Source organism: Acinonyx jubatus, chromosome E1, assembly GCF_027475565.1.
Source record: "Acinonyx jubatus isolate Ajub_Pintada_27869175 chromosome E1, VMU_Ajub_asm_v1.0, whole genome shotgun sequence".
In the NCBI taxonomy this organism is placed as follows: domain Eukaryota; kingdom Metazoa; phylum Chordata; class Mammalia; order Carnivora; family Felidae; genus Acinonyx; species Acinonyx jubatus.
Window position 1 is genome coordinate 58,719,173 of NC_069397.1, and position 129,570 is coordinate 58,848,742.

A 129,570-nucleotide genomic window follows, 5' to 3' on the forward strand; every position below is an offset into this window, starting at 1 on the left:
TGACTGGGGCGGAGAGCAGGGCAGGGGCAGGGTTGTGCTGAGATCACGTCTGGGGGAAAGCGGTGGCCATCCAGCCTGGCAGTCCCACCCGGGGGCCCCCCAGCTCCCTCCCCTTCCCCTGAGAGACCCACAGCACTTGTTTTCCGGAGCAACTGGAGGCCGAGGTCAGCGGGAGGCCAGCGGGGAGAGCCGGCCGGGGGTGCGGATGGGAGGCCCGGCCCCCGTGCCCGGCAGCCCTGGGGCCCCAAGAGGGACGGGGTGGCCCGGCCAGCCCAGGAGCCGCCAAGGGCACACAGAGTGCAGCGCTGGGGCGAGCTGCCAGCAACCCCCCGACAATGTGGTTTCAATCTAATTGTCCCAAAATATTGTTACAACATGAACCACGTGCCATCCACTCACCTGCAACTAATCAGCAGCAAAGCTACCGAATAAATCGGTTCCACACCCGTGGGGCTGGGCAGCCCGGCATGCGAACCCAGGCACTCAGGCCAAGGCCGCTGCTGCTGGGGCCTGATTCCAGGGGGGGGGGGGGGTGGTGGTGAGAACGGTCAGGACAGGTGGGGGGCACCTGCAAGGGTTCCTCCTCCTCTGGGACCCCCACCCTCCTCTGGGGGGCAGAGCTGGAAGGGCCGGCCCCTCGCGTCACGGCCCATCCGGGCCTCAGAGGATTGGCCGGGGAGCTGGGGCCACACTGGGGCTGAAGCTGGGTCAGCCAAACCCTGCCCGGGGTCTGAGGGCCCAGGGAGTCCTCAGCGCCCTCTCTCCAGGCTGTTTCAGCCTCAGACTGTGTCCCGTGGGGAATATCCGTCCGCTCACTGCAGAAATAACACATAACCTTCAAAGCCCCCAAGGCTACATGACTTGAGTGATTCCTGCAACACTCAAGTGAGCTATACCGCAGTAGTGGGCATCGGGACTCCTTCCCAAGAGCCTGCACGGCCCCCGCGGTGGCCCTAGCGCTTGGCCTTGAGGGCGAACAGTGTGTCTTAGGAGGAAACATGGCGGAACAGGGGGCTCCCCACATCCGCCCTCAGTTGTTTGAGCCTGACCTGACAGAGATGCTTTTTCCGAAAAAGATCACACTCGAAGGTTCCAGGTGGACTTCTCTTTTCGGGAGGATTGGGGTTACCATTCAACCCACAACACAGAGAGCCTCACCTACGACCCACCCTTGAGAGGTCATATTCCATAATCAGGGTGCCATACAGATAAGCGCTTTTCCTACACTACTTTGCACATTTCTGGGATGTAGATGCTACCCTACTTTTTAGTAAGGAAACTGAGGCTCAGAGATGTTAAGCAGCTGCCCTGAGGCTGCACGGCTTGGGAACAATGGAGTCGATTCAAACAAAGCCTGTGCCCTGCCTGCAGCACTCAGTAAAGCCTGAGAAGTGACACTGGAGGCTTTGTTACAGCAGGAGCTGAGTACCAGTTATCGAAATGCCACACTCACGTCCCGGAGCCACCAGGAGCCCGTGTCTCAGGCTCACACACGGAGACCATTATCCCTCACGCGGGGGGCGATTCTGTGCAGACTCGGTGGCCCAGGAAGGCCGCGGGGTACTCAACAGCAGACAGCTGCCGGTGTTGGAACAAGGGTCTAACTCGGGCTCGCATTCCTGCAGTGGCCCGCAGGCCGAGGGCGGCTCCTGACCGGCCTTCAGGTGGTGGCCGGCTGACAGAGAAGCTTTGAGACTGGACAGAGAGGACGACAGCACACCCCAAAACCCTGCTGTGGGGTTCCCGCTGCCCATCCCATGCCCCTATTTGTGCCAATGGTTTCGCCCTTCCCCATCCATCTTTGAAGCAAAACAAAGTGGACAGGATTGCTTCTTGTCTCCTGTTGAGCTGGGCTCGCCTGTCAGGGAGCCACCAAGGAGGTGGGCTCGGGGCTTTGACCCTCAAGAGGGATGGTGCAGGGAGGGGGAGGCCGCCGGGACCCCCTATATGCCTCTCACTGGGCCCTTTCCTTTTTAAACCATTGTTTTATTGGGGCAAAAAATATATAACATATAACCAGCCATCGTGACCGTTTTTAAGGGTAGAACTCAGTGCCTTTGCCTGCATTCACAACGTTTGCAACTGTCAGCACTATCGATTTCCAAAATTTTCATCATCCCGAACAGAAACCCGGTCTCCATTAGGCAATAACTCTCCATCCCCCTCCCCCCAGCCCCTGGTAACCTCCACACTACTTTCGGACTGAATTCGCCTGTCCTACACATTTCGTAACAGCGGGTTGGACGTTTGTCCTTTTCTGTCTGGAATCTTCCGCTTTACGTGATGCCATCAAGTTCACCCGTGCTATTCCTTCTTTTTTTTTTTTTAATTTAATTTATTCATTTTTGATATATATATACACACATATAAGAGAGAGAGAAAGTGCGAGCCCGAGCAGGGGAGGGGCAGAGAGATAGGAAGACAGAATCCCAAGCAGGCTGTGAGCGGTTAGCACCGAGCCCGAGGTGGGGCTCGAGCCCACGAACCGAGACATCATGACCTGAACCGAAACCAAGAGTTGGACACTTAATCGATTGAGCCATCTGTCGAAGGTGGGTAGAACAGCATGCCCCTGGTGGGAGGCACTGAGTGTGGAGGCAGGCCCGGCACGGAGCCCCGCGTTGGTCGCCAGTCACCAGTGCTTGGTAACGTCAGTCTCATGACACGCAGCCTCCCTCTGGGGAAGATGGGCCACGACAGGCTGGCCCTAGCCCACCCAGGCCGGCCCAGGTGTCTCGGGGACTGTGTCAACGCTGTGTCCAGCTCATTTGCCCCCTCTAAACTGTTCCCAAGGGACCCCGGGCAGGGTAGGCCTTCCAGCAGGCTGGGAAGTGGACCTAGCAGCCTGGAGGAGGGGCCCCGGGGAGAGGTGGAGAGCAGAGGGCGCGGACCTCCCCCCTTCCTCCCTGCCTGACCGACTGGGCTCACTCATCTGTCTCTTGTGAAAGAAGGGAGCAGGGCTTCGAGGGCTGCGGGGTTGGCCAGCCGCCCAGGGGAGGAGGCCGGGTGCGTCCCGCGGTTCTGTCCAGCAGGGGGCGCCCTCTGCGTTCCGCCCTCACGCTTGCTTTTCCAGCAGGGCACCAGGGATTGGGTCCTTAGCATAAAGCGCTGGCTCTGGGCCTGGGCCTGGCCAACGGGTGTGCGGCTCCCCTGACCTTCAGAGCCCCGGACAAAACTGGTCATGTGGCCACGCTGGTGTCTCCGAACTGGGGTTCGCAGGGACGGAGGAGGTCCCTGGGGTTCTCTGCCTCACCCTGGGCGAGACGAAGAAGCGCTTAGAAGGGGGGGTTTGGAGATGACTGAGCCGCCCAAACAAGTGATCTCAGGGGAGGCGTGGGCGTGTGTGGGGCCCATGGGGAGCCTGCTTGGGATGCCCTGGCCTTCATACTGTTCCCAGGGCGGAGGGGACCCCAGCTGCTCAGAGAGGCTGATTCTGAGGATCCGGGCCTGCGAGGGCGAGGCAAGGGGCTCCAGACTGGACTCGAGGCCGGGGCCTCCCCGCTCTGGGGCTGTCCCTTGGGAAATCCCTTTCCCAGATCACCCTCTCTGGGCCCCGCGTTGCCAAAGGAGGAATTCGCCTTCCCCCAGGCTGGACTGCCTGACATGATCCACAGATGGCCCCGAAAACATTTTTAAATGCATGATTTCTTTTGCATGCGTTAGGGAAAACAACACATCACGCCTTCGATTTCACAGATATTAACGCCTGGGACGAGATCAGGTAAAAAAAAGCCTGTGAAAATTAGAGGAGGCGTGGGGGTGGGCAGCGGCACAGGGTCTGGGGACAGTCAGGCCTGCCGTGACTCAGGTTTGGGAAGTGCACCCCCTCTCCCACCACGCAGGGGCCCGGATGGTCCTGAGCCACTGGGCTGGAGCAGAGGGGAGGAGTCGGCTGGGTGGGGAGCCGCCCCTTGGGGGCCCGAGGGAGCCCCTCCATCCTGCCCCGCCTGCAGGTGCAGTGAAGATGCTCCCAGCCCGGCCCCTTCCCGCAGGTTTTTCCTGTCCGTCAGGAGCCCTGGCAGGCAGGCCACAGGCTGGGCGGTGACTCAGAGCTGGCTAGGGCCCATGTGCCCCTGCCCCGGGGGTGAAGTGAGAAACCTGACCAGGCTCCAGCACAGATGGGAAACCCCACCCCAGGGCCCGCGGCGGGACAGGTGTGGCTGGGCTCCCTCCCACACCCACACAGGCCTGGGGCCAGGGCGGCCGAGCCTCGCCTGGCAGCTGCCTGCTGCTCCGGGCCCGGGATCCAGGCCGCAGTCCCAGGCACTCAGCTGGGGTACGCATCTGGCTTTGGGGGGCTGCCGTTCAACAGGCATCACAGGTGACCCTGAAGCCTCCTGAGACCGCCCCTCCCCTCCCCCGCCCCCGTAGTTTGCTCTCACCTGGGGCAGAGGGGTGGAGGCTTCCAGGGCCTGGGGGCAGGGATCTGGTCAGTCTGAGCTTCTCACACCCTCCCTGGTGGAGGGGGCCGGGACCACTCAGGAGTGTATGGGGGGGGGTCTCCCTCCCAGGGGACCCCTCCTTTGCGAGCTGCCTTGGGGAACCCATCGGACCCTGGTCATCCAGGAGTAGCAGCATCTGATTCTTCTTCCCCTTCTTCCATCGTCCCCGGTGCCAGGCTGGCTTTGCTGCGGGGGGTGGGGGGATCCAGGCAGCAGCAAGAGGGGCCCGTCCTGCCAGGCCAAGGGGCACAAGGACACCCGGCCTCTCGGGAGCTGGCTGGGGCCTCTCAAAGGAGATGTGCTTAGAGCCGAGGAACGAATTCCCAGCAGAGCAAAGAGCAGAGGCTCTGGGCAGGAGGACCATGCAGATGGGGTCTGGGGGACTAAGATATAGGTCGCGGGGCCGTGAGGGGAACAGTGTGGGAGATGGCCAGTGCCTGCCGGCATTGGGGTGCATCAGGGCTGTGTCCTACACCAAGCTGCCCTGCCCGCCCCTCTCTCCGGCCGGGGGAACTTCACTCCTGTATTTTGACCCCACAGCAAGGTGGGGAGGGCAAGGACCAGATGATGGGCAGAGGGCTTAGAGTCTCCCAGCCCCCAGCCCAAGTGCTGCTGAAAGGCTGGGATCTGAATTTATAGCCCGAGTCCCGGATTCCAGGCCCACCCAGCATCAGAGAAATAGGAGTTCTCGTCTTAAGCCCGCTGACCGCCACGAAGGGATGGACACACGGATTCAGGGGTGCCTGCTGGCTCCAGGGGACCAAGCCCAGCCCCGTGCTGTGGGCGAGGCGTGCCCAGGAGTGGAGGGAGATAATCCCTGGCTGGACCCGGTGGGCCTGGGGTCATCGCCAGCCCGGAGGGGCCAGCAGCTGTGATGTGAGCTCTGGGGAGCCAGCTGCCCGTCCCTCCCCCTGCCTGGGGCTTCCAGGCCTCAGGGAAAGCCGAGGCTGCAGAGGGTGAATGGGCCAGGCCCGGAGGCCGGACCCAGAGGCCAGTCCTTGCCCCTGCCCCCACCCTGCCAGGACCGTCTGGCAGCCGCACTAGGCCCATTGTCTGCTTGCCAGTGTAGGATCTCACTCGTGCACGGGAAAAGAAATCAAAGGAAGAGGAAAGGCAAACTGGTGAGCTGGGCCTGGAGGCCTCGTGCAGCCCGGGAGAAGGCTAAGGGGGGCTCATCAGGCTCCGCTGTGCAACTTGCCTCATGAAAATACAGAAGGCCCCGGGGGTGCCTGCAGCTCCGTGGGCTGATTGTGCCCTCCTCCCAGGGGCGGGGACCCTCGTCCTCAGTGGAACAGAGGAGACTGCCCACGCCATGGAATGCACCCCTGCAAGTGTGCGGGTGCCTGGGTGCGGGGCGCAGTCTGAAGGCATCCATGTGGGGAGTCTATGTCTGCGAAGCCACAGGCCTGGAGCTGGAGGCTGGTGTGGACCTCATTCACCCCCGTCGCCCCCAGAGGCTGCTGCAGGGGAGAAGCAGGCAGGGAGGCTTAGGGCTGCTGCCCGTGGGGCCTGCCCGGCTCCCCTCAACTTTCTCATTTGTGGAACGGGAATCAGAGTAAGACCTTTCTCCCGCGTTGCTGTGAGGGGCAGGCAAGTTGTGCCACGTTCCGTGGCCTGTGCGTAGTAAGGTTTGGGTCAACTTGAGCCACTGTGTCCCCAGCTTCCCCTAAGCTTTAGTCTTTCTTGGCCTCAGCTTCCTATTTAAAAATGAGTTAAGGGGCACCTGGCTGGTTCAGTCGGTAGAGCATGCGAGTCTCGATCTCGGGTTGTAAGTTCGAGCCCCATGTTGGGTGCAGAGATTACTTAAAAATAAAATCTTTAGGGGATCCTGGGTGGCTCAGCCGGTTAAGCGTTCGACTTCGGCTCAGATCACGATCTCACGGTTTGTGAGTTCAAGCCCTTCATTGGGCTCTGTGCTGACGGCTTGGAGCCCGGAGCCTGCTTCTGATTCTGTGTCTCCCTCTCTCTCTGTCCCTCCCCCACTAGCACTCTGTCTCCCCCTGTCTCAAAAATAAATAAACATTAAAAAAAAATGTTTATTTTTGAGAGAGAAAGAGCGTGAAGGGGGAGGGGCAGCGACAGAGGGAGACAGAGGATCCGAAACGGGCTCCAGGCTCCGAGCTGTCAGCACAGAACCCGACACAGGGCTTGAACCCACAAACCGTGAGATCATGACCTGGGCCGAAGTCAGACGCTCAACCGACTGAGCCACCCAGGCGCCCCTAAAGATTTTATTTTTAAGTAATCTCTACACCCAATGTGGGGCTTGAACCCATGACCCTTAGATCAAGAGCCAGTCAGGGGGCGCCTGGGTAGCTCAGTCGGTGAAGTGTGTCCAACTGCGGCTCAGGTCATGATCTCACAGCGTGGGTTCAAGCTCTGCATCAGGCTCCGAGCTGATGGGGCAGAACCTGCTTGAGATTCCCTCTCTCTCTCTCTCAAAATAAATAAGTAAATAAACGTAAATTAAAAAAAAGAGAGAGAGCCAGTTGGACGACTGAGCGAGCCAGGCACCATGTTTAAAAACACGCCATGGCGTCTGTGCTCTTTCTTCCCTTTAGAGAAAATCTCTGAGCCACATGGGAGTCATTCGCAGATGCCATGACACTTCGCTCCAAAATACTTGGGCATCGAGCGGGTAGGCATCTAACAAGTGGGCATCTAATGTCCAAGAAGGATTCTCTTACATCATCACACCCAGGAAACGTACCTGGCACGGTCTGTTAGGTCCTACTCTGCCCCTACACAAAATCCCTGCTTCTGTCCATGATCCCTTCTAGCTGACCCCCAATCCTGGGGGTCCAGGACCCTACCCGGGCCTTGCACTGCAGTTACTTGTCCCCTCTCTTTAACCTGCTTTCCTGTAAAACAGGCACCCCATCTTTCCATCCTTTTCACCACTGACCTTTAGAAAGCCTCCAGAGTGGTTGTTGTGTAGACCGTCCTTTGGGACTTTCTTTATTCTTCCCTGTAGCTCAGTTCAGGTTAAGCATCCTGGGCAAGAGCATCACACAGGTGATGCTGTGAGCCACTTGGTGGAAACTGAGGCTCTGAGAGGTGGAGTGAGTCGGTCATGGCTGAGGCCCATCTCCAAAACGCCGCTGGCCTCCCTTCTGCCCTTGCAGGGGCTCCAAGGGGCTCTGTCTGCCACACCCAGGTCCCACAGCAGCCATCACTCATACATCTGTCCTTATGTGGACCCAGGGCTCCTCGAGGTGGCACCTGCCTGTCGTGTCTCGTCTGAGCTGACCTGCGGGCCAGCGGGGAGCAGACAGGACCTGGATGGCCAGAAGTGAGGGGCGGAGTGCCTGGGGACCAAGGAGCATGGGGCTCTGGCCGGGGTTCCTCGGAGGGCTGGGTGCAGAGCAGCACCAGGAAAAATCCAGCCAGGAACTTCACACCCTTTCTCTAAGCAGGGTCTCAAGGAAGATCCAAAACGTGTGGGCCAAGGGCTCCGGGGGGGGGGGGGGTGTGGGGGGAGTGTAGGACTACAGTCTGGCTGTGTCCGGGAGGAAGGTGGGAGCAGCCTGGATTCCTGTCTCTGCAGCTGCCAGTGCCCAGGAAGGAGGGCGGTGGGCTGAGGGGGGTGGGGGAGGGAGGGTATCCTCGATTTCCCAAGCTCTTCTCTGACAGATCCCAAAGGTGCTGTGGCTAGAGGAGAAGGGAGCCCCCACTGCCAAGTGGGCTCTTGGCCATCAGGTCAGTGTGTGATACGGATCTGCTGGGGCCCTGCAAGGGCCCCCCAGAGGGAGATACGGGACACTCTCTGCAGGACTGGGGGGCATCACTCTCCTGGGGAGGGAGGGACAGGAGAGAAGGCACTCCTGGAGCCCAGGGAACTAGGAGAATTGTGCCCGAGCGGGGTAAGGGGTGCACAGCCCTCTTGTACACCTCCTGTCCTCATTAGCCTGTGCCTCCCCGGCCCCACCCTCGTGGGGGTGCAGGCCACAGGGCCAACAACCACCCCACAAAGCAACACACAGCAGGGTGGGGCAGTGCAGAGAGGGGGTGGGGGCAGGGCAGAGAGGGGGTGGGGGCAGGGCAGGGCACAGCCGGGTGGGGCAGTGTCTGCAAGGGGCCCATCGGGCCCCTGTAGCTCAAATCCATAAACAAGCATAGAACAAATTCCATCTCGATGAAAGCGTCACCAAACAGCAGATTCCCAAGCCCCAGGATGGGGGTCCCAGAGCCGATGGCCCCAGCTGGGCCTCCTCCTGCACCTGTCAGGGTCCACCCCGGTTGCCGGGTCCCCCCAGCTGACCGGCACTGCCCTCTGAATGTCCACTATGGGACATGGGGAAGGCCATCCCCGGGCTGGGATGGGGCCAGGGAGGACAGAGGCCTGCTAGGCCTGGAGCCTGGAGGTGGTTCATGGATTTCAAGGTTCCTGGCTGTGTGTGGGTCTGGGATGGATGAGGACCAGTGGGGAGAAAGGCTGGCCCGGGGAGGCCAAGGTGGGGCAGTGACACATAAGGGACTAGGGTGAGAGGGAACTTCAAGCTACAGACGCGACATCGGGGGCAGGACGGGCAGGACTTGGTGTAACCAGAGGTTAGGAGTGGGGAGAAGGGGCCACTGCAACCCTGGAAAGAGCTCGAACCCCTCTGCTCCCATGCTTCTGTCCCACCTCCACCCCAGGATGCCCGGGGATGTCCTCAGGGCGGGTGACTTGCCAGGATGGCTCTATGTGCAAAATACCCCTAAGCCCTTAGAGGCTTCTCCCGAGCTTTCCCGAGGCCGGGACATCATTACCTGCAGTGACCCAGGTGAGGCCAGCCCGGGTGCACTGAGGCCTCAGTCGTGGTGCGGTGGGGGATGGGGGGGGGTGTGTTGGCATTGAGCAGCATGTCCTGTGCTGACCTGACCTGAGCAGGGCACCTGGTGCAGGTCTGCGGGACGGAATGGTCTGTGTGAGAAGTGAGATGTTCTCCCGGAGGATGGCACCCCCTTTCCTAGCAATGTCCCCGAGGTGGCCCCACCCCACACACACACCCTGGGCCCTCTCCAGGCCCCAGAGCGGTGTGGCATGACCCTCTTCACCCTCAGAAGCAGCCTGCCCAACCTGCCCAGCCCACACAGGTCAGCTGTGTGGCTCAGGGCCAGGGACACAGTCCCAGGTGGGAGGAGGGACCCATCAGGTGCCCTGAGGAGACGATAATTTTAATTAATCTGCAATATGTCATGTCTTGGACGAAGGCAGGCTTCCCAGTCAGACAGGCCTGGCTCAAATCCTGCTGTGTGGCCTCGGGCAAGTTACTGACCCTCTCTGTGCCTCTTGTCTTCAACTTTAATGTGATTTCTACGGCAGGGCCAAAGCTATAAATGTAGCGAGTGCAGGCGCCGGGAGAGTCAGTCCTCCCCCCCTCTCTCCTAGCCCGTGTCCTTGTGGCCTCTGGACAAAGCAGTCTGGCAGTCCTGTTAGGGTGGTGGGGTGGCAGTGTGGTGGGCCAGCAGAGGCACACCACGGTCAGCACTGCTTGGGGGTAGACCGAGATGGCCGAGGTGGCCGCGGCTGGCCTCTGCACCTGCCAGGTGAATAGAAGGCCCGTCCAGCAGTGGCAGCCGGCTGGGAGCCCAGTCCAGGAGCACAGGGGGGGGCTTGCTGTGTTCTCGCTGCCACCCTCCGCGGCACCCCTCCACCTCCCTCCCTCTCCATGACATCCTGGCCCCTCTGGGGACATTTTGGTCCCACTTCAGCAGCATGGAGGTGCTGGGTGGGCGGGACTGCGAGGTGGGCCACATCCCGGGCCCTCCGGGCCCTCGCCCAAGATACGGCGCAGAGGCTTTCTTGTGTCTCTGCAGGGAAGGGGCCAGGAAGCCCTCTCTCCCAACTCCCCACCTCTGTGTGCCTCCCTCCGAGTGTGCTGTGACCTCAGGTTCTCGGAAGAAATTTTCCAGTGGAGCCGGCTCTGTTTCCCATAGGCAGCGCGCACCCGCACCGCGAGAGTGCCGAGGAAACCATCCTGGTGCCGGGCAGACCTCACCATCCATCCGTCCGTCCGTCTTCAACAAACACTTCCTGTGGGAGGAGCACCCCCCCACCCCACCCCACTGCCTCCCAGTACTGACCCTGCAGCCCATCCAGGCCTCCCGGATGGTAGTTGGACTGCCTGGGTCAGAACCACCCAGAGTCCTGGCTGGTCACACCCACTCCTCCCAGGCCGCTCTGCAGGGTAGGACACACCAGGGACACCGGAGAAGCCCTGCATCACTGCATCTCTCAGAAGGTGCTGAGGGCCTAGCAGAGCAGCCAGCACAGCGGCTGGCTGCAATGGAGCTTTTGGGGGGGGGGACCCTGCTGTTGGCGCTGTGCCCTACCCACTCCTGGGGCTGCAGAGACTCGGGCAGAGGCCTGCTTGGCGGGAGTGTTAATTCCCCCACACCGCCCAACAGGACAGGCCCTGTCCAGCCTGAGCCCGTGAATGCGAGGAAAGGGACTATGCCTCTTTAGAGGCTGGGGGTCCCGGGGCGAGGTCTTCAAGCACCAGGTTACCCTCTGCCTTGACTGGACAAGTAAGACCATAGTCACTTGTCTCCAAAACCCCAGCCCCCCGCCATCCACTGCATGGAGGTCTCTGGGCTCCCCCCTTCCCACACCTCTCTAGTGAAGGCCTCTTCCTTGTAAGGGACCCAGCTGGAAGCACCCTAGAAGACCCCATCAGGCCCAGGTCACATAGCAAGAGAGCTGGGGTGGGGGTAGGGTGCAGGGGTGGCTTGAAGCCTTCCAAAGCACCCACACACCTGTGGTGGCTATGCTGGGGCATTGGGGCCGCAGAACCCCTAAATTGCGCCAGGGACTCCTGGCCCCCCCGAAGGCCTCGTTCATGCTAATGGCTTTTCAGGTGCCCTTGTGCACCAGGCCCCCTTCTCCCAGCTGGCACGATCAGCAATGAGTTCAACGCCAGGAAAATTATTAATTTCCATCCTCAAGTTTACTTCTGGGGAAGTTTGCCAATTAACTCAGCAAGCCGAGGCGCCCAGAGTTAAGAGGGACAGGCGGGCAGAGACCCAGCACAGTCCTTGTGAGGGGTGTGCAGGGAAGCCGTGTAGACTCCATGACCCTCAAGAGCCTGGAGGGCCACAGACAGAGGAATTAGGAGGCCACCCCCAGCCCCTACCCACCCATGGCTGCTAGCAAGGGGTAGGAGGGCAAGGCTGTCTGCTCTTCTAGGCCACGGTGGCTGCTAAAGCGTGTGTGTGTGTGTGTGTGTGTGTGTGTGTGTGCGTGCGAGCATGTGTGTGTTGGGGGGCAGGGATGATAGGCTGGGCCGGGAGCCCTGGCTCTCACAGTGTGCACGTGTGAACAACAAAGCTGATAGTTTAGCACTAGGTCTGGATGGCAGGAGCTGGTGGCCTTGGATCCTGTGACAACCAGGGCCAGAGTGCGCTTCGGGGTTTCAGATGTCCTGCCGGACGGTCCCCAATCCCAGTCCTACACATCCTTTCTTTCCCTCTTTTGTTCAAAGCCAAGCCCCTCCACTTCAACGCTGGGTTCCACTCCGGTAGCCTTGGCTACCACCTCTCCTGGGTCCCCAGTCGCGGCTCTGGCCTTGCCCTGCAGTCTGTGTACAGGCAGGGGAGGGGGTGGAGGGGTGCAGAAGGAAGGCAAGGGGACACACCTGCTGGGGCTGTCTGGGCCCTCAGGCCTTGGCATTGCAGATAAGGCCAGCAGGAGTCAGTTGGCCCCTCCAGAGGCTTCAGAAATGGGAATGAGATCCTTCCACAAGGCCAGAAGGGGAGCTGAGCCTAGGTAGGGCTCCTGACAGTGGGGGGGAGTCCCCGGCAGGCTGCTTCTGGACCCGAGGAACCCACCCTGCTTCCCACGGGATGGGCAGGGGACCACTCTGCCCAAGGTCCCAGGGCCCCCGGGGGACAGTCGCGCCCAGCAAGCTTTCAGATGTCTGGCTCAAGAATGCTTCCCCAGGCCTGCTCTGCAGCGTCCAGGAGCAGAAGGGCAAGGCCTCAGGGTGACTTTTCATTGCTTTTTCATTATTTATTATTTATTTAAAAAAATATTTATTTATGGGGCACCTGGGTGGCTCAGTCAGTTTAGCATCCGACTTCGGCTCAGGTCATGATCTCACGGTTCGTGGGTTCAAGCCCCGCGTCGGGCTCTGTGCCGACGGCTCGGAGCCTGGAGCCTGCTTCGGATTCTGTGTCTCCCTCTTTTTCTGTTCCTCCCCCACTCATGCTCTGTCTCTCTCTCTGAAAACCAAATAAACATTAAAAAAAAATTAAAAAAAAGAAAGTTTATTTATTATTTTTTTTTAATTTTTTTTTTAACATTTATTTATTTTTGAGACAGAGAGAGACACAGCATGAACGGGGGAGGGGCAGAGAGAGAGAGAGACACAGAATCGGAAGCAGGCTCCAGGCTCTGAGCCATCAGCCCAGAGCCCGACGCGGGGCTCGAACTCGCGGACTGCGAGATCGTGACCTGAGCTGAAGTCGGACGCTCAACCGACTGAGCCACCCAGGCGCCCCTAAAGTTTATTTATTTTTGAGAGAGAGAGAAACAGAGCATGAGCGGGGGAGGGGCAGAGAGAGAGGGAGACACAGAATCCGAAGCAGGCTCCAGGCTCCGAGCCGCTGGCACAGAGCACGACGCGGGGCTGAATCCACGAACCGTGAGATCATGACCTGAGCCGAAGTTGGATGCTTTAACTTGAACTGAGCCACCCAGGTGCCCCTCACCACTTTTTTTTTTTAATGTTTATTTATTTTTGAGAGAGAGAGAGAGAGAGAGAGAGAGAGCAGGGGAGGGGCAGAGAGAGAGGAAGACACAGAATCCGAAGCAGGTTCCGGGCTCCGAGCTGTCCGCACAGAGCCCGATGTGGGGCTCGAACCCACAAGCCGTGAGATCATGACCTGAGCCGAAGTCTGACGCTCAACCGACTGATCCACCCAAGCGTCCCCCTCCCCACTTTTTTAAAAAGGCAACCCAGAATATTCTGCCAGCCTAAGGCCGCTGCCTGCAAATGCAGCTTCCTCTGTGTCTCCTGCTGCTCCCAGCCAATTTCAGCTCCGCCATTCCTTGTCCCTCCAGTGGAGGGGCTGCTGCGGCCCCTCCGGTGATCCCCTCGCTGCCCCCATCAAACCCTAGAAGTACTTAAAAACGTAAATTAAAATAAATTGCATTTTTAAATTGTAAGTAGGGGCCATTTTATCGCTTTTATTGCATAACAACCGTTAATGAAGTATAGTCCCTGCCGCCTTAATTGCCTAGAGACTAAAGTTCAATTCCTGTTGTCCACGCGGACTGGGGGTGCTGGAGGTCACATCCACGCACCGGGCCTAACGCAAGCATAAATAAATTTATGGGCAGAACAAGAGGCTTCGGGGAAGGTCCTGGAGGCTACAGGTGGAGTCCCTGCCTCCTGAGGGATGCATCAGGGGGTCCTGGGAAGGGCAGACCCTCTGTGGACAGAACAGGAGGGATGGGGGCTGAGACCTCCCCACTCTCTTTCCAGGCCGAGGAGGGCAAGAGATGGTGGTGTAAGCGCCCTGGCAGCCCCCCACACTCAGCCCCAGCGACAGAGAAGCAGAACGGGATTGACCCGGCGGAGGCTGATACCGGAGGCCCAGATCAGCCACACACCACGAGACCAGCTGGCTAGCCTGGCCCCTCCTGGGCATGGACACTTTCCTGGGCTTCTCCTGCCACTCTGCAGGCGGCCAGGAGGGCCAGAGCCCCCTCCGCTTCCTACACTACGCACCAGGAGGCTGCAGGGGTGAAGCCGACAGCCAGTAAGGGCTGCAGTTGGCAACTGAGCTCCCCAATCTCGCTCCCGTCCCCCAGCAGGACAGGTGAACACACAAGTGTGGTCCTCTTAAACCCTCCGTTCAACCTTGGGGTTGGGGTGCAGCCTTGGTGCCCAACTGAGAGAGGGACCAAGAGCCAGCCGGGTCGGACTCCATCCACAGCGCCCCCCCACGCCACCCCCAGGCCCATTAATCTTTAACTGCCTCTGGGCTATCACTGACCCCGAAAGCAAACATGAACAATTCCTGGGGAGGGGACAGTCTGGTTAGGGGCCACCTGAAGTGGGCTTGGGGTAGGGGTGAGGGCCAGGTGGAAGGCTGTACCTCGTCCCCCAGCATCTACCTCCAGGCGGCTACTTTCTCCCCTGTTCGGAGCGCTGGGGCCCCCAAGGCGTTCCTAGATTTCAGAGCCAGAGCTGACGGCCCAGCAGGGGTTTCGGGCAGGGGCAGGGGAGGAGGTCTCCGCGGCAGCCTGAGGGCAAAGGCGTCCCTGGCAGAAAGCAGGGCTGGGGGCGCTTCCTCCAGAAATCCGATGGGCTATTGTTACACTTTCCGAGGCCAGGGAATTTTTCCGGGAGGTTGTGACAACCAAAAAATAATAATAACGCCCCTCCCCCAGCAGCAGGAATTCTGGAGAAAACAGCTGCAGCCGTGATCGGGCCGAGAAAAAAACCAGGTCAGGCGCCGCGAAGATCTAATTTCAGGCGCGCACCGGCATCCACACCCGCCAGCCACGCACCGGCACGCACCGCCCTGGCGGCCGCGGTGCAGGGTTCGCGGCCCCGCGGCCCCCTAAGACCAGGGCGCGCGCCCGACTCCCGCGTCTTGTCCGGAGTCTCGGGCGAGGGCCTGTCCTGCGGGGCTGTCGCAGCGGCCGGGAGACTGGAGGGGGCGGGCGGGGGTGGCTAATTCGGTGTTCAACAAAGCACCCAACACATGGGGGAGGAGGAGGGGGCGGATGCCGCCGCCGCCGCGGGGTAAGCAGAGCCCGACCTCAATCAGAAGTGACAGCAGAATGGGCCGCGGGCGCTAGCGGGCTAGGCCCGGGCTGGACTACCAAGACCCCGTCCGCACCTCGGTCTTCCGCGGGCCGCGCCTTTCTCCGCGGGGTGCCGAGAGCGTGGGCTCCGGCGTCGGCTTAGAGGCGGGGGCCGGCTGGGCCTGGAAAGTTCCTCGAGTTGACGCCCACTCCCCAGGGGCCGCCAGGGGTCCGGGGCGGCGGGCGCAGGGGGTTCTGCCAGCCCCGGTCGTCCGGGAGGGCGCGGAGCAGGCCCTGCGGGGGCGCAGGCGTTTCGCACACGGTAGCGAGGCCGAGCCTGCCCGGTCCCGGCTGTCCCTCCGAGGGTCCTGCGGGGGGGCCCGCTGTCCCGGGCAGACGCTCCGGCCCCCGCGGATGCTCCGATGGCCCGACACTCCGGGGCCAGTGCCGGGAATTCCGGCGTTTCGCAGGACGCCGACGAGCGGCCCCAAGCCTTCTCGGGGAAAGGGCACCGCGTGCGCGGTACGGGGCGGGCGGGCGGCGCGGAGCGGGGAGGCCGCGGGGGACGCGAGGCCGGCTGCTCCTCGCGCCCCCTCCCCCCCGCTGCCGGGTGTGAGTTCCTGTGTCGGGGCAGAAATCAACAAACAAATAACTCTCCGTATTTCCCAAACCGGGGGGGGGGGGGGGGGGGGCGGGGTTGAGACGGAAGGATGGAGACAGGAGGGGACAGGGTCGAACTCGTGGGGTGTATGTGTGTGTGTGTGTGTGTGTGTTTTTACTTTAAAAATTATATATTTTATGTCACAATCGCTTTTCGTTAAGACCACAAACATCCAATTTGGCTTGGCGTAATAAAATCAGCCGGAGCTCCCTTAAACGGAGCCATTCCGGAGAATTAAGTTGTGAAATCTAATCTATTATATCCATAAAGGAGAATGCTTTCATTGTAAATTCAGGTTATAAAGCAACTATACCTGGGCCACCAGCCTCCCTTTCGGATTTGCTACTTGAAGGCTTATCAAATTACTTCAAAATGTTGGGCTACCCTCTCCATATCTCATGGCAACAAAAATTAAATGTGGCAACATTTCTTTGAATAGTAGGAAAAGGTCAGGTACAACCGCCACAAGGGGGTATAATTAAAAAAATGCTTTCCCCCCTCAACCTCTTCTCTGTGTTGGGAAGCGCGGTTTCTATTTTACCAATTAATTCGAGTTTTTAAAACCTATCTAAGCGGGCCAAGACTTCTTCCACGTTCTCTCTTGCTCCGTGGCTGGAGGCGTCTAGGGCGCAGCTGGGAGCGCACGTGGGCCCGGAAGACGAGACACCGGGACCCCCCCGGACCCGGTGCTGGGACCTCGTGGCTCAGCCCCAACCGACGTCCAACGTCCCCGCCCGCAGCCTGCACACCTGGGCCAGAGAAGGGCCTCGGAAGCCCCGCTCGCCCCTTCCCGCACCAGTGCGGGAACCCTCAGGCCCAGCGCGCAGTTGGTTGGTGTCCGCAGTGGCCGGGCCAGACAAAGGAGTCCTCCACGAGGGGTTAATCCGCCCCCAACCCATCTGCGTCCCCACCCCACCCCCTCCTCGGGCAGCGCGGAGCAGGGGACGTGCAGCACCCTAATAATATTTATTTGGTTGGCAAACCGGGTGGGGGTGCGTGCTGCTTTTCCTTGGATGGGGGTCCGGCGCCCCAGGCCCTCGCTGTCCAGACCACACCCTCCCCCTGCGACACCTTCATCCATTTCTGAGAATTAACTGACTTCAGGCTGGGGCAGGGAGGCTCGTGCGCTGGCCAGAAGTCGGGGCCCGCAAGGAGTCTCCACCCGCGGTCTCCCAAAGAGGGGTGTTGGGGGGACGGTAAGGCGCAGATCGAGAAGCTCGAAACTCCCAGGTAACCTGAGGACGCGGCTTTCTGTCAGGCCCGCGGAGATTTACGAGGCGCCGGGCGGAGTGTCGGCCAGGCCTCGCCGGGGCGGCCAGCGCACCCCGCCTAATCTTTGACTTCCATCTAATTATTTTGTTCCTGCCACTTTCAACTCAGTGTCCAGAGGAGCAAACAAAGGGAGGATGGGGGATGGGGCTGCTAGGCAGCTGCGAGGGATCGGTGGGGGTCCCCCCCCCGCAGCACAGTGGGGGCCCCTCGACGCCCCAGACTCGTACCCTGCGTGGGTCCCCAGGAAGGTGAAGGATGAAGGGTGACCGTACTGGGACCGTGGGGGACTCACTCTCCGACTTGGCTCACCCTCCACCACTGGCCTAGGGTGGGGGGCCACGACCCCTCAGCAGGGTTCCGAGCCCTGCGCAGTCCGGGGCCCGGGGCGCATCCAGGGTGCCACCAGGCAGGGCTCCTTGGGAGGAATGCCCTTGGGCGGTGGGAGAAAAAACAAAACAAAACAAAACAAAACCAAACCTTCCCCTAAATTGCTATGGAGGGGGTCCGGGGGCTGGTTGTGCTCAAGCGAAGGTGGTAGAGAAAGCAAGAGGCAGGCCGGATTTCTCTTCTTCCCACAAGATGAAAGATCCACCCAAGCGGGTAAGAAAGGAGTGAAACTTGCATTTTTCATGTTTAAAAAAAAAAATTCTAAAATGGAAAATGACTTTCGTGGTCACCACCCATAAGTCAACTAAAAACGGGGATAATTAGAGTGTGGGGAATTCGGGGGACCATAAATCTTCGGCGCCTTTTCTACTGGAATCGGGAGCCTTTATGGTTTGTTGAGTTTTATTCCCGGGCTTTGGTGGATGCGGGTCTGCGCCAGGAGCGCCACGCCGGGGCGAGAGGGGACGCGCGCGGCCAAGGGCGCCGTGAACCCGGGCTCTCCGTCCCGAGAAGGTGGAAACCGAAACCACGCACTTTGCCCAGAGGAGGGGCCTTTGCTGACCTCGGGGGGCACCCCCCTCTCCCTCTCCCCAGTCCGGTAACCGCGACTTGGGACAGCCTGAAGGAGGGTCTCAAGAGCTAAGCATCCATACAGAGCTCGACTCTGGGCGGGGGCCTCCTTTTCTTTCCAGCCCAAACTCCAGGAATCCTCGGGTGTGCACCGAGACGGGGAGGTGAGGCTTTTTTTTTTTTTTTTTTTTTTTTATAGCGTGCCCATTCGAACCGCCACCCCTTTCGCCTCGGCCCTTTGTTCTAATTTATGGTGGGGGGAGCGGGAGAAAAGAGCACAGCGTCATCCCATCCGCGTTAACCATTAAATCTCTCCATTTTCAGTCTTCCCCCAAACTGCAAGGAATACACTTCACTCCATGGGGGATTTTCCCCCACCGGGTAGAGGCCGAATTTCCAATTTCCCACGTATAACTACAGTCTCCAAACAAAAACACCCCAACCAAGTATCACCTAAAGCCCCATCAATCAGGTGGGTAACTGGGGAGGAAGAGGTGCATTCTCTTCCTTAAAGTGTCCCCAAATAAAAGCGCGCTCTTTCCTTCAACTCTCTCCAACCCTCCCTCCCCTTTGTTGTAAAGACTCAGTCCCATTCTAAGAACAGGGGCGGGGGGGGGGTGCTACAGGTTCACATTCAGAAGAGCTTTCCCCCCCAGACGATTCTCGGAGGACTTCTTTTGTTTGACGTGGGCATGGGGGAGGGGAAGGAGCCCGCCCCAGGCCGGCTACCGGGCCTCCTCTATTACCACCCCCCCCCACCACCAAAAAAATAACTCCAAAGCCCAAGGGCCTCCCCTAACTGGCAAGTCCGGGGCTCCTGGGGCCAGGAGGGGCTCAGTACGGAACGAGGGGAGCTGCCCGCCCAGCATGGGGCCGAGATTGGGTCTCTCCATTCCGAGCTTCCTCCAACCCTCCCCCAAACTGAGCACCGCGGCTCTACAAAGAATCCGGGTTTTCCGGGGGATAAGGGTTAAGAGACGGCAGGAAACAAAGCCCCGTCGCCCCAGCTCTGGGGCCGACGCAGGGCTCGTGGTCTCTTCGGCGAATTAAACGGAACCTGGAAAAAAGACACTTTTTTCCAAAAAGGCACTAACTCCCGGCCCCGAGGTGGAGCGGAGGACAGTCCACCGGCAGGGACTGCAGGCCCAATCCGGGTCGGCGTCCACTCCGCGTTTAGCGGCGCTCCCTGAACACTGCAGAAAGACACGCTTGCAGCGAAAGGCTCTTACACACCAACCGGGTTTTTATTCGTTCTCTACCCGGGTGCGCTCTGGGCGCGCGGGAAACAAGGAAACGCACGTACCTGGCGGCGCTCCGAGGGCGGCCTCGCGGGCCCTCCGTTGGCTAGGGGGCCCCCAGAAGCCACTCCCCGGCCGGCCAGTCGCCCCACGGCCCGTCCCTCCCTCCCCGGCGACGCACCCCGCCGAGTCAACTCTCCAGGAAGCGCCAGGAGCTTCCTGTCCGAGCGCTGCGTCCAGCTTCCAGTGCCAGGGCCCGCGCCTCCTCTCAGTGCGCCGTCCCTGCAGAGGATCACCGCAGTCCGGCAGGCCGGAAAGGAGGCGCCGAGCCCGGGGAGAGGCGCGTCCCGCCGCTGGGCAGGGGGTCTCGCCGCACGTCCTACCCCCGGCCTAGGCGCTCCTTCTCGGCCGGGGCTCCGCGTTCCCGCGTTCCCGCGTTCCCAGCCGAGCGGCGGAGACGGACGCGGAGCCCTCGGGGAAGACCAGGAGGCGGCAACGGCCGCGGTCCGGGCAGGAGCCCCGGAGCGGGAGGGGTGCTGGGCGGAGGGGCGGGCGGAGGGGCGGGCGGGCACCCCGCGCCCCGCGGCCGCCGCCCTCCGGGGCGCCCCGCCCCGCCCCCGCCCCGCCTCCGCACAAGAGTCCTCCCCCTGCACTGCCCGCGCTCCCCCCGAAGCCCTCCACACGCCTTCCCTCTACCTCCCCTTCCGCGCCGCGCCCCCCTGCCGCGCCCGGCCCAATCACCGCCCGCCGCCGCCGCTCCCTTTGTCTGGGCCGCGGGCTCGGACCAATGGCATTGCGCGGACACGCGGGCGGTGCGCCTCTGGACCAATGGGCTGGTCGGACGGGCCGCGTGGGGCGGCGCCGGGCCCCGGGTGTTCGTGCGCGGCCGCGCGGCGTCTGGCGGGCCCGCGCCCGGGGCCTAGACGTAGGCTCGGAGACAAGGGACTTGCTGCTGCAACCCATAGGGCTGTCTCCCTTCCCGGAGTCGCCTCCGCTGCGCGTCCAAGCGCCCCGCGGTGCGCAGGAGCCGACGACACTTCACGCGGGCCCCGGAGCCCGAGGCCCCAGGGGACTGGGGCCAGAACAGCTCTGGGCCTGCAGCCCCATGCGCTCCGCGCGCCCAGGGCCGCGTGCGTCTCTCTGAGGACTTGCAGAGAAATGCAGCGCTCTGGGAGGGAACGAGGGCGCCCCGAGGGAGGTGCTGTGTCCCTTGGGGCGGGATTGGGGCCCAGGAGCCAGTTCTGGCCGCACTCCTTGCCTAGCGGCCCTAAGGACCATCCGGAATAAAGAGTGGCTCCCTTTCCCCCTGGGCTGGGTCATATTGAGGGGGAAATCTCAGGACGCCAAGAGCTGGCACCCAGGGCCTCTCAGATCTGAAGTCTCCACAGCCAGGGCTCCATGCCTGATGCGCTCTGTCTCCTCCGGGCAGGTGGGGTTCTTCCAGCTGCTAGAGAAGTGGGTCAAGGGAAGGCCTCCGCCTGTGCCCTCATCCAAGCCCTGTGGGGGTGAGAAAGGCTCTGACCCCTTTATAGTGTCCTTGTTGCCTCCTCACGGAAGGAGGAAGTGACAAAGCCTCTCCAGGATGCCGCAGTGCCCGTTCTGGTCTCCTTTTCCCAAGGGAGACACGCAAAAAGCAGGTTGGCGTCTTCGTGGAGGACTTCCCCCCACCCAGATCCTGTATCTTCTTTAAAAGTAGCAAACATAATTGGTTTTCCCTCGGTGAGGAGAGATGACCTCAACACATGGTCCTGGGCCTCAGGGAGGCTTCCAAACTTGCCTTGGTTTCCAAATCTCAGCTCAAAATGAAATCACAAATAAACCAAAATAGAATCCTGAGCACAGCGGGGGGGGGGGGGGGGGGGTTGGTCACCCTGAAAGCATTGAGGTAGAGATTGGGAATGTCCCGCTCTGTAGAATGGGGACCCTCCCCGGGGGAGTGGAACACGAGTAAGGTGCTGCTTGGCAGAGGGACCTGCCAGGTCACAAACGTCCCAGGACTTGTTGGGTTTGGCCTGAGGATTCTCAGTCGCCACATGACTGGAGCTCATGTCACCGACGTCACCATGCGACTCCATTTCTAAGGCCACAAGACCGTGATCTCTAAGGCTCCATTTTGGGGTTCCCTGCTGCAGATCGAGGGGATCCCGAGGCAGGCCCAAGAAGGCCAGCAGCAGACCTCTCTGGCCCAGGCCCTGTTGCTGCCCACAGATTCCATCAACTTGCCCTTGGACATTCTGCTCCCAGGGACTAAACATCCAAGTCTTGAGAACTGAATGGGTTTAGATGCCACAGAGACTGAATAAACATGATGGCCTAGATGCTTCTTAGTCGTCTCCCTAGGCTCACCTTCAATGCCTGGAAATGACAGAAAATTTTAAAATCTGTTATAACCAGAAGAACAAGAGGAGGGAGTGTCCTCAGTGGGCCAGAAATCCCCAGGGGTTCTGGGGAGATGGGCTGGGGGTGTTGCTCTGGCCCAAGGGAGGAAGCCAAGCCCAAAGCACACAGGCAGCCAGTGCTGGCAAGTGAAGGTGGCTCAGAGGCAGCAGCTGAGGGGGCCAGGGGCAGCTGTCGGGGTGCCCTGGAGGGGCATCGGACAGAGGAGAGACGCTATTGGTGACTAATGCCTGGAAGGAGCGGAGGTCCCGTGTCCCCTGAGCGGTCACTGATGTCCTCAGCAGCCTGCTGGACCCTCCGAGTAGCAAGGGGCCACCAACAACTTGCTGATGGACAAACAGAAAACGTGGCGAATGAAGAGCACAAACCGGCAGTCGCCATCCCCGTGGGAAGTAGCAGACACCACAGACGAGGTAACCCGTGAAGGGGGCTGGGGCTGCAGCTGTCCACCAAGGTCAGGCACCCCTTCCTCCAAGTTCAGGCTACGCTCCATTTCCCAAATTCCTCAGCAAGTGGGTGTGGCCAGGAGACCCACCCTCTCCAGTGGAACTTGAGCAGAGGTGACAGGTGCCACTCCCACAACCGGCCACAACCCCCTCCTGGGGTCCTAAATTGTAACAACCCCCAGGGACCGGAAGGGACCGGAAGACTGCGAGTGGCCATCAGTCTGGGGCTGTGAACAAAGGCAAGCATTAAGGCCACCACCTTACGGGAGGCTTTTCTGTGGCTTCTCCAGAAGGAAGCTTCTCTTGTGTGTGTGTGTGTGGTCACACCAGGATCTGTGCATTTCCCGTGGTTCCTGTGCATTCCCTGTGCATTTCCAGGGTGACTGAACTGCCTGTGATCCCCGTTTCTTCACTGCCCGGCACCAGAATTCCACATCTGCCTCCGCGCCCCGGGCCTCTGGGTGAGTGGGATATACTCCCCACCTTGACTTTGGACTTGGCAGTGTGACTCCTTTGGCCAACAGGTGTTTGGCAGGTGTGAAGTGAGCGGGGGCTCCAAATGCAGTGGCACGGTCAGCCTTGTTCAGCAGAAGACTGCCCGTGGAGGAGTGAAGGGCGGACGGCCGTGCGCCGACGGGAAGCTCCCGGTCCAAGGAGCACGAGGGAAGCCCAGAGCAGGCCTGGACCCACCCCGCAGCGGCCCTTGGCTCTGGGAGAGTGGGCATCAGTGATGGTTGCTTTGCCATGGAACTTTGGAGTGGTTTGTTATGCAGCATTGCTGTGGCAACAGCTGACTAACACGCCCGTCCTAACTAATACAGAGATGGGTGCCCAGGGAGCGGGTGTGACAAAGCCCTAAAATATGTGCTGTTGGCTTCGTGGCTGGCTCGTGGACGACAGGGAAACGGATATGGTGAGCTGGAATTAATAACACTCTTCCCTCGTTATGTCGCAGCAACATTTGGAAAACTGGGGCCGTGATACACAAGGGCCCGGGTGCGAGTGCGTGCTGGCAGGTCCCGGCTGCTTCACCGTGACGTTACCAGAAAGTGAGGGCCAGCTTGCACTCAGAGAGGCCTGGAGACCCGGGACCCACACGTTGGAAGAGCCAAGTGCTTATTCCTCAAACAGTGGGAGAGCCGACTAATGTCGCCCAGGGCCCTCCCGTGAAGACAGTTCAGCCAAAAGGCAGTGCGGGGCAGGGGTGGGGGGGCTGCAGTGAAGATCCGATGAAAGACCAGATTGGAGGGGCGGGGGACAGATCGCTGGACAGCTAGTCTGGCAGATGGACCGGGAGGATGCAGAGCCGGACCCGGTGGGAGGTCGCACGTATTCCAGAGACTTGGGCTTTGGGCTGGGCCATCTCCCTCCAGACGAGGTACTTTTCACCCTGGGGGTGGGGCGCGAAACCCGGGTGCTCATGGACCTCCGGAGCCCAGAGGGCAGACTGCGGGTGTCTCAGCCGTCCACCAGTGCGCCCCTGGCTGCACTACATTTCCCAGGTTCCCTTGCAATTGGTGTGACCAGGTAACTGGTCCTGTCCAACAGCACGTGGGAGAAGCAAACGAGTGCCAGCTTCAGAGTAGCACGGAGCCTCTCGTGAGCCACGTTTCCCTGATTCCCCTGCTGGTGGCTGGAGCGGGGACAGGCGCGGCAACCGTGGAAGCCACGGGTTGTAGGTAGGGCTTCCTGCCTCCAGTTGGAACACTTGCCCTGGGCAGGTGAGAGACAGCGACGCTTGTGCTAACACGAGAAGAAGCAAGAGTTTCCAGAACACAAAGAACGTTTAAAACAGCATGGGGGGTGTGGGGGGGCAGCGCCTGGGTGGCTCAGTCAATGGAGCATGTGACTCTTGATCTGAGGGTTGCGGGTTCGAGCCTCACCTTGGGTGTAGAGATTACTTAAAAATAAAATCTTAAAAAAATAAATAAATAAAAAATAAAAATAAAAATCAAATCTTTAAAAAATAAAAATAAAACAGCCTCAGTAATACTATCAGAGAGAAAAGAGAGTTTATCTTTTAAAAACAGCATCTGGGGAAGCAAAGGCTCAGATGATTTTTGCTTTTTTTCAAAAAATAATTTTATGTATCATACACATTTTTATAAGAATTTATTATTTACATGTTAAGAGGAAAGACAACAGCAAAACTCTGTTGTGAAAGAAAATGAAAATGAGGGGCGCCTGGGTGGCTCAGTCGGTTGAGCGTCCGACTTCAGCTCAGGTCATGATCTCACGGTTTGTGAGTTCGAGCCCCGTGCTGACCGCTCAGAGCCTGGAGCCTGCTTCAGATTCTGTGTCTCCCTCTCTCTCTGGCCCTCCCCTGCTCATGCTTGGTCTCTCTCTCTTTCTCTCTCTCAAAAATAAATAAAGACTTAAAAAATTTTTTTAAAGAAAAATGAGTTTAAAAAGATACTTTCCAGAAGTCAACTCTCTTGGGATATAAAAAATTTGGACATTGAAATAACAGATACTTAAAAAAAAATACTCAGAGGCGCCCCGCCAGCTCTATCGGTGGAGAGAGCAACTCTTGGTCTCAGGGTGGTGAGTTCGAGCCCCATGTCCGGCGTAGAGATTACTTAAAAAAAAAATGGGGGGAAAATACTCAATAGGTGGGCCAAGAAATTGAATAGAATCAGTTGAGTCTGGAATTGGTGAGCTGGAAAGTCAAGCTGAAGAATTCTCTAGAACGCAGGGTAAAAGATAAAAAGTTATAATGTAGGAAGAAAACTTAAGAAGCATGAAAAATAATTCCACAGTTTTCTACATCCAGTTATTTAAAAGGAATTCCAAAGGACAGAGACTAGAAGGGGAGCTCGACTTCAACAAAGAATACAGGAAAACCACCCTGGACTGAAGAAAACCCATGACAGGACTTTGGAACATGGACAAAGGGAGCAAATAAAAGCTCCCAGTGGGAAAAAAAAACATGTTACTTCCAAAAAAAGAAAGAAAAGGATAAGCCTGATGTCAGACATCAGCAACTTTGGATTCCAAACAATCCAGGGGCACCTTCACAGTTTGGAGGGGAAATTATTTGAGCCTATGATTCTCTGCCAGGCCCAACAGCCATTCAGCTGGGAGGAAAAACAAACACTTTTTTGGGTCATGCCAAGTGTTCAGAGAGTTTATTTCCAACAAATACTATCTGACATAATTACTAGATTATATGCTCTAGCAAAACGAAAAATGAATCCAAGAGGAAGACATGGCCTTCAGGAGTCAGTGAAACTATTTTTACCGGGGAACTCAGGCCGGAAAATACTCTCAACAGTCTGGGAGGAAAATCCAGATGAGCTCATCCTGAGCAGGGCGGGGAGAGGAGGCGGGAAATAAAACTGCCAAATGTGTCTTATTTGGGGGACGACCGGAATACTGATTAATTCTCCACATGGGTAGGGAAAGGTGAGTTCAGATGTGCACGCTAAAAATTTTAAGTCACCACTAGGCAAACAGAAATATGGTGCCAACCTTTCAAACCATTAGAAGAAAACACTGGAACGAAGACAAGGTTGGAATCGAACAGGAACAGGAAGTGAGGCCAGGAGGGGGATAGCGAGGGCAGGAAACAGGCAAAGGAGAACCTAACCCTAACTCACAGGACTAGGTTTCCGTGTGCTGGTAATCACAATAAATGCTAACGAGTCAAAGTTTATGCATTCAAAGGCAGAGACCCTGGGATAAGTCGAAGTTCGAAATCCAGACCTGTGCTGTGAGGGAGGCTGACCCCACACTGACCCGGGCCCGTGGAGGCTCCCGGACAGAGTCAGAGGGCCCAGGAGCCTGGACGGGAGTGCACCACAATTCCTTTCTTTGCTCTCATTCCCAACCGCAACTCGGCGTTTCCGTGGGTGATGAAAGTGGACTTCGCTGGAATGACATTTACTCTCAAAGCACACTGCGATTACCGCAGACGTCTTGAAATACTGTTTCTGTTCGTCAACACCTTCCAAATGTTGGTAGCTATTTAATGTGTTAATGAAGATGCTCAAATATCGCATATCAATTTTGATGACATTAACATACATGTGAACCATAGGTACAGAAAGCATACAGACTTTGATGATTGTATTTCAACATAATTGGTTTCTTTCATAACCCTATGTGTTTTCTGTATTTTGTTTATTTATGTATTTGTTCATTTTAATTTTTTTAATGTTTATTTCTTTTTGAGAGAGAGAGAAACAGAGTGTGAGCGGGGGAGGGGCAGAGAGAGAGGGAGACACAGAATCCAAAATGGGCTCCAAGCTCCGAGCTGTCAGCACAGAGCCCGACGCGGGGCTCGAACTCACGAACTGTGAGATCATGACCTGAGCCGAAGTCGGATGCTCAACCGACTGAGGCACCCAGGCGCCCCCGTTATGTTAAAACCTGTACGTTAAAACCTGATTCGAAGAAGGGGTCCACAGACCACCAGGTGCCAAGAAGAGCCCAGGCCGATCTCGGGGACTCTGCTGCTGGAGCCGGATCCGGGCGGGGTGGGCGTAGGTCCGGTTGTGCACGACGCATGCAAACGGACATGTGCTGCCGGACTCCAGGACAGGCGGAGTGCTCTCTGAGGAGGTGCTCCGTTCTCCCCCTGCATCCTGCCCAGTCGGGGTGGGGAGCCTGCATCCAGCAGCCGCCTCGCCCAGCCTGGGGGCAGACCCGGCCCTTCCGCACCTCTCCTGTGAGTCTCGGCACGCGCCCCCAGGTCTGGGAGACACGGAGGCACCCCGGTCGCCAACCCTACTGCTTGCCCACCTCCGTCGTGCGAGACCTTAAGCGGCGTCGTTGACGCCAGCGTGAGGCCAAGTTACCGCCCCCTGCACGGCCGCCGGGTGGGGGGAGCACTGCGCAAGGCCAGAAAAGGACTGCAGGCCCGGGGCGGCAGGCAGACGTGTGGCTTGGTGAGCCGGCTGTTGGCGCGCTCGTTGCGCGAGGATCTGTAATGCAGCCGCTGACACAGGCGTGTTTTTGGACGTGCGTCTTGTGCTGCAGTCCAACGTTTCAAAATGCTGTGTCGGTGGTCACGGTTGCAAGGCATTGTGGGAGTTCTTCGCGTCACTGAATCGCTGATTGACATGATGAAGGCTCTACGTACATTTTCCTACAAGCAAAAGAAAGGAAAATTCATGGGATTACGGAAAACATGCGAAATCAAATGCTCCCCAAAAGGGACGGATGTAGGGGCGCCTGGGTGGCTCAGTCGGTTAAGCGTCCGACTCTTGATTTCGGCTCAGGGTGTGATGTCGTGGTTTGTGGGTCCCGGCCCCGCGTTGAGCTGTGTGCGGACGGCAGGGAGCCTGCTTGGGATTCTCTCTCTCTCTCCTTCTCTCTCTGCCCCTCCCCTGCTCACGGTCTCTTTCTCAAAATGAATAACTAGACTATAAAAAAAGGAACAAATGTAGTAATTTTAATGACAAATTGAATTCAAGGCCAAAGGCATGTAAAGAGACCCCCCAAAGTCCACTGTATTTCACTTCCAGTCGTCACGGAGCTTTGTCAATTTTATCTGTACTAACGTAGGTGTTTAGTTGCAAATAACAGAAAACTTAACAGATAGTGACCCGCACAAGCACATTCAGTCCTTTGGGGACGATTGGCTTGTGTCCTCGGGGTTGTGGTGCCTCTAGTCACATCCTGTTTCCAAAAATGAGGAAGGGGGAAGGGCCAAGAAGTAGAGCTTGGTCTCCACGAAGCTTCCTTTTATTTTTAGGAGGGGAAGTCCTCAGAGGTGTCTGCCCACATCTTCTTAGCCAGGACCGGGTCACAGGGACATCCCTGTCTCCGAGGGGGACAGAGGCTGCCCCACCGATTGTGAACTGGTGTGGAGCAACCAACATATCTTCAAAACATAGAGAGGAAAAAAGTATAGAGCACGCAAACGTGCACACAGTAGGAGATCTTAAACATCAGTCTCAGAAACTGAGAGACCCGGCGAACGAAAGACAATGAAGGAAATGACAGCTTTGAAAAACACAACTAACAGACGCGATCCAACCGATCTCTGTGATAGAACTTGGTGATCAACAAACAGAGGTTCTATTATTTTCACACATATGGACCAGTCACAAAAAGTGGTCCATTTATTGGGCCACAAAAGATTCGGGCCGGCTCAGTTGGCGGAGCTTGGGACTCTTGATGTCGGGGTTGTGAGTCTGAGCCCCACGTTGGGTGTGGAGCCTACTTATTTAAAAAGACAGAAAGGAAGAAAGAAATCTAATAGATTAACAGAGCAGAGATCATGAAGTTCGCATCCTTGACTACGATGAAATCATTTAGAAGTTAAGAGGAGGAAGGTTAAATAAAAATTAGTCACTTGGATGTTTAAGGACATCCTTCTGAGTAATTCTTGGCTAAAGAAGGAAATCAGAGCAGCAATCATAAACTATTTACAAATGAGGAAGCAATGAGAATACCGTACTCAAAACCTGTGGGCCACCCCAAAGAAATAATTGAAAATGTGTACCCTTACGTCCTAGAAGGCAAGAAAGATTGAAAAGGAACAAATTCAGTTTTTAACCAGAGAAATGTATAAGAAGCGACAAACAAACTTCGACATTTTAGTTCATAAAAGAACACAGGAGGTTGAGGGGCACCTGGGTGGCTCAGTCGGTTGAGCGTCCGACTTCAGCTCAGGTCATGATCTCACAGCTTGTGAGTTCGAGCCCCGCATCAGGCTCTGTGCGGACATCCCAGAGCCTGGAACTTGCTTCAGATACTGTGTCTCCCCCCTCTCTGCCCCTTCCCTGCTCACACTCTGTCTCTCGACAATAAATAAATGTTAAAAAAAATTAAAAAAAAAAAAAACACAGGGGGTTGAAACAGATTTCCGTTGGTTTTTCCACTTTGGTTTGTAGAAGAGTCGGGCAGAGTCCTACCTTCTGCGCTTGGAGGGGTCTCCATATCTGCTCCGTGAGAATGTGGCTGCACGTGCCTGAAGGCCATCTGGGCCTGGTGCCATTTTTATGGATAGACTCGTCCATCTTGCCAACTTCTGATGGTTATTTCTACTTCTTCTTGAGTCAGTTTTACTTTTTTTCCCCTAGAAAATAATCCAGATTGTTTTTTGTTTTGTGGGTGCTGAGGTGTACCACACATTCTCATAATAAAAACAAACAAACAAACAAACCCACACAACTCTGCATTTGTGTGTCTCATCCCTTTTCTTATTCCGTGTGTGTGTGTTGGGGGGGGGGGTTCTTTGCTGTGTCCTGTCACCCGTCTTTCCCCACTGGCTTTTCTCCAGTGTATAAACGCACTCAAGTTTCTCTCACCCTAAAAGCAAACAGCACCATCATCAACAACAAAACAACCCCAAACACCTCCTTGTACACTGACTTCCCCTTGGCTTGTGCTCTGTCCCCCTCCGTCTCTCCTCGGCAAAACATCTGGAAAGACTAGTTACTCAGGGCTTCTGTTTTGGTTTGTTTTTATCCCGATCCATTGGAACAAATACCTCTGTAAAATATAATCAATTTGAATTACTAGAAAAATGAGGGGCGCCTGGGTGACTCAGTCGGTTAAGCGTCCGACTTCGGCTCGGGTCACGGTCTCGCGGTTCGTGGGTTCGAGCCCTGCGTCGGGCTCTGTGCTGACAGCTCGGAGCTTGGAGCCTGCTTCGGATTCTGTGTCTTCCTCTCTCTCTGTCCCCACCCTGCTCATGCTCTGTCTCTCTTTCTCAAAAATAAACAAAAAACAACAACAACAAAAAAGGAAAACGAAACAAGAACCCCAAAGACATCCACAGTGCGGGCCCCAACTTTGTGTTGTCAGATTCCACAGATCCGAATTACCCTGTCAGCTTGCCATCAAAGCTGCTAAATGCTCACTCCGGGCTCCCGTGCCCCTCAGCCGGGCCTGGTGTGCGGCCCCTCGAGGGCAGTGCCCGGCTTCCGCCCTCCCACGGCCTCCAGCGGCTCCCTGCGGCTCCTCAGCCCTTCCCTCCCTGGGCGCCTCCTTCGCCACCTCCTCGTGCTTTTTCTTCACTGAGATTGCTCTCCTGTCTCTCTTCCTTCCTCTGCTTCTTGTCCTTCTTGGCTCCTTCTTTCTCCCCCAACCCTCCGAAACACCGCACCCTGCCCCCTCTTGGCTTTCTGCATGCTCTCTCTGGAGAATCACACCGTGGGCTGGACCTCCCTCGCCTGAGTGCTGAGAACATCCAGATTCTTTTCTTTTTAATGTTTATTAAAACATAGAGCCCAGCGCGGGGCTTGAACCCATGAACTGTGAGATCATGACCTGAGCCGAAGTCGGAGGCTTAACCGACTGAGCCACCCAGAGAATGTCCAGATTCTTGCCCCAGTCGCCTCCCTGTGCCCCCCCCCCCCCCCCGTCTGCTGGTCACCTCCTCTTTGGTGTTCACAGCTCCTCCTGGTCAGCAACCCTGCATCGGTTAGGGTTCCTGGAGCGACATGGGTTGGCTCACAGATGGGGGCAGAGCCGCGTCCCCAAGCGCCCCACAGGACAAAAGTGTCTGGGGTTTGGGCTGGGAAGACAGCTGGGGGTGACTTAAATGGCCGGGGGCCTGGAATCCTCTGGAAACACCCGCGCTCATCTTTCTGGTGGTTGATTCCAGCTGTCGGTCTCTCCCGTGTCTCTCCTGGTAGCTTGGGCCACACGACCTGGCAGCCTGGGTACCATGCTTTCTGCAGAGCAGCTCGGGCCTCCAAAGGCCCGCGCACCAAGAGAACCGGGTCGAAGCTGCGGGTCTTTTCTGACGCAGCCAAGCCAGGGAGCGGGACCAGCCCCGATTGGACGGGGCTGGGGGGACGCAGTGCAAAGTGTATCAAGCTATCTGCAAGCATCTTTTTTTTTTTCAAACTACCGCACGAAGGAATTGTCACATAAGCTTCTGTCACTGCCCAAGTGGAAATTCCGGGGAGGGAGAGTCTAACTGCTGAGACGCCTGTTCCGGTGCAGAAGAATCCCCAGGAGAGTCTGTTTCAAATTCAGATCGCTGCCCGGGAAATTTGGTCTCTTCGTTCAGGGCGGGGCCGGGAAGCTCACACAATAGGCTCCGCCAGCGATTCTGAGGCAGGATCCCCTGGAGAAACTCACTTCCGAAGACATCAGAGTGAGTTTCTCCTGGTTTTTCCAAATCCTGAGTGTGGGCGGCCAAGGTCACCACTCCTGCCCTGAGTCAGAGCTGGGCGGAGAGACGGAGGGGTGGGCCCCAGGCCTGGCTGGGGAGGGGGCTGTGAACTGAGTGTGAACAAGGGGTCCCCCCGCCCCCGCAGGCATGAAATGCAAGAGGTGAGAACAGGGGGGATGCTCTCTGGTTCGGGGGCCCTGGCCTCGCCGGCTGCCTGTGCTGCGGGACCTCAACTCCGTCCCCTCGAGGCCTGGGAGCCGCGAGCAGCTGGCGTCCCCGCTTTGTTTTCTGCCCCCCAGCACCAGGCCCACTTCTGCTCACGGCACACCGGCAAATCCTAGGAGTGGGCTGGAATGCGGGGCTGTGCCTCTGTCTTCTCTGCAGACCCTGGAGAGCCCACAGCTCTCTGTTTGAGTGCGCAACAGAATCAACTGGGAGCCCGCCGGTCTTGCCAGCAGCAACTCCAGAGACCCAGAGACTGGCATTTTTTTCCCTAAACACTTAAAACGTCATTTGTGTGTGCAAATGTTTGTGATGAATATTGCACAGCGGCAGCTGGGGGGCTCGGTTGGTTAAGCATCTGACTCTTGATTTCGGTTCAGGTCATGATCTCACAGTTTGTGGGATCGAGCCCCACGTCCGGCTCTGCACTGACAGGGTGGAGCCTGCTTGGGATTCTCTCCCTCTCTCTCTGCCCCTCCCCGCTCATGCTCTCTCTCTCTCTCTCAAATTACATAAATAAACAAATATTGTACAGCAATATGTATTCAGCGTTGATATAAAATCACATCGCACGCACACCAATATCAGGATTTATTGTTGCTGTTATGCTTCTCATTTTGAAATAATTAGAGATTCACCTGTAACGTCAGAAACGCTTCCCACACTCGTCCCTGGTCGGGTCTCCGGTCGGCCTGTGTCCTCGTCCGGTCCGCAGCTTGGACGGGGTGGGTTCCTTTTTTTTAGCTTTTCGCTTTTGAACAGTTTGGAACTTACAGAAGAGCTGTGTGAACGGTACCAAGAGCCCCAATGTTCACCCACGTCCCCCAAATATGAACATCTTACCACATTTTCTTATTCTATTGTTTTGAACCATTTGAGAGTAAGTTGCAGACGCGAGCCCCGTCATCCCTTCACACTTGAGCGTGTACTTCCTGAAACGAGGACAGCCCCCGCGTGGCCCCAGCACAGCAGTCACAACCAGGACATTAATGGGGATACGACACTACCCTTCAGCCACAAGCCCCAGGAGAATGTCGCGGATTGCCCCCCAAAAGTCTTCTAGAGTCCCAGAATCCAACCGGGTTTGTTGTCGTGTTTCCTTAGTCTCCTTCAACCTGGAATTCAGTTCTTTCCTTGTGGCTTTGTCACTTAGGCTTCGGAAAGCTTGTGATCTACACTTCGGTCTGAGGGCCAGGCTCAGCGCCTGGGAATTCAGGGAGGGAGGCAGGCCAGGGAAAGCCTGTCTAGCAGACGGGCAAACCGAGGCCAGAAAACGTGGGGGCTTGCTCAGGATACCACAACTAGCTGAGCGTGGGGTTTCTGGGCTCACTAGCCCCTGCCCTGAGACCCTGTTTGCCCTGGGGCTCTGGATGTTGCTGTCCACTGCGAAGGCAACCCAGAAGGTCAGAGGACAGAAGAGTCACTTTTTCAAAATCGAATTTAGAGGGGCACCTGGGTGGCTCAGTCGGTTGAGCGTCCGACTTCGCTCAGGTCACGATCTCACGGTCCGTGAGTTCGAGCCCCGCGTCGGGCTCTGTGCTGACAGCTTGGAGCCTGGAGCCTGCTTCGGATTCTGTGTCTCCCTCTCTCTCTGGCCCTCCCCCCGTTCATGCTCTGTCTCTCTCTGTCTCAAAAATAAATAAATGTTAAAAAAAAAAATTTTTTTTAAAAAACAAAATCGAATTTAGAAAGTGATACGCTGAGGGCTCCTGGCCAGCTCCGTCAGCGGAAGGCACAACTCTCCATCTCGGTCGGGGTCATGAGTTCAAGCTCCACGTTGGGTATAGAATTTCCTTTAAAAAAATAAATAAATAAACACTTAAGAAAAATAAAAATGTATATATGTTTTTTAAAAGTACTACATTGGACCACATTCTTACACCATACACAAAAATAAACTCAAAATGGATTCAAGACTTAAATGTCAGAGTTGAAACCACAAGGCTCCTAGAAAAAACCCAGTAATTTCTCTGACTTGGGTCTTGGTGGTATTTTTTGGGTCTGTCTCCTCAGGCAAGGCTAAGGAAAGCAAAAATAAACAAATAGGGCTACACGAAAATAAAAAGCTTTTGCACCCTGGGGCGCCTGGCTGGCTCAGCTGGTGGAACATGTGACTCTTGATCTCAGGGTCCTGAGTTCGAGCCCCACGTTGGGTGTAGAGACAACTTAAAAAAAAAAAAACTTTCTGGGAGCACCTGGGTGGCTCATTCGGTTGAGCATCCAACTTCGGCTCAGGTCATGATCTTGTGGTTCGTGAGTTTGAGCCCCACGTTGGGATCTCTGCTGTCAGCACAGAGCCCGCTTCGGATCCTCTGTCCCCTCCCGCGACGCCCCTCCCCTGCTCACTCTCTCTCTCTCAAAAATACATAAACTTTAAAAAAACTTTCTGCACCTCAAAGGAAACCATCCACAAAACAAAAAGGTAACTTACTTAAAGGGCGAGGATATTTGCAAATGACAGATCTGACAACGAGTTAACATCCAAAGTATATACACATGACTCAATATGAAAAAAAAACCGCGAATAATTAATTTAAAAATGGGCAGAGGACTTGAATAGATATATTTCCAACGAAGGCACACAGATGGCCAACAGGCACATGAAAAGATGCTCAACCTCACTCATCATCGGAGAAATTCAAGTCCAAACCACAATGAGATACCACCTCACACCCGTCAGATTGACTGTTATCAAATAGACAAGAAATAACAAGTGTTGGAGAGGATGTGGAGGAACCTCGTGCACTGTGGTAGAAACGTACACTGGTGCAGCCACTGTGGGAGACGGCACGGAGGTTCCCGAAAAAAGCTAAAAATTGAAGTAATGTACGATCCATAGGGCGCCTGGGTGGCTCAGTCAGTCGAGCGCCCAACTCTTGATTTTGACTCAGGTCGTGATCCCAGGGCAGTGGGACTGAGCCCCGCATTGGGCTCCGTGCTGATCGTGGAACTTGCTCGGGATTCTCTCTCTCTCTCTCTCTCTCTCCCTCTGCCCCCTCCCCAGCTCACGTGCTCTCCCTCTCTCAAAGAAGAAAGAGGAGGAGGAGGGGGAGGAGGGAGAGAAGGAGAAAAAGGAGAAAGCGAAGAAAAAGAAGAACTCTAACACCTAGCAATCCCACTTCCAGGTTTTCATCCAAAGAAAACAAAAAAGCGAATTTGAAAACACCCACGCATTCCTCTCTTTGTGGTGATATTATCTACAATAGCCGAGATATGAAAACAACCCAAGGGTCCATGGATAGATGAATGGATAAAGATGGGGTGTATCCACACACACACACACACACACACACACACAGACCGGAATATTACTCAGCCACAAAAAAAATGACGTCTTGCCATTTGCAACATCACGGATGGAGCGAGAGAGTATAATGCCAAGTGAAATAAGTCCGTCAGAGCGAGACAAATACCGTATAATTTCACCCGGAAGGTGGAAACCTGAAAAACAAAACAAAACCAAAAACGGAGACAGACTCACAGCTACAGAGGGCACGCTGGCAGTCACCAGAGGGGCATGGAGAAAATAGGCCAGGGGGATGAAGAGGTATAATCTTCTAGTTACAAAGTAAATAAGACATCGGGATGGAGTGGACAGCGTGGGGTATGTAGTCATTGATATTGTAACAACTTTGAGTGGTGACAGATGGAATGGTGGCCATTTCATAATGTGTACAAACGTCTCATCACCATGTCGTGCACCTGAAACGAATACGATGTTGTATGTCAACTATCCTTCAATAACGGTTTTTACAACGGGATAAAAAGTCAGCCTGGCTGACTCGATCAGCAGAGTGTGGGACTCTTGATCTCCAGGTCACGCGTTCAAGCCCCATAGTGGGCAGAGAGCTTACTTTAAAAAATGTGATAAATAAATCTTTATCTTTAGAATTGGTCTTTATGTTTCATGACTGCGATCTTTCTGAAGTGTCCAGGCCAGTGATTTTGTAAAATATCCCTCAGTTCGGGTTTGTCTGATGTTTCCTCATGATTGGGTTCCATTTCTGCGCTCCCGGCAGAATCTCTCTCCTGGTGCATCATCACACGGGGAGGCACCCGGTGTCTGTGTGTCCCCAGTGCGGGTGACATCGGTGTTCATCGCTCGGTTAAGATCGCGTCTACCGAGTTCCTCCACCGTAAGGTTAATTAATTCGTATTTTCAACAGTCAATAAACAATAATTAGTCAAAACTTCGTGAGGAGATATGCTGAGTCTGTGCAAATGTCCCGTTTTCGCCAGGCTTTCGCCGCCAGCAGAGACCTTGCTGTTGACTCTTGCCTGAATCAGTGACGAATCTGTGGGCTGCCAGACACAAGTTTGCTAATTCCAGTATTCCGTCTCTGCCGTCTAGGTATCCGGTCATCTATCCGCAACACGGGTTATTTACCCCACAGATGAAGAGAGCCGTCCATTACTGTCTCCTTCTTCCACATCTGGCAGTAGTATCTTAGACGTGTCTCCTTCTCTGTGGACGCTTCCTTCCTTTGTGGCATCGCACGGTGTCGACGCTCATCTGGAGCATTCCCTGCCCCAGCCCTGGAACCCGCCATTTCTCCAAAAGGCCCTTGTTCCTTTTAGAGGAGAATGGAATTTGGAAACTAAGATCTGGGCACCAGGTGCGCTCAGTGCTGCTGGGACATCATTGCTCCTGGGCCCTGTGGGCAGACAGAGCTAAGAACCCCCCTACACACACACACACACACACACACACACACACACACACACCCTAATATCGATTTCTTTTTTTTTTAAGATTTTATTTTTAAGTAATTTCTATGCCCAACGTGGGGCTTGAACTCACGACCCCGAGATCAAGAGTTACACGCTTCACTGACTGAGCCAGCCAGGCGGCCCCCACCTCCGTCTGTTTCTATATTTAAAAAGCAAGTTCATGCCAATAGGTGCTCACCCGAGCAAGGGACAGGTGGTTGTGGGCCGGACGTGGGAAACCCGTCCTCGGACGATGTCAGCTCACTCGACCTAGGCCCAGGGCAGCGCTGGCCGGTGACCCCCTGCACTGCAGTCGGCATTGAGCTCCAGGCCCCAAAAGGGAACCTGTCTTGATTCTTCCAGCCTTGGTGCTGCAGTGACGTCAGGTCTCAGGTCTGGACGAGCCAGAGTGGTTCTGGGGGGTCTGCACGGGAGGCTGACTCGGTCTCTGTATGAGAGCTGAGTGGCCCTGGTGCAAAAGCCGGAAACTCTGGCTCAGGTTCCTACCTGTGAGATGACGTGGCTGCACCAGAGGGGCCGTGCCCCATTGACGCTGTGTCCCCCTCCCACACTGTTCAGGCTCTGCTGTGCTATCCGGGCCATTTCGAAAACCATCCTGGGCCTAAAACTTAAAAGACACCCACCTCTATGAGCGCAGGCCTGAGCCATAAAGGTGTCAGCTGCTCAGGCCTTTTGGGGACCGGGGTGGGGGCAGTGCAGGGGTCCGGCAGCACCCCAGAGGTGCTGCTAAGCACTGCCAGATCCTAGAGAGAACGGGGTTCTGGAACTTGCTGCCTCTTGCAGGGATGGACAGGGATCCAGGTGTTGGCAGCCTCAGGCCAGGTCTGGCATCTGGAATTCAAGAGGGAATCCAACAGTGCGGGCCGCTCCCAGAGGGGGAAACTGAGGCCCAGCGAAAGATCACACACCTGCCTTATGTGCCCCGTGCACAGCTGTGTCTGAAGCCGGAGAGGCAAGGGCCTGGGGTTCGGGGAAAGACCTGGAAGGGGCTGGAAGGCACGGCAGTCCTGGGAGCTGGAGGGGACCTTATCTCCCGACGCGCATGGAGGCGGGCTGCCCTCCGTGCTCACGGGTTCATTTGTTTGATGAATTTGTCATAACTTGAAAGGCCCTGGTTTATAACGCTGACTTCCTGTTCCAGTCCCTTGCCAACATAACCACAGGCAGGTTAATTGCACGTCCATCACCGGCCGGGGGCGGCAGCCAGCGGAGCCCTGCAGCCTCCTGGGTGTCCTGGCCGAGCCGGCTCCCCCGCTCCCGCTGCCACAGGCCACCCCGCAGCCCCCCTGTGCCCCAGAGCCCTCCTTCGCCACCCCTTCCTGTGAACCGGCCCAGACGTGGTTGGAAGAGGAGACAGTACCCTCAGGGTTTGCTGGAGAAGGGGGGGTCTGGGCGGGCCTTCCCGGAGAGTCTAGGGGAACCGTCGTGGGAAAAGGGGAGTGCTCTCAGCCTGGGGCGGGCCGGGCAAGGCCCTGAGCTGGAGGCGCGTGCCCGCGGGTGCCGCTGAGGTCTGCCGGGGGGCGGGGGTGGGCTGCCACGCGCCCCCGTGGTCGCGAGGAGGGCGCCAGGCCCCCGGAGCGCCCCTTCACGCTATGGTCTCTACCGCTCGGACCTTCCTTTTGAAGGATTGTAGTGTCTCCCTGGGACCCTCCGTGACAAGTCCCCACTAACCGGATGCCTGACAGCAACAGGACGGCCTTCACTTACAGTTCAGGCGGCCACAAGTCCCGAACCAAAGTGTCGTCGGGGCTGAGCCCCTCCAGAGGCTCCCGAGGAAATTCTTCCTGGCCTCTTCCAGCTGCTGGTGGCCCCAGGCATGTCCCCAATCTCTGCCTCCTCCTCACGGGACTTCTCCCTCCGTGTGTGTGTGTGTGTGTGTGTGTGTGTGTGTGTGTGTGTCTGACACGTCCCTCTGCCTTTCTCTTATCACAAGGTGCCCATCCCTGGTCTTAGGGCCCAACCTAAGTCCACGATGGCCTCATGTGGAAATGGGATGTAAGCCAGAACCAGGAGGGACCCGGGACCTGGAGCCCGGCCCCTCATCCATGACTGCAGGTGCACAGGCCCGAGAGGGAACCGGCCCAGGCCAGTGCCCTCAGCACCTAGGCACCTGGGCGACTGGGCTGCTTTCCCAGGACACCCTGGCTGGAAGAGGCCAGAAAAGCCACAGTAAAACATTGATGTATATTTGAGCTCACATCCAGGTGCTGCAGAGACTGAGTGGGGCCGAGGGGGTGGATGGTGCAGCTATGACCGGTGTCCCGGCCAACTCCTCGGATGGCACTCGGCCCACACGCGGCCTTGGAGCCCGCAGGGTGGGGTCAGGCAGCCCCAGCCTCTGTGTGCAACCCCGGGGCCTTGGCAAGTGACCTCTCTTCTTCACCTGTAGACAGATGAGCCCCTCCTCCACTGGGGGCCCCGGGGCTGCCCACGGAGACCGATTTGGTCTGGCTGCCAGACTTCACCCAAGATTCGGCCTTGGGAAGCACAAGTGGGTGGCCAGTCCAGCCCTCTGTGCTCCCCAGCTCTGGAGGCGGTACCCTTACCTGCAAAGGTATAGGGCCTGACGGAGGTGGCTGGGAGAGAAGGCAAGCCCAGGGTCCCACTCTCAGGCCCTTTCCCCCTTTTGGAAGCAGGGTCAGGCCTGGCGCTGGGACAGGAGGCTGAGAGTTGTAGGCCAAAGCCTGCTGGGGGCAGCTGAGAAGCCAGGGCCCTCCCTCCCCCAGGCTGCCCGGTGACCCCCAGGCTCACACCGGGAGAGGTGGAGGGGCAGGCAGAGGCCCCGAGGCTCTCGTGGTGAGCCGGACAACTGCCCGCTGCTGCCCTGGCGTCCCCGGAGCCCATCCCTCTGTCCTCCTGCGGCTGGGGCGGGAGGGGCCAGCCCAGGACATCACCCTCTAGGACTCCGGGTGGTTTCCCCTGCTGGGAGCAGCCAGCTCACCCCACGCATGTCCCGGGCCCCCTGCTGCCCCGACCCCTTCCACCCTCCTTGTGCTTCTCCTCTGGGGTGGGGTGAGGGGCTGGGAGGCCCGGGCGTCCTGAGGGAAGCTGCTGGCCCTTCCTTGCTGTTCTGCGAGGCGGGCGGTTCATTCCCGCAACCACCTGGTTAGCCCAGTGTTCAGACGAGGCTCTGCAGGGTGGCGGCCCCTCGGGGCCCTGCTGGCCCGGGTGGGGGGAGACACAGGGCCAGACGCGGGGAACCTGGGTCCCGGGCTGCAGCAGACCCCTGGCTCCAGGGTGGGGGCAGACGCAGGGGCAGACGCGGGGGGGAGACGCGGGGTCACAGCAGACAGACCCCTGACTCCCGGCTCCTGGGGACCAAGGCTGGAATCGGGTGACAGGGTCTTTATAAAGTGAGGCACCAGGGGCCGAGGCACAACAGGGCGGGTGCACTTAATGCCCTGAGCCCTGCACTTACACGTGGTTCAAAGAGCCCATTTTATGTGCATTTCACCACAGCTTTTTCAAAAAAGTAAAAATTTTAAAGAGGAGAAAAGAGCAAGGCAGCGGGAGATCTGAGACACAGAAGAGACGGAGGCTGGAGGGCGGGGTGGGGGGTGGGGGAAAACTGTCTTTCAGCCTCAGGGGCCCCAGGCCTGCCCCGCCTGGTCCAAGCCCCGGGTGTAAGGAGAGAGCACGTGACCTGGTGGGGGTGACCTGCCGGAGGTGACCTGGCGGGGGTCACGGGCCACGCTCGCCCCGGGGTGTGAGGACGGAACACGTGCCCTGGCAGAGTCTCGCAGGAGCAAGACGGGAGGCAGGAGCCCGTCCCGTCCCTCAGGCAGTGCGAGTCCCATCGGGGCCTCCGGGAGTCCTCGCCCGCCAGGAGCACCGGCTGTAACCACGGAGGCGCTTGGGCACCTCGGGGCCACGGCGGGGCTCCCGGGGCACGCAGGGGCTGCTCCTCGGGGCCGGGGCCTCCCTGCAGGGTTGAGAGGTTGGGCCCGGGAGGCCAGCTCAGGGAGGGGGCCCCGTGGTCCACCCTGGGGTGGGTGGGGTTCAGCTCTGTGTGCTGGCCCAGGCCTGAGAGGGGGAGGGGAGAGATGCAGGGGCCCGTCCAGGCGACCGGTGGCCGCCACTGCCCAGGATGCAACGGTCGGTGCTCAGCCCTGCTCTTGGGGGACCCAGAGGGTGACGCCGGCCCGGTTTGACCTTGCTTTCCCAGGCTTCCAGGCCTGGTGTCCCTCCTGCTTCTCTGGCCTGTCCCCCACTCCCAGGCCGTCCGGTGTCGCTCTTGTGCCGGCCTCATCCACGCCTCTGCCGGCCACACCAGCCATGCCCGGGGACTCTGCGAGCCAGTCGGTGGCTCTCACACTGTCCAGCCTGACCTGCTGCCTCATCGCCGCCCTCATGCCGAGCAGAGCGGAGCGCACCCTGGCCCGTGAGCCCCCCCCCCCGAAGCCTGCCGGCCCTCAGCACCCCTTCTTGGCCAAGGGCCCCCCAGCCCTCCAGGCTCAGGCCCAAGCCTGCAGTGCTGCTCCACTCTGTTCTTGCAACCCCGGGGCAAATCTCTGTGGCTCTGAGTTACAAACTTCATGAAAAATCCCGCTCCAGCCACCCTCACACCTGCAGCCCCCTCCCCTGGGCTCCATGGGGGGCCCCCAAGAGGCCCCCCACCAGCAGCACAGCCGTCCTTCCCACACTCAGAGCTCTCCGCTGCCTCCCCTGCCGGTCTTCCCAGTGTCCCCACCAGCCCCTGGCTCCCCAGCCCCTGCCTCAGGTCTCCTCCCTCCTGTCCCCACTGGCCTCCTTTTGTTCCCGGAAGCCTCAGGGCCTTGCATCTGCCAGCTCCTCTGGCTGAAATGCTCCCGACTCCCCCTAATGCACCTCATCTCCTTTATTGCTTTTCTCAAACGTCCTCTCGAGTGCCCTATCTAAAACCGCAGCACCCCCTCCCCCCCCACCCTGCCCCGCCAGCTTCCTGGGCTCTGCGCACACCCTTGGAGCATCTATATAGCGGACTCATTTGGTGCGCGCTCTTGACCCCACCCCAGTCGCACTGCAGCATAAGCTCCAATGGTCAGCTCGTGGTCCCAGCTCCCTGTGCGCACACACCAGGCCCACGCCTGGTCCCAGGTGACTGTGTGGTGGCTGAATGAGAGGGTTGGTGGTGAGGACTGCTGCATGGCAGGTGAGGTGGACCTGGGCTTGCCCTTTCCCTAGGAGCTGCCCTCACTCTCATCCGCAGCATCTTCCGGAAGGTGTGCTCGGCCTCAGCAACAGGTCTGAGGTCAGGCCCCAGCCTGGGAGCTGCAGCTGGCTCTCAGGGCCGTGGGCCACCTGCTGGCCTGGCAATTCCGGGTTCTGCAGAGACTCTGTGGGGGTGGCTGCGCTCAGTGGCGGACAGAGGAAGGCCACCCTCTGGGGTGGAGAGGAGCAAGCCGGGTGGACATTTAGAGGCCAGCCTTGTAACCTCCCTCCAGAAGCCTCCTCTGCTCCAGCCAGCGGGCAGACTCACTGAGCAGTGAGCAAAAGGCTCTGATGATTAGCAGAAAAATAGTCAAACAGACCAGCAGAACAGGAGAGAGGGTCCAGAATGAGACACTCCCTCCAGCCCATCTCCGAATCAACTGGTTTATAACAAAGGCCACTCTCGCGCAGGCAGAAAGGGTGGCCTAGGATGGCCTTCTCATTCAAGGTGCCATCTCAGTTGGATTTGATGGGGAAAGATGACCCTTGATCCCCACATCCATACCATATACAAAAATTAATTAAAAATGGATCACAGACCACCATGTGAAAAGTCAAATCAAAAAACTCCTAGAATAAAAATAAGAGAATCTCTTCAAGATATTGTCACCGGCTAAGCTTTCTCATAGGACACGAAAGGCACTCACCGTCAAAGACTGGACTTCATTACATTTAAGAACATGTGCTCATCAAGATGCCATTAAGAGAGTGAAAAGGTAAAGCCACAGACAGGCGACAATATCCACTCCATACATCTGTACACCTTTTTTTTTCATAAAGATTTTATTCTTAAGCCAATCTCTGTCTCCAACGTGGGGCTCAAACTTACAACCCCGAGATCACGAGTCGCATGCTTTATTGACTGAGCCAGCCAGGTGCCCCCACACATCTCTATGTAGTGGTAGATAGATAGATAGATAGAGAGGAACCCAACGAAAACTTCATGTCCAGACCGTATAAAGAGTGCCCACAAAACCATTAAAAAAAAAAAAAAAAAGACAAACAGGCCATTTTTTAATTGGGTGAAACACTTGAACAGGTATTTCACAGACCTCTAGGACACCCAGATGGCCAGTATGCAGGTGTAAAATTGGTCAGCCTCATTGATCATCAGGGAAACAAACATTTACACCACAATGAGATGCCGCTTCACATCCAGCAGGAAGGCTAAAACGAGAAGTCAAGTGCCAGCAAGGCTGTGGGGCATTGGGAGCCTCACTCCCAGTGGGGTGCAGGCTGGCGTGCCTCCACTGAAAGCCGCCTGGCAATCTCTACCCATCCCCACGCCAGAGCTGGGACCCAGTAATTGCACTCTTAGGGATCTACCTGTGATTAGTTTTATGTGTCCATGTGCCTGGGCCGTGGGCTGCCCAGACATATAGTCAAACATCATCCTAGTGTGTCGTGAGGGTGATTTCGGATGGGATTAACGTCTAAAGCCACAGACTGCCCTCCCTACTGTGTGTGGGCTCATCCAATGGGTTAGCGGGTGAGGAGGACAAAGAGGGGCCCCCTCCAGAAAGCGAGAGAATTCCCTCCTGTCCAGCTACCCGAGCTGCAGCACTCATTTTTTCCTGCCTTAGCACTCACACCAAAACATCAGCTTTTCCCGGGTTTCCAGCAGCAGGTGCACATCTGTGCACTTGTCAGCCCCACAGTCACGTGGGCAATTCCTTACACGAAATCTCTCTATTCCATGGCGCACTGTGTCGGTGTCCCGTGGCTGCTGTGACAAAGGACCACGGACTGGCTGGTTTAAAACAACACAAGTGGGGGCGCCTGGGTGGCGCAGTCGGTTAAGCGTCTGACTTCAGCCAGGTCGTGATCTCACGGTCTGTGAGTTCGAGCCCCGCGTCAGGCTCTGGGCTGATGGCTCGGAGCCTGGAGCCTGTTTCCGATTCTGTGTCTCCCTCTCTCTCTGCCCCTCCCCCGTTCATGCTCTGTCTCTCTCTGTCCCAAAAATAAATAAAAAACATTGAAAAAAAAATTAAAAAAAAAAACAACAACACAAGTGTACCTCTCCCAGTTCAAGAGGCCGGACGTCTGAGATGAAGGTATCCGCAGCTCTGGTCCCTCTGTTCGTGACTCCCCCCTGGCTTCTGGGCGGCTGTGACAATCCTCATCACCCCTTGCTGTGGTCACATGACTCTGATCTCCACCTCCATCGCCCTGTGGCCTTTCCTGTGTCTCTGTGTCTCTCTTCAGCCTGCCCCATTCTAATGAGGACATCTGTCTTGGGGTTTAGGGCCCACCCTAATCAGGGTAGTCTCATCTCAGGATCACTAATTACATCTTTTCCTAAATAACGGCACATTCACAGGATCCGGTTCACACACCCTTCAGTGGGGCACATACTCAGCAAGCCCCAAACTGGAAACGACCCAAACACCCTTCAGTAGGAAAACTGGGTGAACAAACGGTGGTTTCTTCCTGTGATGCCATATCACTGGGCCAGAAGGAGGAAGTATTGACACGTGCAACCACAACAGAAGAGTCTCACAGAAGCAGCGTGGACTGAAGGAAGCCAGACACCGAGATTAAGGAAGAAGCAAAGCAAATCCACGCGCTACGAGGGGCAGTTAAAAACTGCAAGGTCCCCATGGGGCACCTGGGAGGCTCTGTCGGTTGAACCTCTGGCTTCGGCTCAGGTCATGATCTCGCGGTTCGTGGGTTCCAGCCCTGTGTTGGGCTCTGTGCTGACAGCTCGGAGCCTGGAGCCTGCTTCGGATTCTGTGTCCCCCTCTCTCTCTGCCCCTTTCCTGCTCATGCGCTGTCTCTCTCCCTCTCAAGAATAAAAAACATTAAAAATTAAAAAATGTATACCAGGAAGACCCTGAGGTCACCCCACAGGGTGGGGCTTGTTCTGTCCTCACCCAGTGCACCTTAGCGTACATGTGCTGTCCCCTGATTAAGACAGGACCCCTCCCCCCAGACCTCAGGCTGGGGGGATGCCTGCTGGACAAGGGTACCCACCTTCGGGTCTGGGGAAGCATGGGGACGTGGATGATGTCAGGGCTTGGGGGGCATCGGTGACGCTATTTGAAGCTTGGCCTCAGACACCTCCCTCTACCTCTCTGAACAGTAGTTTCCCCAACTGTCAAATGCGTGAGGACCTGCCGGCCGCACGGGTGTGTAAGGAGTTCTCAGCCCTCACCCCCTCTGCTCCAGGGGGAAACCTGGCTCCGGGGTGAGGGGCCAGGGCCAGGTCAAGGCAGGAGGCCAGAACCAGCGTTTACAGACGCGCCTGCACTGGTGTGCCCACGCGTATGAACGTGTGTGCTCGTACGTGCACGAGCGTCAATGTATTAATTGGAAATCTGCGTTGGGGAAGGGGAGACGGAGGCCTTGGCTATCACAAAGGCTTAAATTCTGTGTGTGTGGCTCACAGTGTTACTGCGGATGGCCCTGCTCTGCGAGATGCATCAGGGGACAGCAGGCCCTTCTCCAGAGAGAAAATCAGTGGCCGCTCAAACCCAGTTCGAAGTGCCCCGGATTCCAAACTGGTGATCTCCAAAATCAATCAGGCATCACCATGACCTAGACCTCTCTGCCCACCTGTCCCAGCGGGTCTTGGGATCCTGGTCCTTCCCTGACCGGCTGGTGGCTGCTCCCCAACAGCACATGCTCCCTCCGCCGCGGCTCTGCCCGGAGAGGAGCCCACACCCTCACCTGCCACCCAAGATCGGAGGAGCTGCCCGTGGCCAGGGACAGCATGGGGGTTGGTGTCGTGGGACTGTCAAAACCAATGACCACAAACCGGGGGCTTAACGTAGCGGAAATGTATTCTCCCAGCTCTGCAGGCGAGAGGTCCAAAATCCAGGTGTGGCAGGGCCTCACCCCCTCGGAAAGCTCCAGGGACACATCTTTCCCATCTCTTCTGGCTTCTGGAGGCCCCACGAGTTCCTCGGCATGTGGCCGCGTCCCTGCAGTCCTGGCCTCTGTCGTCACGCGGCCTCCCTAAATCTCCCTCTGCCTCTCTCTTAAAAGGACACGTGTCATTGGGCTTAGGGCCCACCCTAATGCAGAATGACCTCATCTCGAGGTCTCTCCCTCAGTTACATCTGCAAAGACTCTTTTTCCAAACAAGTTCACTTTCATAGGATCCTGGTGGATTTGGCTTCTGGGGGCTACCATCCAGTTACCGCAATAGGGTGCCCAAAATATCAGAGAGTCGGGGACAGAGCTCTCCCGGCCGTGTAGTTGCAAAAGTGGGGTGTGGGGTCTGAGAGCTGTGGGCAAGTCTCCAAACTCCGTAACCTAGACGCCAGATGAGAACAAGCCCACGTGGGTTAAGGCCCTTATGATGGTGGTTCTGACGGTGAGGACGCAGGCAGCCATTGTGCACGGACACTTGCCCCCAGGCTTCTCCGTTGTCACTTGGGACCAAATCCCCACCTACAGAAGGTCCTCCCCGTGACTGTGGGGGACGTGACTTGCCCGGCTCAACCGGCAGTACATGGCACACCTGGGTTTGGGCCCGGGTCTCCTGAGACCAAGGAGGCACACGTCAGCTTGGTGGTGGTGGTTCTGCAGCCCTCAGTGAACCGAAGCAGGTGCAGGTGGGCTGGAGAGAGCTTGCAGGGTCTCTGCAGAGAAGTGAAGGGTCTCGTCCCAAGTCATGGGGAACTTGGGCCCCACGAATGCTAGGCAGCCCCTTAGAAACAGGAGGAAAAGGGACCTCGGAATTGCCCCAACAGGCTCCATTTCTGGGGTCCAGGTCACAGGATGGGCCTGTGGGTGTCTGGTGTGGTGTGGGCCCTGGGTGTGGCCTTGCATGGTGTGTGACAGGGGACGGGGCACTGGTGTGGGTGCACAGCGGGCTGCAGGTGGCCTAGGCTGCCAGAGACACGTGGGGCTCAGGGGGCCGACCTCCTCTCTGCGCGGTTGGCCGGGGCCTGTCTCAGCCTCTGTCCCGGAGCGGCGCAGAATGGCTGGAGATGAGGCCAGGGAACCTTTGTGACATTGATATGCCACTCAAACCTTTGACCTTTGTATCTCGGGTTTATATAATGCGAAACACCCAACAGGAAGAAGAAACAGGCACTGGCCTCTGCCTGGCCCCCTACCTGTCCCCTCAACCTTGGGGCCAGGCCTCACCCTTCTCTCCCAGGCACCCCCACCTCTGGCTCAGCCCCTTCCCCACCAACCCCAAGGTCGGCCTTGCCTCCACGCTCCAAGAGGCCTTTCCAAGTGAGGAAATCACCCAGCACCTGAGCCCAAGTACAGACAAGCCCACCTGCCCGGCCCTACCTCCGTCTGAGGACAAGGGGAGCTGTGTGCTTCGCGGCCACCGGGGACCGAGAGCTGGGCTCAGCCAAGGACGGGGGGCAGCTGTCCCCGCCGAAACGCTCCACAGAGGCTCCTCTGAGGTTGCTCATCAGAACCCAGGCCCTGCGTGTCTCTGGGTTTTCAGGGCTAGAGCTCCGACTGAGGTGAATGGCCTGGGTCCAAATACTGGCTCCCCCTTCCCGCCTGCGTGGCCTTGGCCGGGAATGGGGGTCACCCGCTGGCTGAGGTTTGGCACTCAGGAAAGCTCCATTCTCCCTCCTGGTCAGCGGTGATGGCTGGCGCCCCTCGGCCTAGCTGGCAGCCATGCCCATTTCTCTTCCTCCCCACCCCCCACTGCAGATTCCTGTTTTCACTCTGTTGGGGGGGGGTCTCTCCTGCCCCCTCCCGGGGGCCCCAGGACTCCGGGCACGCCCTCACCCCAGTGTGTGAAGCCAGAGATTCCTTGCAGCCAAACTCTCACCCAGCAGCTCTGCTGAAAATCCTCCCGCACCCCCACACCCAGCCACCCTCAAGGGGCCTCCGGCCCATGGCCCTTGATCCTGGAGAGGGGGCAGGGCAGATCCACCGACAGCCCACAAAGCAATCACTGTGGTGAAAACAGGGGCAGGCTGGGTGAGGGGCTCCCGCCCCTCTGCCTCCCTCAGCCGGGAGCCCTCTGCAGGCAGGGTGGGGCCACAGCATTGGCAGGGGGTGCAGGGGGCCCAGGGATCCCACCGGGGATCCAGAAGGAAGTGAGCTCACCCTCACCCACACCTGAGGCATCAGGAGGCCCCACACATGGGTGTGCCTGCAGCAGAGGACCCTGACCCCTGGGTGAGCCTTTCCCAAGGCCCTCGACGGGGTGAGGGAGGCTGGCTCAGCCCTGGAGGACTGGGCCCCATATGCCCCGCCGTCGTGGGGTACCTGGCGCCTTCAGCCTTGGCCGTGGGCCTCCCACGAGCAGGGGTCTGACTGCCCAGGGCTCACTTTACTGTGGGTGTTCAGGACACAAATGCCCAGTCACCGGTCACATCCCAGCTTTGGGGAAGTGGGAAGGGCTTCTGGGGGCTGGTCTGCGTCCCCCCTGGACTCTGTGCACTGAGGGACCAGAGCCGGAGCAGGCCACATCTGCCCTGGGTCCAGCCGGTGGTCTCCACGGGGCCTGGGGGTGGTGGGTGCAGGGCAAACGGAGGCTCCCCAGGGCGCACAAACCATCAGGGAGCCTGTGGGGCAGGGATGGGGCGGAGAGGCTCCGCAGAACCACGAGCACCCAGCGGGGGCAGTGAATTCACAGGGCGGCCAGGAGAGGGAGCAGGTGTCCCAGGGCTTCCCAAGAGCGTGGCGAGGGGGCCGGGATCTCTGGGCCTGGACGTGTGTTGGGGGGTAATGTTGATTATCTCGGTTTTCCGTGATTACAAAATGAATACATTTCAAAAGAGAAATTTGAGAAATTTAGGAAATGGTAGAGAAGAGCCTCCCCAAGGCTGCCTGCGCAGGGGGAGGAGAGAGGCGGCAGGTGGTATGGCCTGGACCGGGGACGCAGCAGCCCTGGGCACTCCGGTGCCCCTATCGTCCAACTCGCTGGGCCTTCGCCACCCGGCCTTTTACTAAGAGAGAACAATGCAAACACACAGGGAGGACCCCATTTCCTAGCCCAGACCCCCGATTCGAGGCCTGCGAATCACCCTCATCTACCACCTCCCCACCTCAGTCTGCCCTTCCCTCCTCCGGGAAGCCCCTCCTGACTGACTCCCACCCGGACTTCCTCTGAAGTCACCACAAGGTCCTTGGGTTTCCAGCCAAGGATGTTTGGACTCTTCTCCCTGCTGAGGTTGGGTCGCCTGGGTCTCCCCATCGTGGGGGCTGAGATCTGGCAGGGCTGAGGGATGCCCATGTGGGACCCGCTCTGCATGACCAAGAGCTCTCTGAAAGTGAGGTGCATGCCAGAGCCAGGCCAGGGCTGGGGCGCCATCGGGTTGGGCTTCTATTCCCAAATGGGCCTGACTCAGGAAGGGGATTCTGTGGGGAAGGCTGAGTCTGTCTCAGAGTTACCTCCACCTGGATCCCCTCACCCAGGGCCACCCTCTCATCTTCCCCAATGGCCGCGGCCGTTTAAATCTAGAAAAAGTTGGGTTTAACAACCCTGTTTCGAACCTTGGACACTGACACCAATTTTTACCCTTCTCCTGCAAGCCCCCGGCCCCCAAGCACAGAGCTGGGGGAAAACCATGCATCCGACACCCACTCAAGGGTTAACTGAGGCCAAAAGCAGCCACTGTTGTTCCGAGGCGCCCCCAGCCCTGATCCCTGGTCCCGTGGTGAGCACGGGAGTGTGGGTGCGGACAAAGCTGTGTTCATCCAGCCCTGGGTTTGATGATAGCCGCACAAGGACCCCATTCTCCGGCGTCTCCAGCTGTGTCCCCTCCCCCAGTGAGCCTGACACCCCGGGAGGGCCCCCAAGGGCACAGGCTCAGCTGCTGGGGCTCTGGCGAGATTCACAAGGGGCCTGCGCTGGGGAGCTGGCTCTGCCTGAACAGAGCAGACAGCTGCGAGTCGGCCCATCACGTCTTCCGCGGGAAACTGCCTGCGTTTTTACAACTGATTTTTGAACCTAAAAGTGGAGGTTCATATCCAGCCTGTTAAACATAATCTTATTGGTTTCAGTCCAATGTGACCTTTTGGAATCTGGCTTCCAGATTCTTGCCATATATTAGCAGGTCTTCCCAGCTGTGGAGATGTTGACCTGCCTTGCTGAGTCTTGCTTCCAGTGACTCGGAAAAACAGGCCAGGCTGGCAGCGCCTGCAGAGGGGGCTTCCCAGGGAAAATGGGGCCCCGGTGGCGTCCTTCTTGTGGGTGCTGTGGCCCACAACGTGGCGTCATGAGACCCATGTTTTTCTGCTGTTCATCGAGAAGCATAAAGGGCTTGCACAGTCTGCCATGTCCAAGAGTCTTGGGGCTGCTCGGGACCCAGAGATCAGTCAATCTGGTTTTGCAGAGTCTGGGGCCCAGATATGCAGCCCTTGGGTGAGAACAGACCAATTATTTACTGTCTGGGTCGCAGTTTGCTCATCTGTAAAATGGGCATGATCATCATGCCATCTGTGTCCCAGGCGGTCCAGAGGACTAAATGAGTGTCTAGGACACCACCTGGAACCCAGATGTCCATGTTCTCATTGAGGCCACAGAGGCCGACCAGTGGAGTGGCCCAAAAGGCTTGCCCTCTGGATCCTGGTCTGAGCTCCCAGCCAGGAGTGCGCCCATCCCCTGGGGCTGCCCCTCATTGGCCAGAGGGCAGCTCAGTTAGGTTGCCAGGTTGCCCCACTTGGGGTGTGTGTGTGTGTGTGTGTGTGTGTGTGTGTGAGGGTTTGTTCTCTCTTGAGCACGTGGCCCTTCTTTCCTGCAACTCATTCTCCTTCTGAGAAGCACACCCCCTCACCGTCACTTGTTGAAAGCCGGATCCTTGGCCCCAGCTGTGTACCCCAGCAGGACCAGGCATCTACTGAGCCCCGGCCTCCTGCAGGCCTCCAGCGGCGGAATTTCGCCCCTGGGCTGGAGAAGGGGATGGGGGGGGGGGGGGGGAACAGCGCCCCGCGCCCCCTGGCGTGACCTTCTCCGCACGGACAAAGGCCGGCAGGGCGGGCGGCGCCTTTAAGGACGCGGCGCGGCGGGGTCGGTGCCAGGAGGCGCCGGGCGCGCCCCGGGGGAGCAGCGCCGGCAGAGGGGAGCGGAGGGGAGCGGGCGCTCGCCGGCGGCCAGCCCCGCAGCCACCCCAGGCGCGCCCCGCGTGGTCACTTACCCTCTTCCCGCTTACTCGGGCGGGGGCTGGGCTCTGCGCGGTGGGGGCGGGGAGCTCCTCGCCGGACGGGGGGGTCCCCGGAGTTGGGGAGCCGAGCGAAGGCCAGGGGCGCGTCGGACCGGGGTGCGAAACGCGGCGGAGAGTCGGAGGGCCGCCGGGGGTCGCGGCGACGGTCTGGGTGCTCCCCTCCCCCCCCCGCACGCCCGCCGCCGACCGGGCAGAGCTCGGGAGGGAGCTCCGGGCGCGGGGCCCCCGGAGCGCACCAACTCTCGGCGACCCCTCCCCGCGTCCCGTCCCGCAGCCCCCTCCTCGAAAAGCGAGTAGAGCCGGCGTGGAGGGTAGAGATTAGATTCCGCTCTTCTCGCATCAATTTTCCGTTTAATGTCACCGGGCCCCATTGTGGGAGAGGGAAGCACGTCACCCAGGCCATAAATTTGCGATTATGGCGCCTCCAGCCGCCTCCCCGCTCCCGGGACCGGGCGGGCTCCGGAGAGCAGGTCGGGACGGCGCCGCGGCCGCTCCCGGAGCGGGGATCCGGGGCGGGACCCCGGCCCGAGCCGCCCCGAAGCCGCCGTGCGGTACGTGCTCTTCTCCCGACGCGGGCCGCCGCGCCCCGCGCCCCGCCGCCCGCCCCGCCGCTCCTTCCAGAGGGCTTTTGTTTCCAGCGCGGAGGTCGGGGCTTCGCTCGGCTCCCACCCGCCTCGGGCGGAGGCTCTTTGCCTCATAATGCCCGCTACTAAAAAAATACTTGTGCAAAGAAAAACCATTTCGGTGGAAAGAAAACTCCCTGATGTGCGCCTGCGCTCCCACGGGGCAGAGCGGGCAGCGGCCGCCGGGCTCTGAGTCCGCGTGTGGACACCGACCCTGCCCGCGGGCCCGCGGGCCCGCGGGGGCAGAGGCCGGGCCCGGCAGCGACTTGCTCCGGAAGGCCCCGGCGGAAGTGGCCGTCGGGCGCCGGCGGCGCAGCGCTGACCCCAGGTCAGCCTCCTCTGCCCATCCTGGCTTGCCCTGTTGGACTAGGGAGTTTTCGGGGGAGTCTCCCTTTGGGACCCTTTCCCGGAAGCTTCCCACCCCCAGTGACCACCTGCAGCCGATATGGATGCATCATGAATTGGGGCGGAATATATGTTTGCGCAGGCCAAAAAAAAACCAAAAAAACGGATCTATTGAATGATTTTTAATTAAATGGGTCTACTGCCCTGTTAACAAAAGAGGCGGTGGGCGGGCGTGCTCCGATCAGGCCCCAGTGGTGGTCCTGTGGCTGCGCCTTGGCCAGCCCCACCGCTTGCCTCCGAGCACGGAAGGGGAAAGGGCTTTGCCACAGGCCCCAGCTGCTCTATGGGAACTTTGAAGGGAATTAATTTATTTCTGGTCCATGTACGCTGCAGGTAAACAGGCCAGCACAAGAAGGAGGGGAGCGGGCGGATCTGGTGCCTTCCCAGCCCTGGTTTCTAACCAGAGGCAGCCCAGGGAGGGAGCCTCCAGCCTCGGGCATCTGGCTGGGAGAAATGTCCCAATGGCCTCTGGACAGGGGGTGTGGGCTGTGGCTCAGAAGAGGAAGTTGGTGAGGTGGGCCCACCGCAGACAGCTGGGTCTGGGGTGTGAGTGTGGAGCTTGGCCAGCAACAACTTTACAGCAGGAAGAGAACAGGAGGGCTGGGCATGTGACCTTGCCAGACTGAGCCGTCCAGGCCTTCGTTTTTTGTGTGTCAGAAGCCAGTGTGAATAGGCCGTAGGCAGGGTCTTTCCCAGAGCCCGGTGCTGGGGCAGAGGTAGGAAGGGGGGACTAGCAGCGGCTGGGGCTTTTCCACCTTTGGGAATGTGAAGAAACCCAGCAGGGAAGCTTGCTTTGAGGTACCGTCCACCCTGGAGCCTGGGGTGGGAGGGGGCAGGTGCCATTCCCCGCCCCCCCCTCCCCGTATCTCAGGGCCCTTCCCTCCTGCCTGAGCTCCGTAACTGGTGCTCCGAGGAACTTTGTTGGACTTGAGTTCGTCCCTGAAGATGGGGTCAGCCTGGCCCCAGACTCCTCCTCTGGGTTTTACTACTGACCTTGCCGGCCCGTTGCGGCTCTGCCTGGGCCAGCTGGATTTTATCAGAGGAGACCCTGACACCCCAGCCTGTACCCCTGTCTGAGGGCCCTCCCACCAGTGTGAGACCAGGCCCCCGGGAAGTCCGGCCCCAGAGACCCTGTCCAGACATACCCTGACAGCGACATGTGTAAACACACCCAAACACAGCCGTGAAGGAGGGCTTGCAGCAGCTGCTTACCGGGCACTTCCTCTAGCTGGTCTGGGAGGCCTGGTCTGGGAGGAGGCAGGTGTCCTTCCAGGGAGCATGTACGGCCAGCCTCTGGCGTCTGTGACGGTGTGTGAGCCCGGAAGCGGCACGTAGCTGACCCCTCGCCAGGCCCCACCAGAGTTTCTGTCCCCCAGCAGGACGTGTCCAGCCACTAAGCCACCGGCCTCCATTCCCATGGGGCTGTGCTCTGTTCATCAGTAGGGTCTTTCCTCACAGGAAGGACCAGCTGGCCTTTAGGGGAGGGCAGCCTTGCACACACCCTAACCCTTTACAGACTTCCTGGGGGTTCCCCTGCCTTTTTCCAGCTTGTATGAGATAGTGGCCGGGGAGGGCAGCAGGCAGTGGGGGGCAATGAGGGGCTCCCTCTCCTCTGGGGGGTCCCAGGCCTCTCCCCAGCCCCTTCATCCTCCTTATCAGGCCACCAGTCATGTTCCCACTAATAAAACATCTGGGGGGGGGGAGGGGAAGCTGGCTGATGGGACGCTCCTGCCCTTTTATGAAAATCACTTCAATTTAACCCAGATGGGTCTCCTGTTACCCTCACACAAGCAGCACCCTGAATTATACTTTACGTGTGAACACACTGGGTTATATTTAGCCGCAAATTACGCCTCTTGTGTTTAACAAGCACCTTCCCTGCGCCGAGGGGGCCGGGCAGCCTCCTGACCTGCTCGGACCAACCAGCAACAGATTTAACCCCCCAGGAGGGAGGGGCCCTGGGAAGGCCTGCTCACCCAACTTCAAAGTCTGGCTCCCCAGCAGCTCTTGCTGCCTTTTGAAACTCCCAGCCACATCCCCAGGTCTGTCTGGGAGCCTGTCTGTGGCCTGCAGGGGTCAGCTGCGCCTGGGAGGTGGGGGAGGTTTCCGAGTGAGCAGGCCCCTGGCTCAGGAGCTGGGATCTGGGAGGGATTCGGCCCAGGGCACAGAGCCTGGTGATGCTGGAGGAAGACTTCCTGGGGGAGGCGTGGCGGGGGACCCTCCCAGCCAGACCTGGCCCCAACTACTCTTGTTTCTGTGTCTGCTGCCTCTCTCCTGTCACCAGGCCCATTGTGACTGGAGGCACTGTTTTCTGCGGGAACAGCATCCTTCTCTGGGGGACGGGAGTCCTGGGGATTTTCATCTTTCTCTCCACTCCAAAGTGGGTCGCCGCAACAAAGCGGAAGCCCCAGAAGCTGAAGATGCGGCAGCTAAGGCCACCCTCCAGTCCAGGCACAAATTCCTGGTGCAGCACCTTGGAGTGGACCTCCTGGGGTCCCACCCACAGCCAGGGAGCACCTGGGAAGGCAGGGATCCAGGCTACTCTGGGGAGTGCTTAGTGAGGGAGCCACATTTGGGGACTTCTCAGGTGGGCTGGATGGGCTGCCCTTCCCCCCACACCCCTGCTCCCTCCAGCGCACACTCCCACCCACCCCCCCCCACCCCGTAACTGGTGGAAGACCTCCTTCTGGAAGATGGTGTTGGGGCCCAGCCCTGCTTCCTGGAGGCTTCAGTGGTGCCTGGGGAGCTCCTCCAGCTAAGGCACTTCTGGGAACAGGTCTGATTTTTTTACACCCCTCATGTACTGTCCTTGGAAAGAGAATGGATGTGCACCGCTCTCCCGCTGAGGGAGGGTAGGGGGTGCTGGGTCAGCTCACCCTCCTTCCCCCTCATGCCCAGTGCAAACCTGTGGATACAGGGCCCCCCCTTCAGGTGGGCCTGCTTGCCTGCCCTCTGGACTTGGCCCTCTGAGCCTGGCAGGGGGTGGGGGCGAATTAAGAGTCAATTTTTGTCAAGAAATTATTCCTAATTTGCCCTTTGACTAATGGCCCTGGGAACAATGGAGAGACACCCGGCACACAATTACGGAGCGCGCAACTCTCTCTCTGCTGTTCTCTGGCCCAAGTAGGCATTTATTTGGAGCAGGGACTAATTCACAATTTTATGTAACTCACCCGACACCCCCACACCCTTGTGTTAAAAAAATGATTATTTCATGATTTCAGGCAGAGCAGGATCGTGGTCTTTTGGGAGCTGGGAGCTCCATGGCTGGGGACAGGCTGGGGGGGATGTGTCAGGGGCCCCCAGGGTGCGTGGGGCAAGGCAGGTTCTCCAGAACCCCGGGCCACGTGTAAACATGGGCCGCTATGTGAGATGAAGCGTGTGCACGTATGTTTTGTGCACATGGGAGTGTAATGTGCTGCGTGGTGCTCAAGGGTGCGCCTGAGTGTGATGTACACGCACGTGTGTGTGAGACGTACGCGTGTGCACAGGGGCGGTGTGTGCGCGAGAGTGTAGTGTGGATGTAAGTGTGCTGAGAGAGCACGCCCAGGTGTCAGAGAACAGCTGGCTTCTCGGGCATCTGTTTACCTTCTTCCCAGGCCAGAGGGCAAGCCAGGAGGGGTGTCTGGCAGGAGAGGCATGTGGACGCAGGGGTTCCTGCAGGGAGGAAGCACGCGGAGCTGAAGGACGCCTCTGGCAGTGGTCCAGGCTGGGGCCAGGCCCACAGGCGGCCAGGGTGTGGGGGTCCCTTCCCTTGTGAAACCGCAGGCGGCTGCAGAGCCCTGGGCACCCCGGCTCAACCTGGCCTCCCATCAGGACCCCTTCGTTTCTCGCGTCTGCCCTCTCCCTGGGTCTCTCCCGCCCTAGTGGAAGGCGAGCCCTCAGATCCCTACACCATGTTTCTCTAAAATTAAAAACATTTGTTAGCTCTGGGCAGCAGGGAGAGTGAAAAGGAAACCGGAGGTTTCCTCGTTGCTGATAGTGCTTCCAGCCAAACAGGCCCCGGCCCGAGCCTCACGGGGGAACACGGGCAGCTTATTTTGGTGGTACTTGGGGAGCTGCCTGGCGGCCTGGTGCCCGAGCTGGGAAGCTGCCAGACCCTGCGCATCCAGCAGGCCTATCTGCAACTATTTGCTGTAACAACTGTTTTGAAACAGCATTGGGGGGAGAGGGGGGAGAGAGCCCACTAGATTTGTTTTAAGTGATGCTGGGGGAAGTAGGAGGGGGTGGGGTTGGGGGGGGGCCATAGCTAGGCAGGGAAGAGTGAGGCCTAAGGACATCCAAGGCCTCTAGGCCCTCCCCAGGCCTGCCGCCTGTCTCTGGATGCAAGTCAGCAGGGGCAGGGGACAGCACTGGGGATGGGGGTCCTGAAAGCCAATTCTCACCCCCTGAATTAGTAATCTGGTGAACGCCAGCTGCAACCCGCAAGGGCAGGGAGGTTCCAGAATCGTACAGTCCTCTGCGGTCTCAAGCAGCCTGCAGGCCTCCAGTACCGCTAGGGTGGGGCCCATCAGCCAGGCTCCAGGACCTTCAGACAATCTTCTGCCCTCCGAGGTGGGGAGCAGAGAATGGGGATTTCCCAGCGGGTGCCTTTCTGCGCAAACTGCGGGATCCTGGAGACTGGAAGCCCCTTGTCTCCCCCCACAGGCGGTCAGAGGCCAGGAGTCCCCTCCTGGCCCATGGGCTTCGGGCCGCGGGCGCAGCTCTGGGAACTCAGAGAAACTCCAGGGATTCCGCCGGTCGCCAAGGTGTTCTTTCCCTTGGATGGAGAATCTTTTTCTTATATGTATTTTGCTCACATATATATTTCATTTCAAACGGAACTTTAAAACTCAATCTTACATTAGAAAAAAGAAGGTTCCTGGGCCGGGAAACAACTCATTGGAGAATGTCAGCAATGGGGTACTCCCCTACCAAACCAGAGTAGGCAACGTGCTGTCAGCTAGGGGCGCTTTGCCGGGGGTCTAGACTTCAAAGTCTCGGCTGGAGAGCTGTGCCGAGGGGCTGCGGGAAGCTCGTGGGGGTCCCAGGGCTCACGGACCGAGCAGCCTCCGCGCACCAGGCCACCGGGGCCAGGGACGCAGTGTGAGCCCGGCGCGCTCCGGGACGGCGCTGCAAGCCGCTTCCAGCCCGAGCTCCGGCCTCGCCTGGCCCTGCAAGGGGTTCCGGAGCCCAGGCTGGAGGCCGTCCCCGCCGACCCACCTCTAGGTGAGAGCGATTTCTCCCCAACCGGGCCGGCTTTCCTGGATGTGCGTGGGAAGCGGGGGGCCTCCGCACGCACCCGTAGGGGCGGGACCCAGAGGAAGTCCGTCTCCCCAACACATGCCGGGGCCGTCACTGCGACTCCATCCTCCAGAAGCCACGGGCCGAGCCCGGTGGTCCGCGTCAGCCACCCCCCACCCCGATGGTAGCGCCAAGCCCGAGTGGCCCACACACCGCCCCCCCCGCCCCGGTCCGCAACGGGGACCTAATTCAATCGCCCACGGCCTAATGAATAGCCGCGCGCTAATCGGATCTCCAGGCGCTTTATGGATTTATGCAAGCTGCCTCTCCTCCCGCGGTTGCCGCGCGCCGCCTGGGGTCGTTTCCGAAGGCGTCGGCCTCGGGACTGGCCAGAGGCTCCGGCAGCTGGGGTTTTATCTCTGCCGCTGCGTCGGGGCATCGCCGGAGCCTCAGCTCGGGACCGCGCGCCCTGTCCCGCGCTCGCGGTGTCCCGGTGCTTACCTGCCAGCCCCGGGCTCTCCGGAGCCGCCCCGCCGGCCACGCCACCCGAAGCGGGCGCCCAATCCCGGAGCCCCCGCCCGCCGCCCAAGCCCCCACCCCAGGTCAGAGATGCCCGCGGGGGAAGGCCGGCCCGGGCCGTGCGCCTGCTTCCCCTTTCTCTCCGGATTCCTTTGATCCGCAGGCTCTGCGGCGCACCTCGGCTCCCGGGCTGCTGGGGTCGGCCCGTGGGGGTCCTGGAAACTGTCCCCAGCTTATCTCCTTTCATCAAGCGGCCTTGGGCGCCTTGAAACCGCGGAGCCAGTAATTGCTTTTTTCAGGAGGCCCTGTGCGGACTGGACAACAGCCAATCAGCGCCTTGTTTACACTCGGTGATTGACAGCCTGCTGGCAGCGTGCCAGCCAATCCCGGCGGTCCCGCGGGAGCGGGCGGGAGGGGGGGCGGGAAAAGGAAGGAGACAACAGAAGGCCTCAGGCTTAACCCCTTCGTGTCCCTATTGGAATGAGCCGGTGGAGAATTTCTAATGCGTGTGCATGAGTTTGTTAGCATCTAGTTTAAATATCCTTTTTCTGTGTCTCCCAGAGGGGGAGGCAGAGATTCACAAGGAGAAAGAGGAGTAAATATGTATCCATCACTACTAAAACATCACCTTGACTCCCCGGGAATAAATAAATAGCATGTTGTTGGGAAATCAAATTCTAACAGAAATATTTGTTTGGAGAATATTTTTAAAAGTGCTTTAAATCCAATAACGATAATTGTTCAGTGGCTCTTATTAATTGTGGGGAGAATTTAGTTGATATGCAGGAGACTGGCTTTGAGAAATGCAAGGTTTTCGCATTGTGCATTATCAAGGTGAACATACTTTAAAAATCTAGTTACAGCTGAAGAAAAGGGCAATCTTTGTCTCAGCTATGAATTCCGGATTTTCATTCTGATCGGTGCTCCGTTGCAAAGTATGGCCAAGGGAGATAAAAATGAGAGCTGGTAGATAGATAGCCAGAGATGCAGGACCATGTCCCTGAGGTCCGATCCGCAGGGCAAGGGACAGGAGGGGACCAGGCAGGTGACTCTGGGGCTTGCGCTGCCCTGGCCTCGGGAGTGCAGGCATTCCTGAGGTCGGTGCGACCAGGCCAAGGTCCGGATGGTGGAAGGACCAGGCAACCCGAGAAGGCTTCTATGCTTGGAGCTCGGGTCTACTTGTGCGGGGTTCAGCCACCTGCCAGACATCCCAGGTATTAAAAAAAAAAAAAAAAAAAAAAATCTGCTTTAACGGGTGGTGTTGTTTCTTTCTCCCGGCCTCTGTTGCACCAGAAGCCAAACGTTAGACCTGCTGGATTAATTTTAAAAAAAGAAAGAAAGAAAGAAAAAAGAAAGGAAGAAAGAAAAGGAAAAGAAAAAAGAAAAGAAAAGAAAAAACCTCCCCCTATGCGCGGACACGCGCTCCCACTCGCCCTTGCTCCCTCTCCCGCCCTGCGCCACCACATTCCCATTCAACAGCAACGATCTGCGCAGAGAAGCTGCGCAGTCGCCGGGCTTGAATTAGGCGCCATCGGGCTCAGTAGTAGCCCTGCTGCTCCCTGATTGGCAGCTCTCTGGCCCGGCGCCAGCCTATTGGGAGGCCTGTTTACGCCGAATGAGTGGCACGAGCTCCCGGCCGCGGAGGGCTGCGCGGCCAATCAGCGCGCTGGCTGCTCGGGGCTGAGTGGCACGAGCTTATTAGTATGCAGGGCCCGTGGCTCGCCGCGCCGGGCTGCAGGTTTGAGAGCCGCTCTGGATGGGCTCGCTAGAGTCGTTGTGGTGGAAGCGGTGCATTTACAGTGCAACAGTCAGCACATTGAAAATACCAATAGGAATACAAAACAAAGTCACATTTACTGATTTAATTGTATTGCATTCAATTGTATCCAGGAAACAACCTCCAGTAAGTAACTGAAATTGCTTTCATTTTTTTTGTTTTTGTATTTTTATTATTATTTTATTTTTTATTTTGGCTTTGGGGATTTACATTTTTTTCTTTTTAGCAAGAGAAATTCAGGGTTGTGATGTTAAGAAATATATATCTTCCCTTTTTAAAATTCCGTTATAATGTGGAGTAGGTTTTTTTTTTTTTTAAAGATGGTCTAAATAGGAGAGCGATTTTTTTTTTCCTCTGAAAAATCTTATCGATCGGTTTAAAATTCCCCCCGTAATGCGTCCTTGCTTTGCTCTGAGCGCTTGTTGTCTCGATCGACACCCAGCATTAAAAATAAATAATCGCGACAGGACAGGGACAGCCAGGCTGCGTCCAGCGCGAACCGCGCGGGCGGCTCCGGGCGGACCGTCGGCGAGGACCCCCGGACGCCGCCAACGAGCGCCGAGCTCCGGCTGCACCACGAACGAACCCCGATTGTTTGCCCCCCCATCTCGCTCCCTCCCCCGAGCAGCCCCGGGTCGGCCCCGCCCGGCCACTCGGCGGCGCTGGGAACGGGCCGGCTCGGGGTGGCCTAGGCGGCCCGGGCCGCTGACCAGAGGGGTTTTCCGGCCGCCGGCTGGGTGCGGGCGAGGGGCCGGGGCGGGGAGGGGTAACGCGAGTTCTTCGGGTTTCGCTTTCCAGAGCCTAATTCATTGCAGAACATTTCAGAAATGCTTTTCCTGGGGGGTGGGGGGCGCTGAGGATGGATGAGGGGGGCAACGAGGCCGGCGCAGCGGGGCGTTTTCACCGCGCGCGTTCCGGGCAGCGCGCGGGGCTCGGGCCACGGCCGGCGAGGCGGGGGTCTGCGGGCGAGTGCGCCCCGGGCCGCGGGCTCTAGTGCGGCCGGGCCCTCGGTCCTCTCCCGGGGGGGCGGGCGCGGCCGTTTCGCAGGGAGCGGGTTCTGCGGCGGCGCCGGAGCAGTCCGCGCCCCGGTGTGCCCCTGGCCGCAGCCCAGCCTGCAGGCCCCAAGGCGCGCGCGCGCGCGCGCTGGGAGACGGGCGCCGGGGGAGGCGCACGGGAATGGGTGCTTTTAACCGGGGGCGGCCGAAGCGACGGTGGGATTTTTAGTCCTTTGGTTACAACCAAAGCAAACCTAAAGGAGCCCCGCATTCAGGAGAGCGTGAGCCACGCAAAGCGGGGACGGTGGCTCTGGGGACCGAGCCCCGCCAGCCCAGGGAGGAGCCGAGCGTTCCGAGGTTCGGTTCTTTCCAAAATGCCCTTGTCATCGTTTCTCCGGCCGGCGCGGGGTCCCCCGTTCTCCGCCGCTTTCCCTCCCATTTCCTTCCTTAGACCGGCCAGGCCTGTGGCTGCTGTGCTGTCCTCTGCTTCGGCCTCTCGAGCAGCTGGGGGGAGGGGGCTTGGAGCCCTGGGACTGGCGGGTGACGGCACGGGGCCTTCGGGCCCTAGCTGCGGCGGCCGCGCCTCCCCGCCCCGCTCCCTCCTCGGCCTGGGTTCCGCAGGCCGCGGAAGCCGCTCGCTGGCGGCCGAGGAGGCGCTGCGCGGCCTCTCCTCCGGAGCAAAGGACACAAAGAAAAGTCCCTCCAATCCAGTAAGAATCTCAGTGGCACGGACGGGCGACGATAATTCAACCCCAGTCTGCGTAAAAAAACTGGCGGGCTGGTGAACCCGCGATCCGCCGGCCAGGGGTGGAAGGTTAAAAGCGCTGCTGGCAGCCGAGCCCGCGTCCCGAGAATCGCGAGCAGCTCGCGCTTTCTCGGCAGTTCTGAAATCTCGTACTGGAAAAAAAGAAACCCCCACAAAACAAAAGCGTAGCACACACGACTCCCCGGAGGCCGCCGGGAAGCCTCGCACCCCCGCGGGCGCAGCCGCGGGCCCTCGGCGCCTTTGAAGCTGCAGGTTCCCGACCTCCCTCCCCTCCTTCTCTCCCTTTGTCACTCCCCAACCTCCCCCCCCCCCAACCCTGGCCCGGGCCGCCCCTCCCCTGACCCCGGCGCGGGCAGCCTCCTCGCAGGCGCTGCCCTGGCCCCGGCGGCTTGGCGCTCGCTTTGCAGGCCCAAGCGGCGGCGAGTCGAGTTATTTGTTAGACCGGGGGAGAGAGCTGGCGATCCCTAGAGGCGAGGGAACCCCAAACCTCTTTGTATGAAGTTGAGAGACAAAGAGAATTCTTTGTCCAGGTCCCGTTTATTTACAATGCAAAAGTTCTCCGAATAAATATTAAGCTTATCAGCTGAGCAAATATGTATTCACTTTAATACATTATGTTTTCGGTTATAGATTAAATCAAACACCAAATAGTCTGCAAATGAGACGTTGTAGAACTCGTAGCATTAAATATAGCAATTTAAAATGGTATTCACGAGATGGAAAACATCTTATTCGCCCTCTCCTCACGGTGGGACGGCTAAAAAAAACCCCAAACAAACCAGGTTTCCTGCAGGGTTCACAATTAACATTGAGCCTACCCGTCTCCCTTTTGTTGGAGGTGATAAAGAACATGGAAACAATGCAGGTTTAGGAGGTTAAGAGCGATATGCAGGACTCACAGTGGTGCAGTTTGTCCCCGGCTCCGTAGCTCCACGCTCAGCCCCGCGGTGCACTCCCTTGGTTGGGCGGGGGTGGAAAAGAAGGGAGGTGGGGGGTGTTTGTAAGTGTCCCTGCCGGGAGGTGGAAACCCATAACGGAGTCCCAGGGTCTGCTGGGGCCTCAGCTGGGAGGAAGGGTGCACGGGGCTGGCCGACTTTCCTTGCCCAGGGGGCCGAGCTGGCCGCCACAGAGCCTGCTTGCCCCGGGCTGCCGGCTGCCGGGAGACCCGGGGCAGGCACTGCAGGGAGAAATTCTATGGCCGATGTGGGGCGTTAAGAGAAAACAATTTCTGACTCTCAAAGCACCCCCCCCCTCCCTAAAGTCCCCAGTCCGCAGAGGCAGATCCTGGGTGAATTTGGGGGGCGGGGTAATTGTTCCAGCCTCGCCGGGAAGCTCCCGGCTCGGGGACAGCAGGCCGGGCACTGCGGCGTGGCCGCCCAGGTGACACCAGCAGCGGACGCAGACTCCTGGGACTCTGGGAAGCTGGCCCGGGGTCCCCGGCCCAGGGTCCCCGCTTGGTGCTGGGGACGGGGGCCTCGTCCGGTTGAGGGGGGAGGGCGGCAGGTTCTAAAGAATGGGCCGAAAGACGCATGGGGGGATGGGAGAAGGGGAGAAAAGGAAGGTTATAAAAAAAAAAAGTCTTGAGTTACAATCAATAAAATTACTCGCTTAATTAGCATGGTTATTCGGTTAAGCGGAATGTAGTAAAAGCTGGACCTCGGAATGACGGGGGAGAGGAAAAAGGCGAGCGTGGACCTCGGGCCTTTTCCTCCGAGACACCTCTGGGCAGCGGGGGAGGGGAGAGGGTGTGCGTGTGAGTGAGTGAGTGTGTGTGTGTGTGTGTGTGTGTGTGTGTGTGTGTGCGTGTGCGTGATGGCTTCGCAGATTTGGGTTTTTATCACCCAGCGGAGCCAGCAGCCTTTTGCCGCGGCGCCCTCGCCGCAGGGACCCGCGGGGACGCGGAGGGGAAGCGGCGAGCGCTGCAGCCGGGTTCCCCCAGGCTCCTCGGGGCCGAGCGTGGCCGGGACGGTGCGTGTGCGCGCGGGGACCGGGCGGTCCGGGGGCCCCGGCGCGCGCGTGAGCGGCGGGACACGAGCCGCGTGCCCCGGGCCCGGCCGCCCGGCCCGGCCGCGGCTCCGGCCGGCGGGCGGGGCGAGGACCCCCAGGCGAGCCGAGCCCCCCGAGTCACCGAGTCTCTTGTGCTTGCCTCCGCAGACTATGGACCCGCACGGCGGCCGCCGGCTCGGCGCGCGGCCGCCCGCCGAGGAGCCCAGTCCGCCGGCGTGCTGACCGGCCCGCCACCCCGCCGGTGACCCCGGACGCCGCCTCCTCCGCGCCGCCCGCGCGCCGCCCGCGCGCCGAGCCGCCCCCGGGCCCCGGCCGCGCTGCTCCCCGGAGGCGGCGGCGGGCCGGGGCCGGGGCCGGGGCCCGGCATGGATGGCCGCGACTTCGCGCCGCCGCCGCATCTGCTGTCGGAGCGCGGGAGCCTGGGCCACCGCAGCGCCGCCGCCGCCGCCGCCGCGCGCCTTGCCCCCGCCGGGCCCGCCGCGCAGCCCCCGGCGCACTTCCAGCCCGGAAAGTACTTCCCGTCGCCGCTGCCCATGGCTTCGCACACAGGTCAGTGCCGGCCCGGGCGGGCGCGGGAGAGGAGGCCCGGCCGCGAGGTGGGCGCGGGCCTGGGGGAACGGGCGCGCGCCCCCTCCGCGGCTCGGAGCGCTTGCGGAGCAGCCTTCGGTTTCATTTCCCTGCACGGGCACCGGTGGCGGGCCCCGAGCGGGGGCCCCCCGAGCCGGATCATCGCGGTTTAGAGCGGCCTTCCCCGGGGTCTCCGGGGTCTCGGAGGGGCAGCCCCGGAGCCGGCTAAAAATAAAGCCTTTCCCCTCCTGCCCCCCTCCCCCACCCGTTCCTGCAGAAGAACTAAATTCCGCGGAAACCTCATTTCTGCATTCTGCATTCACATCCTTAAGACATTCTGGGGCTGGGACAACGAGGCACTTTCTGCGGGAACAAAACGGCTGTTGTGACTGGGGGGCGGGGTGGGGGGGCGCCGCGGCCTGGCGGATTAGGGCGGTGTGCGCGCGGGGCGAGCGTTAATAGGGACTGCCGGTGTAAGACGAGCAAATCCTGTTTCTATATAAAGCCTTGAAGTGTCAGGGTGAGAATGGGTTTGCAGGGGCTGCGTGTGCTTTCACAAGTGCCTCTGGTATCCTGCTAAAGCCGGACAAAGCGTGGCCAGAGCGCGGCCCAGGCTGGCGGCCCGCGGCCCTGGGGGAGGGCAGCCCCGGGCGCCGGCCGGGCTGGGGGTGGCGCGGGACTGCCTCCGTATTTCGGTGCAGGCGAGTTCGCAGCGAATTTGCTCCAAGAGGAGGGAACTGTGGCTGCCCGGCGTTACTGTCCTCTCGGATCCCCTTCCGGAGAGGGCTGGTCCTTGGCAGGGCTGACCCAGGCCTCCGGAGCCACCCTAACCCTTCTGAGGTGGCTTTGATATTACTGTTGAGCAAGGTCAGGGGAGAAGCAGAGCCGGGCAGCCAGTAGCCGAGGGGCAGCTCCCTCTAGGAGACCCGGGGGTCACTGGCCAGCGGCCACAGAGTTTGCAGGAATGGTTTGGGGCTTGGTGTGGGGGCCTGCTGGTCACCCTTGAAGGCTGGCTTGCTTTTGTGTACAGTTTGTCCTAAACATCAGAAATGTTGTTTGCCGCCTTTTTTTGTTTGTCAATTTGGCAGTAACAGTTATTATTGCTAGCTTGATGAACTGTGAATACTAATAAAATTATATCTGCTTTAATGGGATTACAATTAGCGTGTGGATTAAAACGGATGGAAGAGTCGAGCTAGAAGGGAAAAAGTCAGAAGGGAGGGCAGTCAGAAAGGAAAACATAAATTTCCTAAAAAGAAAAAATATGAAAATTGCTTAATTACTAATGGGCTTTTAGCATTCACAACATGAAGAGATTCGGAAAGTTAGACGAAGGCAGGGAGTGGAGGGGCTGGGCTCCCGTGCCCTCCTGGAATCAGCCCCGTGCCGTTTCCTGCCCCAGCGCGAGCCTTCGGCAAGGCTGCCCTTTTTTTCTCTTCCTCGCTGTTTCCTCTTTCTATCCATTTCTTTTTTCCTTCTCTAGATTTATAACTCAAAAGAGGAAAAGTACTTGCTTGGGAAATGGGTGATTTAAAAATACCCGGCCAGGCTGTCCCTGAAGTTAAGTGTCCCTCCTGCCCCTGCTTTGGAGGTGCTGCCCGCCCGGCTCAGCCCACACTGGGGGGCTGCGGCCCAGGGCTCACGGTGGCAGCAGGGACAGCACACCCCCCTACTAGCCCCTTCTCCAGGCTGCTGGCTTGCAGCCCCTGCTGAGGGTGGGAAGGCCGAGCCTGCAGGCTGGGGGATGGGGAGACAGCAGCTGTACTCACCACCACCACCACCCCCCCCCCATATGCCAGGCCCACTAGCCTAGCAGGTAGCAGCATCACAGAAAAAAACAAGGGTCTGGAAGGGCCCCTGACACTGAGGCTTCCCCAGGGCTATCCCACTCTGGGGAGGCACAGCCAGGTGGGATTCCCCGTCCGTTCAGGTCACCGCTGCCTCTTCTGCCCCCACTCATCCGCCCACAGCCTAGCCAGGTCCTGGTCACCCACCATGTCCCTTTTCTGCTATTTTTGCCGGATGGAGGCACCACCAAGTCAGGTGGGAATGCGGTCGGGGTGGCCCGAACCATTGTCTTGCTCTTTTCAAGTTTGACCACGTGGTTCTTGGAGCAGAGGCCATGCTGGGTTTGGGAGATACTGGGTGGGCGCTGGCCGGGTGTGTGTCCTTGACCTAGACCCAGCCCGCCTCCCCATACGCAGGGTGCTCTAGAGGGCGCTGGAGGTCCCCAGGGCACCCTCAGAGGGGGGCTGAAGGGCCACGTGTTCCCTGTTCCTGGAGGCCATTTCCACCCCCCTGGGGGACCAGAGAGACCTATTGTGCTTGGAGGTGTCCGACCCATTAGTGACAGAAAGGCTGGCCGAGCGGGCATCCAGCAAGAAACATCTGCTGCTGAAAGCCTTTTGAAATTGCTGAAAGCCAGAATATTGTATTGGTTTTTAAAATTTAGCTACATCAATTTTTTTTTTTTAAGGAATTATACACCAGATCACTTTGCTCTGGTCTGTATCTATATATGATCTAGTTTAGAAAGAAAAAAGTATAATTAAGTTAAAAAAATTTTTCCCCATCTTGTGCACGGATTTCCACATGGCTAGCTTGGCGGATTCTTCTTCCCATTTCCGCAGATGGCCTCGGATCCGCAGGCCAGGCCAAGGCTGCCGCAGCCGGCCGCCCCTCCCTGCTCCGACCGCCCCGCCGAAAGAATTGTCTGAGCTTCTTGCTATGTGCAGGTCTGACGGGGGAGCAGTCACCTCGGCCACCCTGGCCGGGCCCAGGGGCTCCGGCCACCAGGCCGCCACCCGTGCTGCCCCACCCAGTGTTTTCAAAATGTCAGCTTGAGGACCCTGATGGGACGTCAGGTTTCTTCTATTGTTTTTCTAAAAATGGAAGTGCTTGCAGCTTTAGAATCGGGCTGTACGGTTTTATGGTAAAGTGCTGTTCCAGTAACCTTGTCACCAAAAGGTGCAATTAAAATGTTTGGAATCATTATTTTTAGTGCCGTGTTAGATTTTGTCTCTAATACAGATGGTCCGGAGGCAAAGCTGTGAAATCTGGGGGGGGGGGGGGGGGGATCAACAACGCATCAACCCAAGATTTTTCATCAGCACTACTGCCCGGAGCGATCGGGGACCGCGCCTCTCTCGGAGCATTTAAAAAATTGGCAGCCTGGCCTGGGAGAAGCGGATCCACACCGCCTCTTCCGGCCGGTCAGCTCCAGGCCTCCTGTATCCTCCTCTGCCCATACCCCCTCAGGCCCATCAGGCCCAGCCTTCGAGAATCATCGGGCCTCCAGCCGAGGTAGGCGGAGGTGCCGAGAGTCTTGGTTTCAGTAATCTGGCTGTGGGTTGGCTTCTCCTCTTTACCTCTTCTCTCTCTCTCTCTCTCTCTCTCTCTCTCTCTCTCTCTCTCTCTCTCTCTCTCGGGGTATAAATGGTATAAATGGCCCGGCCTGGAAGCCAGGTGCCTGGGGCCTGGGGACATTGGGAATAAATCGGGCAGCAGGTCCCTTCTGCTGGGAGTGCCACAGACTCCTTCCCTGCTGAACGGGCTTCTGATTGCCAGCCTCGAAAAGAAAGAAAGCAAAACACACTAGAGGAAAAAAGATAATTTCCTAGTGTGAAAAGACCCCATCAAAGGTTCCCCCTCCCTCATCATGTGATATTTTTTTGTAAAGAAAAAAATACATTTTCGTAAATACCTCATTAACTCAATGACACGCCGGAGTGTTTCTGCAACAGTTACCAACATTAAGTAGGTGTGAAAAGAGTTACTTTCTGAAGACTCTACCCATCCTGCTCTGAAAGTGACAGAACCAGACGTGAAAGCAGCCGCCCAGCCACAGAGCCCCGGGAATCCCGGCGGCCGCGTAGACCAGCCCGGCTGTGGCCGCCCTGCCCGCCCCACCGAAGCCATTTTTGGAATGTGGGTTTTTTCTCAGTGGGGCTTGTGCTGCCCACGTCTGATTATTGCCTATAAGGATATTCCTATAGGAATATTCAGGTCACGTGAGTAATAAAGCAAATTAGCCGGCGAGGCAGGGAGCGGCCTCGTACAGATAGCACATCTCCCCTGGAAAACACACGCACCCCCCCCAAACGCTCCCCGGTTATTCTTAGAAATCTCCCTCCTCTGCTTCGAGACTGGGTTCAACAGCCCGCACAGACAGGACCGAACGCATAGGAGTCTGTTAGAATAACACGGATGAGGCTAAAAATACCCCTCAGAAACACACATAAAAAAGCCAAATCCAACAACAGAACGGGCTAAAAATATTCCAGGCTTTGGCAAAGAGCACAGAGTTAAATAAATTATACAAGAGCCATTCATGGGAGCAAGTTGACTTTCTCTCTTACGGGAACTTGGTTCAAGCTAATAAAAATAATAATTTACTGGCCACTGAGCTTTGCATGAGTTTAAATTTAATTGGTGGGGCTTCTGGCGTTTGTCACTTCTTGGCGATTAGTGGGCTTGTCCTAGCCTGGGGCAGGGTTGGGGGGGGGGGGCGCTGGGCCTAGGGTCCCTGGAAGCACAGGACGCTGGAGCAGGGCCTGGGTGAAAGGGTGGGGTGCCCAGGAGGCCGGAGGAGGAGGGAGGCCGCGGGGTGGGGGTGGGGGAGGTGGTCAGGGGAGGCAGAAAAGAGACCGGCAAGGTGTGGCTATTTTAATTTGATAAATGATCGTACACCTTTAAGAGTGTGTTTTAACAATCAAGATACACTCCAGCAAGTTGATAGGATGTTCGCTGTCAACTTACATATGTCATCAGAGCGGGCTGTGAGCGTAAATAATGTTCTAGAGTGTGCGGGATGCGTCGCAGCCTCTCCTGGAGCCCGCCAGGTAGCACCCCTGTCCTCTGGCCGGCGCTTCTCTCTCCTGGTGTCTGGGGTCAGTGGCCAGAGGAGGGCAGGAGGTGGGGGGGGGGGCACTTTGGTCGAGGTCTTTCCTCTCTAGGGAGTTCCCGGGTCTCCCCACCAAAATAAGAGCTGGGTGGGCTTGCTAGAGAAACCAGCACGCAAAGGCCTGGGGCGCGAACTGCAGCATTGGCTGGTGTCTAAATTCAGCCGTTCTCAGGCATGTTACATTTCCCGCAGGGATTAGGGTCAGGTAGTCCCCTTTGCACCCTCCTCTTCCTCTGTGATTCCTCGGTGGAACACCCCCAGAAATCCCTGCAGGCCTTCCTGATCCCTAAAAGACTACACTTCCCAGGATGCCCCTGGGTCAGCTCCAGGGAGGGGGGGGGTCCCTAGCACAGAGAGAGTTCAGCCAGTGCCCCTGGGAGTGAACTCTTTTCAGGTGGGTGGAGAGGGGCCCTGGGCGCCCCCCGTCCCCCTCCCCCCCCCCAGCCATCTTTCCCTGCATCCTGGAAGAGGCCTCTGGATATGGGCCCCCAGCAGATGGGAGCTGCCCTCCACCCCCTGGATCCTGTGTGGCCGCTGTCTTGATTGGCGTGTCCAGAGTCCCTGGGGGTCCCCACCAGGCCCCCTGATTTCAGCCCGCCGCCCGTGCCTTCCCTCGGCGTGGTCTTCTCAGAGGGGTCCGGTCTCTACGCGAGGGCCGGCGCGGAAGGGACGTGAGGCCTCTGCCCCGCATCCGGGCTGCTCTCTGTCACCTAGTGCCACGAGAAAACCCCTCACAGCCACGCTGTCGTGGTCTCACGTCCTCAGACAGCAGCTGCCTTGCCTATCAGCATCCACCCTGAGTGACTTCTGGCAGTTTCTAAGAAGAAAGCTTCCCCCAGGACAGGCCCCTGTGCAGGAAAGCCTGGCTCATCGTCACCTGTCCAGAGAAGGTTCTCAAACCAGTCGCCGCCCGCAGCCCACTGGAGAGGTGACCCTGCTGGTGCCCGTTCTTCCTGGGGCCTTCGCATCACACGACATTCTCCACGCTGACGTGGGGCTTTGGGACGCAGAGCTCACAGCCTGTCTGGCAGATAGGCGACTTGCTCTGCTCTTACCGCACCCCCCCCCCCCCCGCCCGCCCCTGACTCATCCACTAGGGACCAGCTCCCGGGTCTCCGGCCCCCATTAACCTCTGGGGTCTCCATTGTCGCACCAAAGACTGGGTACCACAAGCAAACCACAAAATCAGAGCCAGCATGTGGCCTCTAGAAAATGTCCCGCAGCCTCCCGGCCGCGCCGAACGAGCTCGGGCCTCGGGAGCCCATGTGCGTGGGGCTGCCGCTCTGCCTTGGCTCTGACGCTCTGCCCGCTGACGTTTTTATGGGATAATATACCGTTTAGATCACGCAGGTCTATTTGTCAGTGGGCCGCCCCTGTTTGTTGTAATATATAATATTACTGCCTCCTGTGGCCCTGTGAACAGCTGCCTCCGGAGGCCAGGCGACCGGTGGGAACTGGGCTACGCCCGCGGGAGGTGGGGGGTGCTGGATTTGCCGAGGGCCTGGCGGGGAGGCGTCCAGCGCCCAAGCTGGGAGCCAGCCCGGCTGGCATCCGAGGGCCGCTGCAGCTGTCTAGACGATTAGGTTCCAGATTGGATCAGCCAGGAAGAGTTTTTCATTCTGACCTGGGGCGGGGGGAGGAGAAGGGAATAAACAGGTGGGTTGGGTTCCCTGCCCCCTGTCCCCTCCCAGGCCCCCCAACAAAGAGTCCAGTGTCTCTCGATGCAAATGCTTTTGAGGCTCGGTGGGGGGACCCACTGTGTGCCTGGAACCGGATGGAAAGATGAAGCCCCCCCCCGCCCCCCTCAGGGCAGGAACTTGGTTTTCCACTGGAAATTTCCAGAAATGGGGGAGGGGAGGAGAAGATGGGTGTGCTGTCCGCAGGAGCCTCTAAAGCAGCAGGCTGGGGTCCCCGAGGGTGGTCTGGGAGCAGTGCCTTCTTGGGGCACCCCGTCAAGAAAGTGAGTCCTGAGGTGAGTTGAATAAGAGCTCAGCCAACCCCCTGTGCCGTCCTCCCAGGAAGGTGGGTCTCGGCCGGGTCCCTCGGCCCGTCCCTCCGGGAAGCCAGGGGCTTTCCTCCGGGGGATGTCCACACCCCAGGCAGCGCTGGGGGAGCGCACTGTGGCCCCCCCCCCCCCGACCCAGAGGCAGGCGTGGCGGAGCACGGCTGGACAGGGGTGAGAAGAAGGCCCTCAGGAACGGAGCCCAGGGTGGGGACAGCGGTGCTGGCAGCGGGTGGGGCTACACTGCCCGCCCGGTGTCCACCCAGCAGCACTGAGTGACAGACTCCATCCCAGGCACAGCCCGTGTCCCCTTTGTGGACAGAGGCAGAGGCCCACCCTGCGGACCCCAGTGGGCCAGCCAGAGGGTAACTGGCTGAGCTCACCTGTGCCCCCAGGGCCCGGATGCAGGCCGCACCCTGCTCGCCTGTGCTCAGGCCACCGGACAGGTCTCACGCTCACCCACGACCAGCCTTCGGGGAATCCCACCCGAATTGTGCGCCCACCTGCCCAGTGACCTGAATGTGCGCGCTGCTCTGTCTCCCGCCACCTGCTCCTGGGCCCCTGCCGGGGTGGAGCCCCTTCGGGGCCCTCACTTATGGGGCTTGGACCTGGTGAGCTGCCCACCTCATTTTAGCTCCTTCCTGCCCTCTCACTGTGGATCCCCGGAGCCCCTGGCCTGCCGCAGGCTGTTCCCATGGCCACTGCACTGCCCCACGCACCTCTGCTTCCCTACCCCCAGCCCCTCCCGGAGCCACCCTCCAGCCGGCGCCCAGGCCTTGTCCCCCGCCCTTGTTCTGATCCGCAGCTGGCCCTAGAGGGTCCCGGCCTCACGCATTTCCAGAGCCCCAAGTGATTCTGCCATGCAGCTCTGCCCAGGCCCCCCCAGCCCCGAACGTGCCCCCAGCTCTGCTCGGACTCCCCCTGTCCTACTCCGGAGGGCCTTCTGCGCCTGCAGCCCACCTCCTGCCCCACGTGCTCCGTGGCCATCCCAGCGCAGCCGCCCTGACCCGTGGCGGTGGGGGGTCCCTTCCCCAGTGGACGGCAGGGGCCTGAGTGTGGGGTGTCTGTGTCCTCTGTCCCCGCGGCCTGCCAGAGCTGGGCCACCCAGGACGGGGGAGGCCGTAAGGGGGGTGTGTGCCGTGCTCGGGCGGCACGTGTGTGCCTGTGGACACGAGGTCTCTGTCCTGCAGTGTCACCCCCACGCTGGAGAAGAGGGCAGACCAGGACCCTCTCGGGGGGAACCGACCTGGGGAGATGTGCCAGGGCCTGCACCGGCCCTAGGTCTCCTCGCTAAAACCAAGCTGCCCCGCCCCCACACCCGAGCACGACGCGGGGACGCTTGAGGCTGCAGCCACCTCCCAGGGGCCAGGGCAGCATCTCCTCACCTTCCAGAAGCATCTTGTGTCATTGCAGAGGCTCCCAAGCTGTGCCACGTTCTAAAAGGTGTCAGAGCTGAGCAGGTTGGCACAGTGAGCTCTCCCCTGTGTTAGTATCACACCTGGCGGCAGGGGTTGGGGGCAGAAGCCAGAGGCTTCACCTGGGTCACAGGGCACTGGTGGGAGGGGAGGACATGCCCCTCCCTTCCCTGGTGGCCGTGTGGGTGGCTGCGCCCGGCAGTGGGGTCACGGGTGGGGGTGGGGGGGGCAACCAACCAAAGGAAGATGAGAGCTGTGGAGGGAAAAGGGGGCAGGGAGAAGGCAGGGGTCGTGGGTCTCACCCCCTGCCACCGTGGTGTCTCCGTCCCGGGCAGGCAAGCCTTTCACGCTGTGCCGCTTTGCTTTCTGGAGCTCGAGCCCTGGGAGGTGTGCATGGCAGGACTGGCCGTGCCCAGGCTTTCTGACAATCGGCAGCCCCGGCTCTGTCCCTTAGGAGCCCGTTAGAGCTGGCTGGACACATGCTTGTACACAGTCCTGCCCCAGGATGTGCCCGGAGGCCTGGAGACAAAGTGACAGGGCCCTGGGTCTTGCAGGAAGGGCTGCTTCCCTGGGGACAGTCAGGCAGACCTTCACGGGTCATAGTCCCCCTGGCCCTTCTCCGTGGTGTCTGTCTTGAGGTCCTGTGGTCTTGGGGCCTTAGTCTGACCACAGAGTTAGACAAGGGGTTCTGGGGGCACCCGAGGGGCTCAGTCGGTTAAGCATCTGACTCTCGGTTTTTGTCTCAGGTCATGACCTCACGGTTGGTGGGTTCAAGCCCCGTGTCAGGCTCTGTGCCGATAGTGTGGACCCTACTTGGAATTCTCTCCCTCCCCTGCTCCTGCTCCCTCTCTCTGTCTCAAAACAAATAACTGAACTTTAAAAAAAACTTTTAAAAAATGCATTCTGGCTCTTGCACCCCAGCACTGGGGTCCTGCCACCATCCCTGGCACTGGGGAGGTAGAGACCCAGGTCTGGGCCGAGCGGCCTGCAGGTCCTAGAGCCCCGCAGCGTGGTGTGGGTGGCCCTGGGTCGGTAGATGGAGGGGACACTGGGGATCTCTCTCTGGAGCCCACAGGGAACTGTCCAAGGTCAGAGGCAGGATGGCCCCGGGAGGCTGGGCAGATGACCCAGGGCAGGCCCCGGGGCCCGGAGGTGCAGGGCTGTTCTCTGCCTGGGGCAAGGGAGGCTCTTGGGGTCACCCTTGGGCTCCTCAGCCTAGGTGCCACTGCATCCTGGAGGGGCCCTGCCTGTGAACCGACCCTGAACCCCCCAGGCGGGTCAGCAGGGAGAGATGCATCTGTGGGCACCTCTTCCCTCGTGAGTGTGCAGAGATGCGGGTGGTCGCGGCCCAGGACTCCGGCCTGGGGCTGTGAGTGGACCTGCGTCTCTCCTCTCCCGGCCTGTGTGTGTCCCGGGCCTCCCCGAGCACGTGTGTACCTGGCAGGGCCTGAGCAGGACTCCACAGCCAGCCTCCTTTCTGCTCCCCCTTTTCTACACCCCCAAACCCTGGCCCCAGACAGGCACCTGGGCCCAGACTTGTAGTCAGTTTGGGCCAATGAGAGCAAGACTCAGCAAGACCCCGGGGCTGGGGACACTTGCCGGGGGGGGGGGGGGGGGGGAGGTTGGGTGGCGGCCACTGACTGCCAGACGGGGAGGGTCACCCAGCCACAGCTGGCTGGCTCTGTCCTCTGCCACTCAGGTCCTGACTGAGCACGAGAGGCCCGGAAACTCTCAGGTTAGCGCCTCCCTCCCTCCCTCCCTCCTTTCTCCCCGTCCTCCCTTCCTCCTCTGGCTCTCCAGCCGGGGGCTGCCCTCGTCTCTCTCGAGCCGAGCCTGTGTGCTGACCTGACCCAGCACACCAGCTGGACTGCAGGCCACCCCAGCCTGCAGCTCACTGAGGTCCTTCCCCACAAGCCCCCCTGCACCTGCCCCTGCAGGCCCTACTCACTCTTCCCTCCCAGCCCCTCGCTCCTGTCCCTGTCCTGTCCCCGTGCGTGTGCTTAGGAAGGCACCTTGCACTCGCCTGTGGCACTAGCCCGGGTGCCTCCTCCCCTGCACTCCCCAGGGCCCTGGCGGCCAGCGGTTGGTGGGTTCAGGACCCAGACATGGATGAGAACGCGGTGAGGGCAGAACTGGGGCCCCCAGCTGCCTTCTTTTTTTCTTTTTCATTCATTCATTCATTCACTCATTCATTCATTTATTTTTGAGAGACAGAGACAGAGCACAAGCGGGGGGTAGGCAGAGAGAGAAGGAGAAGCAGAATCCGAAGCAGGCTCCAGGCTCCAAGCTGTCAGCACAGAGCCCGATGCGGGGCTCGAACTCACAAACCGTGAGATCATGGCCTGAGCCGAAGTCGGACGCCCAACCGACCGAGCCACCCAGGCGCCTCAGCCCCCAGCTGCCTTCTGGCCTCAGCTGCTTCTTGTAGGAAGGTGACAGCAGATCCCTTTGTCCCTGGCCTGTGTGCCCGGCCCTCCTCACCCTGCACAGGTTGGGGAGGGGGAGGGGCTGCAGGACACGTCCTGTGTCCCCATCCAGGCAGCCCACCACTTGCCCCAGCCACCCCGGCCAGCAGGTCGCCTGTGGGCAGTTAGCCTGAAGCTGGTCCCCTTTTTGGGACTTTTTGCATCCCTTTGGGTCTCCTAAAAATAAGGTTTTAATTTATTTTAAATTAACGTTAGAATTAAATCTAAATTAAGTTGTAATACATCTTTAGGCCAGCTCCTGAGAAGCCCTAAACGTGTGTGAATACAGATAAGACCGAGAAAAGTTGGAAAGGTGCACGTGCGGCTGCCTCGTCCTTCGTAACCTGTTGCAGATTTGATGACAAGTAGCAGAAACCCAAAACGATGAAGTCCAAAGGGCCCTCGCTTGAGTGGGAGTTGAGCCAGCGGTCCTTGCGGTGCCGAGCGCGAGGAGGGACAGGACGAGACACCTCACAGGGGCCTCACAGCCCTTGCACCTACGGTGCTCCGGCTCTGCTAGAAGGGAGGTGGGGGGCACCACCACCAGCCGGAGGTGGCCGGGCTGGGAGGCTGCCAGCTGGCCAGGGCGGGGCTGGGGCACTTCCCACATAAACCCGGACCTCTGGCTCGTCTGCAGAAGCAGATCTGTTCCCTGAGTTGCCGACTCCCCTCCTGATCCTCCCTTCCCCTTGCTGAAGGTTCCTTCTCTGCTCCGGGCTCCACTGTAAATGCTACAAAAGCCCTCTGCACTTGGGTTCCAGGGCTTCCCTGTGTCTTAGTTAGCTCCCGCCGTGTAACGGATCATCCCAAACTTGGCAGCTTACAACGCCAGACGTTTATTGTCTCTCTGTTTCTGTGGCTCAGGATTCTAAGTGAAGGTGTTTGCCCGGGCTTCAGGCATCTCAAGGTTTGGCTGTGGGGGACCCCCTTCCAAGCTCCCCCTCCCCCCCACGTGGCTGTCACAGGCTCCAGTTCCTTGTCGACTGCTGGCTGGTGACAACGGTTCCAAGGGTGGTGAGCAAGGCGGCAGCCACGGTCTTTTTATGACCTGATCTCCAAAGGGCGTTTTCTGTTCGTAGAAGTGAATCTAATCCTGCCCACGCTCAAGGGGAGGGGGTTCCATACAGGGGTCAGGGCGCGTGGGGGGCCCCACTGGATCTGGACCCCTCCTGAGGCCATAACTGCCCCAGTATGCCAACTACTCCCAGGTCCCCTCTGCGGCCCGGGCCCTCCTCCTCCAAGTGCTGGCCAGCCGAGGCCCCCCACGTTCCCGGGCTCCCTGCGTGTGACCTGGCCCAGCCGCTGGAGAACTCCCTCCCTCTCGGCCCCTGCCCCCTCCTTGCTCCACAACCCTGTCGTCACTTGGTCACGGGGACCCCGCTCTGGCCCGTCCCCTTCAAAAGCCCCATCCCTGCTCGGCAGAGGGCCCTCAGACAAGCGTGGGCCTGCTTACCCCGCTGGCCGGGCGTGTTGTCCACAGAAGCACAGCATCATCTTCCCACCTGTGAGATGTCTGCTCCCAGGGATGCCACCAGCAGGCCAGCAGGCTGGCCCCAAAATAGCCTCGAGGACGGTGCGGGTCACCGAGAGATCCAAGGGCCACTGTTGGAGGCCAGGGTGCCTGGCCTGCGGCTTCCTCGGATCCCAGGCGGGGCCTGGGTGAGGGCGGGCGACCCCGCACTTTGCGGGCACTCAGGAATTGTTTGTCTAAAGAATGAGCCTGGTTAGAGTTTCACTCTCCGGACGGAGCCCGGGGTTCAGGCTGTGGCTTGGGTGACAGGGATGTCGCACCGTCAGGTCTGGGCAGCACTTTCTGCTGCTGTTCCGGAACCAGCCGCCTGCTCTGTGCAGGTGCAGGTGCCCTGGGCTTACCTGGGCCGCCCCCTGGACCACCTGGAGCCAGTGTAGGCCCTGGGTCCCCCTGAGGAGAGGGGAGCTGGCCCCGGGCTGGCCACTGCACAGGCAGCCAGGGGTCATGGCACATTTGTGGCCTCTGACCCTCAGAGGCTATGTGTGAGGTGTCCTCTGGGGGACCTTGCCTGTCTGGGCAGCCCAGCGCAAAGCCCCCTCCCCTCCTTTGCACAGGACACTTGCTGGGAGCCCCGGGGTGTGAATTGGGCGAGGGGGATCACCCTCAGGCTCGGGGACGAGTCTCCTGGGGCAGATGGGCTCCAGGTGACAGAGGCTCAGTGACACCACTGGTTTGCCCTTGGTCACATTGGGAGCAATGCGGGAGCACAGGCCTCCAGGCCGGAAGCCCCGGGCTGGTTCTCTGCCCACGCGCCTCCTCCCTGGACCCGTGCAGCCCGCCGCCCCCCACCCCGGCCCCGGCCCCAAGCGGCTGGGCAGCCAGGGAGCATTGGGCAGGGTGCCAGGTGGCAGGTGAGCTGGGATGGGGGGTTGGCTGCTGGGTTTTCTGTCATTTGGAAGCCCTTGCTGGGCTGGCCCTGGCCTGGTCCCCCACGGCCTCCCCTGGGCTGGCCTTCAATCTAGCCCCATTCCAGAGGCCTCCCCTCCCACCTCAGGGCTACTGCTCTGTCCTGGGGGCCTCTGGATCAGTGGGGTGCAATTTCCCCACCCCCACCTTGCCCTGCACCCCAAGAGTCCCCAGAAGCACCATCGTTTTACCTCTGAGGAGTGAGTTTTCCTTCTACTTATGCTGTTTTTTTTTTTTTTTTTTAACGTTTATTTATTTTTGATAGAGATACAAAGCGTGAACAGGGGAGGGGCAGAGAGAGCGGGAGACACAGAATCCGAGGCAGGCTCCGGGCTGTCAGCACAGAGCCCGACGCGGGGCTCGAACCCATGAACCGTGAGATCATGACCTGAGACGAAGTCGGACGCCCAACCGACTGAGCCACCCGGGCGCCCCGTATTCTGACTGTTCTTAGAGACTAGAATATCTCATCTTGACACATGTGAGGGAATGGGGTGCTTCGTCAAAGTGGCCTGGCTGCAGGAAGACACGGCGAGGGTGCAGAGAGCCCCCGGTGCACACCCGTCCCCTCCCCGGGCTGCCCTGCGAGCCCTGTGGGCCAGGAGGGGTCTACACCCCCCACCAGGAGCCAGCAGGGAAGGGGTGCGGAGGGACGGCCCCTCAGAAGGTCGGGCTGCCCAGAGGTCTCGGCCAGGAGAGGCCTGGGGCCTGGGTCACTCGGGACCCCGTCTGTTGGGAACGTTGGACACGGGTGCCGGGCAGGCCCAGATCCAGGCTCCCCCCAGGGTCCCCTTGGGGATTTGGTCTCACGCAGGCGTCTCTTGGACGAGTCCCATTGGCTCTCTTGGCAGGATACTGCCAGGCCTCCACGCGGCCAAGGGCATCGGCTTGGCGGGAGCCCCTGCTCTGACCCCCACCCCCCCACCCCTGCACAGTGGTGCAGTCTGAGAGAGGAACGGCATCTCTGGCTCATTAGACCCCTGCCTCTTCTCCACCTCCCTCCCCCGGCCCTCGAATCCCACACCCTGCAAAGCATTTGCGGGCAATGCTCTCTGGACTTCTGCTCCTTTCCGCGTCCCCAGGCTCTTCTACTGTGGGCATTTGCCCCGGGTTTCTCTCTGGCTCTGTGCCCTTCCTGCCAGGTCCCGTGTCCCCTCCTTCAGGAGCCCCCTGCTGTGAGCAAAGCGCTGTGGGCCAAGAGACCCTTCTGGCCCTGAGGGCAGCCTTGCGCTGACTGGGCCTGAGGCAGGACCAGCTTCCGAGGGGCGTTGGGGTCAGGTGGCCTCACCCTGCTGTTCCTCAGCCCGCCCCTGCTGCTTTCTGGTCTCTGTTCTCTGTAGGGTTGAGCTGCTGGGACCCTGGACTCACCAGGGGCCCGTGCCTGGCAGCGGGCCTCTCCCTCGGGGCCCCGATGGGGGTTTAGTGCCTGGACGCGCTGCCGGGTGCCGAGTGGAGGGCTGGGTCGGGCTGGGTTTCATGGAAGAGGCCGAGTGCACACTGAGCCTTGAGAAAGAGGCGGGAAGGGATGTGTTCTAGAAGGGGCAGCCCTAGAGCATGAGTCCCCACGTGTCTGGATCGAACCAGACCTAAAGGAGGTGGCTGGGAAATGAGGACAGAAAGTCAGTACTGGCAAAAAAAAAAAGGAAGGAGAAAGGAAAGGGGCATCTGGGTGGCTCAGTGGGTTAAGCGCTGACTCTTGACAGGCTGGTCCATGCAGTGACCCATGGAGATCTCGGTGCCCCTTCTGGCCCCACTCCAGGACCTCGCAGCCCGAGCCAGCCCCGTTCTGGGAGTCAGGCCCTCGGTCCCCGGTCCTTCTCAGGCACAAGGGAGCAGAAGCTGACCTGGGTCCTTGCAATGGCCGGGCAGAGCTCTCCCAGCCCAACATGGTAGCCGACCCCCTGGCCGGAGGTAGTGACCCCAGTGCTCACGGCCGTCCCTGCCCACTGCCCCGCGGCCACAACTCTGCTGGAGCTCGCTGACGCACACTAGTGCCTCTCCCGCTTGGCTGTGGGCGCCAGGTGCCTGGTCAGCCTGTAGCCTCCCTAGGTGTCTTTGGGAGGCGTCTCCAGACCCCTCCACACCCACCCAAGCCAGCCCAGCTTCCAGGCCTTGTGTCTGGACCTGGGCTGGATGTGGGGTGTCATCTAGGATGTTCCTCACACCGGGGAGATGCGGCGTCCCCAAGGGCCCCATCCTGAAGCTGCCAGGCTCCGGGCAGGGCAAGAGCCCTGCACTTACTTGGGGCAGCAGAGGGGCTTATGAACCCAGGCTCAGTGATGCTTTAGCTCGGCTCTGAGTGCCGAGAGAACCACCCCACCTGGCCAGCAGGCTAGGGTGATGGCGTGGGGAGCCTGTGCCCCCGACAGCCGCGGCGCACATGCCTTCTGCTCCGGGGCCAGCACCCAGGTGGGCATGCAACAGGGGTGGCCTCTGGGTGGGGGTGAGGGGTGCAGGAGAGGGACAAGTCGTGCACCTTGATCTGGGGGCGGTAAGGGTGATAAACAGGTGGAGAAGTGGATAGATGGATGGGTAAATGGAGGGCAGGATGGATGGAGGGAAAGAGGGAGAGAGGGATCCACAGGATGGGGGATGCACCTGGGGTGAACCTGACCCCAGGTGGCCTCCAGCCAGCACCTGCCCCCCACCCCTCAATTTCTCTGGCTGTGCTGGCCTCGGGGCCTCTGCCCAACGCAGCCAGTGGTGTTGCCTTCGTGAGGCTGGGGCGGCAGGAGGAAGATCACAGTCTCTGGGCCCCAGTCCACTGCCAGGCCACACAGGACCCGGTGTCTGGTCCTCTTGGCTGGCAGTGCAGACTCACCGCCCCCAGGCATGGAGCCTTACCAAGAACATGGTCCCATCGGGACCCGCCCATCGCGGTCTCCATCCCGTGCCGGCAGGACCAGATCAGACCAAACCCCGAGACCAGACCTGCTCGGCCCTCCCCACGCCCCCCCAGCCCACTGGCCTGCCCTCCGGAGTGTCCTGGAGGGGGATGTGCTGGCTGCCCCACCGGGGAGAGTGTGCAGGGAAGGAAGGCCGTGTGAAGAGAAGCGAGGGGGCGGCCCTCAGCCGCTGCTGCCCAGACCCCCCGGCCGAGGGGCCCTCTGAGTCACTCTCAGCCCCGAGTCCGAGGGCGGCCCCTTCTGCCCAGCCAAAGGGCTAAATTTACCCTTTTAATAAGAACCAGACTTATATCCGATTTTCCTTTTCTTTTATTAGTTCTGGGCTGTTGGTGGTTGGGCCTCCCCTGTCATCTTGCTTCCACGTTTGTCGGCTGGGTGGCTCAGCAACCACAGAATTTTCCTATTATGGCCTGAGAACTGCTGCTTTTGGGCCAACCGGGGCTTCTGGAAGGTTCTCCTGGGCCAGCGGAGAGGGGCTTCCCATGTGACACACGCATGTTTCTGGGCTGCCTCCACATCCTAGGGCTGGGCCGGCCGGGAGGTTCACCCACGGCTTCACAGTCCTGCCTCCTCCGCCCGTCCCTCCTCCCTCCCTGTGCCCGTCTCAGGTTCCTCTCGTCCGGCCAGCGTCTCGGAGTCGTGGACGGCAGCCGGGATCCTTGGGAGGAGCCCTCAGGGACTCCTAGGGGCCATGGTAGCAGCAGGGCAGACCCGGTGTCTGGTGGGACGGAGTGAGGGGATGGGCCAGACAGGCCAACATCTGGGGGCGGCCAGCTTGTGGCCGGAGGGGACCGCCCCAGATCTGGACGATGTGTGGGTCCTGGATAGCCTGCCCTGCGGGGGTGGGGGGGGGGTGTCACAGATCAGAGGGGACTTCGTGCCAGTCTAAGCTGCTTCTCCACCGCAGAGGGGGGTGGGCTGCCTGTGGGGAGGCGAACTTGGCCACGTGGCCTGCCAGCTGTCCCCCAGAATCCACACGACTCCTAGAGCCACTGTCAGCTCCGGGTGGCTGGGGGCTGAGCAGCCGGCCTGGGGAGGGGCCTGCTCCCGTGCAGCAGGGGCTGGGGCTCGGGGGTCTCTAGTTTGGTGCAGACGACAGGCGAGGGTCCCCTTCCAGCACAGGTGAGCCGGAATGTGCTCCCACTGCCCAGGGCGGGGGAGGAGGTGGGCAGGGTCCGGCGGCCCCTCCCACGTCACCCCGGGGGCACACGGAATCAAAGGTCGGGGGCCTTTTCCGGGGCCAGTAAGGGGACTAGTCTGGTGGGGGTCTGACCCTGGGAAGCAGGTCTTTGAGGCCCCCCTCTCGCAAGAGTCGGGTCAGCCACCTCGTGCGTGTTCGGGGCCGTGCCTCAGACACGCGTGCACATCTGTGTCCTGTGTGCACGCCCGTGGCCAGCGTGTACAGCCGTGGCCACGAGTGTGTGCCCGGACACGCCCCGTGAGCCCCCACACACGGTCACTGTGCTGCCTCTGTGCACGCGCACGCGTGTGCCCGGGCCAGCGGTGGGTTCCAGCCGGCCGGGACCGTTCTTGGGTGGATCTCCCCCGCTTGCTTCCCAGCCTTTCCATCTTAGTCCATGCAGGACCAGGGCTGAACGCCGATGGACACTCTCCTTCCTTGTCCCCTGTCCTGGAACAGGAGGGGTGTGGCCAGGTCCCTGGGGCAGACCTCCTGCCTCCTCTTCTCTGACAGCTCCTTCTAGGCCTGGCTCAGCACAGGAGGGGCACTCTGGCCCCCCAGGCAGACTGCCTGTCCCTCCAGTGTCTCAGCAGCCTCTGGTGTCCTGGGGGAGACCCCGGGTGCCCCCCGCGCGCCCAGGTGGGCCCTGCAAGGCCTGAGGGAAGTGGGGAGCCTGAGCAGGTATGAGCGGGAGGGTGGGAGCTGGGGAAGCCCCGCCAGTAGCCAGTCAGCTGGGCTTCAGGAGCCTCAGGAGCCCTGAGAGCCCGGGAAGGGCTTGCTTCTCGGAGGCGGCCGGCAGCCATCTCGGTGAGGCCTTTCCTTCACAGCCCGTGTCACGGTTTCCAGAGAGGGAGGATGCCGTCCCCGTGGCTCACGTCAGACAATAAGTGCCCGTTCTGCCCAGCTCTCGGAGGCCCTTCTGTCCGCCTGTCTTTCCCCGACTCCCACTCCCTCTGCCCTCTGCCCTCAGCCTGGGGTCACGGTGAGGAGACAGGCTTCTCAGCACCCCCACCACAGGACAGCCTGGTGGGGAGATGCGGGCGGAGGGGAGGGCACGGTGGGCACCTGGCACCTCAGACTTGGGGTGCACGGCACAGGGCCACCCCTGTTGCTGCCAGTCAGGCCCGCGGGGGTCTCGGTGGCCCCTAGACCGTAGGCTCTCCCCCGGGCAACACCTGTGCTCTGGGGCAGGGGCGTCCTCAGCACCTTGGCCGTGGCAGGTGGGCCTGGCAAACAGATTGATGGAGGAAGACCCCGTTTTCCAGTGTTGCCCGGCCACGTGGTGCCCCCTCTCCAGCGGGCCAAGGCCGGACTCAGTGGTCGCTGGAGGTTCCTGGGGTGTCCGGGGCATTCCAGCTGGGACAGCGGCGAGGGGCCGGGTCGTCTGGGCCTCAGGGTGTACGGTCAGATGGGGCTCCGGGGTTGGGGCCGTGCCCGAGGACCTAGGCCGCCAGAGGGTGTCAACCAGGCCTCCTGGGCATGCTGGCTTCCGGAGCGGTTTCCTCAGCCAGCCGGGCGCCCAGGCCAGGCCTCCGTGGGGCACTAGGCAGAGCGAAGGCGGTGCTACAGCCGGGACTAGAGCCCCGTGTCTGGCCTGGGCTGGCGGCACGGCGGGCCACGCATGACGCTCAGTACACGGCGGCTCGCCTCTGGCCCTGCTGAAACGTCACACAGCTTCGGGCCCCTTCCCCGAGGTTATCGTGAACGTGGGACTTATCTGTGACGGGAGCTGACAGAATCTCAGGGCAGTGGCCACCATGACTGCTCCTACTGGACGGGGCAGCCTCAGGATGGAGAGGCCTCATTCAGACCTCAGCTGAGGCACTGGGGACCCCAGGGTCCAGACTAACGATGCCCCGTTCCTTGGTCAGCCCCGTGGTGGCCCGTTGTCTGGGACTGCATGAAAGCAATTAGTGTGAGGTTTGTAGAGCCCCTGGTCTGAGAGGGGTAGTGTCAGTGGCTCCAGGACTGGAGGACTGGAGCTCCCAGCCGGGGCGGGGGCGTCCAAACCAGGAACCCCTCTGGCCTTCCCTACTGCTCAGGCTCCCACCGTCCCTTCCCAGGCTGGTGACCGCAGCGCTCCGTGGGCAAGGACCTTGCCAAGAGGAAAGAAGCCTTCAGCCCAGTTCCCGGCCAGACTTGGCCTCGAGGCTCCGGCCCTGGCCCTGGCCCAGGCCGCCTCTGCTCACGCTCTGTCTGGGGCTGGCTACTGGTGGGCGGGAGGGGCTAGGGAGCTGGTAGCCAGGTCTGCCCCAGGCCCCTGCTGGCCAGGCACGCTGCCAGCTGCAGACTCCTTGGAGGTGGAGGTGACGATGCGAGCCGGCTGGGGGTGGGGGGAGGTTCCAGGGGCCATCAGCCCTCTCCCCGCCACCCGGCCCCGCAGCCCACCTGGCAAGGCCTGCGGCACCTTCGGCTGCGTCCACACCTCTAGGCCAGGACGGTGGGGAAGAGACCGAGCCGTTCAGAGCAAGGACCGTGGAGCCCGCCGCACAGGGCCCAGGCAGGGGGGACTGGCCTGCAGGAAGCGGGGGGCGGGAATGGGAGCCCCTGGCGGGACCCGGCGCTGCAGACGGGGGTTGTAGGAGGGAGAGGCCACCTGGGTCCCCGCAGGAGTCTCCCACAGCGGCTCAGGGCACGGGGTGTCTGTGTGTGCAGCCGGGGCCGGCCAATGCCTCTGTGACGCTGTTGGGCCCAAGAGCACTTGTGGTGTGGGGGCGATGGGGTCTCCAGCGCCCTCTGCTTCCTTCCCTGTGTCATCCTGTTTGCATGACAAGCCCCTTCTGTTTTCCAGCTGAAAGGAAAAGAGTGGAGAAGGTTCCCCAGGTGGATGTCTGAGTCAGCCACCAGGCCAGCGGGGCAGCCCCTCAGTTAGCAGGGTGGGCAGGGGCAGCCCCGCCACGGGCCGGGGAGGGGGGCTGGGCTGGAACAGTGTTTCAGCATTTCCACTACGTTCCCCACACTGTGGGGCAGGGGTCCCCTCCCTAGACACAGAGAAGCCAGCTCTCTGAGGGCCCCCAAGAAGGTCCCCTGCGTCAGGAGACGGGCGGTGTGGGGCGAGGTGGGCCCCAGGCTTGGAGTCTCTGGCCGAGGCGGGAAGTGTAGCCTGTCTCCGGTATGTCCCCTGCTCTGCAGAGCTAAGACCAGGGGCCGGCTGAGCTGAGGTGCCACCCTCCTAGGCCCCCGTGCGGTGGGACCCCCTTCTGGGATAGGGTCAGAACAGAGCACCCGTGAGTGTCCCCACCCAAGGCCAGGATCAGTGTCCGGAGGAGGGCATGAGGCCCTGGGACCCCCAACCCAGATTTTAGCCTAGAGGTCCAGTATTGGGCCTCAGGCCCTGCTCCCCACCCGCTGTGGCCCCAGGTGGCTGACCCTTGGGGATGTGGCGGGGGGGGGGGGGGGGGGGGAGGGTCTGCAGAGGCCAGACCTCTGAGGCCAGAGCCTCAGGCCCGGGAGACCCTGCACGGGACCCACCTGGAAGCTTCGGCTTCCCTGGACCCCAGGGCCAGGGGGCCCCGTGGGACCCTGAGCTGCATTTCCTGCCCAGTCTGGAGCCTGGCCCGCCGCTCCGCCCCCGCGGTGTGGGAGAGCTCAAGGTGTGGGCTTCTCAGGCTGAGCTCCTGGAGAAATTCATTATCCAGACCCGGCTTTTGGACTGGGCTGCTTCCCAGTGTCCCGGGAGGAGCAGGGTGGGAGGGACCTTCCTGGGAGGGTGCGGGGGTGGGGAGGCCTGGGAGACTCGGGGCTGGCCTGGGCGAGGCAGGAAAAGGCCTGCTCATCCTCCAGGCGTGGCCCCCCCCCCCAGGTCCCTGGGGCCCAGCAGGGGCCGCCCTCCCACTCCTGCCCCTCCACCCGCGGCCCCCGGAGGCCAACACTTCCCTTCCCAGCCCAGAGTCCCCTCCCCTGGCTGGACGCCTGTGGTCTGGCCGAGGCCCATGGCAGTCCCAGCCCTGCGGTCCGGGAAGTCCCTGGCCCCCGGGCACCTTCGTCCCCTGCCCCTGGGTCTTCCCAGGGTCTCCCTGCATCCTGACACCCACCACAGAGGTCGGCGTGTGCTCCAGCCCCTGGCCGCACTCACACACCTGCCTCTGTGGCCGGCGCCCAGGAGAGGCCCCACTCCTCCGTCTGTCCCGTTCACACGCTGGAGGGGAGGGAAGCTGCCAGGGTCCCCACCAGGGCAGCCCCTCCCTCTCCCCTGCTCCGGGCCTTGCCTCCTCTCTGCTGAGTCACCCGGTGTCTGGGAAGCTCCCAGAGCCAAAACCGGGCTGGATGAGGAATCACAAATTCACAAAATCCCCCTGCCTCCCGGGCAGGGAAACAGCTGCCCTGACTCACCTAGGGCAGGGCCTGCAGCCTCCGGGGACCCCCTGAGAACTCCCGCGAACCCCACCAGGCCCCTCCCTACACCCAGCCTGATGGGGTGCTGAGCGCCCAGGCCGCTGCTCCCCATCCCTGGGCTGGTCCCAAGCCAGGCTCACTGCCTGTGAACAGGGGTGACGAGATGGCGGGGCGGGGGCCGAGCAGGGCTGTCCTAACCCCCCACCACCCCCAGGGGCTGCTCCTCAGAGAGCGGTCTGTGTCCGCCTGCGTCCTTCCTGCGCAAGCTGCCGTCGCCATGGAAATCCAGGGAGGCGCGCTCAGCCTGGCCTTGGCCACTGGATTTGGGCAGGGAGAGGGGACACAGTGGCGGGGGTGCAGGTGGGCACGGAGAGCCGGCTGTCAGCGCCAGCGCGGGGTGTCCTGGGGGACAGATGACTATGTGTGTCCGCCTGCCAGGCTGGCCGGGGTGTGACCCTGAGAGCCCCGGGGGGCTGACAAAAGGCAGGTCTGGCTTCATCCTTTGTCTCTGCCTCTGCCTCCGTTTCTGTCCCTCTCACCTGGGTGGGGCTGATGAGTCCGTTGGTTGGACCTGGGGAGAAGGTTGAGGACCCCACTGTGGGGAGGGGCCGGTCCCCCCAGTGCTGCCCAGGAGGCGGGCAGAGGCCGCGGGGCCCACAAGGCTGGAGCAGGGCCCCTGCTGATGCTGGGCCTTTCTGGGAGGTGTGGGTAGAGCGCTCTGGCAGGTGCGCCGGTGGCTGCGGGGCCCCGGAGCTGCCCGCCACCGTGGCCTGGGAGAGTCAGGGGCTCGGCCTCTGAGGAGAAGGCCCACCGCAGAGCCAGCCGCCTGCTGCCCGCGGGCACGGCACTCGGCATCCCATTGATCAGGGTGGGGGCGGGGGGCGGTGCTGGTCGCAAAAGTGCCAACAGTGGCAGGAGGGCACGGGACCCCGAGCGTGTCTGTCGGGAGCCCGAGTGGGCCGTTTCTCCTGCTTCTGAAGACAGAAGCCCCGGGGGTTTGGGGCTCGAGAGTCACCCCTGGAGACGGGCTCCTTGGCGGGCTGACCCGGTCCGGACTCACCCTTGCCCCCTGTGTCCACAGCCAGCAGCCGCCTGATGGGGAATTCTCCGGCGCCCTCGTTCATGGGCAGCTTCCTCACCAGCAGCCTGGGCTCGGCGGCCCCCGCGCACCCCAGCGGCCCCACCCCCGCCCCCTCGGAGCAGGCCTACCGCGGCCCCCACCCCGCCACCTCCCAGATCTGGTTCTCTCACTCCCATGAAGGTGAGTCCGGGGCCAGGGGCCGGGGGCCAGGAGAGGAAGCCCCCACGCACAGGGGAGGTGGTAATTGGTTGGAAACGGGGGGCGGGCCCCACCAGGCAGTGGTCCTGGCCAGATGTGCACCGCAGATGGGCCGGGGGGGGGGGGGGTTGGAGAAGGAGGTGGGGCCGAGAGGGCTCTGGGGGAGCCAAGGAAATGTGGAACACAGCTGGGCAGGCCGGGGCCGGGCTGCACCCTCTGCCTGGGGCTGCACCCACCTCCCCAGACTCAGAGCGGTATGGGCTCCAGATGTGCCAGCTGGGAGGGAGGTGGGGGGGGGGGGAGAGAGCTGTCAACATGCTCCTGCAGCCACCTCGGGGGCCTCGCCCGGAGCAGAGCCCCTCCCGGGCCCCTGGCCTCCCCTCGGAATGCGGCCCTGTGCACGCAGGCCTTGCGGCCGCCCGGCAGGACAGCCCCGGGGGCCCCTCGGGGACTCTGGGGCTCCCCTCCGGTTTCCCAACCGCCTGCTGTCTGTTCAGCCCCTCGCGCTGGGACGTGTGCGGCAGCCCGGGCCCGTGGCTGCTGGTATCCGTGCGGCCCGGGAAGGGTTAAGCCCGGCGGCGGTGGCTGGCACGCGGAGAGGTAATTGCAGTTGGCAGCGGGCACAGAGGGCTCTCCGCTCCTGGCACCGGCGCCGCCGTAACTCAGTGACTGCTGAGCGGCAAGCGTTGCGTTTGCAGAGCGCGGACCCACACGCCGCGCCCGCCGTCCGTGTTCCAGGCAGGGAGATTAGCGCCCGGCGCTGCTGGAGAGCCAGAGAAACCTCTTTGTGCAACAAGAAAGGGGCTGTTTTCCAAACAGGACAGGTGACAAGTGAGGGACAGTTGTTAAAATAATCTAGGCTTTAAGCGCTGCGCAGGGTGCACATGTTGGGCAGGCGATAAGCAGCAAGAGGTCTCCTTCCCGCTGGAGGGAGGCCGGGTGGACGGGGCAGGGTCCCCGGCCCAGACTCACCCCCCTGCTGCCCGCTTCCCACCCCCGCACTCTTAGTAGCCTCCCCAGGGGGGACCCGCTGGTGCGGGCGGGGCTGGGCGCTGGGGCGAGGCTTCCCTGGCAGCGGTGGGTGGCCCCGCGCGCTCAGTGCCTCTCCCCCTCCCCGCCCCTGCAGCTCTTCCGCCTCTCTGTCCGCCAGGCAAACTCCCAGCCCTGGCAGGAGCATCTGGGAAGGATGTCTGTAGGAGGGAGGGGTGGGGGGCTGCAGCAGCCACGTGGGACCACCTCAAAATAACGAAGTAACGGAGGAACGGCCACGGCCCCACCCTGGCCCCGCCACAGGTGCATGGGCACACCCGGGCTGGCTGACTTAGTTTCCCCTCCGGCCCGCCCTTGGGGACCTCAGCAGCGCGGAGGGCGGTTTGTGGGCAGTGCCACCTGCCCTGGGGCCCAGGGAGAAGGTGTCCCTGTCCTGCCCCTCTGGGGGCTGCGGGGAGGGCGGGGTGGGAGGCAGCCTGCAGACGGCGTCCTCAACGGCCTCCCGCCACTCGCTTCCCCTGAGCCAACGGCTACATTGGCGGCGTGGCTTTTGGCCTTCAGGGCTCCCCACCGCCCTTAGCTGCAGCCCCAGGGGAGTCCGCTGGCCGGGTCGGGGGGCCCGTGCGGGCCTCCTGCCTGCCTCCACCCTGTCCTGCATCCCGTAGAACCTTCTTTGAGGCAGGGGCAGCCTGAGCAAGAAGAGGGTCCGTTGCTCCCGCTCAGACCAGCCCTGGATTGCCCCAGGATTCCAAGTCGTGTGTCCATCCACCTGGACCTCCTCAGGCTGGACATGCCCACAGCCTAGTGGGGGAGGGCGTGCCTGCCGGGCCAATGGGCTTAGTGGACAAGCGCAGGTGGCCAAAGACCAAGGGAGACAGGGTGTGGCTCTTAGTCCCCCCCCCCCCCCCGCCCAGCCCCCTGAGCACAGGGCTTGCAGGGAGCAGGGCCCACCCGAGGCCGAAGAGGAGCCTCGGGAGAGGCAGGAGCCCTGAGGGGGAGGGCACCCCCGACCTGCCAGGTCCCACCTGGCGGTAGCCGGGATCTATATATGTCCTGGCGACCGTGCAACCACATACACCTTCCAGGCCCGTGCCTCAGTTTACCCCCTCGCCACCTCCTTCTCTCTGCCCTCCGTGAAGCCGCCCCGCCTCGGGATCTCCTTCCTGCGGGGGGTTCCCTGCCCTCCGCCCTCCGCCTGTCTGCCTGCTGTAGCCTTGCTCCCCGACAGGCCACGTGGTGCCGGCTGCCTCGCTGTGAGCTTGGAGCGTAAAGGCCGGCAGGCGGGCGGGCGGGCGGGGCCGGAGCGAGTGGCAGCGTTTGCTGGCTGCCTGCCCTGGCAGCGTGCCTGGCTGCTAGTTTGACTGGGTGCCAGCTGGCTCCCCGCGTGCAGGGGCCTGTTTCTCTGCCGTGTGTGTTCGGAGAGAAGGGGGGTGAGGCGGGCGGGGGGCACGCGACACGGCCGGAGCGTGGGGGCCGGCAGGCATGGTGGGCTGCCTGGGCGGGCCGCTCAGAGGTCTGGTCTCCCCCGAGTCCTGCTTCCTCCCACCACAGGGCGGCAGGTGCCCAGCAGAACCTGCTCCCCACCCCCTCCCTTACCTGGGGTGGCCGGGGCAGGGCCTCTGAAATGGCTCTATCTTAAGGAGGGCAGCCAGGCCAGGCCCCGGCAGTAAGTGGGGGCCGGGTCAGGGGAGATGGGCCCAGGTGCCCCCCCCCAACTCCAGGCAGGACTCCCCACCCTCCCACCGGTGGACCTAGCTTGCCATCTGGGGGGGCAGCCGCCAGGACAGGGGCCCAGGCTTCTGCTTCCCTGGCCGAGCAGCTGGGGTGCAGGGGAGGCACCCTGGAGCTGGAGGAGCCGCCCCGGAACATCTGGCCGGAGGCAGAGCCTGTCTGCCCAGCCCCCAGGCCTCCTGCTCCCCGCTCCAGGCTCGCCCAAGTGAGGGGTCCTGCCAGAGACTGGACATTCCCCACCGAGGCTTAGGGTGGGAGTGGGCGTCGGAGCTGGCCCCGGGGCAGGGGTGAGCTAGTGTCCAGCCCGCCTGCCCTGGGGGGGTTGGGGCAGGGGCGGGGGCACAGCACAGCTGGTCCCATTGTCATGGAGTCCGGCCCCCCTGTCCCCACCCCGCCCCCAGCTGCCTGGCTGGGACCACCCACAGGGCCGGTGAAAGGAGATTCTGTTCCTGGGGGCTCCGCTGGGGAGGGGTGGGGCCCCCTGGCTGCTGTGCACCACAGCCCCGCTACTTGTGGTCTCTTGTGCCACCTGGAGGGGAGCCTTGGGTGGCAGCGGGACGCGTGCCATCGCCGGCTGTGGGCCCCACTGGCCTCTTTATCCGAGGCCCTACTTCTCCATCCAGGGCTGGGCCGGCCTCCAGGAGCGCTGGGGACCACACCAAAGTGTGGTTGGATGTTCCCCACTGCTCCCGGCCCCCGGCCTCCCCTCTGCCCCCTCTGTCCCCTCCGAGACCTCATGGGGACTTCTGGGAGGGAGCAGGAGCCTGGGGTCATGTCTGTGTGAGGGACACAGGTGTCACCTGGCATCCACCACCTCCGTGTGACCTCAGAGGCCGTCCTGGCTGCGGAAGCTTCATTTCCCAGAGCCGTCTAGAGGGGCTCTCTGATGTAGGTCTCTGCCCTGGACCCCAGCCCCTTCCCCCAGGCCCCGTCGGCTCCTTCTTCCTCTCCTGGCCTCAGTTTCCTCGATAGCTAAAATTGCCTCTGATTCTGCCCCCACAGAACCACCGATGGTCGCCCTCCTAGCGCACCCCGTCCTGGGCTGGGTACGGTGGCCCCGAGGCTGCCTCCCTGAGTCCTGCCCATGCTGGACGGAAGGAGGAGGCAAGTGGGGGCGGCCGGCTGCTCTGAGATCTGAGGACAGAGTGTGGGGAGGGGCCCGAACTCCCCAGATCCCAACACAGAAATCGGGGCTGCCCCGCCGGATAGGCCATATCCGGCCAGAGGGAGGTCCGTCTCTTGTGGACCTCTGACCCCTCCAGAGCCTTCATGGGGCTTTTGTGGCCGGCCTTCTCTCACCCCTCCCCACGCCCTCATGCCCTGGCAGGTCTCCTCCGTGGCCCCAGCTCACCATCGTTTCCTTCATGTGGCTCTTGACATAGCAACTGGTTGCTGAGGGCACGGGTCCCACCTGATCCCTGTGAGGCTAGTCCCCGGCGGGCTCACTGTACTGGGCCAGCCTGCCTAGCCCTGGCTTGGTTCTTGCAGCCACAGGTGGCCCTGAGGTAGGGATGCCAGGGCCAATCCCTAGCTCTAGGTCAGGCCAGGTAGCACGCCTGTGGTGCTCAGGAAAATGATGCTTTGTCCTGCTGCTGGCCCAGGGATGGTACCTGCCTCGTTAACTTCAACGAGCAACCCCGAGATATGGGGGGCGGTTGTTCACCCATTTTATAGGGGAGGAAACAGGTTCAGGAAGCTGTGTGGTGGGTTTTGAGTCCAAAGAGTCTGACCGGGGGCCGTCTGGTCCTCTCTTTCTCTTGGCTGCCCTCTGAGGCCTGTCTCCCTCTGCCTTCCTTGTGTTGGGAGTAGATGTTCCCCGTTTCCAGCTCCTGCTGGTCAGCCAGGCTCTTGGCGTAGAGGCTGCTCTGGGACCCTGGCCGGGGGCGCCTGCCTCGTGGGCCCCTGCCCAGGCAGCCGTGGGCGGGGCAGCACTGCGCTGGACCAAGCCCAAGGCCCCTGCCCCTCGTAAGGGTCATCGTCACTGCTCAAGAGCTGTGTCAGCCTTAGGTCCATAGCGCCTGAGAGGCTGGGACAGCCAGCGCACCTCTGAGCCTCAGTTTCCCCATCTGCAAACCGCCCTCACCCTTCAGACCCAGCGTGACACAGTCAAAGCCAGCAAGTACGAAGCATTTGCCACCGACCGCTCTGTCTGGCCTGTTCCCCGCAGCAGCCGTCCGCTGCTGGGCCGGGGGCCGCCGTTTGCAGTGGGAGCGTGTGTGGGGGCAGCACTGGCTGGGCGAGGGGGAGGCCCCTTGTCGCTGCCTGGGCACATGGACTGTCTGCAGCATGACTGTACGGGTCCGAGCAGCCAGGATCCCCCAGGTGCAATGACCTGAGTGTGGCCAGGATGCCCCACCCAGGGGGCTTGGAGCCCTCCGGAGGGCAGGGTGCAGAGCCTGGGCCAAGAGGTCTGGGCAGGGCAGGCGGCAGCCCCCCTGCATTTCCCGGGCAGCCAGTTGCATGGTGGGATGTCAGCGAAGGTTTTGGGGGTGACGCCGGTCCGCCCCCAGCTCCTAGCTCTGAGGGGCTGTTGTCTTTCCCAGCTGGAGGCCTGCAGCGATCTGGGGCCCCAGCCCTCCCAGGCCTCCCCTCCTTCCGAGGGCTCTCCCCTAAGCTGTGCTGCCTGAGCCTCCCTCCTCCCTGGGAGCACGTGTCAGGAGCCCGGGACTGTCCACAGGCCGCCCGGATCCCGGGCAGGCTGCCCGCTGCCTGTGCTCCAGAGACGCCTGCAGGAGCCTGGCCCCTTCCCCCAACACCTAGTGCTCCTCCGAGCCTGGGAAGAGACCGAGGCTGCCAGGCCCTGCGCCTTGGGCCGCGGGGGGCAGTGAGTATGCGGGGAGCGCCTGAACTGGAAACTCGACGGGTGGGATGGAAGAGGAATCCACACGAGCCTGCACTTGGCCGCCCAGCTGCGGAAGGCTGAGGCCGGGGCACTCCCCGAGGGCCGAGCTTCCAAAGCCCGCCCCCTCCCAGAGAAGGGGTCTCACGCAGGGCAGGTCGTCCCAAAGTCCAGGGGGGACACCCAGGGGTCTGGCCACCAGGCGTGAGGGGGCCTGTGGACAGAAGCAGGGAGGACCAGGGGAGGGGCTGTGGCAAGGTTAGCACTCCTCCCCGGGCAGACGTGATTAGCCGATCGCCGCACTCGAGCCGCCTGTAGGTGCAGCCTCAGAATCCTTCTTAACCCAGTTCTGGCTTGTCCCGATCATCTGGTAGACTTGACGCCACAATGGAAACCCGCTGACGTCCTGAGTGAAAGGGGCGTCTCGTGGGAGGGAGCTGGCGTCCAGTCAGTGTCAGGCATTGGGCCATGACCCCTAGCCTGGTACCTGTGGCAGAATCCTAAATGATAGCAGTGCGTCAGGGCCCGAGGAGCAGGGGCCATTTGCCCAGCTGTGTCCCTGGGTGTCTCTGTGGAGGTCATCGTGGGTGAAGTAAGTGTGGGATCCTTCAGGGCTGGAAGGGGGGGGGCTGCTGGGCTCCATCTGGGGGAACTTACCCCTGCTGATCCCCAGAGAGGGCCTGACCCAGAGGAGATGGGCTCTGATTGGTCAGATGGGCAGTTGAGCTGCTGGGAGCCCGCCCCGGGTGGCCAGTTGGGCCTAGTGGTCGTGTTGTGAGGAGCTGCCCTTGGGAGCTGATGCTGGGATCAGCTGGCAGCTACAACCTGAGGCTCGATGGCCGGTGAGAACTTTCCAGCAATTGGAGCCTCATGATAGGGGAGGGAGTCACCCTCCAGGGAGACAACAGTGGCCCGGGGCACAGGGGTGTCTGTTGTCGAAGGATCTTGTCCTGAGAGCCGGGCAGGACGTTGGCGGGGTGAAGGTGGTTGGAGCCTCCCAGAGTCTGCTGAGCGTGCTGCCTCTGTGTGGAGCTCTGTGGGCCTGGGCTGGGGCTCCCTGGCCTCCCCGCCAGAGAGCCCTGGTCCTCTGGTTGGCTGGCCGCACACCGCAGCCCCCCCGCCCCAGACCTGGCCAGGAGCACGCCTGCCCTCCAGCCTCCCGAGAGACCCAAGAGCAGTCCCCAGCGGGCAGGATGCCCATTTCATCACACCCATCGGGTGATGGCCTTGACCCTCTAGGGTCCCCCATTTTCACTTATGTCGTGGGGTTGAGTGTCCTGGCAACTCACAGCAGCGGGCAGGGTGGACGGTGTCATCGGTGAGACATCCACTGAGGCCCGGGACCCCTCCCCAGAGCTCCATCAAGAGCCTCAAGAGCCTCCAGGGCCTGGAAGGCAGTGGGAGGCCAGGGACAGACCTGGGGCCTGGCTCCCCACCGTGGGCCGTTGCTTAACAGATTTGCCACCTGTCAATTAGCTCCCACCTCAAGGATTACGAGGGTCTGGAACGGGGTCCTGGACCACCATATTCCCTGCAGGAATGTGGGCTCCTGGGCTCCTGGGCATCCAGCCCCTGCCCCTCTCCCTGCACCCCGAGCCGTCCTGAGAACCACAGCCCCCGCCCTCTGCCGTGGCCCCGTCAAGGACCCACAGCGGCCCTGCCTCATGCCTTCTCATGACAGCTGCTGTGGTTTGTAAAATCAGCTTTATTTTCTTCAGTTCAGAGAGGATGATCTCGGCGAAAAGAAAGGGACCTTTCTATGCTTGGCCGGGAGGCCCCCTCCACATCCCCGTCTAGTCCCCCCCCATGCCCCTTCTGCTGCTTTTTCCTTCTCCCCCAACTTCCTCCCCACAGCTCGAATCTCCCTGTGGGATCCCCGAGGGCAGGGCCTCAGGCAGCTGGAGGTGGGAGGGAGTCCCCTGCTCCCTGGCCTGGACTGCCACCAGCTCGGCTCAAAAGGAGAGGGGCTCGGACAGGCACCCTAACACCGAACATCCCCCCTCCGACCCAGGGCGCCGCAGGGAGGGGCTCCCCGCTCAGCCAGCGGACGCCACGGGTGGGCGGCAGGCCTAGACCTCCCGAGGGGTCACGGGGAGGCGGGGGTGTCCACGCCCGGGAAACGGGTTCTGGGAAGGAGGAATTTACAGACTTCTGTTTACCAAAACGAGGCCCCGTAAAACATTTAACAGCGGCCAATTAAAAGGGGACAGCTGCGGTGGCTTACCACCCCGGCCCCCGCCCGCGCGGCACACACAGGCCCCGGCCCCCCGCCCGCCGCCCCCGGCTGCTCCCGGCCCGTCCGGCTCTCAGCTTTTGTCAAGTCTCCCAGGAGCTGAGTTTAATCTAGGGAACAGCTGTTCCAGATGCGTCTCCCCACACAAACTAGGCCAGTTGGCCAGGCAGGAGGGGGCTAGGAGGGGACAGGCCGGGGCGGTGGCTGGCACCTTTCCCGAGCCCTCACATGTGCCTGGGGACGTGAGCCCTAAGCAGAGAGCCATCCAGGGACTTCTCTGGCCTCCAGATGGGGCTGCCGGGAACGTCCCTTGGGGACAGGGTTCCACAGCTCCACCTCCGAACCAAACTGCACCATCTGGGTCTGAGGGACCGAGCCCGCTGGGATCAGGGTGCAGGCCACCCCATTCGGGCTGGGGGATCCCAGACGGCCCCCATTTGGTGCTGACTGCTTTCCATTCCAAGCTCTGCCCCTGCGTCTGCGTTCTTACCTCTGAGCTGAGCTACGCAGCCTGATCCACGGTGGCACAGCGCACCCCCCGCCCTGCCCCCAGCCTCAGGCCTGCCAGGGGACTCCCGGGCCCCTGGTGCTCGAGGTGGGCTCCAGGGCTGACCCCAGCTGCCTCGACCGCCACCCCCAGCACTGAGATAGAGCCCCCACGCCGGCCTCCACACTCCACCCTCCGCCTCTGCGGCGTCTGTATCCAGACAGACCAGCCTCAGGCCGGGAGTAATGCCCCAGGCCCTCCGAGGACGCGGGGGACTGGAGGCCTGTCCCGTGGTTCTGGCACCGCCCCTTCTGGAAAGGTGTTTCCCAGAAGATACTCCGTGGGGTGCTCAGCCACCAGCTGTTACAAAGAACGTTCCACTCGAACAGCAGAGGGCTTCTGTCGTAAATGGACTCAGGGAAGCAGTTAATGGGCAGGATGAAATGGGGCTCTCTGCCCCGGGACTCGTCCGGACTCCACTGTGACACTAGGAGGGGTGCTGGTGCCCGCTCCCCAGGCATGGGGCTCACGGCTCCCTTTTATCAAGGGCGACAGGCCACACACACCAGCCTGGGGGGCCAGCCTGCCCTCCCTGCCCAGGACTGCTGTCCGCAGGGCCCCACTCGAGCTCCTCCTTGTCCCTGTGGCCGCTGCTCCCCGGGGAAGACCCTGGATGGCTGTTCCCTCCTCACAGCCAAGGCCACCTTGAAGGGTGGGAAGGCGCTCCTGGGAGCTGATTGCTCCTGGGACAACCATGGGGTGAGAGAAACTCCTACAGAGCACGTTCAGAGCGTCACCTCCAAGCAGGAGTCAGAGTAAGACTGTCTCCTGCCTGCCCCAGCTGTGGGCCCCCACCCCCGCCCCTCCCTGCTGGGCCATGAGGGGGAAGGACCAGCGGTGAGGAGCCCCGGTCAGGGTGGCTGGCGGCCCTGGACATCCAGCAGACACAGCTCCCCCAGGCTGTGCTTATGCCTGTCTGTCCTCGTCCCTTCTGCGGACAGGGTGTGCATCCCAGGTGGCAGGAGCCCCCAAGGTCCAAGGCCAACAGGTGGGGCCAGCTCCAGGGTATGGCTGGCGTTCCTGTGCTGGGCAGGGCCAGGCCCCAAGGATGGTTTAGGCCCCAGAGGGACGGAGAAGGGCCTGCCTGGCATGACTCAGACCCCAGGAGGGGTGTCAGGGCTGGGGGCCAGCTCCCTCTGTAGATCTCAGAGTGGAGGCCGGGCTGCTGGAGAACCCGCCATGCTGGCAGCCCCAGCAAAATGCGAGTCGGCACCCCCCGACGGCGCCAGCCCCAGGGTGCAGGCTGCCCGAGCACTTAGGTGCCCGTTGGATGGCGTGGGCCGAGGTGGCACCTGGCCCTGGCTGTCCTGGCTGGCAGTTCGGCCTGTGCAGCAAGGGTCTCCGTCCAGCATGTGTGTCCGCTGCGGCCCCGTCCTCCCAAGATGCCTCTCCGAGAGGAGCTTTTGTTGCCCTGCCTCAGAGCTCCCGCCGTGTGCTACTGGGGGAGGGACCGCAGGCGCCCTCTCCCATCTTCCTCTCTCCCAGCCCATCAGCAATTCAATTTGTGCCGCACCAGAGGGATGGTGTTAGTCGAGTCAGAGTTAATATGATGTATTGATGGGTTGATTTCCCACCGGCGGGCTGTATACCAGGCTCTGCGGGGCGCCGCTCCTGGGCCGCCCACTGCTTCTCCCCTCCCTGGGGTCAGGGCGCATGCGGGCCGGGGCCTCGGGGGTGCCTCTGCAGCCAGTGTCCTTGCTCCTCCAGCTCCAGGGTACCCCAGATTTTCGGGGAGTCTGGCATCCACCTTCCTACCCATGAGCCACTTGGATCACCATGGAAACAGCAATGTTCTCTATGGGCAACATCGTTTCTATGGAACCCAAAAAGGCAAGTGCTGGCTTGGGGCCTCGCTGGGGGTCTGGGGCGCAGGGCATCCGGGAGGGTGGGGCCGGGCAGGGCTGGGGGCTTCTGGGGTACCAGGTGAAGACGGCCAGCCTGGGCAGACCCTCCTCTCCGGGTCTCAGGCCACGGCGGGGTAGGGACCGAGGACAGGGAGCCTGCTTCTCAGGCTCCCGGAGGATTTAAAGTCTCAGGACCATGGCCAAGAGGCAGGTCATGTGCTGGGGTTAGGTGCGCACCCTGAAGACACAGCCATGCTGTCTGGATGTCTCCGGCTCCGGTGGAAGATTCCCAAACGACCGAAGCCCCTAAGGGGTGGTGCCTAGCCCCTCGGCACCTAGCCTTGACCTGCACACACGATTTCCCGATCCCCACCGCCCTGGGCAGCTCAGGGGGGGAGGATGCCATCGGGCGGCGGTGGGGGGGAGGAAGCCCCCAGAAGCCTGCACTTCCTGCCTCACCCAAGCTGCACACCAGGGCCTCAGGTCAGACAGAGGCTGCAGGCTGTGTTGGGGCATCAATGTGCCCCAGCAGGCAGAGGAGGGGCTCTCATTCCATCGGCAGGAGGGGGCCCCCAGGAGGTGTCTCTGGAGAGGGGACACCGAGGTCAGGGCTTTGCTGATGAGAAGGCAGAGCTGACGGGACTGTGGGGAGGGTGTACGTGCACACGTGTGTACGTGCATGCATGCCCTGTCGGGCGTGCACACGCACTCTCATGCAAAAGCCCAACCTCAAGGTCATGGATCCCATCAGGGAGCCCACAGGAGATGTGGCCACCGGGGGAGTGGCTGGGGCCCTCAGTGCCCTGTCTCCTAGATTTTTCCTGGATGGGATCACATCTCATTTGCATTTTAGGAAGGTTTCTCTGGGGTCGTGCCAGTAGATGGGCAGGGAGGCTGTTGGGTTCCTTACCATGTTTCAGATGACCAGTGATATGGACCTGAATTGGGGCATGGGGGTCCCACTGGGGATGTGGAGGGGACATGCAGGTCGAGAGGTCCTAGGTGACCCCGATTCATGGCCAGGCTGTGGGAGGGGTGCACCTGCGGGGGAGCAGTTCAGAGGGGAGGGGTGAGTTCGTCTTCCACACAGAGGGACTTTCCTAGGGGTATCCAGGAGGTGGCTGGACACACATGGTGGGGGACAGGTTGAGCCAGCCCAGGGAGAGGGGCCAACCTGGGTGAGGACACACACAGCTCCGGGGATCCCAAGGAGCCCCAAGCCTGGGGCCCTCAGTGGAGGCAGAGGAGGGGACCACAAAGCACCCAGCAGGGTCTGGCTGATGGACAGGACACCGGCTGGGCTTCAGGACCTAGCAGTTCAATCAGAGTGTGCTGAAGGGGGCCTCAGGGAAGGAAGGGAGGCCCCCAGCAAGGTGACCCCCAGTGAGGCAGTTTTGGGGTGGAGCCTATGGCCAGTGCTCATGTCCTCCTAGCCCTGCCCCAGTCCTTTCTCCCAACAAGCTTCCCACTCCCGGACATTGCTGTGTCTTGTGCCTTTGGGCCGGGCGGGGCAGCTGAGGTCTGGAAAGCTTTGGCCTTGACCCAGCCGAGGATGGGCTGGCTGGGATTGATTCGGACAAGGGTCGGCCTGTGCCAGGGCCAGGAAAGCCCGCCACCCCCTGCCCCAGGAGATGGGTAGGTGAGGGATGCTCCCCGGAAACCAAGTTTCCCGCATGTGGGGCCAGGTGCTCCGCTACCCAGCCAGAGAACAGCCCCCACCGGCCCCAGGCGGGGTCCCCCAAACTCCCACGCGTGCAGCCGTTTTGACGGCATTTGTCAGGGGCGACAGCCCGACCCGGTGACCCTGAGCCCAGGACTGCCCTTGCAGTAATGGGGCGCTCGTGGCCTCTCGGCTTTCAGTGCTGTGATGGAGCCCCACCCAAGAACGTTTTGGTTTCGGAAATCAAGCTAATTAGGTTTCACCCAGGCTACTCTTCCCCAGCGCCCCGCCCCCTGCCCCCCTCCCTGCCAGTTTTAATTAGCAGGAAATTGACAAGGAACTTATGTGCATGAGGACGGTTTTACAAGTTCCAAATGTTTCTTTGTTCCCCCTTGTCTGCCCCCTCGGGGTACCCCAGGTCCACAGAGACAGGAGCCCAGCTTTGGGAGCAGCCGGCGACCCCAGGGCCAGCCTGGGACCCACATAAAGTGTGGCCCCAGGCTGGAAGGGCTGGCCCAGGGCCCAGGCTGGACAGCAGGCCACGGCCCGGCCCAGGGAGCTGGGGGTACACTGCCCCCTACTGCCCACCACCCACCGCCAGCCTCCATGGGCCCAGAGCTATGGGGGCTGCCAGCTGCGATCACTTCCTCTTCTCCCTTCAAAGCATCCCCGGATCCCCCGGCCTGAGGTTGCCACAGTTAACATGCAGAGAGGAGCTGGGGGCCTGCCAGGGTGTTCAGGAGGTAGGCGAGCGGGGTCCTCCGCCCCCAGCCCATCCTCAGACTTGGCCTCACTTTCTCCTGGGTCTTAGCCCTTACAGGGGCCTAGTCAGAGACGGGCACTTCGCAGTCCACAGTGCACGGTCCCACTTGCAGTGGCCAGGTGTCCGGGCACAGCCAGCGGTGTGGTGGCCACATCACGCCACATGCTGTGTGCCACCGGCCACTTAGACAGCCCCGAACCGTGAGTCAGCGACCTCCCCTGCTTTTAAGGTTCTGATGGCCGATTGCGAGGCCCTGGCGTTGCCTGGGGCGGGGGAGATGCCTGTGGCCCCGTACCCCTCCCGGCTCTAATCCCTGTGGGCGCCGGGCCTATGGGCGCCGGGCAGGGCAGGGGCCCCGGGCCATTCGCAGCTCCCACCTCCCGGGGGGCCGAACGCGAGTCAGAACCTTCCTAGGGAGAAGGAGTTAGTGTTTACCCGGGGACAGAACGACGATAAAGTTCTGGAGACGGACGGTGGTGGCGACTGCACGGCACCGTGAAGGTTCGCAGTGCCAGCCGACGGCGCACTTAAACACGGTTAAAGGGGTGGACCCGACGTGAGGTCTCTTTTACAACTTTAAACCTTCTCAGACGGTAACTGCCAGCAGGCGGTGGACAGGCTCCTGGAGGCTGTGTCTTGGGGAAGTCCCCCAGCCCTCCGGTGACCACGCGGTTCTCTCGGCACGCAGATAACTTCTACCTGCGCAACCTGCCCCCCCAGCCCACCCTCCTGCCTGCCAACCACAACTTCCCCGGCGTGGCCCGAGCCGCCCCCGGCCACCCCATCAGCTCCTGTAGCCGCGACCGAGGCGAGGCCGGCCCCCTGCAGAAGGGTGCCAAGGAGTTCGACCGCTTCCTCATGGGCAGAGAGCTGGGCAGAGAGAAGGCCGGCAAGGCTGCGGAGGGCAAGGAGAGGCCGGCAGCGGGGGAGGAGGACGGCGGCAAGGAGCGGCACAAGCTCGTGCTGCCCATGCCGGCAGACGGCCACTGCAAGGACGGCGGCGGGGCGCCCCGGGGCGCCTGCGAGGGCCGCCCCAAGCACCTCGCCTCCTGCCTCCTCAACACCAAGGTGCTCAACGGCGAGACGGGCAAGGCCTCGCTGGCCAGCTGCGCGGGGGGCATGCTGGTGCGGCCCGGCGTGGGCGTCGCGGCCTCCGGACGCTGCACCAAGGAGGTGGCGGGCCCTGCAGAGCCCGGGCCGGCCTTCAGCGAGGGCCTGGAGAGGCGGCAGACGCGGTGCCAGGCCGCGTCCTACGCGGTGCCGTCTGGCCTGCCCGCCGGGCCGCCCCCGCCCCTCAGCACAGCCACCGGCTCCTTCCCCTGCTTGCAGCTGCACGCGGGCCCGGACGGGCTCTGCCCACTGCAGGACAAAGTCCCCCGAGACCTGAAGGCCAGCGGGCCCACCTTCGTGCCTTCCGTGGGACACCTGGCCGACAAGAGCCGCCCCTTTCAGGCAGCCGAGGCCTGTGCGGTGGCAGGTGACGGCAAAGACCGGCACCTCGAGGGGGCCTTGGCCCCTGAACACGCTGTGCCCTATGGGGTCTCCTACGCTCACCTGAAGGCCGAGGGCAAGGCCGAGCGGCGGCCTGGGGGCTTCGAGGCGGCTCTCAACCCCCGGCTAAAGGGCCTGGAGTATCTCAACAGCACAGGCCCCGAGACCCCCTTCTCCGGGCTCCCCAAAGGTGGTCTGGACAAAAGTGGCTACTTCGAGCTGCCTGCCCACTCACAGGACTGTGCCCGGCCGAGTCACCAGGACCCGCTGGGTGGGAAGGTCGCCCAGGCCTGCTGCACTTTAGATAAGACCGCCAGCAAGGAGGCCCCCTCCGGTCCCCCTGGGGCCCAGAAGGTGGCCCGGATCCGGCATCAGCAGCACTTGGTGACCCCCGAGGTGGAGCCAGGGGGCAGTGGGGCCGAAGCCAAGCGCACGTCCCTGGAACTGGCGTCTCTGGGCTATGGTGGGCCCCACCTACCCCCATGGAGCATCCAGTCGGGCCAGGGCACTGCCATGGCCATTGGCGAGGAGCATAAGGCTGGCACCTACCTGGACCCCTTTAGCGGCAGCCTGCAGCAGGCCGCACTCCTGCCCCAGGATCTGCCTGCCCCACCCGATGAGGTCTCGGCCATGAAGAACCTGCTCAAATACAGCAACCAAGCGCTGGTCGTCGGCCAGAAGGCACCCTTCGTGGGCCTGGGTGGCCTCAAGGCCAGCTGTGCCCAGCAGGATGTGAAGTTCCCCGCCTCCAAAGGCCCAGCCCAGGCCCCGGGCGAGGCAGAGAGGCCCGACTGTGCCCGAAGCCGGGAACACGACACCCCACACAGTGACGCGGAAGTGAGGCAGCCTCCCGTGGGCATCGCGGTGGCCTTGTCCCGGCAGAAGGACACGGTGAGCCGGCCCGAGACGGCCTACGGCACCAACAGCGGGCGGCAGGGCCGGGCAGCCCCTGCATTCAAAGGTAGGCCCCTGCGCAGGGATGGAGACGGGAAGTGTGGCTGGCCTGCTCTCCTCTGCCCATCCGGAGCTCACAAAGGGCGGGCCCTGGACTCACCCGCCATCCCTGCCCCACGTCTTCGGTCCCGTCCCTCGCTGGGCTGACCGGCCCGCCCCCATCCCTCGAAGCCACCACTCCCCACACCTGCCTTCGGCAGAACCCCCGAGGCCCATGGGGCGGGAGACCCTCCCTCGGTTTGTCACCCCCTTGCCCTGCTTGCTTTAGCCTCTGGCTCTCCGGCCACCCGAGCCCCTGTCCCTTCTGCCATGTCCGCAGCGGGAGCTGGGCCCCGCTCCACCCACGTGCTGGACCTGGAGGCTGAGGAAGAAAGGGCACGCCTGTCCGAGGACCGTCTGGGGCTCGCCGGCCGGGAGCTCCTGCTTCAGTGAGAACAGGGCTTCAGCCGCCGCGGGGGTGGGGGGGAGGCGGGGGGGGGTCAGGCTTTGTGGCCTGACTCGGGCGGGTCTGCCTACCCCCACCCCGGGTTTGCTGGGGTTTCTGCCCGTGTCGAGGGGAGCTCTACGAACTTTTCCCTCTGCTGTCGGGGCCGCTGTGGGGGAGGAGGCCCCCAATACTGAGGCCCGCCCTATCCTGTGGTGTACCTGGGACCTTCTGAGCCTCACTCCCTCCTCCAAGGTTGATGTCCACAGGATGGGGTGGAGGAGGTGGGTAGGTGGCCAGGCGGTTGGGCTGAGCCCCCTCCACCCTCGGTGATGCACAGGGACAAGGACCGCCTGGAGTTCTCCCGGATCCACCCGCCCGGCGGCTGCCCCGGAGACCTGGCCCCTCATCTCATGATCGCCAGCGGCTCCTCGCTGCAGAACAGCCAGCTGGGCGGGGACCCAGCCCCCCACCCCCACCCCGCCCACCCCCCGTGGCTGCCCCGCACCCGCAGCCCCTCTTTGTGGATGGGGGGGCATTCCTACGGTCAGTGCTCCCAGGGCAGGCGGCGGGGGGGAGGGGGGGTGGGAGGGACGCCAGGATGCCTGGGGCGGGGCATGCGTCCTGACCGGGCTGGACGGTCCTCAGCCTGGTGTGGGAGGCCCGAGAGCGGCAGGACCCGGTGCTGCACGCGCCCTGGTGACCGGGCCTTGTCTCCCCAGGCCTCGGGCACCCCGCCCTGCACCAGAACTTGCCCCCCGGCTTCGCCGCCTCTGTGCCCGGCTCCATACCCTCCGTCTTCCCCCTCTCCCAGGACAGCCCTGCACAGCTCGTCATTCTGCCCTCGGAGCCCACGCCCCACACAGCCCCCCACGCGCTTGGTAAGAGCCTCCCGGGCCGGCTGTTTGTATGGGGAGGGGGCTGTGGGAAGTGGGTCTGGAGAAGGGAGCAGCCCACACAGCCGTGGGGACAGTGAGGCGGGGCCGCCCGCCCGTGGCCCAGGCCCAGGAAGCAGGCGCGAGGTAAGTGAGGGGCGGGGAAGGGGGCCGGCTCAGGGGGTCGGGACACGGGGCGCAGGGCCCCGTCCTGGCCCATCTGCCTGATGGTTCCTCTGGCCCTGCCCACAGCTGACGTCATGGACCAGGCCTCACTGTGGCCCCCCATGTATGGGGGCCGGGGCCCCGCCTCCCACGTGCAGCACCCCGGCCAGCTCCCCGTGTACTCGCGGTCCCAGCTCCTGCGCCAGCAAGAGCTCTATGCCCTACAGCAGCAGCAGCAGCAGCAGAGGGCTGCGCCCGTCCAGGTACCTGCCCCAGGCCACACCCAGCGGGGACCCAGGGCTCCTTCCTCCCTCTCTGCTCCAGGCCTCCCCACCCCCCAACGCCCTGAGCAGGGGGTCGAGCCGGCTGAGCCTCTCCCTCCCCCCCCAACAGCGGAAGCCCGAGGACCACCACCTGGAGCAGGAAGAGCCCGCCCAGGAGAAGACCCTGAAGTCCACCCACAAGCCAGTTGCCTTAACCCCCACAGCCAAGGGCACTCCCTCACCTGCCACCATAGGCCCTGCCAAGCTGTCCCCTTGCTGCCACTCGCCTACCCCGAAGCCCCCTGCCAGCTGCCCCACACCGCCACCGCCACCGCGTCCCGGAGCCTCGTGCACTTTATCCGTCCGCCCCTCGGGCAGCCCCGGGCCCGGCTCCAAGCTGCCCAGCTCCGAGGACAAGAGTGGGGAGGGCCGGCGGTCCGGAGCCGACCTGAGCGCGTTGGAACCAGGTGAGAGCGGGCAGCGCTGGGCTGACCTTGGCCCGCCCCCTTCCACTCGGAGGCTTTTCTCCACTTCCGGGTGGGCAGAGCTGAACTGAGGGGGCTGCCTGGTTTGGCACCTGCAAAGGCCTTCCAGGAAGGGCCCAGGGCGCTGTTCCTTGTCCCCCGTCCACAATCCTGGATGACCCATGCGGCGAGCACTGAGGGACCCCACCACCTCCTCCCCAGTTCCTGGCAGACGGGGCGGGATGAGGGCTGGGCTCAGCTGACCGGCAGTGGGGGCTACGGACAGTGAAGTGCCTGGCCTGCTGGGGCCGGTGGCAGGACCTGGGCACAGCCGCGGGACCGGCTCCCGTCCCTGGCTCCGGGTCTCGGCGAAGCGGGGCAAGGGAGCTCCTCCTGGAGCCGTCTGGGCCCCTGCCGCCCACCGCCCGCCACGCCCCTTGGCTCTCGCTGTCCCGGAACGAGGCCCCACGTCGACGCGGCGAACCCGTGTGGCGAATATAAAACCCGCCCCCGTCCCACAATAAGGAGACTGAGCCAAGAGAAGTTGTTTTTGTTTTTTGGGGGTTTGGGTTTTGGGGTGGGGAGTGTTGCTAGCTTTTTTCCTCTTAGTTTTTTTTTTTTTTTTTTTTTAATGCAGTTAATGGGGCATGCTTCCGACAGGCTGCCGGCTCGTTCTGGTTCTGAGAAAGCCTGGTCCAAGTATCTTGTTTTAAACCACCCCCCTTCTGGTTAGCCACAGCACACCGTGCCCCAGAGGGCCCCTGCACACCCCTGTGGACCCCTGGGACCACGGCAGGAGCTGAGGTGGTCACAGCCGTCTGGCCAGGGAGAGCGTCCTGGGCTGGGCTGGGGGTGCTGGCTCCAGGGACCTCCTCTCCTGCCCTCAGGTGCCCCCTCAGTGTAACGTGTTCCCTGTCCTCATCTCACCTGTTTAGAAGGCAGAGGGCAGGCTGGAGACCCTCCCTCCCAGGTGGCAGTCGGGGATTTGAGGCCACCCTCTTGGCACAGGGCCACCCGTGCCCCCAGCTGCCCTCTCCTGACAACACTCCCTCTTTCACAGACCTGCCTCCCGGATACATGTGCCCTGTGGCCAGCTCGGGCTTCTCCCTGTCCCCCAGCGTGCACTCTCCTGACCTCTCGGACCCCAAAACTATGCAAACTGCAGCTCCCAGGGTCCAGCCTGAGCCAGCGAGGACGTTACTACCCGGGGAGCTGCCCCCCCGAAGCCCCCAGAGCCCACAGGAGCCGGGGTTGCCCTTGGGGGCCAGGGAGGCCACCCAGGACCTTGCCGCCACCCCCCACCCTGCCGAGCGGGGACCCTTGGGGAAGGCAGCAGACCTCAGCCCACTGGAGGGGCTTCGAGAACTGCGATGTGGGGCCCTCCTCGAGGGAGGGGGCCCCGAGGCCATCGGCCAGGCTCATTCTACTCAGGGAGGGGCTGCAGAGGAGGGGGCTGCGGTGGAGAGGGGCACGGAGGTGGGGCCAGGGCCTTCATCGGGGGCCAGCGCCCCGGCCCCGCAGCAGCCGAAGAGTCCAGGTGCCCTCAGTGAGGCCGGGCCGGGCAATTGGCAGGCCCCCAGGGAAGCAAAGCCGGAAGAGGGGGCTGAGTATCAGGAGGTCGAGCTGCAGGAGGAGGAGGGCCGGGGGCCAGCTTCCAAGAACAGCCACCTGCCCAGGGCACTCCCGGGCCTGGACGCCCTGGTGGCCGCCACCATCGACCTGGGGGACCTGCCAGGTGTCAGCCCGCCGGACCCACAGCTTGCCGCTGCCCCTGGGCCCCCACGCACAGCCCCCTCGCCCTGTAGCTCAGGGATTCATGGAATTGCCCTGCTCAGCGAGCTGGCCGACCTGGAGATCCAGCAGCAAAGGAGGGAGCCCACCTTGCGAGGTAAGCACCACCCTGTGAACGCTCTGGAAGCTGGACCCTCGGGGCCAGGACTGCACCCTGACCGTGGTTTCAGAAGGACAGAGTCTGGGTCAGCATGCCCCGTGTATGTTGCAGTGTCCACAGCGCCCCGTGGGGGCCTTACAGTTGTCCCCATACGCTGTCCCCCGGTCACATTACGAGGAAGCCAAGACCCTCGGGGGATGAGGTGGCTGAACTGGGGCCTTGCCTCTGGGAAGGCAGAGGAAAGCCTGTGTGGCTCCTGGCCCGAGGCCTGCCAGGTCTTCGCTTAGGACGCACCGGCTGTTGCCTCCCAGGCCCAGGGGAAGTGGTCCAAGACTGACCACGTGTCCCCCGCAATGTCACCAGGGCCGGGGTGCCGGTCCTTCCTGTCCCAGGGCGGAATGCAGGTTGAGATGCTTCTGGGCTCCCGGCCCCAGAGGGGCCCCAGGGTGCGGGCACAGGGCCTGGTGCCACCCCATGGTGAGCCCTGGACTGGAGCCCGTGGGGACCCCACACAGGCTAGCCGGGGTAGTCGCCCCAGAGGGGCCCCCTGAGGAAACCCTCGCGCGGGAGCACCCCTAGCCAGGCATCGTGCGCGCTGATATTTATAGACAGAGCCCAACAGAGTTCTCTCAGCTTGCCCACTTGTTTTCCTGACGCATAAAGCGCTCTGCTGCCAGCCACAGGCGCCTTTTGTGCTCTTTGGAGATAAAGCAAATGTTCTCGTAAAGTTAATTTCCCCAGAGGCCTCTGTGTCACTCTTCCTGCCCACCTAGACGGGCCCACCGCTGTGCCGAGGGCAGTTTGCTGGGGAGCACCCACCGTGGACTCCCAGCTGGACCCCAGGAGGGCCTAAGTTAGGGCTCCGGGCTGTAGGGTGAGGGGGGGAGCCCCGGGCCAGGGCTGGGCTGCCCAGACCCACCACGTGAGCGCGGCTGGCACGAAAGTGCCGAGCGGATGCCGGGCCCAGTGTGTGTGGCCACCCAGTCTGTGCATGTGAATGCCTGCTGGACCGCGGCCCATTCATTGAAAGAACGCTCACGTGGAGACCACGTGAGTCCCCTGTGGGCGTTGCAACTGCAGCCCAGGCCAGGCGCCTCAGTCGCTGGGGTGTGTGGACCAAGGAAGATGCATGGCCAGGTCGCCACTCCACCCGCCCCTCCTGGAGCCCCCAGGCCCTCACCCTCCTCTCCTGGAACCCGCAGGCCCCCACCTTCCCCTCCTGGAGCACTCAGGCCCCCACCCTCCCTTCCTGGAACCCCCAGACCCCCACCCTCCCCTCCTGGAACCCCCCGGCCCTCACCCTCCCCTCCTGGAACCACCAGGCCCCCACCCTCCCCTCTTGGAGCACCCAGGCCCCCACCCTCCCCTCCTGGAACCCCCAGGCCCCCACCCTCCCCTCTTGGAGCACCCAGGCCCCCACCCTCCCCTCCTGGAGCACTCAGGCCCCCACCCTCCCCTCCTGGAACCCCCAGACCCCCACCTTCCCCTCCTGGAGCACTCAGGCCCCCACCCTCCCCTCCTGGAACCCCCCGGCCCTCACCCTCCCCTCCTGGAACTCCCAGGCCCCCACCCTCCCCTTTTGGAGCACCCAGGCCCCATCCTGTCCTCTGTCCCAGTTAACTGGCCAGTCTGTGCACTCTCAGATCCAGAGCTGTTCCCTATGAGCACAATGACCGCCTTGCCTGAAATGAATTAGGAGATTGGCTGTGATCTCAGATGAGCAGCAAGATTCACAGAGGGAGAAAGTGGGAGAAGTATGTCCCAGAAGCAGGGGTCCCGAGGGACAGCAGAGCCTCCTGTCCCTTCCTCCCCAGAAGGGACCCCCTGAGCCCCCTCCAGGCCGGGCACGGGATTTGGTGGAAGGCCCCTGGGAAGCAGGGACGAGGAGGTTGGCAGGTTTGCAGCCGAGTTGTGGTGGGGCAGGAGTTCAAACCCCAGGCCATTTGCTCATGGGCAACCTCACTGACCTGGGTGCTCAGAGCCCCTCAGCCCCACCCAGAAGACCTCAGCTGCAGGACCCTTGGCCTGCCCCCACCTGGGCTCAAGTTGGGGGGGGGGGGGCTCAGTGGGGGCACTGCCTGGCCCTCAGACCTCCGCACCAGATGCAGGGACTTGAGCCCCAGACTGAGCCCTGGGGTGGGAGAAGGGTGGGGAGTCAGACCCTGTGTCTGCCTGGTCTTGGATGGGAGGTCTGTACCCAGGAGCCCAGCTCTGAGACACCAGAACATCCCGCCCTTGGAGAGCCACCTGAGCCTCCCTTCCACCCTGGATGTTTGGGGAGCCCAGGCCCTGTCCGTCCCCGAGTGCGGATGCCCCTTTTTTCCTGAGTGAGCCTGAGATCCAGGTCTGCAAAGCTGCGGCTTGTCTGGGTAGCCTGGCCCCAGGCCCTTCCAGGGACAGGAGTTAGAGACACCCCAGGGCATGGGGTGGGGCTGTCTCTCTCTCCACAGCCCCCAGGGCTGCAGAGCTTTGCAGGGTGTTGTTTGAAGCCAAGAAAAGCCCTCCCCGCCTCGTCTCCAACCCGCCCCCCCCAACTACCCCCCCCCCCCCCCAGGCTCACCCATGCGATTGTACCGGCTCAGCAGGCTCAGCCTGAGGACCGGGGCCGGGCCGGCCGGGCAGGGGAGCAAAGGAGCTTCCTGGTGACCACAGTGACCCCAACAGATAGGACACTGTGTGGGACTTGTCGCTGAAGTAGGGCTTCCGTCCGGACAGCCCTGCCCTGGCTTCTAGAGGGAAGAGCAGCCCACGCCCTAGGAGGAGAGAGCCCCTTAGCCTCCCGCTCCGGGGCCACCCAACACAGCCTCCTGTGGCCTCAGCTCAGAACCGGCGTCCAGAAGTTTCAGCTCCTGGCACCCGCCTCGCCGCCTTGTCCCACCCTGATGGCCGCGTCCCCCCTTTGCGGTTAACGAGTATTTCGCAGGGAGGTGCTTGGAAGCAGATCTCCCTGCCTCTTCACGCATTCTCTCCGTGCATTTTACCTGTTTGTGGCAGGGTGACTCGCGGATTCTTACTCTCTTTGGTCGGTTGTAATCTGCACTCTCACTATTTAACCGGAGGATTGGAGCTGTGGCAGATTCGGCCCCTGCAGCTGGCCCATGTGCCCGCTGCCGTGTCCCCCTCACCTTCCGAGCACCTCCTGTGTTCCTGGCTCACCACACACCGCCCCCGCCCCTGGAAACAGCCATTTCTCCCAGGAGCCAGGCTCCTTTCCTGGGAGGTGGAATTAGAAGCCACGCTCAGGGTGTTAGATGTGCTCATTGCCCCTGGGGTATCGCTGCTCCCCGGCCACCCCGGAGGAGCTGTATGTCCTGTAGGTCCTGAAAAGCACAACTGCCCGTGGACGGCTTTAGCCCCAGCAGCCGTCTGACCCCGCAGGGCTCCCCCTGGCCGGCTCCCCTTCCCTGGCTGTGGCTCCTCGTGGGAACAGCCTGCCCACGGGGACCCGACTCCCCACCTCCGCCGCCACCCTGCCCCGTCCCGAGTCTCCGCTCCAGGCCTCACCCCTGGATGGACGCTGCCCTCCACTGGCTCAGCTCGGACCCTGCACTGGGCCGTTCCTCTCACCCCACTCTTCATGAATCTGGGAGGGGCAGGAAACGCACGGGCACTTTCTGTTGAGGCCGAATAAGCCACAAGCCTCTATCGGATGGATTGGGCGCTTCCCCAACTGGCCTGGCCCACAGTAGCCAGGGGGGACTTCTCCTCTCCCCGGAGCTGAGGCAGGGTGCTCGGTGCCTGACCCTGTGCCCATCTCGCTGTTTCCCACCACCTCACCCTGGTCCTTGGTCCTCGTGGCTGGGGGAGCCGGGCAGCCTGGAGGGTCTGGGCCATACCAAGATGCAGGCGGACAAGAGACCCTGTGAGGGGCGGTACGTGCCCGCCTGCCGCACACACACTGACCCTCGTGTCCCCCGCAGAGGAAAAGGACGTGCTGGCATTCGACCTGCAGCGCCTGGCCACGCTGGCCTCAGCCTGGTCCCTGGCGGAGGCCGCTAGCCTGGACAGCCCCTCCTCCTCTGCCCAGCCCCCTGCCGCCGACCCCTGCAGGGCTCCCACACTCACCCCCCGCATGCAGATTCTGCAACGGAAGGACACCTGGACCCCCAAGACCAAGCCTGTGAGTGGGGGGGAGGGGGGGGCCCGGTCGCCCCCGGTGCAACAACCCAAGGGGCACCCCGAGCACCCACGCCGGCCGCCCCCGCCGTGGGGCCCCGCCTGGGCTCACAGGCCCCTGCGCCCCTGCCCGCCAGGTCTGCCCCCTGAAGGCCGCCATCGACCGGCTGGACACGCAGGAGGTGGAGATGCGCGTCCAGCTGGCAGAGCTGCAGCGGCGCTACAAGGAGAAGCAGCGGGAGCTGGCTCGCCTCCAGCGCAGACACGACCACGAGTAGGGCCCCGGGCGGCAGCTGGGCGGGGCGTGCGTGGCAGGGGCCGGGTGGGGGGGCCCCCCCGCTGTGCGGGCCCGGGACCACTACCTCGGGGTCAGGGAGCCACCCCACGCACGCCCGGGCTGAGCTGGGCTGGAGGCTGGCGTCCAGGATGGCCCCCGGAGGCCGTGGGAGGAAGGCTGGCGCGTTGGGCCATGTGAGGGCCCAGCTCCCCGAGTGTCGGGGGGGCCTGCCCTGCCCCTGCAGCCCTCCAAGGCCAGTGCCCTCTGCTGAACCCCTGTCAGGGGGGCCAGGGTGGGTGCAAGCCTCTGAGCACCCCCCACCCCCGTGGCCTGCAGGAGAGAGGAGAGCTCGCGCAGCCCCGCGAGGCGGGGGCCCGGCCGGCCGAGGAAGCGCAAGTACCCCAGCTTGCTGCCCGCCCTGCGTCCTGGGGGCCAGCTCCCCAGGGGCGACGGCAAGAAAGTCAAGTAAGTCCCGGTGCGTGGGCCGCCGTGGGGTGCCCCGGGCTGGGGGTGCGTGTGGCGGGGCTGGGGTGGGCCCAGGGTGCCCTCGACGCCCCTGTCCGCACGCTGCTGCCCCCCCCCCCTTCAAGCTCCCGTGAGGACCCAGCTCCCCTCTCCCAGAGCTGTAGCCACGGACAGAGCCCGCTGCGGACCTCTCCCCTTCCCTCTGCCCCACGCTGGGCCCAGCGCGTGGCCACACCAGGTCCACACACCTGGCCGTGGCATCACCCCTGCCCGCGCCCGGCCCCCTCGGGTGCCAGGCGGCGTTGCGGAAAAGCCTCTCTGTCTGCACCGTGTAACGCCGTTGGTCACGCTGCGGTGCTGCGCACGCTGTCGGCGCAGTGTTATTATCCATTACCCGCCCGGCGCACTCGTTGGCACGCTCCCGGGCCGGGCATAATTGTCCTTCCCGGCTACAAATTGCCTCTCCCGGCAGACCTATTTGCATAAATCCAACGAGCTGCTCCAAACGCGATTGGCGAGCCTGCATGCGCGCTGCATCAATCCTGATGATTTGGTAATAATAGTTAAATCGGCACTAAATGGTTCCTTCAATTAAGACAGAGGCAAAAAATTAATCTCAGGGCTTTATGTCACAAAACATTAGCAAATGCAGAGAAGGTTACAGGGAGGGGGGTTCGCATCGCCTGTGGGCGGTGGCGGGGATAGGCCATATGGCTGGGGGGGGGGGCGTCTCCCCGAGCTGCCCCTCCCCCCACTGCCCAGGTGTCCCCAGGCTCTCCCTTTGAGAACCAGCCAGCGCTGTCGGGGCCTCTGGCCAAGGTAGGGCCCACCGAGGCCAGAGTCTGGCCAGTGGCTGCGTCAGGGAGTCCTGGCGAGGCTGCCCCGAGCTGCCCTCAGGCCCCCGGCCCCGGAAACCCCGGCCTGGTACTTGGCATTACAACACTTCCTCCACCGACCCACGAAGCCCGGCCCTGGCTGGAGGGTAGCAGCCTCGGGACAAGGAAGGACGCACAGTCCAGGGCCCTCCCTCCTCAAGGATCCGGCTCCCTCCTGAATCCCAGGCTCTCCCCCGCTGCGGGCCGTGCCCTGCGGTGGTTGCCAACAGCTGGGACCAGGCAGGAAGTGGAAGGGTGGGGGGGTGGGAGGTGGGGGCAGCCTCACTGCACAGCCGGCTTCCTGCCTGGTCCCCTCTCTGGGCGGGAAGGTGAAAGGTGATGTCTGTCCCCACAAAGCCAGGGTTCTCAGGCTCCGTCTGTGACTCATTTTCATTAACACCATGTGAGTGGGGGAGGGGGCAGGTGACAGGCCCAGCCCCACCCACACCTGTGGGACATGGGGAAACCGAGACTTGGTGTCAGTAGACTCCCAGCCCCCCCCCCGGGATGTGGGTGCTGGGGTTCAGGCTCCCCTCCCTCAAGAACTGGGATTAAGAGCAGGTGTCTGAGCCCAGCAGTCAGGGTCCCAGGAGGCTGGGAGGCAGACCCTGGACAGGAGTGTCTCTGGCCACTGTGCCCCGACCTCTTTCTGGCAGTGGCGGAGAGGGAAGCAGGGGACCCCATTCTCAGGAGCCTCTCTAACACCGTCCTTGTTCCAAACCCGTGGTGGCCGCTGGCCTTGGCACTCAACGAGGGCCAGTCCTGGGACCGGGACCGACCTCCCCCACCCTTGCAGAGAGCCGTAATAGTTCGCGTCCCTGTTTCCCAGGTGTGAAGACTGAGGCCACAGCTGGGACACACAGTGGTCCAGCTGGCCACAGAGCCCTGGCCCCTGAGCTTTAGGCCGCCCCTCCCCGGTCAGCGAGAGGACCGGCCGGCAGGCAGGCGGCTGGGGCTCAGCACTGGCTCGGCCTCCGGGCCGCCTGGCAGCACGGCGTGTGCTCCAAGGAGCCTGGCACAGGAGCGCAGCCTCATTCGGGAAAGGGCAGAGCGAGGACAGGGCCAGGGTGCCGAGGCGTGCCTGCAGCTGGCCCATGCCCACCTGCGCCCCCATGCCCCCAGGGCGGTGCGGTCCAGCCTGAGCCTGCTGTGTGCTGAGCTGCGGGGTGGCGAGGAGCCTGCGAGGAAGCAAAGCCGACTGGAGAGCAGCGTCTACGTGGGCCTGCAGCCAGCCTCTGCGGTGAGCACTGCAGCGGCCTCACCCTGGGCTCTGGGGCTCGGTGAGCCTCACGGCAGAGGCCGGCCCTGGGCCTGCAGGTGTGACTGGGGCTGGCGATGCTCACTCCAGCAGAAAGAAAAAGTGCACGGTGTTATAGGTCACGGAGTCTTCAGCAGTGAACCCAGTGTCAGGTGCACCCCGTGTGCAGTGGGTGGCCTGGAGGCAGCTGTCACCCCACCTGAGCGTGCCGGCCCTCCCAGAACAGACACCCGGGCCCTCGACGTCCGTCCCCCAAGCTCAAGTAGGGTGGGCGGTCTGGGAGGTGCTGTGGAGCGGGGGATAGGGGTGCTGGGCTCCAGTGGCCGAGCCCCGTGCCCCCTGGGCCCCTTCAGAGGACGGGGGCCGAGGAAGTGCCACTTGTGAGCCGGCGCTGGCAGAGGGCAGGCTGAAGGCCGCAGGGCTGAGCGCAGCCACCGCCTTCCCGTTCACAGGAAAAGGTCCGGTGCAAGAGAAGCAGCGGTCAGGGCGAGCTGGCGTCTGCCATGGCCCACAAGGTGGCCCAGCTGAAGCCGAAAGTGAAGAGCAAGGGGCTGCCTGCCGGCCTCAGCCCCTTCAGGCGGAAGGAGGCCGCCCCAGGGGGACGCATCCGGAAGAAACTGTCCAGAGCCAAGAGCACCAAGGTGCCGGGGGCCGCCCGGCACACGCAGCCGGATGGCGGTGGCGGCAGCAGGGAGACGCCCAAGTTCCCAGCCCAGTCGGCGGTGGCCCCGGCACACGAGGCAGGCGAGTGGGTCCGAGGGCCGCAGCCGGGACCGCCGGGCCCAGACGGCCATCAGAGCCAGGTGGCGGCTTGTGGAGTGTGGGGGACCCGGGGACAGCCTCCCCGCTGGGGCAGCCGGGGAAGGAGACCATGCCCTGCGGCTCCCTGTGGGGCCACGAGAGCCACGGGAAAGAAAGAGGCCTCTGGATACATCCCGGAAAGGGGGCTAAAAATAGCCCCTCTGCCGGCTGGAGGCAGCTTTCCTGCAGGCTGATCTGGAGGGGTTATCTGGCCTCCAACAGGCACACGTGTCCAGAGACAGGAGCCTGGAGAACTAGGTGCTTCCTCCCCACCAGGCCTCGCCCCGCCTGCACCCAGCTCGCGCCTGAGAACAAAGGGAGGGCGAGAGGAAGCAGGAAGCAGGAGGGCAGTAAGGGGCCGGAGCTGCCCTGAGGAGGGGGATCCCCAGGCCCGCGGGCTGGCGCCCCACTGCCCAGGGCGTAAGAAAGGAAAATAGAGACAGGGAAAGGAAGGTCAGAGAGGGGCTCCTCCCCTAACCCGTGCTCGTCCACACACCCTCAGCAGGAGGCCGGCCCAGGTGCCTGTCCCTCCCCACCCCTGCCCCCATCCCCCGCCCCCAAAATGGCGTGGCTGTGACACCAAGTCATCTGGACGCTCTGCCTTCCCCAGGCGCCGGCTATGACAGCGAGAACGGCATAGATTTCTTGGCGACAGAGGCACCCCCCAAGGAGACCGGGCTGGCGCTGCATGGGGGGGCCAGTGTGGCCATGCTGGGGCCATCACCCTCTTCCGTGGTCAAGATGGAGGCCAACCAGAAGGCCAAGAAGAAGAAGGAGAGGCAGGGCTTACTAGGTAACGAGGAGGCCAGGGCGGGCTGGGGCCAGCCTGGCGGCTGGGGGCCCAGCACCCGGGACGCCTGTGACGGCCGCCCTCTCCCCGCACAGGGGCCTGCCGCCTGTCCAGCCCAGAGAGCGAGGTCAAGGTCAAGAGGCGCACAGTGAAGGCCAAGGTGGGCACCAAGCTGGAGCGGGCCCCAGGACGCAGGCCCCCAGGCGCACCAGGCAAAAAGAAAGCCAAGGGCAAGGCCAAAGGTGGCCTGCGGGCGGAGCCGGGGACCACCCCCAGCAGGGACACCCTCTTCAGCCCCGCCCGCGCCTTCACCTGCCGTGAGGAGGGCAGCAAGCTGGCCAGCGAGCGCCTCAAGAGGGCCACACGCAAGAGCACAATCCTCCAGCCAGGACTGCGGGTAGGCTCTGCGGGCACCCCTGCTACGGGGCACCCCGGCCAGCCTGGGCTCCGTGGGCGGGCGTCAGATAGAGAAGGAGCTCCCACCCTGTCCCCCTTGCCCGCTCATGTGGCCCGCCCGGGGGTGATCCTGCCCCGCACCCCTGAACTCCCACTCCGGGTCAGCCTGCACCACGCCCGGCGGTGGCTGTGAGCAGGGAGGCTGGGGCCCCCCTCACCGCGGTTCCTTCCCTCCCGCCCCGAACAGAGGAAGAACGGGGCCCTGTCCATCGCCCTGTCGCCACGCAACGCCAAGGCCATCCTGGGGAAGGGCAGGAAGGTGGGCAAGGTGAAAAGCAAGGCTGTCGGCAAGCAGGTAGCGTCCCCACCCCCACCCCCACCCCCCCCCCCGGGCGCCCAGTCGGGGTTGCAGACCTCTCCCGCCCCCACCTCCAGAGGGAGTTGACCCCTCTGGCCCCCCAGGGCAAGGGCCGGGCAGTGAGTCGGCTGCTGGAGAGCTTTGCCGTGGAAGACGACTTTGCGTTTGACGACAACGGCAGCTTTGAGGAGGAGGAGGAGGAAGAGGAGGAGGACGAAGCGGAGGAAGAGCCGGCTGGGGCCAGCGGTCCTCTGAGCTCGGAGCAGAGCGCCGCCCTGGGTGAGTGGCCGGGAGGCAGCCCCGGGGGTGGGGGCAGGGCCGGCGCTGACAGCCTGTCCCCTCAGCTGGCTCGTGCACCATCCACAAGGAGGATCTGCAGGATGGGCTGCCCGTGCTCATTCCCAAGGAGGACAGTCTGCTGTACGCGGGCAGCGTCAGGACCCTGCAGCCCCCCGACATGTGAGGCCCGGGTGCGGGGAGGGAGGGCGGCGGGCCTGGGCCAGGGTGGGCGACGCGGCCGGCAGGCCCCTCTCACGCTCCACGCCCCCCTCGCCCCTCAGCTACAGCATCGTCATCGAGGGCGAGAGAGGCAACAGGCAGAGGATCTACTCGCTGGAGCAGCTGCTGCAGGAGGCGGTGAGGGGACGGCCCCCATTGGACCCGCCGCCCCGGGGAGGTGGGCCTGGCTGCACCCACCCCTCCTGGGCCCCCTCCCCCGCAGCCCCTCCCCCGCCCACTCACACCCCCCCCCCCAAACCGTCCTCCAGGTGCTGGATGTCCGGCCACAGTCCAGCCGCTACCTCCCACCCGGCACGAGGGTCTGTGCCTACTGGAGCCAGAAGTCACGTTGCCTGTATCCAGGCAACGTGGTCCGAGGTAAGCCCCCCGAATTCCCCACGAGGCTGCCAGCAGCCCCCCATCCAGGCAGGGGATGTGGAGCCCCCGGGGGCGGGCAGGTGGGTGAGCCAGCGGGCAGTGCCCCAGGCGGGGGTGATGGACGGTGGTGCTGTGGCCGCTCAGGCCGGGCGGCGGGAGGCGGCGAGGGGCGAGGAGGGGGGGCGTCTGTTTCCTGGCTGCTGGGGCAGCGCCAGGGTCGACCGTGACGGGGCCCTCGTCCCCAGGTGCCTGCAGTGACGAGGAAGGGGACCTGGACTCCGTGGTCGTGGAGTTTGATGACGGGGACACCGGCCACATCGCCGTCTCCAACATCAGGCTGCTGCCTCCGGACTTCAAAATCCAGTGTGAGTGCCGGGACCGCGGGGGTGGGGCCTCCCTGCGGAGCCAGCGCCCGGGTCTGGAGGCCCAGCGCTGACGCCGCGCGTCGGCTCCGCAGGCACCGAGCCCTCGCCCGCCCTGCTGGTGTCCGGCAGCTGCCGGAGGACCAAGAAAGCCTCCTTCGAGGCCCCTCCCCCCGGCGAGACCCCCGCCCCCAGCCTGTCTCCCAAGGCCCACGAAGGCCCCGAAGCCTCCAAGCCCCCGGGGAAGAAATCCGTCGGCAAAGACAAAGCTGGTACTCGTGGGACCACCCAGAACCCTGGCGTGGGGGTCCCCCTCCGGGTGTGGGGGACCGGGAGGCACGGGGCCGGGGAGGGGAAGGGTGGAGCCGGGGGGGCCCCCTGACTCTACCTGGCCTCCCCCCAGGCAAAGCGGAGCTCCTGACCTCAGGCGCCAAGCCCCCGCCCGCCGCCCCCGCCGCCGCCGCCGCCGCCGCCGGGGCCTCGGACCACTTCCTGGGCCGCCGGGGCAGCCCGCTGCTGAGCTGGTCGGCGGTGGCGCAGACAAAGCGGAAGGCGGCGGCGGCCGCGGCGGGCGGCAAGGGGCCCGGCGTGCTGCAGAATCTCTTCCAGCTCAACGGCAGCGCGAAGAAGCTGCGGGCCCGGGAGGCGCTGTTCCCCGTGCACAGCGTGGCCGCGCCCGTGTTCGGCAACGGTTTCCGGGCCGACTCCTTCAGCAGCCTGGCCAGCTCGTACGCGCCCTTCGTCGGCGGGGCCGGGCCAGGCCTGCCCGGGGGCGCCCACAAGCTGCTGCGGGCCAAGAAGGCCGAGCGGGCAGAGGCCGAGAAGGGCGCGCGGCGGCGGGCGGGCGGCGAGTTCCTGGTCAAGCTGGACCACGAGGGCGTGACCTCCCCCAAGAACAAGAACTGCAAGGCGCTGCTCATGGGTGACAAGGACCTCGGGCCCAAGCTGGGGCGGCCCCTGCCCAGCCCCAGCTACGCGCACCCGGCCCTCGTGGGCAAGGACAGGAAGGGGCGGGCGCCCGTGCACCCGCTGCCCATGGGGCTGGCGCTGCGCAAGTTCGCGGGCCAGGCGGAGTTCCCGCTGCCTTGCGACAGCGACTGTCACAGCTCCTACTCGGACGACGAGGAGGACGGGCCCGGGCTGGCCCCCGGCGTGCCCTCCCGCTTCCTCGCCCGCCTGTCCGTGTCGTCCTCCTCCTCAGGCTCCACCACCTCCTCCTCCTCGGGCTCCCTGTCCACCTCCAGCCTCTGCTCCTCGGACGACGAGGGCTCGTCCTACAGCTCGGACGACGAGGACCCGGCGCTGCTGCTGCAGACCTGCCTCACCCACCCCGTGCCCGCCCTCCTGGCCCAGCCCGAGGCCTTGCGCTCCAAGGGGGGCGGGCCCCACGCGCACGCGCATGCGCAGCGCTGCTTCCTGTCCAGGGCCGCGGTGGCCGGCGGGGGCGCGGGCACCGGCCCGAGCGGCGGCAAGTCCAAGCTCAAGCGCAAGGAGGCCCTGAGCTTCTCCAAAGCCAAAGAGCTTTCCCGGAGGCAGCGGCTGCCCTCCGTGGAAAACCGGCCAAAGATCTCAGCCTTCCTGCCTGCCCGGCAGCTCTGGAAGTGGTCGGGGAACCCCACGCAGGTAGGTGGGCCCGTCTCCCAGCCGGGGAGGGAGGGGGAAGGGCAGGGCCGTGAGGAGCCCCTGGTGCCCAGGAGGCCGGCCTGCTCCCTCTCTCGCTTCTTTCTTTGGGTTGTCCTATTTACTGTCGACCAAACAAAAAGAAAGAAAGAAAATCAAAGGAAAACGAGGAAAGAGAAAACCTTGCCACCTGATGGGACAAGGCAGATGACCACGGCCACTATGTCCCCTCCAAGTCTTTGTCTCTGCCTGTAAGATCGTGTACAGGATGTTTGCACTGGGGCAGACAGCCTGTTTTTGTTATTGTTGTTTTTAATGTTTATCTTTGAGAGAGAGAGACAGAGGGGTGAGCTGGAGAGGGTTAGAGAGAGGGAGACACAGAATCCGAAGCAGGCTCCAGGCCCCGAGCTGTCGGCACCGAGCCTGACGCGGGGCTCAAACCCACGAACCGTGAGATCATGACCTGAGCAGAAGTCGGACGCCCAGCCGACTGAGCCCCCACCAGGCGCCCCAGCCTGTGTTTTGTTTCTCGAGCGGCAGGTCCACTTGGTTGCGCGTCTTTCCGTGTCCGTAAACAACACAGGCAGCTCTGCGCGTTTTGAGCACCTCGAGCACCTCATTGCATGGACGCGAACGTTGCTCTTTGCCGACACTCCACGTGTGGACGTTCGGTTGTCCGGGGCGTTTTGTCCTTGCAAACGTGTGTGCACCGGACGCCTCGTGCTCTCTCCCCACCCCACCCTGCCCTAGGTCCACTGTTCCTTTATAGTCAGTTTGGATCTTGACATCCTGACCGGTGGGCAGGGTAGGTCTGGGTGTGGCCACCTCGTCCTGGACCTGTGGCTGTGCTGGCCTTCCTCCAGCCGCCACAGTGCCCCGCGTGGACCTGGGGTGCCCGTGCACACACGACATGCCGTCTGTCCCTCCTGCTTATTCCCTCCCCTTGTGTGTGTGTCCCCGTCATTCTGTCCTGGCTGCCGCCTGGGCCCCCTCATTGCCCTTGGCCTCTGGTTGTGTCCCTGCAGAGGCGGGGCATGAAGGGGAAAGCCAGGAAGCTGTTCTACAAGGCCATCGTCCGGGGCAAGGAGACGCTGCGCATCGGGGACTGTGCCGTCTTCCTGTCGGCCGGGCGGCCCAACCTGCCCTACATTGGCCGCATTGAGAGCATGTGGGAGTCCTGGGGCAGTAACATGGTGGTGAAGGTCAAGTGGTTCTACCACCCGGAGGAGACGAAGCTGGGGAAGCGGCAGAGTGACGGGAAGGTGAGAGAATGGGGGAGGGGGCGGTGCCCTGTAGGGCCCTGGGGCAGGAGAGCTCAGGGCAGGTGGGGAGCCTGTGGGGGGCCCTGGGGCAAGTGGGGAGCTTGGGAGGACTGGGCAACAGGGCAGCCTGAAGGGGGCCCGGGACAGGTGGGGGGCCTGCAGGGGCCTGGGGGAATGGAGACCGGGGGGGGGGGGGGGGGGGTGGCAGCCAAAACGGGAGGAGTGGTCTCATTCGTGAACACCCCCTCCCCGTCCCCGACACCGCGGGGCCTCCCAGCCCAGGGCCACCACCGGGCCTCACAGGAAACGACACAGGGTCCCTCCCTGGCCTCCATGGCTCCCTGTGAAAGGGGTGGTAGTTTCACCGTGGGGGGCACGCAGCCCCCCCACGGCCCGTACTTCCAGGCGGAACACACCCCCACCGCCCTCTGGTGTGCAGGAGCCCAGGTTTGCAGGCGGTGGGCACGGTCCACAGGCTGACCGAGCAGCCCTCCCCTGGGGGCGCGAGGCCTCGGTCCCAGCGCTCCTGCCCGGCCCCCTCCCCCCCAGAACGCGCTGTACCAGTCCTGCCACGAGGACGAGAACGACGTGCAGACCATCTCCCACAAGTGCCAGGTCGTGGGGCGGGAGCAGTATGAGCAAATGACACGGAGCCGGAAGTGCCAGGACCAGGACCGGCGGGACCTCTACTACCTGGCGGGCACCTATGACCCCACCACGGGCCGGCTGGTGGCAGCCGACGGGGCGCCCATCCTGTGTTGAGCCCGGCTGCGTGGGCAGAGCCGGGGAGCCCCCCCCCCCCCCCCGCCGCAGCCAGGAGCAAATATGCAACCCCCCGACCCCGCGGCGGGCGCCGGCTTCGCATCACTGTCCCTGGTGAGCGGGCGCTTCCGCGTGCGGCCCGTCCCGTCCGGAGAGTCGTCCAGCCTGGGCCGGCCCAGCCGGCGCCCCGGATCCCCATCGGCCGTTCCCGAGAGATTAGAATCCAAGCCATATTTTCCCTAGTACCTCCGACTGTCTCCCACCAGGGAAAGCAGAAATCAGGTGTGTTGTCTATTTATTTCTCTATGTAAATATTGTATTTCTGCGGGAAGTTTTATGGAAAAAAATAGCGGAAAAGGATTTTTTTCCCCACACGCGTGACAAGGGTGTATGTGCATGTGTGTGTGTGCGTGTGCGTGTGTGTGTGGGTGTGTGTCTAGGCTTTGTTCTGGGGGGTTTTCGTTGAAAATGCACTGTTTTGCTCAGCCTGGCTGAGTTCCGACAGGGGCGTCTGTGGCAACAGAGGCAGCTGAGGGTGGGGGCGGCCACAGGAGGGGGACCCTCGGGTACACCACCCATCTCGGGGGCTGAGATGGAAGTCACACTCGACTTTATTTCCTTTTAATCCACCTCCTAGGAAGACCGTATTGGGGGGCGGGGGAGGGGAGGAGGGCGATGGTGAGGGTCCCTGGGGAGAGAAGGGATTCCAGAAGCTGAGATAAAAATCAGGATCAGCGGGTCCCCCAGCCCGGGATCGTGACAGCAGCCATAAATGTATCTTACCTCTGTTAAAAACGAAACAAAAATGAACAAATATTTTTAAGTATCGATACGAAAAAGTGATGTTTTCATTTTATTTCCTGAATATTCCAAGTTCTTTCTGATTTCCGTTTTGATGGCCAATTTGCCTAGGCTCCACTCAGAGCAGGGACGGGATTGGCCCCCACCAACTTACATGGAGGTTTCTGGGCCTTCTCTGTGGCCACTGGGAAGGCAGACAGCATGACCAGTTGGTGCCTGGGGTGCGGAGCGAGCAGGGGTCCCTCCTGCCCGCCCGAGCCCACACCCTAGCCAAGTGCAGGGAGCACCCCTCCGGGGCGCTCACCCCTCCACCCAGTGCTGGACGGGTGGCCCAGACTCTCGGCGCCACCCCAGGAGCGTCAGAACACTTGTCACCTCTTCACTTCTCCCGTGGCCAAGAGAGAGACAGGGCAAGCCAGACGCGGCCCAACCACCCTTGTCCCTGAAACGTACTGAGGGCCACATGTCCTCATGTGCCACCACACCCACTGGGAGCCCCAGGAAAGCCCCCCACGTTAGTCACTGTTCCTTAGGACGAGTTTTTGTGTGACCACAGACCTGCAGCCCAGGTCCCCGGGAAACATGGGGTGTCGGCAGGTGCCCGGCACCCCAACCCGGCCCCTCTCCGCCCCCTTCCTTTTCAGCCAGGAAACCATCCCGGCCCCACCTCCCACTCCTGGCTCCGTGGGAAATGCAGGGGCGGGGGGGGGGGGGTCCCCCCCCCTGCGCCCCGGCCTACCTCTCCCACCCCATTCTCCCCTTTGTCTCCGCACGAGTGCAATATTTCATTCCTGGCGGTCACCCGGGAGGCGGTGCCCGAGGGCCTGTTCGCAGCTGGAGAAGCAGAAGGCTGCCCGGAGGAGAAGACCTGCCCGGTGCCAGGGCGCCGAGTGGGGACAGCCCAGCCGCAAAAGTTCAAACCCCAGGCACCGAGCGAAGGAAACCCTTTTTCTTGGCCCTCGTGTCGGTTCTCTGCCCTCCTCCCCCGCCTTCTCTTCCTCTTCTCTCGCCCTCTATCTGTGCGTGTGGGCGGTGCGGCCCTCCCTCTAACCGTGGTTAGACCTGGCGAAGCACGACTATTGTAAATGTGTAAACTAAGATGGTTGGATTTTTTTTTTTCCAATGTAAACACTAAAAACAAACAAACAAAAAAAAACAAAACACAAAGGTTTTATGAACAGCAAACTCTATGTAAAGGCATTTTAGTATTAAATTTTTTATTGATAACTTGCTTAAGAATAAATATATGAACTATTGTACAGGTGTTCAGTGGTCCGGAATCCTAACTGTGCCTCGGCGCCCGTGTGCACGTCACACGGCAACTCCCTGGAGGCCCCGGAGTCTCGGGGGTCCCGGCGGACATGCCCAAGCCCCACGTCCAGGCCCGGGCCAGGTCTGTCCCCACGTTAGCCAGAGCGGAGCCCCTGGGCACCGAGCCCCGCACACATGACAGGACCGTGCTACCAGTTTCTGGGGTGGCTTTGGCCTTCGTGACCCCCCAAGATGTAGGTTCCCTCTTTACAGGTCTCACCAGAGCTGAGTCAGATTGTCCACGTGACCAGGGCAGGTGCCCCAGAAGAGAGGAGGGAGGGTCAGCCCCCACAAGGCACAGGGGGAAGGGTGGCCTCCAAAGCGCCGTGGCCAGCTTGGGGGGGGGGGGGGTGCCGGGCACACTGGAGAGCAGACACCCTCCTCAAGGAGAGCGTGAAGTTACTCGTTCAACAAACACTTTCTCAGCTGACGACTGTGTAGAGAGGCAATAAACAGTGCTCCAGATTGTTAAATGGAGAGCTGAAGTCCCCAGGTTGGAGGGTGTCAGGAAGAAGGGTACCTCTGGGGCAGGGAAGCCACCCCAACAAGCTCCTAGCTAGAGACAGCCCTGCCCACCGAGGTTGCAGGCCTGAGGTCTTTCCGGAACCCTACCACCTAGCCGGAAAGGAGGCACACTCTGTTCTCCCCCCACCTTCAGGGTCCCTGGGGAGGGAGGTCCCAGCTGGGATTAGAGACCTCAGTGAGGGACTCAGACTAGGGCAGATCTGCAGAAGGAAGGTGAGTGCGGGGAGCGGGGCCGTGACCCAGACGCCTGCCCCCCGCCTCTGTGGGTATGTAACTCCCACATGTGCATGCGTGCTTGGGTGCACACACACACACAACCACCAACCACACTGGGGCTGCCCTCGGCCGGCCCTGCTGACAGCCTGCTCCCCTTTCTTGTTTCCTCTGCTGGACCAACTTGGCCAGAGAGAGCAGAGGGAACGTGACCCCTCTCCAGGGTGCAGGAGAAGGTTCAAGGCCGTGTGACCCGGCCAGGGCCCTGAGCACAGAGATGGGATGGAAGCAGCCCAGGAACTCTTCTGAGCCCACCAGGCGGAAGAAATTCGGGCCGAGTTCCTGAGCAGGAGGCCCCTGGCTGTGTAGAGCCGGGGCGGGGCGCAAACCTGTTCTGAGCGGCCCCAAACCAAACAGTCTGCGCTCCCGGAGCCAGCTGTGCCTGAAGGCGGGCACATTCTACCCCTAGACTCAGTCCGGGAATCAGGCCCCACTTTGTGCAGGTCAGTTGGCGAGGTTCCAGCCGTGGCAGCCCGTGGCCCCAACTCTCCCAAGGGCTGCATCAGGAAGAGGGACAGAGAGGGCCCAGAGAAGACCGTAGAGGCCAGGCTGAGTGCTGGGACTTGATAGGACAGGGGCGGCAGCTCTGGGGGAAGGGGAGCCTGCTAACCTAGGGTTCTGGCTTAGGGAGCCTCTGTGGGCGGGGGAGGAGGGACCAGGGCGGGGCCAGAGGCTCAGGAGACCCCAGCCTCAGTACCTCCAGTACCTTTGGTTATGTGCGGCGGCGGCGGGAAGCGGGACCAGGGCCAGGGCAGGGAGGAAGGCCCTGGGGCCCCTGAGCCAGGATTTGTAAGCGCACCGCCTCCTGCCCACACCATGACCTGCCTGGCAGTGCAGGGCACGGGGGGTACGGTGTGGGGAGGTCAGCAGACACCAGAGATCACAAGGGAAGCTATGGGGCAAGAGAGTGGGCAGGGCCGGGGTGGGAGGGGTGACAAAATACAGAAAGGGCGGCACTGACTTGGGCCCAGGAGCTGGTGGGAAAGTTCTTCTTGCTGGCAGGGTGTGGGTTCGAGTCCTCCAGCCAGCACCGGCGCCGGCAGGGTGCATCGGCCAAGGTGGGGATGCCGGACCCGCAGCCACAGCTCTCCGACACTGTGGGCCCTAAGAGAGGCCGACGGCCAAGGGCGAGAACAGCCGTGCGGCCAAGACAACCTCCCCCATGGACTACACGGTCAGCGCCAGGGCTGAGCCAGGCCTGGTAGCTCCAGCACTGAGCTCCCTGCTGCAGCCAGACCGACAGGGACATCCAAGGACACAAAGGAACCACCACCCCCGGAACCGTCAATGGGGGCTTCCTGGAAGAGGGGATACCTGGGCCGTCCTGGAGGAAGGGCAGGGCAGGCGGAAAGTAGCTGAGGAACACTGCCGGTGGCTGGGAGGCACGCGGGCCTGGTGCTGGAGCCAGAGTTCCGCACAGGCCGGGTCGTGACCCCAGCGCAGGATGGAGTCTCCCGGACAGCAGGACGCACCCGAGGCCGTAGGCAGAGGGTCCACAATCAGGTTGGGACCACTGCCTCTGCAGCCCTGGGTCAGGGTTAGAGGGGCCAGCCCAGCCCCGGGGAGGGGAAGGAGCTGGTGCCCAGAGAAAGGCCTGAGGTGGGGGCCAGGAGCACGGGGCCACGCCAGGGACTCAGGGGGGTTGAGGGCGGGAAACCACGGGAGGGGAAGGGAGGGGGGGTTGCCACGGAACCGGGAACGTGGGCAGGTGACCTCAAGGACACAGCAAGCGAGGACCACCTCCTCCCATCCCCCAGCCCCTCCAGCTCCCTCCCTGTCGCCTCCCATTTCCCACTGTAACTCAAGGTGGCCCTTGCCTTCTAGAACCTCCTACCCCACAGAACAGGGCCCAAGTGAGGGAAGGGGGTGGACACGAGTGGAGCCCCAAGGGTTAAACGTGCAGGACTACACTTTGATCAAGACAAACGAGCCATTATGTGAAGCGTCGAAGCAGGATAAATGATGGCAGCAGGTGGGGGAGATCAATACAAGTGATGTTTTATCAGGCAGAAATGACAACCTGGCTGATCGCAATTCGTTTTTAATACCACAAACCAATTGGGGACGCGGGGCTAAAATTGTTTATGCCCCGGCCCCAGGGCTGGGTGGGAGCTGGTGTCAGACCCGGGCCGCAGACAGGTGAGAGGTTGGCTCCGCGGCCCGGCCGGCGAGGGGGCATCGGGCACACAGCCAGCTGTAGGCCGCGGGCCACAACGGCCCCTGCGAGAGGCAAGGAGGGACCTGCCTTGGGGACCCCGGGGTACCAGCTAAGGAAGTGGACGGAGGTGGCACTGAGGAGAGTGCCCCTGAAAGGCTCCTTTGCTTCCCGCCGGGAGTCCAGGGGTCTCAGCCCCCTTGCTGCCACCCCGTCCCAGTCCCCAGGGCTCCCAGTGAACGCCAGCACATCTCCAAAGCTGCTTCTCCTCTAAAAGTCAGGCCTCCTGTGCCCTTCTCCGGGCACCTGACTCGGGCCCCCTGCTCAGACCCGGGACAGTGGCCGGTGACGAAAGCAGGGCCGCTCCGCGCACCAGCTCCAGGCAGACAGGCTGGGGGTCGCTAAAGGCTGAGTCCTCTCAGTGCCCACCACTGGCAGGGGCACCAAGAGGCCGGATGACTCGGGCCTCCAGAGAGGACGACAGATGGAGGTGGGCAGGATGAGGCGGCAGGGGTGAGCCTGGGCCTCAGAATACTCATCTGTAAAACAGGGTCCCTGACCCCTGCCCACCGGTGAGAGTAAAGTGAGGTTCACAAGAGGTGGCAGAAGGGATTTCTGGAGCCACATGCGGGCAGGGCCCTCCTCTGGGCCCCACACCGCTGCCCCAGGGAAAAAGGACAATGGCCGGGCCAGGGCTGGGCCCTTCACATGCCTAAGCACCCTGTCTCCTCATCCTCTGGCCAGCAGTGACAGGACTTGGGGTTGGGGACACACACCAGGACCCAGGCTGGACGCAGCGGAGCCAGACTCTACCCCCACCCAGCTTGAGGGCCCCGCTGTCCCTCACCTGGCGATTCCTCGGGGCCCAGGAAGGTGCCACAGCAAATCCACCAAGGGTCACTGCGGCCTCCCCAGAGGCTCAGCCCAGGGATTCACAGGGGCTTCCCTGGGGGTGCATGGAGGGGGCTATACCCCCTTCTCTGACAAATGATCACAGAACCACCTAAGTGTCAGGGATGCACCCACCTGCCACCCCTGAAGGGTGCAGAAGGCCTGGTGGGGTCCCAAAGCCACCGGACAAGCCGCCCCCTCCCCACGCTAGTCTGGGATGCCATGGCCCCATGCAGCTCCCTGACCAGCCCCGAGGATGGCAGAAACATAGGGGCTGCAGCGACAAGTGCTCTGCGACAAACAGCACCAGAGGAAGACGAATGAGGCAACACCCAGGCCTCCGGGCCAGGTGAGCAGAGAAGCCTCCAGGGAGGAGGCTTCTGAGCAGAAGCCAGGGTAGGAGATGTCAAAGCCCCTTCTCTGCTGCCCCTCCTCCCTGCGCCGGGTGCCACGTCCCCGGGCCCCAGCTCCTGGGATCTGCCCTGTCGGGAGACTCACACTCTCATGTGTCCAGTTGGACACAGGGCCGCACGGCGAGTCTCCGTCAGATCGGTGAGGGACCAGAACTCCAGGAGGATTCAGACGGATTGGGTGGCTGTGGGTGGGCTGCACAGGGACCCCCTCCATCGCCCTCCTTACCAGGAGCCCAGACCAGCTCCCGTGAAACAAAAAGCCAGTTGGTTACTCAAGGCATGGCAGATTTGGTCACACGTGGCCAGCCTGGCCAGGATGGTGAGAGGCCGCTGCAATCGTCAAGGCTGTAACTGGCTGGTGGGGTGGGGCGGGGGGGGGGGGGGGGGGGGGCAGGCCCGCTGACCTGGCTGGACCCCCGACCCACTGTTCTGTAGTCTTGACACCCACCTCTGCAGAGCCTCCCAGCCCCAGCCCACACCCTTGGGAGTCCTGAGAGGGCCCAGTTCAGGCATAAAGGGGACGGGGCAGCCTCCAAACTGCCCCCGTTTGGCACGGTAGCGAGGGGATGGAGTCTGTGAGCCGAGTTCTCCAGCATTTACATCAGATGTAAATGTGTGAGGTTCAGACACGTGTTCTGACTCCATTCAGCCCACTCGCGTCCTGACAGCTGGGGAGAGGCCCTCCCAAACGAAACAGGAAGGAGCAGTGCCTGGAAGCAGCCGTGTCTGGATGGCACCCAAACACTTGCCCTGTTACTGCCTTGGCGGTGAGCTAACAGAGCAAGCTGCCTGCAGCCCAGAGAAGGGCTCGTAAGGAGCACACCACAAGGCCACGGGCACCTGACGCCACCGCAAACTCAGAACGCTGTTTGCTTGGTTCCGCATTCCCCTGACATCGCCCCCCTTCTCTGGCTTAGTCACCCTGACTTTTCAGGTGCTCTCTTCATCGCATGCTGCCCCAAATTCAGTCGGCGGGGGCCCTCTCCCATGGGCGTCTCCTGTCTGATTTTCCAGGGCTCCCGAGGCAGACTGCACCTGTCTGCAGGGAGAAAAGGCAAGGTACTCACCCAGCACCCAAGGTGTCCAAGGCCAATGCCTACGGTCCAGAAAAAAACCTTCACCGGCCTTGTCTCCCTAGACGGAGAGAGATAGCAGGCCCCTCCTTAGTGAGGCCAGGAAGTCCAGGTCAAGGAGCCCAAGGAAGGGAGCCCTCTTGCTCTGCTCCCAGGAAACCCAGCCCCCAGCTGAAAGTACTTCTAGGGGCACGTCAGCAGCTTCCTTTAAGTGGTTTCATCCAAAGAAAAACATCCAAGCTGAAGCAGCTTTCAGAGGAGGGCAGAAGGAGGGGTTGATGGGTGGGAACCACCTTCCATCCGCATCATCTCAGAAAATAGTGACGTGGAAGACAACCTCTGGGCCCGGGTCCCTGACCCTGGGGGAGGCTGGCCCTGAGACCACTAGGAACCATGCTCTGCAGGCCGGGGCTCGGGCTCCAGATGGCAGCGGGGGTGGGCTAACCCCGAGCCCTGCCCGCAGCGATGGAAGGGTTCAGAGGCCTCCTCACAATTTGGTTTGCTGAGCGGGGAAAGTTAAAACCACCCTTTTTATTTGGGAGCCTTTGAACAAGTTTAAGATCTTGCCCCTTGTCAGGAAATCTGTTTTCACTTATAGGAAACAGACTTGGGGGCCGGCAGTGAGCAGGGCGAGCGTCGGGAGCCCCCGCACTGACAGGGTAATTGTATTTTTCACCGCCGCGCCCTTCAGCCGCCCCTCCGATGCTGGGCGAGGTACCCGGGGGCCGGGGCTCCCCACTGGACGCCCGCTGGCCGCCGGCTGGAAGCGGGTTTCGGGGGGTCACTACGGGAAGGGCGCGCGAGGCCGCCGCCAGGCACCAACCTGCGCGGCGACAACCTCCGCCCGAGCCTCCGGGGAGAGAGAGAGCGGGAAACGACGCCGCCCCAGGCCCGCGGACCTGAGAAAGTCCCGAGCCCTCGAAGGCCTCCCAGGGCCACCTGAACGCAGCCACGCGGGCCGCCACGCCTCCCCTCGCTCACATGACCCCAGCCGGGCCAATCAGGGTGCCTGGCCCCTCTGGCAAGGTGATTGGCTTCGGGTGGGCACGTGACCCAAGCTGAGCCAATCAGAGTCTGCCCCTCGGTTCGCAGGCCAGCCTCGGAGGCCAGCGAAGGCCTGCGTCGGCACCAGGTGGACCAGAGAGCCTGAGCTGGTGACCGACTTCTTGGGGGACCCAAGTGAAACCTGGGTCTCCTGGCTTCGTGCTGTGCTCAGGGAGGCCTGCGTACCTGACCCATGGGCGTCGGCAGATAAAAATACAGGACACCCAGTTTAATTCGACTTTCAGATAAACAAGGAATAACTTTTAGCGTAAGTATGGCCCGTGAAGTATTAGGGATATACTCATACTAAAAAATTATTCACTGTTCATCTAAAATTTTTATGTAAACTCTACCCCTCAGCGTGGGGCTCAAGCTCACGACTGGAGATCAAGAGTCACAAGCTGTGGGGGCAGCTGGGTGGCTCAGTCAGTGAAGCATCTGACTTCTGCTCAGGTCATGATGTCACAGTTCGTGAGTTTGAGTCCCACGTAGGGCTCTGTGCTGAAGCTCAGAGCCTGGAGCCTGCCTTGGAGTCTGTGTCTCCCTCTCTGTCTGCCCCTTCCCCGCTCACACTCCGTCTCTGTCTCTCAAAAATAAATAAATATTAAAAACATTAAAAAAAAGTCACAAGCTCTACCGACTGAGCCAGCCAGGCGCCCTTCACCTAAAATTTTAATTTACACGACATCCTGTATTTATTTGCTACTGCGGGGCAGTGGGTTGACCTTGAGACCCAACTGTCAAACCGGGCGCTCCCTTGCCCACCTGAGCATAAGCAGGTGCACCCAGCAGTTGTCCATCATGGAGCAGAAAGGGTGCCCACAGAAGAGGCCAAGCAGGCCCTAAGGCACAGGAGGCCGCTGGAGCCGACTTCCTGCTGCAAACTCACGGCCTCTGTGAAGCCCCCTGATCTGCTGGCCGAGGAAGCAGCGTGGGCTCACCTGTGTGCCAACACCAGCCCCAAGGGGACCACGGTGCCATTACAGCCCTGCCTTACAGGACAGTCCTTCCAGAGGACATAACTTTACAGGACAGTCATCCCAGAGGCCCTGGATGTCCAAGGCCAAGGTCTACACAGAGTCCTGGGCAGTGTCTGACCATCTGGCCAGATGTGAGGGACTTGGAAAGAGCAAATGACTGACAGATGACTCAGGCAGGTTCAAGAAGGAGAGCGGACCGACATGGTGGACTGTGCCCAGAAGCGGGCACCTGCCTGCTCATGTGAATATCATCGGAGGCCCCGCTGCAGAAGAGCTAGTAACGGTCAGGCAGGCATGTGACCCGCCCCGGGGCTGCCTGTCAGCGCCCCCCCCTGCCCCGCCGTCAGTGGGCAGGCGGGAAGGATATGGACAAGGACCCCACCATGAACCTCTCCTCCCTGTAGCTGACCTGGATCCCCTCGGACAAATACCCAGTTGTCAGCAACAACAAGAGACCTCAGATCCCAACTGTAATATCCTAGG

At 61.8% G+C, this 129,570-nt stretch overlaps 1 protein-coding gene across 2 annotated transcripts; it reads left to right on the top strand.

Annotated features, from left to right (window-relative positions):
• The first annotated feature begins 58,956 nt into the window (after nucleotides 1-58,956).
• On the top strand, nucleotides 58,957-121,687 carry BAHCC1 (BAH domain and coiled-coil containing 1). Of its 2 annotated transcripts, none has more exons than XM_053212224.1 (28): nucleotides 58,957-59,138; nucleotides 62,928-63,329; nucleotides 86,072-86,251; nucleotides 96,317-96,439; nucleotides 99,565-101,328; nucleotides 101,641-101,749; nucleotides 102,086-102,291; nucleotides 102,468-102,626; nucleotides 102,873-103,048; nucleotides 103,179-103,515; nucleotides 104,573-105,400; nucleotides 109,324-109,523; nucleotides 109,657-109,793; nucleotides 110,133-110,261; nucleotides 112,259-112,376; nucleotides 112,847-113,138; nucleotides 113,806-113,988; nucleotides 114,081-114,382; nucleotides 114,629-114,736; nucleotides 114,844-115,018; nucleotides 115,084-115,198; nucleotides 115,300-115,375; nucleotides 115,507-115,615; nucleotides 115,861-115,980; nucleotides 116,073-116,249; nucleotides 116,381-117,600; nucleotides 118,623-118,859; nucleotides 119,409-121,687. In XM_053212224.1, the coding sequence occupies exons 2-28, from the start codon at nucleotides 63,146-63,148 to the stop codon at nucleotides 119,619-119,621; spliced, it is 7,977 nt and encodes a 2,658-aa protein (XP_053068199.1). In that variant the 5' UTR covers nucleotides 58,957-59,138; nucleotides 62,928-63,145; the 3' UTR covers nucleotides 119,622-121,687. The 2 variants fall into 2 exon arrangements, with proteins under 2 accessions (XP_053068199.1, XP_053068200.1); XM_053212225.1 differs by lacking the exon at nucleotides 58,957-59,138 and adding an exon at nucleotides 62,584-62,741.
• Nucleotides 121,688-129,570: the final 7,883 nt, after the last annotated feature.

Excerpts from the sequence above, each read along its gene's own strand:
- BAHCC1 (XM_053212224.1), top strand. The coding sequence starts at position 63,146 with ATGGATGGCCGCGACTTCGCGCCGCCGCCGCATCTGCTGTCGGAGCGC. Across the intron at positions 102,627-102,872 it reads CACAGCCCCCCACGCGCTTG|CTGACGTCATGGACCAGGCC; the intron begins GTAAGAGCCTCC and ends CCCTGCCCACAG. Across the intron at positions 103,516-104,572 it reads CCTGAGCGCGTTGGAACCAG|ACCTGCCTCCCGGATACATG; the intron begins GTGAGAGCGGGC and ends CCTCTTTCACAG.